The sequence below is a fragment of the Dermochelys coriacea genome, chromosome 4, assembly GCF_009764565.3.
Source record: "Dermochelys coriacea isolate rDerCor1 chromosome 4, rDerCor1.pri.v4, whole genome shotgun sequence".
Taxonomy (NCBI): Eukaryota; Metazoa; Chordata; order Testudines; family Dermochelyidae; genus Dermochelys; species Dermochelys coriacea.
In genome coordinates, this window is record NC_050071.1 from 91765690 (window position 1) to 91909868 (window position 144179).

At 42.1% G+C, this 144179-nt stretch overlaps 1 protein-coding gene across 1 annotated transcript; it reads left to right on the plus strand.

Moving 5' to 3' along the window:
* The first annotated feature begins 36339 nt into the window (after positions 1-36339).
* On the plus strand, positions 36340-82035 carry KDR (kinase insert domain receptor). Its single transcript, XM_038400398.2, has 30 exons — positions 36340-36576; positions 39808-39898; positions 40531-40727; positions 42787-42911; positions 43233-43401; positions 45091-45230; positions 46058-46229; positions 47971-48082; positions 48178-48341; positions 49411-49567; positions 51169-51292; positions 51800-51908; positions 53681-54025; positions 54955-55101; positions 55529-55638; positions 58305-58436; positions 58832-58967; positions 59377-59481; positions 64727-64840; positions 66370-66458; positions 71061-71217; positions 72166-72263; positions 73780-73902; positions 74040-74151; positions 74387-74486; positions 74588-74693; positions 76711-76862; positions 79256-79352; positions 79459-79547; positions 80485-82035. The coding sequence occupies exons 1-30, from the start codon at positions 36519-36521 to the stop codon at positions 80702-80704; spliced, it is 4050 nt and encodes a 1349-aa protein (XP_038256326.1). The 5' UTR covers positions 36340-36518; the 3' UTR covers positions 80705-82035.
* Positions 82036-144179: the final 62144 nt, after the last annotated feature.

The window sequence follows — 144179 nt, forward strand, 5'->3', positions numbered from 1 at the left end:
AGAACTAGACTGTAAGCTTCTTGAATTAGAACAGAACCTTGCCTCCATTTGTCTGCAAAATATGCCTTTCCCCTCCCCTTGGCTTGTAAATAATAGTGCTTCTACTCCTGATCCCAGTGAAATTAGTGGCAAAATTCCAATTATCTTCATTTGGATAAGGATTTGGCTCAATAAGAGCTGATGTGGATCTGAGAGTAAAATTTGCTCCGAGTATGGATCTTCATGTGTTCCAATACAGCTCCTCGTGCTGCAGCCCCATACATGGCCTGGTTGTGACAGTTCAGCATGTATTTAGAATTTAAACCAGTGGGGTGAGGGGAATGAAGCAGAACAATCCTGATGTCTCCAGGATCCTCCCAGCTTGCTCCCTCCCTCTTTCTGCTGTTGCTCCATTGCCTCGCACCCTACCTCAGTTTCATAGCAGATCTAGAGTGACCAGATGTCCCTATTTTATAGGGACAGTCCCAATATTTGGGGCATTTTCTTATATAGACGCCTAAAACCTCTCAACCCCTATCCCGATTTTTCACAGTTGCTGTCTGGTCACCCTAAGCAGATCTCATCCTATCATCCTTCTGCCTTGCTTGCACCATCAGTAGATGTGATATATCTTGATTTTAGTAGGGTTTTTGACACAGTCCCTCATGACATTACCATAATCAAACTAGATGAAATTATGGTAGGTGAGTGAATAACTGCTTGAAAAACCACACTCAAAGAGTAGTTATCAATGGTTCACTGTCAAACTGGGAGGACATATCTAGTGGGGTCCCACAGAGGTCTATCCTGGGTCTAGTAGTATTCAACATTTTCATTAATGACTTGGATAATAGAGTGGAGAGTGTGCTTATAAAATATGCAGATAACACCACACGGGGTGGGGTTGCTATCACTTTGGAGGATAGGATTAGAATTCAAAATGAGCTTGACAAACTAGAGAATTAGTCTGAATTCAACAAGATGAAATTCAGTAAAGACAAGTACAAAGCACTTCACCTGGGACTTAAAAATCAAATGCACAAATTCAAAATGGAGAATAACTAGTTAGGCAGTAGTACTGCTGAAAAGGATCTGTGGGTTATAGAGGATCACAAATTGAACATGAATCAACAATGTGATACAGATGCAAAAAAGGCTAATATAATTCTGTGGTGTTTTTACAGTAGTGTCAGATGTAAGACACAGGAGGTAATTGTTGCACACTACTTATCACTGGTGAGTCCTCAGCTGGAGTACTGTGTCCAGTTTTGGGTATCTTTTAAGAAAGATGTGGACAAACTGAGAGAGTCCAGAGGAGAGCAACAAAAATAATAAAAGCGTGAGAAAACCAGACCTATGAGGAAAGGTTAAAAAAAACTGAGCATGTTGACTTTTGAGAAAAGAAGACTGAGGGGGACCTGATCACAGTCTTCAAATATGTTCTGGGCTATTATAAAGAGGACCGCAAACAGTTGTTCTCCCTGTCCACAGGAGATAGGACAAGAAGTAATGGGCTTAATCTGCAGCAAGGAAGATTTAGGTTAGATATTAGGAAAAACTTTCTAATTATGTAGGTAAAGTTCTGGAACAGGTTACCAAGGGAGGTTGTGGGATCCCCATCATTGGAGATTTTTAAGTACAAAATGGACCAACATCTGTCAAGGATGGTCTAGGTTTACTTGGTCCTTCCTCAGCACATGCGTCTGGACCAGATGATCTCTTGAGGTTCCTTCCAGCCCTACAGTTCCATGACTATCATCTGCTCCAGGGTAGGAGGAGTGGCATTTCAAGGGGCTGTGGTGGACCAGGCTCAGGAGCCTCTTGAAGATGTGCTGTCCATGGAGCCTCTGGCTAAAGAAGATTGAAACAGGAAGTGGAAGAATGGGGGGGCACCATTGCTACCCCAAATGAGGGGGACCTGCAGTCTTCCTCATCTTTTCTTACTTTAATCCTGGCCTGGAGTTGAGTAGGCAATGATAGAAGGGAGAAGAGAAGCTCCTCCATCACCAACACCCCGCACCCCATCAGTCAAGCCCCCGCCACAGTAGAACCATCCCCCTCACTTCATCAGCCAGTGTCTACTCCACCAGCAACATATCTTCCACTGCCAAAGCCACTCCCCCAATTCCAATACCCCCAACCTCCCCACATCCCATGATTTCTTGCCATGTGCAAAACCCATCCTGTGGAACAATTTTGTGGTTGTTATTTTGGGTTGCAGCCAAAAAAGGTTGAGAACTTTGAGAACTTAGATGCAACAAACAAACAACCACAATCCATAAAAATAAATCATGCAAAAGTTTTAAAATATAAGCAGAAAATATTTTAAAATCCTGCAATAACACAGTGGAGACACACAGCCTCTATTTATTATAAACATCTTCAGAGTGCTGCTCCAACAGCATTTTCTTCCCTTAATACAGCATCATACCACACAGGAGCTATTTTTTCACATGAAATCAAATGCAACCTTATTCACCTGCATTTGGAAAAGAAAATGGTGAAAGCATAAAATTGTTCTAAAGGGGGCTGTGGTTTTCTGTTAGGGACCATAATATAATGAATAGAATCTAAATTTCAGGGTGCTTAAAGGTTATCAAAGTTCAAATGCCTAATATTTCTAGAACTCATTTACAGACTTTGCATCTAGTTTTCTGAAATGAACCAACCATACATAGGTTTCAGAAATGCCTCTTGGTTTACAGAACACTTCTCTGAGCTTCCATATACCTATGCCAAAGGAGTGTTGTCTAGTGGTTAAAACAGGGAACAGAGACTAACCCCTGAGTTCTGGTGCCAGCACTTCAAATGACTTGATGTGAGAGTAAATCATATGGTCAACTCCTCTGTGACACATTTTATCCACCTGTACTTTTACTGTTTCTATTATGGTATAATCAGCTATAATAATACATTCCTGCACCACCTCCTGGGGTGTTATGAAGCATTGCTAATTGATGTCTGTGAAGTTCTATGAGATCAATAAAAGGCACTATAACTTAATAATTGCTAAATATTTTATTATAACTCTGCCACCTGATCACTGTGCTATTCCAATTCTGTCTAGAAATCTCTCCCTTCCTCACTGAGGGCCGGATCCTCAGCTGATAGAAATCAGTGTTGCTTCATTGACTTTACAGGAGCTACACCGATTTACACTAGCTCATGACTGCACCACAGTCACTTCTCTTTCAATATCATCTTTAAAGCCTCCTTTTTCTATATGTTATAATTGATTCGCTCTGGAAGGCATTTTATGATGTGTACATAATATGCTGTTAAATAATACATTTTATTACATTGCATCTGCTTCGAGACAGGGATTTTATTTGATTTCTCAGGTATATGCTCAGAAATGTGTGAATCCATCTATTATAGCAAATAAAATTAAATTGGTTGGGATTTTGGAGCTGTCACAATCAACACACGCTTCATATTTGTGATTTGTTTTATCAGACGACCTCTTAATGCATTTATCTTTCCATAATGAGCACGCCTACTGGATCAGGCCTTGCAGGGAAGATAGGGGCTGCTCTGCCTTTCTTCCCCCAGTTGTGGATTGTGCTGGAGCTTAAGCAGGAGAACGGTGTCCTGGAACCTAGAAGGGGACAGCAGGGCCTATGCCCAGAGAATGAAACTTATTTATCTAGGAAACTTTTACTGCAAACATTTAGGCACTGAATGAGTTTAGGTGTCTACAGGGATAGGCAGCAGCCAAGTGGGGGTTTTGCGAATCACAGTGCCACCTGAAACTAGGACTTAGGTGTCTAAGTACCTTTGTGGATCTGAACCTTATTGCCAGCCTAGGTGCTCCTATACCATCTTCCCTCCCTATTGCTGACATAGGGAGCATGCTCAGAGCAAAGGGGTGTGGTCAATGGTTACCTACATCCCACTGATCCCCAGTTGCCATTGGCAACAGGTGTGATTAGAACAGCCTGTTACAATGGGGTATTGAGACACAGCCTTCCCAGGATTGGGGGACTGTATGGAGGAGGTTCACATCACCTTCACAAAGCCCAACCTGATCTAAACTGAGTGCTCTTTAGCTGGAGCAAAGGATCTGGCCCATGGACTTTCATTAGGTATACCTGATCCTGCCTCAGCATGGGGAGATGGACAAGGTGACCTCTCAAGGTTCCTTTCCACCCTACACTTCTATGATTCGATCATCTCTAGATTGCAGGTTTAAATGTAGCCCTTGTTGAGAGTGTCTGAAAATTGTTGCTGTCTGATGGCTGTTTGGTGATCTCATTCCAGTTCTGAGTGGACAGATATCCCCACCACAAAACCCACCATTACCACCACTGGCAGTAACCAATACCTTATTGGCATATTCAGGCTCAGGACTGCGTTGACACTGAAACAAAATTTCTTCTCGTGCCTAAAGGTGGTCCCTCTAAGCCAGAATTGAAGATGCTGGTGGTACAGTATGGGAAAGCCTGCCCTGCTGTTGCCTTTTTACCTTTTCTGTGAATAATCAGAGGGCTTCAGACTTCAAGGCTGTCAGTCATCACCTTCAACAAATGCTAGCTTCACTAATAAATATATACAAGTAATACAGCCCTTGAGCTCCAATCACCCCCGAGCAGCCTGCAACTTGGCTATGCCCATCTGAGTAATAAGTCCTCACAGCTGCTTTTATGTCACCTTCCGGCTGGATAATTTGTCAAAACTTCATTTCCTGGGGAGTAATGAACTGACTGAGCAGAGTCCATCATGCTATGTTCTGCTGTTGCTACTGAAGTGGGTGGGGGGAGAGCTTGAACAGAAGAGTTGGGTCTCAAAGAAGCAGTAATATAAAGACAGGACTGTTCATAGTTTCTCAACAGTAATTTTATCTTATCTGTGCACATTGCTCCTTCCAAATAAAGAGTGGTCTTTCCATTATTATAAGCATCTAGAGATGTGGAAAAGTATTCCCCAAGGTAAGAAGCAATGATAGAACTAATGCAAAGTGCTGGGGAGGGATATGTGAAGGTCAGAGCTACATTAATCACTACTCAATAGATATTCCTGCTTTAAGTGCAGAGCTCAATTCCCCACAAAATGATACCAGGGACTAGTCAAGTCAATTCACTTCAGTTCAAAGAGACTTTATATTGGCATGATAAGTGACAAAAGTGTTGCTAAAGTCACAACTTCTTGGTCACACTAGGCTTGATCCTGCCAAGTGCTAGGTGTTTTGGCCCTGATCCTTCAAAGCAGTTGGGCATATATTCAGCTCTAACCATGTGCACAATACCACCCTGGATGGAAATCAGTGAGGCTCCACACATGCTTGAGTTTAAGCATATGTTTAAGTGCTTTGCAGGATCAAGGCCAGAGTGCTCAGCACCTTGCAAGATAAAGCATAAAGAGGCTATTGGGTCCTGATCCTCAATGGTATTTAGGTTCCTAACTCCCATTGATTTCAAACCAATGGAAGTTTGGCACCTAAATACCTTTGAGGTTTGGGGCCTTGATGATTAGTTCTTCCCTGGAGCACAGCATGGATACAGACCATGCATCATAATAGGGACTACAGTTACTATCAAAACCTTATTCTGTAATTTTGAGGGTAAGCTGGTTATTGGTTACACAAGAAAATCAAAGGTATTTGACAGTGGACACTTCTGGATCTGCTCCGCCCCACATAATTGCACGGAGGTAGCTAATTTTTATTGTGTATATTTAGGGCTCTTGTGTGGTTGAAGTGCTCATATATTGGTATGCCTGCTATTTTCACCAACGTGCCTGTGTAGCTTGTATTTAATCCGAACTCACTGTTCAGATGACTGTGGTCAAAGTGCACCACACAGCACAGGATAACAGCCTTAAAATCAGCCCTGCAGCTGTGGTGTTTCTTTGAAAAAGGTCTCAGTCAGCTCTTATAAAGTTGCTGATGTCACCTCATTTTTCATCTCACAGGACAGGAGACCCATGCAGTTTCTTTCCTATACTGCTCTTGCTTTGCCTGGATAGCTTCCCAATTGTCTATTAAAAATGGTATGGTTTGAATAGGATCTGATATCACCCCTTAAATCCTAAATTTATCAGAATTTCTGATTGGGAGAAAGGACTAGGTGTCACAATTAAATTAAAATCTGACAGATGTTCCTTGAGCTTGATAACAGTGAAGACAAACAATTTTTTAAAAGCCACGTACATTTATTTTGAAATTCAAAAGAAAAAAAATGTCTGAAGTTAATACTGGTGAAAGCTTCTCGCTAGACAGTCCTGGAGACAGACTTTATCCACAAAAATGGTCCACATGGGTAGGAACAATACAACTCAGTCCTTGATAACTGCTAAATCTGATGAAAAAGCTGTTAATTAGTGCCAGTTTTGGTGGTGGTCTTTGCACCGTGGACATTTGTGCACCATGCTTTGAATTGAGATCACCAGACTCATTTCACATAGGCAACAGCCTTAGAGACCAGATGCCTCTGGGCCTGAATCCAAACTCATTACAGTTAATGAAAACACTCCCATTGACTTCAATTGTTTTTCCATCAGGTCCATGATCCTCAGTATAATTAAACATGAAAGCATCCTTCGTAAAAAAATTAAATGTGGTTGTAAACGTATCAGACAAAATTGTCCAAGGGGCACTAACCTGACCTCAGTTTGGTCACAAACAAGTTTCATATGCAATCTTGTGTGCCCAGAATTCATCACTTGTGTGCACAAATCATTTAATCAATACAAGTCAAACTCCAATCTTAAACCACTGTAGCTCCATTAAATTTCCATGGAGTTACACAGGCATAAAACTGGATAAAAAGCAGTAGTGAATCAGGCCTGTGAGTCTGAAAGCCTTGTCCCACAGCAAATAACTGTCACAGTCCACCAGCTACTGTGACAACTAAAGTTTAGTTAGCTATTAAAATACATAACATCTTGGAGGGGTTCTGTTCATTTTTCAGTGCAGAGAGTGTAGTGATCTTTGTTAAATGGTGGGAAGCTAACAGAGTAAGGGTGTGTTTATACAGGAGGGTTAATCAGAAGCTTTATGATGTGCATCAGTAACTTGCAGTACTCAACTCACATCAATAACATGCATGAGGAACACTTGTTTCATTTTCAGTTTGCATTGTATATACAAACATGCAGTGGTTTGCTATGAACTGAAGGCATAGCATTCTCGGGGACATCCCATGCGCCTCTGCTGAGCAGTGTGCATCCTGGCATTGTTTTCGCTGTGAAATGTGAGAAGCCAGAAGGGTTCAATTTTTAAAACAATAATCCCATGTTTTTGCTGTCTCTGCCCCTTACTTCCTTCTGGGTGGGTTCACACCATTTTTGAATTGCTGTCTGCCAGCATGGACCCAACAATGCTCTGCTCCACTATGGTGACAAGCACATACACGCAGCGGCTGCTAATGGCTATCTTACAGCATTCAAAGCTGAATGAATTCAGAATTGGACTTCTCCCATTGTACCACTGAGCAGATGATGTAGGAGAAGGAGAATATTGTGTGTCAGCAGCAGCAACTCCTCCAGCAGCAGGACACTCCCAAGCGGTGGCAGTACGAGGAGGAGGAAGAACGGGACAATGCTGAGCAATTGGAACCAGAGGACCTGTTTCTGAATCAAGACTGGGAAGGGCTACCTTTTCTGAGATCTGTGCAGATGACCCCAGAACCGCAGCGACAGCGTACCAACATGGGGTGCCCCATACCCATGGTAAAGTGGTCATCATTGCCACCTGGAAGCTAGCCACCCCAGAATGTTATCAGTCTGTAGCCAACCAATTTGGTTGGGGAGTTCAACTGTTGGCCATTCTTATGCAGGTCTGTTACTCCATTGATAAGATGCTGTCTAACCTGGTCATAAACCTGGGTAATGCTCAGGAGATTATTGATGGCGTTGCATTCCTGGGGTTCCCAAACTATATGGGAACAATCTATGGAACCCATTTGTCTATCTTTTTTTTTTTTTGCAACAATGCAGAAAAGACCCGAAAGTGCAACAGTAAGAACATTGCAAATAGAACAATGTTTTTTTCAAGGGGAGCCTTAAAGTTACAGGCATGTTTACGATTTCTCTCTGGCTCTTCTTGTCTGCATGGGTTCTGGGGTGGAGTGCCTTGGCTCAAAATTGTCATGGGTGTTGCGGGGCTCAGAAGAGTTGCCCAGAGGTTGGTTCCGAGAGGGGAATGGCTGCAGGAAGCACTACTGCGAGGATACAGCAAGGAGGAATTGCTTCTGGTGCCAGTACCCAGTATTGTTCAGGGGCTGAAGGACTTGGCTGAGTGTCAGATTACAGGACTGCTGGCCAAACAGGAACAAGTTTTGGAGGAGAGCGTTCTGGCTTAGGATAGCATCCATGAGTTGCCTCTGCATCTCCCTGTCTTTTTCCATGCCATCCTTGGCCTGAACCATGCTGTCCCTGGCCACTGTGACACTTTCCTTGGCCATTGCCACAATCCTCTAGGACAACTGAATTTCTTTCTCCCTCTGGGTTCTCATGTGCAGCCTCCACCTCTCAGCTAGTTTGGTTTTCCTCTGGGACTCTGCCCTGAGTTCTACAAAAATCTCATCCTCGGTCTTCCTTTTTTGCCCTCTCAGGGTGGCTAGCCCCTCAGCAGTAGCAGAAGGCCTGTCCTTGATGGTCTGGCTGTGCGGGTGCTCTGGCAGTGGGAATATGGAAAAAAAAAAAGAAAAAACAGTCACTCGTTATTCATATTCCAGACAGGCCACAATAGCATTTTTTTCATATGTCTGTGTGACTTTACCTCCTCGAGACTCATCCCATTTTTTGGGGATTCTCAGAGATGGTAAGTGGCCTATGTGGGAGAAGGGCACTAGGTGCATTTTGGGATCTCTATCTGCAGCATGTGCTGTTTGAGGGAATGGGGGGATTGGAATTATGTTCCTATTTTCTTTTTGCAGTTTTGTTTTTGCACTGGAGGTGCTTGTGCTTCTATGGTGTTGGAAGGGTTAAGGGGAGTTACATAGGGGCATCGGATAGCAATCCCTTCTGCATGTCCTTGCCCCGTCATGACTCTTGATGATGTCACATTGAGACAGGTGACTAGGAGGCGGAGAATGGTCTTATTGAAAAAGGGAAGAGCAGACCAGCGAGATACGCTGTGAAGTTTTTCACAGAAGGGCTGCAGGAGTGGAAGGCGTTTGCAAGCTATACCGGGGGATGGGCATGCAGCCTTTTTTTCATAAAATGTGTGAAACCAAATGAAGCAACTTCTCAGTCTTAAGCTGTGCTGTATCTCCCCTGCAACATGGAGAAAGTGAAGAGAAAAATAGATAGGGTCTTGCAATGATTGTTGAATACAATGCGTGTTGCAAGGCATTTGTACCTCAGCAGAGAACAGTATTGTTTGTGCCTTTTACCAGGCATGCAATGTCAATTAATACCTCATGTAAACTAATGCTAACCAAACTTCTTTTCCTGTAACTGCTGTCTTAATAAACTGCTGAATTTTTCATGAATAAATGCTTTCGTTATTTGAATCTGCTGCAGGAGTGGGAGGGGTAGAGACTGTGTCTGGCATTTTGAGAAGGCAAAAAAGTGGAGTGGGGAAGATTTGCCAGCCAGGAAAGGGAAAAGGAGGGGAAAGGGAAAAGGAAAATAGGCAGATGGGAAAATGCACTCCGTGCCGTAGTCCATTAAATGACCAATAGTCATGCCTTTAGCATGTTGCAGAGTCCAATTGCAGGGCAGAGCAGCCACCATTTTGGAAACATGTACCAGGGGGCCAGACGGGCAGTGTGGGCCGACAGACGGAGGGAGGCAGGGGCTGGATACTTGGAAGGACTCCTGGCTCACATTTACCCACAATGGCTGCGGCCATGGAGCACCCCTGAATCGAAGCCAGAACCACAGTATTAGTACAGTAGTAATAAATCATAAACTATAAGGATAGGTTTACATCCCAAAGTTCCCTCCAGGAAATCTGCCTCTTAGGTCCCAGGCTGGGTTTCTGGCTGAGAATCAGACTTCGCTGATTAAGGACAGGAATTGGGGTTCATTGCAGCTGGGCAGGACTAGGGCTGGCTTTCCAGCTGGCTGTCGTCAGGGTCCCAATTCCCCAAAAGATCCTGGCTGTCAGGGGACAGCTCCTCTCCAGTATCCTCCTGCTTATCCTCCAGTGGGTTTTGCTGTCATTTTTGGTGTGGGGGAGAGTATGGGTAGCAGGCACCATCTGGTGTCTAGGACAGGTTGCACTACAAATGTGTAGAACTGTGTCCAGTTCATCAAAAAATGGACAGATCAGATGTCCCCTGCTGAATTGTCTCTTTTTGTCCCTCATTTCAATGTACTTTCCCCTGAGCTGCTTGCTCTTTATCCACCTCTAGGTCATCGTCCCTTTTGGACATTTGCTTTGCTTTCTGTCCAGAAAGAGTTCTCATTTCAATGGCTGGCCGATGCTTCTCCCAAAATGGCGATGAGACCCAGGGTCTCAGCACAGCTCCAAGAGATGTGCAAGACACGTTATGGGGCTTCTGGAGTGCCACAGGATTGTATTGCAAGAATGCTGATACAGGCCCAAATGGGCAAAATCTGGCTCCACATCAGCTTTTAAAGTGGGGAAGGGTTGTCCTAGGAACGTGACACTGGAGCAGGGAGGGCACAGAAGTGAATGGATAGGTCAGTAACAGTTGATCTGCAAAGCACTGTGGGAGAGCCATTGGAAGCATGCAAAAAGTGGTGCTCAGAAATTGAATCCACATGGACAACAGACCTAACTAATTCAATCTGAAGCCCACCTAGTCCATTTTGCAAGAGGATTCCAGAGTTTGCGATAAACATGGAGGTAGTGCATAGTAATGAACTGTATTGTACGTATGTAAACATTTTCAAACTGGATAAACTCAATTTGATTCAGTTTAAAACCCCTGTGTAGATGAGCTTTAAGTTGCTGGATGGACAGCACAATCCTCTCTATTCAGTTTGTCCTTTCTGACCAATATATAGGGTCTTTTGCCCTTGCTAGGAATGACTGATGTTTTAAGCAATGATTGGATGGATTTGACCTGGTATTAGTACTGTGTAGTGCAGTGGAAGGAGGAGCTTCTTATCCACTCCTATGTGTGGAGATGGTTCTCCCCTATGATCTAGAAAAGAGTTATGAAAATAATTCCATAAGAGGAAGATGTTTATAGCCCAGCATCTAACAAACTAAGTTATTTCCTACCCTTTTGTGTTCTTTATCACAAATCTCCAGTGAAATGATTGTTGATGGAGTTAACATTATAATATAATAAATATATAGAATTATAATTAAATATTAAAGTATAATAGAATTATATAACTAAAATGAAGTCAGAATGATTCACAACAAAGCTACCACATCTCTATTATTTTAACTCTGCACATTACTTTTAAAACCAAGACCCTAGGCCTTTGGAGGGTGGGGTATGGTGGGGAGGAGATTTCCCAGAGGTAAAGGTCTATGAAGCAACTTGTGCTAAGAAAGCAATTATATGTTTATACAGAATTGAAGAATAGATGTATTTTGTTTTACAGCAATTCATCTTCTTTAGAGCCCAATTGATTACTTGTGCCCTATATCAACAAAGAGAGCTTGACGATTGTATTTGCCATAGACTAGGGACCCAATCCTGCAAGGTGCTGAGCACTCTGGTCCCACGTCAGCAAAAGCATTTTATTTCAAGCACATACAAGCTCCCAAAGCACATGCTTCAGGGCTTTGCTAAATTAGAGCTAGAGTGCTCAGCACCTTGCAGAATTGAGTCCTAAGAAAATACCATGGACCTTTGCTAACAGCCATTGAACTCCATGGCAAAATTGCCGTTGGCTTCAACAGTAGCAAGATGAGGCCACAAATATCAGTAGTTGGTAGATGACATTTAACAGATATACTGTGGACATGTACAGCCTGTGAAGAATAGAATAGGTTGCTCGTCTTATATACTTTACCTATCTGGTTCTGCAATAAAGCTGTGACACATTTTCACTTATTTTGTACATTAATAATTAACTGCCAACTGGCCAATGGTGACAGGGAAAAATGGATTGAAAATAAAAAACATAAGAACCTTGCTCCTACAGATGCTTCTTACTTCATGTAGCACTTTGGTGGCTTCAAAAAATTTACCACAGGTTTTTGTTTGTTTTCTATCTGGCTTGTTTAATCTTTAATCTTGGAAGCCAAGTCTGCTCTTGTTGAGCAAAATGTAGGTAGATAATGGGAAATGTTTATAATGCATTTCAATGAGGTTGGGGTGCAAAGCAGAGTCTTAGGAGATATGATAATATGGGTGGTTAAATGGATCTTCTGGCGCAAAGTAATCATTTTGTTTCCTGATATTTTACATCCTCATCATCTTAATCTTTCTTCCTCTCAGCACCTTTGTCAACCTCTGCTGAAATTCACATTCAATCCCGTTGAATTATCTTCTGATTTTTAAGAAGAGTTCAGGAAACAAAGTAAAACAGAAATATCTCCAGATAAGCAGAAGGATGTAAGAACCCTTTGTTATGAGATTCCTCTTATGTGTGAAATATTTATTAGGCCTTGCCTGTTCACTATTTGACGGGATATCTGAACTTGTGGGTCTAAGGAAAAATCAGAAGGGGAGAAAAGAGAATGTTTACAGTTAAAATGGTGCTTAATTTCCAGGAGTGACAGGAAAAGATTAAGAAACTGCAGATAAACCATCTTATCATTAAAACGTATACATGCTGAATGCAATGTAAAATAAATACACAGCTGTCCTTTACGCATCAAAGTCTATTGATATGTTGTCTAGTGACAGCACAGTGTTAAGATGTATGGCTGTGGTGTATCCTACAAGCTCGGGGATAACTTAAACTATGGCTGAATTGCTGAGGTTGGTCTAAGGTTCTTGGCCATTGACTCAGCCATAAATCTTTGGGTTGTTTTGGACTTGAAGCTTTCCTTTGTTAAAAGTTCCATACACCAGAAGTGCAAGATATGAAGTATGTTGTATGACAAGACATCTGAAATATGGAATTGTTGTTTGGAATGTCACCCAGAGACTTATGCGTGAGTTGGTTATTCTGTTGGAAGGCACGTTAGTTGCTTGATAAAGTGTCCTGGTACTATATAAAGAAAAGGAGTACTTGTGGCACCTTAGAGACTAACAAATTTATTTGAGCTTTCGTGAGCTACAGCTCACTTCATCGGATGCATTTGGTGGAAAATACAGTGGAGAGATTTATATACACACACAGAGAACATGAAACAATGGGTTTTATCATACACACTGTAAGGAGAGTGATCACTTAAGATGAGCCATCACCAGCAGCGGGGCGGGGGAAAGGAGGAAAACCTTTCATGATGACAAGCAAGGTAGGCCATTTCCAGCAGTTAACAAGAACATCTGAGGAACAGTGGGGAGTGGGGTGGGGGCAGAAATAACATGGGGAAATAGTTTTACTTTGTATAATGACTCATCCATTCCAGTCTCTGTCCCCTCCACCCCACCCCCCACTGTTCCTCTATAAGCTTTCGTGAGTTACAGCTCACTTCATCGGATGCATAATAATTTCTAACTAAATTATTCAGCAGCTGATTTAACTGCTTAACTAATTGTTTTGTTAAATGCCTACCATATTATGTTCTCCCACATAAAAGAACCTTATTGCATTCCTAAAGAACAGACTGCTAATAAATCTAAACTGACTAGGTATTTCCAAACTTCAGAAAAGTAAAGTTTTTGCAAGGCCATTCCTGCAGGCCTGCCACTGAGATTAAAGCTCTTCCATGATATTCTGTCTTGGACCTAGAGGGTGCATTTTCAAACTACTGTGTGACTGTCATTAAAGTCGAAAGGAGTAAGTTGACTAAACCCCAAGTTAAGACTGTGTCAAAAGATAATCTCCTAAATACCAAATACGATTTTTTTAGTGTCAGAAACTCACTTGACTTTATCAGACAGGGGTTGGTGGAAGGTATTGGCATATGGAGGGAGCATACTTGCATTTTCATTTAGGATGGCAGAAAGTTTTCCCCACTATAAATAGCCATTTCTGCTGCATGAAGGAAAAAACTAGCTTAAAGTGGCGTATTAAAAATACCCTGCTCCATCACAGCTGATAAAAATGACTGCTTCAGATGGATCCTTGATCAAGGCTATCATTACCAACAAAATCTAACCTGTTCAAACTCTGGTTTGAAGATACTGGGGCACTCAATTATAGCATTCAGAGTAGCAGCCGTGTTAGTCTGTATTCGCAAAAAGAAAAGGAGTACTTGTGGCACCTTAGAGACTAACAAATTTATTTGAGCATAAGCTTTCGTGAGCTGCAGCTCACTTCATCAGATGCATTTTAATAGCATTGTAAACTTGGAGTAACTCCACTGCAGAAAATAGAGTTATTATATATTTATGACAGGTTTCAGAGTAGCAGCCGTGTTAGTCTGTATTTGCAAAAAGAAAAGGAGTACTTGTGGCACCTTAGAGACTAACAAATTTATTAGAGCATAAGCTTTCGTGAGCTACAGCTCACTTCATCGGATGCATTTGGTGGAAAAAACAGAGGAGAGATTTATATACACACACAGAGAACATGAAACAATGGGTTTATCATACACACTGTAAGGAGAGTGATCACTTAAGATAAGCCATCACCAGCAGCAGGGGGGGAAAGGAGGAAAACCTTTCATGGTGACAAGCAAGGTAGGCTAATTCCAGCAGTTAACAAGAATATCAGAGGAACAGTGGGGGGTGGGGTGGGGGAGAGAAATACAATGGGGAAATAGTTTTACTTTGTGTAATGACTCATCTGTTCCCAGTCTCTATTCAAGCCTAAGTTAATTGTATCCAGTTTGCAAATTAATTCCAATTCAGCAGTCTCTCATTGGAGTCTGTTTTTGAAGCTTTTTTGTTGAAGGATAGCCACTCTTAGGTCTGTAATCGAGTTACCAGAGAGATTGAAGTGTTCTCCAACTGGTTTTTGAATGTTATAATTCTTGACGTCTGATTTGTGTCCATTCATTCTTTTACGTAGAGACTGTCCAGTTTGGCCAATGTACATAGCAGAGGGGCATTGTTGGCACATGATGGCATATATCACATTGGTAGATGCGCAGGTGAACGAGCCTCTGATAGTGTGGCTGATGCGATTAGGCCCTATGATGGTATCCCCTGAATAGATATGTGGACAGAGTTGGCAACGGGCTTTGTTGCAAGGATAGGTTCCTGGGTTAGTGGTTCTGTTGTGTGGTGTGTGGTTGCTGGTGAGAATTTGCTTCAGATTGGGGGGCTGTCTGTAAGCAAGGACTGGCCTGTCTCCCAAGATCTGTGAGAGTGATGGGTCGTCCTTCAGGATAGGTTGTAGATCCTTGATGATGCGTTGGAGAGGTTTTAGTTGGGGGCTGAAGGTGATGGCTAGTGGCGTTCTGTTCTTTTCTTTGTTGGGCCTGTCCTGTAGTAGGTGACTTCTGGGTACTCTTCTGGCTCTGTCAATCTGTTTCTTCACTTCAGCAGGTGGGTATTGTAGTAGTAGGAATGCATGATAGAGATCTTGTAGGTGTTTGTCTCTGTCTGAGGGGTTGGAGCAAATGCAGTTATATCGTAGAGCTTGGCTGTAGACAATGGATCGAGTGGTATGATCTGGATGAAAGCTAGAGGCATGTAGGTAGGAATAGCGGTCAGTAGGTTTCCGATATAGAGTGGTGTTTATGTGACCATCGCTTATTAGCACCGTAGTGTCCAGGAAGTGGATCTCTTGTGTGGACTGGTCCAGGCTGAGGTTGATGGTGGGATGGAAATTGTTGAAATCATGGTGGAATTCCTCAAGAGCTTCTTTTCCATGGGTCCAGATGATGAAGATGTCATCAATGTAGCGCAAGTAGAGTAGGGGCATGAAACAACTCAGAAACAACTCTGACATCATAATCAAAAAGGCTGACAAAGGAGGTGCTATCGTCATCATGAATAGGTCGGAGTATGAACAAGAGGCTACTAGGCAGCTCTCCAACACCACTTTCTACAAGCCATTACCCTCTGATCCCACTGAGAGTTACCAAAAGAAACTACAGCATTTGCTCAAGAAACTCCCTGAAAAAGCACAAGAACAAATCCGCACAGATACACCCCTAGAACCCCGACCTGGGGTATTCTATCTGCTACCCAAGATCCATAAACCTGGAAATCCTGGACGCCCCATCATCTCAGGCATTGGCACCCTGACAGCAGGATTGTCTGGCTATGTAGACTCCCTCCTCAGGCCCTTCGTTACCAGCACTCCCAGCTATCTTCGAGACACCACTGACTTCCTGAGGAAACTACAGTCCATTGGTGATCTTCCTAAAAACACCATCCTAGTCACTATGGATGTAGAAGCCCTCTACACCAACATTCCACACAAAGATGGACTACAAGCCGTCAGGAACAGTATCCCCGATACTGTCACGGCTAACCTGGTGGCTGAACTTTGTGACTTTGTCCTTACCCATAACTATTTCACATTTGGGGACAATGTATACCTTCAAATCAGCGGCACTGCGATGGGTACCTGCATGGCCCCACAGTATGCCAACATTTTTATGGCTGACTTAGAACAACGCTTCCTCAGCTCTCGTCCCCTAATGCCCCTACTCTACTTGCGCTACATTGATGACATCTTCATCATCTGGACCCATGGAAAAGAAGCTCTTGAGGAATTCCACCATGATTTCAACAATTTCCATCCCACCATCAACCTCAGCCTGGACCAGTCCACACAAGAGATCCACTTCCTGGACACTACGGTGCTAATAAGCGATGGTCACATAAACACCACTCTATATCGGAAACCTACTGACCGCTATTCCTACCTACATGCCTCTAGCTTTCATCCAGATCATACCACTCGATCCATTGTCTACAGCCAAGCTCTACGATATAACCGCATTTGCTCCAACCCCTCAGACAGAGACAAACACCTACAAGATCTCTATCATGCATTCCTATTACTACAATACCCACCTGCTGAAGAGAAGAAACAGATTGACAGAGCCAGAATAGTACCCAGAAGTCACCTACTACAGGACAGGCCTAACAAAGAAAAGAACAGAACGCCACTAGCCATCACCTTCAGCCCCCAACTAAAACCTCTCCAACGCATCATCAAGGATCTACAACCTATCCTGAAGGACGACCCATCACTCTCACAGATCTTGGGAGACAGGCCAGTCCTTGCTTACAGACAGCCCCCCAATCTGAAGCAAATACTCACCAGCAACCACACACCACACAACAGAACCACTAACCCAGGAACCTATCCTTGCAACAAAGCCCGTTGCCAACTCTGTCCACATATCTATTTAGGGGATACCATCATAGTTCCTAATCACATCAGCCACACTATCAGAGGCTCGTTCACCTGCGCATCTACCAATGTGATATATGCCATCATGTGCCAGCAATGCCCCTCTGCCATGTACATTGGCCAAACTAGACAGTCTCTACGTAAAAGAATGAATGGACACAAATCAGACGTCAAGAATTATAACATTCAAAAACCAGTTGGAGAACACTTCAATCTCTCTGGTCACTTGATTACAGACCTAAGAGTGGCTATCCTTCAACAAAAAAGCTTCAAAAACAGACTCCAATGAGAGACTGCTGAATTGGAATTAATTTGCAAACTGGATACAATTAACTTAGGCTTGAATAGAGACTGGGAATGGATGAGTCATTACACAAAGTAAAACTATTTCCCCATGGTTTCAGAGTAGCAGCCGTGTTAGTCTGTATTCGCAAAAAGAAAAGGAGTACTTGTGGCACCTTAGAGACTAACAAATTTATTAGAGCATAAGCTTTCGTGAGCTACAGCTCACTTCACGAAAACTTATGCTCTAATAAATTTGTTAGTCTCTAAGGTGCCACAAGTACTCCTTTTCTATTTCCCCATGGTATTTCTCTCCCCCACCCCACCCCCCACTGTTCCTCTGATATTCTTGTTAACTGCTGGAATTAGCCTACCTTGCTTGTCACCATGAAAGGTTTTCCTCCTCCCCCCCGCCCCCCGCTGCTGGTGATGGCTTATCTTAAGTGATCACTCTCCTTACAGTGTGTATGATAAACCCATTGTTTCATGTTCTCTGTGTATGTATATAAATCTCTCCTCTGTTTTTTCCACCAAATGCATCCGATGAAGTGAGCTGTAGCTCACGAAAGCTTATGCTCTAATAAATTTGTTAGTCTCTAAGGTGCCACAAGTACTCCTTTTCTTTTTATATATTTATGCTGCTGTAACCAAGATCGGAATCTAGCCCATCGACCTTAAAACCTCAGCTGTTTACTCCTGATCCCTCTCTTTATAAACACATTGGACTCATGCCTGCCACACACACACTTTCTGACAGCTATAAGTTAATGCTCCCCTTCACAAAGGCTTTTATTTTAAGATGTATCTGTTGCCAGCTAAAGAGTGAGAGTATTTTTACTAATCCGAGGTTAATGGCAGCCTCAATATGGACTATGGACACAGCAGCCAGTAGTCCATGATGTTGTTGAAGAGATATTTGATATGTCTTTATTAATGTCAGTGATCCAAAGTCATCATTGACATCAATGAAATGACACCAGGGATAAATCTGAATTTAGTCTGCAACTGAAAAAAAAAATCCCACTTTATTGATGGGTCTTTTGGTATTGGCAGGGAGCATGGACAACAAAGATTATAGATAGGGCTTGATTCTTCTCTGAGTTACACCAATGTAAATCAGTCAGGGAAGGCAATGCAGAATCTCCCGATTTACATCAGTGTAATGGAGAGTAGTATCAGGGTCACAGGGTAATTCTTCCAGAAGTGTTGCAATTCTTTACCGGGGTGAACTGGATTTTTAGTAGGTTGTGATTTGTGATGGGTAAATCTCAAAAATCTCAGCGTATCTGAACATATTAAAGACTCCTTAGTCATGGAAACTTCTCCCAGGACTGGACTGGACTCTCTCAAGAGTGTTTCTGCGCTTTCTGGTCTGAACAAGGGTTGAAATAAGGTGTAGAGAGCTTTCATTATGTAGGCCTAACAGTTCTAGTCCTACTTATTTCCTGTGACAACAGAAATCCAATAGGAATCAGTAGGAATAGGGCTTGGGTAAAGATTGCAGTATCAGGTCAGAAATTCCCAGTTCTGGTCTTGCCCAAAAGTAAGAGTCATAGTAAGTACAGAAATATGGAATTATTTTTTAAAATGATCAACTTTTTTGATCTTAACAAACATTTGGATTCATGTTTAGGTTTGATGTTTATTATATACAAATCAGTTTGTCCATAGCTAGTCATAACCATGCAAATCTCTACTCCAATTTGTACTATGCTGAGAAAGAGAGGTTGGGTCTGTTGGTTTGATCACAGGGCTGGGATCCTACAACTCCTAGATTCTAATCCTAGGTTTGACAATGAACCCCTCATTTAAACATTCTGGGGTCAATTGGCCTTGAAGTCAGACCCCATCTTCTGGGGACACTGAGGAAGTGTACCACCGCATTGGGACATCCTGGAAATTATGTGCTTCAGAAAACACAGTGACTCTCAGACTTCTGGGGTGTCTGTGCTGTCATCTGAGCGAATACTCCCTAATTTACACAGCTCCATTATCTATCTGTCAGTGGAGTGGCTTGAATAGGGAATATCCTCTGAAAAGCAGCAGCAGTCCCCATGTAAATTACAAAGGGTCATAATAATTAGCTAACAAACGGTAGTAGGATACAGTACTAAACCAACTCTGGTTTTGGACATAATTTTAGGCCATACAGACAATGCGTACAGGAACCAAGTCCAAGCAGGTGAGAGGTGTGCGTGTGATTGAGTCAGTTCTGCCAAATAGGAAAAGCCCTCAGGTAACAGACATCCATGCACATGAGAGATCAGGAAATTCTGCACTTGTACTTTAGATAACAGAATAGCAGCCACCAACTGTGATTGGGCTGTAGATGAGGGAAAAGGTGATCGTGAGCTCTAAGGAGATTTGAGGGACAGATTTTTCTTTGAAATAGAAATCCACAGTACTTTGGGACAAATGTTTTCTCCTCTTAGCTCTGTGCTTATTTCAGGCTGATTTGTTTCTCCACCTGGTTATAGAAACCAACAGCTTAACAGAAATTCTTGAAAGCTTTGCATGTATGTGATGTTCCCCTGATGTTATTTTGACCAGTGATCTGCTAGATCACTCCAATCCTTTATTCTGGGAGCCAGCCTTACCCTGCTCTGCTGTGAGAACCCTCATACCTGAGCTGTTCACTTACAGCCTCTGGCATGTAAGCAGCTCCCAGCTATGTGAGTGAGCACTTTTGGCCAGCCGCTGCTTGGATTGTGCAACTGAATGACACTAGCTAATATCTCCCGTCCCAGACACAACCCTAGGAATCTCCATTTTGCAGTGCCCACTTATGCCACCTGGATGCTGCAAGCTTATATGAATTCATCAATTTAACAAAGAAATTGGTATGTACCAGGCTTGTTATCCCAAGGGGAGTCTCTGACGTGCTTCAAACCAAACATACTGCTTCAGGTAGAATAAACAAAAATCTATTAACTACAAAAGATAGATTTTAAGAGATTATAAGTCAAAGCACAACAAGTCGGATTTGGTCAAATGAAATGAAAGCAAAACGCATTCTAAACTGATCTTAACACTTTCAGTGCCCTTATAAACTTAGATGCTTCTCACCACAGGCTGACTGATTGCCCTTCAGCCAGGTTCTCCCCTTTGATCAGCACTTCAGTTGCTTGGTGGTGGTGTCTGTAAATGGAGGTGGAAGAGAGAGGAAGAACATGGCAAACATCTCTCCCTTTTATCATGTTCTTTCTTCCCTCTTGGCTTTGCCCTCCCCTTCAGGGTCAAGTGAGCATTACCTTATCATAATCCCAAACTGACCAAGGGAAGGGGAGTGATTCACTCGAGAGTCCAGCAGATCCTTTGTTGCTGCCTAGGCCAGCGTCCTTTGTTCAGGTGAAGCTGGGCTGGGTTTGTCCCATACATGCCCTGATGAGGTATGAACTGCCCCTCTGTCCCTGGAGAGTTTTGTCTGGGCTTGTTTTAAGTCATGAGGGCACATTTTCAGACTCATAACTATATAATGAAATTACAACCTATAACATTACTATAATAACAACACTCAGTGCATCATGAGCCTTCTGAAGACACCCAACGTGACAAACCTTGCATTGAATACCACACAATCATATTATAAGGATGAACATGATAGTGCAGGGTGTTCCCCCCGAGATACAGAGCCTCACAATACAAACACACATTCGTGTTTGAATTGCTAGGCAGTTTCATCAAACCCAGTCCAAGCACAGTGAGAAAGGCAGACAAAGGCTGAGGTCTGCCAGCTGTCAGTCCCTAAAACGGTAAGAGAACCATGGTGGAGCCATCATCTTTGACCACAGTTACCACCATCCTCCTCAGCTGCAGCTGCTCTCTTCTGTTCTACCAGCATAACAAGAGTGTCTTAAAGAAGCAACGCAACTCATCTGCAGTGTTGCCTACTCTCATGATTTTGTCATGAGTCTCATGATAATTATTGTTTTCCTTAAAGCCCAGCTCCTGGAATCAAGTAGATATGAGATGACTGCAGCCTTCATTCTTAAAGAAAAAGTAAGTTTATAGCCCTTGTGGCTGTAGAGAAAGCTTCAAAATGTAATCCCCTGGGTATCCTAAGGCTCAAAGAACAGAAGTTAAATAAAAAGAACACAAAGTCTATTATTTTTAAATAATCACATGATTTTAAGGCCAATCTCATGATTTTTGAACATTTGGGGTTGGTAATACTGCATCTGCCCGAAGCAGGAAATCTGTTTATATCAACAGATCAGGCTGGGAATACAGAGGTAAAGGAAAAACAAAGTTTGCTCTGCTATCTTTTTTCCCCCTCAATGAAAATACACTAAAATGTTAATATTAATACCCCCAAAACTTGTAAATAGCCAGGGAGGAGTTCACAACACCACTAGTGTGTGAGTAGTTCCAGTCGCAATCAGTGGGTCTACATACGTGTAAGGGCCTTAGGGTTGGACACAATATCAATAAACAGCAATGGATGAGCCAGTTAATCCAAAAGCTTCCTTTTTGTGTCTGTAAATGAAAATAAACAGTTGTGCAAAGTAGAGCTGATCTCCTTCCCAGAAGTCTGAAGGCAGGTGTGTTGTCCATTTTTAGGGTAGGTATCTTGCTGCCCACACAGTATACACAGAGGGCACCACCACCGATCCCTGCATCCTACACAGCAATATCTCCCTTAGAAGCACTGCAGCAGGAAATGAAATGAAAAACTGGAAATGCTAGTTGGAGAGCTGTGCTCAGACATTATTCCATAAGTAGTATGATCATTGCATTGTATTTTGCTATGTTGCTGTTTCTAGCCTTCCCACTAGACATTGGTAGGTAAATTTTGCTTTTCAAGTAGCTTATTTCTAGTTATAACTATATTTAAAAAGAACAGTGAGTTGGATAATGTAATGCAAGGTGTTTTAGACATGACAGTTCAGTTACTTCCACTGCTAGAAAAAAGGGGAAAGCACAACAATAATCTGGTTTTGTTCTTACATTACAAAGATGGTACAACATCAAGCATGCCCTTGCCATGTAACTATCATACAGGATAGTTTAATGAAAATAATGAATTCTGGACATATGGAAGGTACAGGATGTCATTGTGTTAACAGATCTGGCATGCAGGTGGCAACCCTCTCAGCAGAAGAGCCAAGGGTCAGGAAACATGTGGAGTTAAAGGGGCGGAAGAGAAAGTAGTGAGACCAGACTCACTTTTCCTGATGACATGCAGAGCCAAGGGGAAGGCTAGAGGCTACAGAAAGTGACTTTCACTGACTGCATCCTCAGAGAGTGGTAAACCTCCCAGACTTATCTATATATTCCAAAGAAAGAATGTGGTGTTCATCTGGCTGTCTGGGACTGGTTCAAGGAATCTGTGTTCAAATAAGTCCAAAATGGATTAAGGAAAGGAAACGGAATGCAAAGCCTTTTCATCAACATACTTGCTTTTAATCAGTAGTTGTCAGCTGCCAGTTAGAAACCCTAGACCTATATTTGCTCACTTGTTTCCTTTTTTAACTGTATGTTATCATTGAATATCAGTAGGCATTTTATCCCCAAACATATTTTGACATCCATGCTTTGAGTTGCTTGAAATATTTTTGCACTGCTTCAGTCAAAATATTTTCACAGATTTTCCTGAAAAAAAAATCTTATTAGCGCTTTAAAGCTACTTTAGAAAAAGATGACTAGCAGGCAACAAAGCTATGTATAAAACAGAGTAGCAATAATACAGAAGTAAGGCAAAAAGACAGAAAGAAAAGACACACAGCATTAACATATATACAGCGGGGACATAACAATAGTTATAGTCACCTTTTGTAAAAGTAAAACAGAGAATGTAGTCCATAGTGATATATGATGGGGGACTCTGTCCTGGGAAGCAGTGACTCTGAAAAAGATCTGGAGATCATGGTGAATAATCAGCTGAACATTAACTCCCATGGCAGTGCTTTGGCCAATAAAGCTAATGCAATCCTTGGAAGGGAAGGGAACCTTGAGTCAGAGTAGAGAGGTTATTTTACCTTTGTTTTCACACTGGTGTGACCACTGCTGGAATACTGTATCCAGTTCTGGTGTCTACAATTATAGAAGGATATTTATAAGTTGGAGAGGGTTCAGAGAAGACCCACAAGAGTGCTTAAAGAATTAGAAAACATGCCTTGTAGTGATAGACTCAAAGATCTCAATCTAGTTAGTTTAACAAAGAGAAGGTTAAGGGGTGACTTGATTACAGTCTATAAGTACCAATATTTAATAACAGGCTCTTCAATCTGGCAGGGAAAGGAATAACATGATCCAATGTCTGGAAGTTGAAGCTAGACAAATTCAGACTGAAAATAAGGCATTTTTAACAGTAAGAGTAATTAACCATTGAAATTTACCAAGGATCATAGTGAATTTTCCATCACTGACAATTTTTAAATCAAGATCAGATGTTTTTCTAAAATATATTCTCTAGGAATTATTTTGGGGGAGTTCTATGGCCTGTTTTATAAAGGAGGTCAGACTAGATGATCGCAATGGTCCTTGCTGGCCTTGGAATCTATGAATCTATGAAGAGAGCAATTCTTACTTCCTAAGTGAAGTCCATCCACCCATCCGTCCATTTGTCTGTCCTTCTATTCACTGTTTGTAGAATGCCAGTCACCATAGTATCTAGGCTCTGAATGAGCAGATATTATAAATCCTAGAACTGGAGCACAGAATATTACTTTTTTAAACCATACTTTTTGCAGTTATATTTTCTGGATAAAAAATATGTTGTGGTCATCAACAGACTTAATACTTAGTAAGTGCAGTGTCTTGTTACTATGCTTTGACTCCTCTCCCCTCAAAATCAGTCTTCCTGCAATACAGTATGGCTTGCTGGCAGGTACTATGACCATGAACTCAGTGTCTTCTTTCCTTGAATGGTTCACATGTCTTTTTGGCACGTAAGAGTCAACAGATTTCAAAGTGTAAGGAGGCCTGTGATGCCAGTGCCTCAGTGTTGGCATAATACTTTCTGCAATAAAGATGCAAACTTTTGGTTTATGCGGAATATCCAGTGAAAGCTTTTTGTCTATTATTCTGGGAACAAATGGAGGAAATCAGAAAGGATGGCAAACCTGGAAGGTGTACAGCACACATTCCATTTACTCTGTTTGGTGAGCAGAGAGAGTATTGAAGTGTATAAGAATCCTACAATTTGAAAGCAAGATGCTTCTTCACACATCTTGGCTTCCATTGTTTACTTTTATGTGGCTATGGCTTTGGGAAGGTTTCTTTCCTACCCATTTACGCCCACTTGTTTGGTGTTCCCATCCACTTTTGTACCTATGTAGTTTACACACTACATGTTTCCATATTCAGTATTGGTCTTCCCTTCAGATATGGATATGAAATCATTATTTCACCTGTTTCCCGCCCCGCCCCCAAGCTACTTTGCAAATGTGAACTGAAAATAGCATTACTGAAGCACAATTATTGCAGAAAAACAGCACCCCAGTGGTTAATCTGGCAATACTCGATCAGGTAGCCTTCTGGATATCAGTTTTCCCAGTCTGTTGGATTTTACTCCCAGAATGCCATGGGGACTTCAGAGTCTGGAAAATTTGAGATACATGATAGAATTGAAAGGTGGCAGCAGGTGCATTCCTAGGCTGCTCCCTAAGATATACAGTAGATTTCCAGGAAACCCTTTGGCCCTCTCTCCTGTGACTGGGGAGTTGCTTCCTTGCCTTGCTGGGTTCCTAGTCGGTCTCTGCTGACTCTGGGTAGGAAGGAGTGTCCATTCTTCTGACGGGCCCCTCCCAGCCCAACAGGGAGGGGTCATCTTGTCTAGTCTCCCACTGAGATCATGGGGAGGCTGGTGCATTTCTTGCAAACACTACACCAGGCTACTGTGAAGTGGAACTTTTTGACATGTGTATCTGTAATATCAATAGCATAGTTAATAGTGGGCATGTTTTTCAGGAGTTTTGATGTGGTACAAGAAATATTCCTGTGCCTCCAAAAAGTATGCATTTGTGTGTGTGTGTGTGTGTGTGTGTGTGTGTGTGTGTGTGTGTGTGTGTGAGTGTGTGTGTGTGTGTAGGGGTGGGGAGAGAAGAGGGAATGGTATTTTAAAAAACTATTTTAACACAATGTTAAGATTGCATAGTCATCATTTTGGAGACCCCTAGGATTCCAGTGAAGACTGTTAGCTCTTCAAATATACAGATTATCCAATTTCTCGGTGATCTGCATGTGTATCCTGAAAGCAGGATCAAGCCACTAGTAAATATACCATCCCCTCCAATCTTACCTCCCCCCCCCCTTTTTTTTTTACAGAGTTTCTAGTCAAAAGATTATCACTGGTGTTCCAAATGGAATTCCCCAGATGGATTCCCATGCTGTCTATGGCTTATGTTATACAGGAGATCAGACTGATCTAATGGGCCCTTCTGGTTTTAAAAATCTACAAATCTATGACTCTCATGTACTGCTTGCTCTTAGACCTTCGTCCATCTCCAATAAACAAAGTGGAACATATTTTTAACCTTTGAATGGCCTCACAAGCTACACAAACCCAGTGGGGAATTCAGTAACTGTACTGTCACTTCCTTTCCTGCTGAATCTGCAACCCTGGCAGCATCACTATCTTGTGTCAGTTACTGAGTGTCCAGAGGAGATAATTCAACTCTGGCAATAGCAGGAAGCAGTGAAGGGGTAATATGTTATTAGCAATAATGTTCCTGCTTGGCTAGGGGATGGAGAATGGTCACATGTGAAAAAAGGTGGTCATAAACTGATTGACTAATTGATTTACAAAAGAAAAAATGTGTAGAAAACTCAGTATTTCTTTCTAGTTAGGCTTCTGATTGCAAGAGCTCAGTGAGTCCACTTTAATGGACTGAAAAATGACTCCACACACCACAGTAAATCAAGGATTGTCTCTTCAATCTGATAAACTAATTAGATAATCCATCCTTCCTGAAATCCAGCTCTGTTCTTTTCCAAACCTCATCCATTTACCATCCCGAATGGGATTTGAACAGAAGCAGAACCTGTCTCTAGTGGAACAGTTCTTTCTTTAGGAAGAAAAAGTGGTCACCACCTAGTTAAGTGAGGGGTGAAGGAAGAGGAAAGAATTAACAGGCAAATAAGCCATTATTTAAGATAAACTTGTACATTTATAAAGAAAAAGGCTTCTTGTTTTTCAATAAAGGATTTCATTAGCCAGCAGCAGTTGACTTCTTGCTCGGCAGATCAATAGCTATAAATCATGCATTTAGAGAATTTTTAACTCCTTGAAATGTATTGCTTCTCAGTGGATTTGAGGTTTGTAAGTTAAAAGAGGTCCATCATACTTACAGTGTTCGCAGTGTAAATGGATTTTGAGTACACTACACTTGTAGCAAGCCTTCAGCTCCCAGCCAAGATACATACATTTGCAATAACTGCCAAAGATCATGCAAATCTCAGATTGGACTATTCAGTCACATGAGACATTGCAAACCATCTACATCATAGGCTGCAATTCCCACCGTCTCTCGCAGATGAAAGGATGCCAACAATATTCACCATTGGGATGACCTGTGCCAGGGTTCCCTCCTCACTCTGAACAATAGGGTACAGATGTGGGGACTCACATGAAAGACCCCCTAAGCTTATTTCTACCAGCTTAGGTTAAAAACTTCCCCAAGGCACAAATTCTTTCTTGTCCTTGGAATGGTATCACTGCCACCACCAAGTGAGTTAGAAAAAGATTTAGGAAAAGCACCACTTGGAGTTCCTGTTTCCCCAAAATATCCCCCAAGTCCTTCTACCCCCTTTCCTGGGGAGGCTTGAGAGTAAACAAGGTGAGCACAGACCAGATCCTTGGATTTTTAGGACACTAAAATCAGATTCTTAAAAACAGAACTTTTATTATAAAGAAAAAAAGTAAAAGAAACACCTGTATAAAATCAGGATGGGAGATAATTTTACAGGGTAATAAGATTTAAAACACAGAGGATTCCCCTCTAGGCAAAACTTTAAAGTTACAAAAAAACAAAACAAAACCAGGAATGAACCTTCCTTTTAGCATAGGGAAAATTCACAAGCTAAAACAAAAGATACTCATTTCCTTGGTATTACTTACTATTTCTGTAATTTTAGATGTATCATTCAGTAGGAGCTGGATTACTTGCTTGGTCTCTCTCTTTGTCTCTGGAAAGAACAACAAAAGCACAAACAAAAACCTCCCCCTCTCCCCTTCCCCCGAGATTTGAAAGTATCTTCTTTTCCCATTGGTCCTTCTGGTCAGGTGCCAACTATGGAACTGATTAACCCTTTACAGGTAAAGGGGGGATTTTATGCTACCCTTAGCTGTATGTTTATGACAACCTGTGACATTCAGTTAGATCTAGTCTAGTATCCAAGAAAATTCAAGAGGTTTCAGTCTTTAAAAGAATGATTGGTATTTCTGGACCTTAAAGTTCCCCAACTTCTTCTTGCTCTACACATTTTAGGGTCATGTCATATAAGCCTGGTGGTTCAGAAAGACTGGACAGGAGTTCTGTCAAGATCTCCTAGCATCACTGATTACTTGGCTGTAGAAATCATTGCAAAGGAAATTGTTTGAACATTTCCCAAAGAGTTATGTAAATAGAATATTTTCCTCTACTGGCAAAGGTTGACTGAAAAGAATACAAGTGCTACTCACAGCCAATCATCAGGCTGAGATACTTGCTGACAGAATAGAGTTGTGTTGTTTGCAAATGACATTTTATATCATTTTGAAGTGTAGTACTAACAGGGCGCTTAACACATTTCAAGTCTCTGGAAGCCATAGGCCTATGGGATGTAGGCAGTCACATGGCACCCTACTATGCTAGGGGCACCATACATATGTACAGGACTCAGCAGCCACAGTGCTATCCCAGATTCCTCATCCACCTTGCTGTCTGACTCCAGTTCCAGTGAGCCACAACAGAGACAGCTGCATCCGATGAAGTGAGCTGTAGCTCACAAAAGCTTATGCTCAGATAAATTTGTTAGTCTCTAAGGTGCCACAAGTCCTCCTTTTCTTTTTGCGGATACAGACTAACACAGCTGCTACTCTGAAACAGAGACTGAATTACCTAATTGCCTTCCCTGTGCTTACTGCCCTGAAAGTTGTGCTTCAGTTCCACCTCTGACTTCCTGTTCCAAACAGGAAGGAGATGACCGGAGGTCACAGCCTCATCAAGTAGTACTAGATAAACAAGTGAGGGCTTTTTGTTGTTGTTGTTTTTTTTGCCATAGCCTGAAAGGATTGCAGACACATACTGCAGGATCTGGCTGAGCGAAGGGCGTATTGCTGTTAAAACTGCAGTGGTGGAGGGGGAAAGAATGGGACAGGAGCAACTGTCCCAGGAGGGAAGGACACTGGATGGAGCCCTGCATACGTTGCTTGGCATAGGGCTTTGAAAAACCGAAGGCTAAATGTACTGCCAAGACTCACAGCCTCTAGGCAAGTGTTTAGGACATGAAGAGAATGGGCTTAACAGCTCAAGACCAAAAGCCAAACTTTTCAAATTTGGGTGCCTAAAGTTAGAAGTGCCTAAATCCATACTAGGCAACTAAATGAAAGTGACCTGATTGGCCGAGGCATTGAGCATTCACACATGCCAGTCAAGTCAATGGGAAGTTTTGATGCTCAGCACCTCTGAAAATCAGACCAGTTTTAATTAGGTAAAATGTGCGTGCCTAACTTTTGGCACCCCAATTTGAAAAGGGGTGGTCTAAGCCCAGATCCTCAAAATCTGGGCATTAGGTGTCTAAATACCACTTAGGATCTGGGCCCTAGTGCTTAGCCATACTTGTGTTCATGCACAGTCTGTGTTTGTGCTACAGTGCTTTAGCCTTACATTCCCTGGTGAGCAAGGTGCTGAGCAAGGTGCTGCTGGATTGAAGTGGCCCATTGGGAAGACATACACAGAGGCCATTTATAAAGCTCCTGGGCTAAAGCAGCAAAGGCTACGAACCTCAGCGCCAGCCCATATCTCCCCCAGGATGTTGTTTGGAATAATTAAGGAAACAAAAGGCTGCCTGTCTGCCCTGCTGCTGCTGGTTGTCCTGGCCAGGCTCCTAAAGCCAGGGTCCTGGCTGCCTGGGAGGTGCTGATGGCAGCTCTGGGGAGAGAAGTCGTGACTGAGTTAGAGGGGAGAGGGAAGGGGGAGAGACTGGGAGCTGACAGCCTCTTGCCCGATCCCTTTCCAAGAGGCTTTGCTGTTTCTTTGTGTCTTGTATTTAATGAGCTTTTGGCCACCAAAGTAGCAGATGTATAAACAAAAGCGTGTTGGCCCCCTGTTTAGCTAAGGGGAGACGTTCACCCCCCCTTTATGAAGATCTTGCCCACTGATTAATTTCAGAAAACAGGATTTTCCTAGTTCAGAGGCTGAGGGAGCGAGAAGTAGTTTTATTAGATAAACTACTGCAGGGAAACAGGATGATTCTCCCGGGAATAAAAACAAAACAGAGGTGATTTGTTGGGAGTCTCAATGGTTCCCATCAAGGTGTGGACAATGAGTTTAAAGCTCAGATCTCATCTGTGCCACCCTCTAAAGGGATTTCTAACTCCTCTGCTCAGGGGAAAGCGAATCAGAAATCAGGCAATCTGCGTCTATAGAATCCCTCAGTTATGAGCTCTCACATGAAGGGCCAGATCCTCTGCTGTGGCCAAGATCCATTCACTATAGCAGTGGGGAGGTCACTCAGGGAGCTAGTTATAGCCCCGGATTCTCTGGCAGTTTTGCCTGAGACAAAGCCATGGCAGGCTGCTCTGGTCCATGCTAAGAATTGAGTCCCCAAGGGACTGTCCACCAGTTGAGCACAGTTGGGGATGAAGGGAGAGGGCTTTAGGAGTTGTCTATGCCGGCTCTATGATTTCTAGGACTCTTCTCATGTTGAAATAATATTCCCCAACTGGGGGAAATCCCACTCCCTTTGCATCACTTGAGTGGCTTCATTAGGGGTTAGAGCAATATGGACAGTATAATTTTATGCAAGTGAATCCAAAATGTGTCCTGGCCATATAAACCAAACCTATGCAAATTTAGATTTGGGATTTTATTCTGCATGTTGTTTTAATTTCATTTTAACTCCCCTCTCTTCCCCATATGTCAGGCTGCTGTCAAATCTCAGTTCTTCCTTTACAACATCTCTAAAATTATTCTTTTCCTCTCCATTCTTCCTGCTAAGACCATATCCAGGACTTCGTCATCCTTGGCCATGACTACTGCAACTTCCTCCTCACTTCTCATAAGAACATAAGAATGGCCATACTAGGTCAGACCAAAGGCCATCTAGTCTAGTGTCCTGTCTTCTGACAGTGGCCGGTGCCAGATGCTTCAGAGGGAATGAACAGGGCAATTTATTGAATGATCCATCCCCTGTGATCCAGTCCCAGCTTCTGTCAGTCAGAGGTTTAGGGACACCCAGAGCATGGGGTTGTGTCCCTGACCATACTGGGTAATAGCCATTGAGGGATCTGTCCTCCATGAATGTATCTAATTCTTTTTTGAACCCCATTATACTTTTGGCATTCAAAATATCCCCTGGCAACAAGTTCCACAGATTGACTGTGCACTGTGTGAAGAAGTATTTCCTTATGTTTGTTTTAAACTTACTGCCTATTAATTTCATTAAGTAACCCCCTGGTTCTTGTGTTATATGAAGGGGTAGATAATACCTCCTTAATTTGTTCCCTTCCAGGACATCTGAAAAGCTGTGGCAAAAGTCACCTTCCTTTCCTGCTATTCAGCCCACATCACTACCCTGCTTGGATCCCTTCACTTCTACATTCTTATCATTGGCTTATTGTTATTATTTGCTTCTGGTGATGGCCACCGTGTGCTAGACACTGTAAAAAACATAAAGGAAGGCACAGTTGCTGCCCTCACTACAAAGATTTTACAATCTAAAAAGAGAGCCAGACAGACAAAGGCTAAGAAAGAGTGGCACGACACACAAGCAAAGTGCCCAAGGTGATGATTGGCCTTGTCTTGAGTTGCTTGGCTTTTTTTGTTTCACAGACATGTACTCTGTCTCCAATTGCCTCTCAACCTTGTCCGGCAAGAAGGAGCCGGTGAGAAGGTGAGAAGGAACCATATGCAGAACCATGTGTGGAACAGTCTGTGACTTCCAGACATTACAGGTCTATGTGGGACTTGTGGGGGAGCAACAGTGGCTGGGCAGGGAGTCAGTGCAGAGGGGCCCAATGAGAGACACTAACTGAATCTGGCCTGGAAACCCACAAAATCCTATTTGCTTTGAATAGAAACTGGACTGGAGAGAGCACCCCCGGGGATAGGTCTGAAGAGCCCTGACTCTTGACTGCCTCCAGGGTCCAAACACTTAACATTATTTGCTCACTTAGAATTGTAACTTTTTAAGCCTAGGCTCTGTACCTAGGATATTTGCAAGCTTTCCGTTTCCTTCCAGCCCAAGTAAAATACCCTTTCCATTAACTGTGTGTCTGAGTGGTTTTTGGGACTCATGAGGGCTAGTGCATACAAAGCCTTGCTGCTGAAACCCCTACAATGCTTGCCTCCGAGTCCTGGTACATCTGGCATGTTACTGGCACTCTAGAGATTTGGTGTATTCAGGCAAAAGCAGCAGCAATAATTTAACAGTGATAGCCCACCAAGTAAAGACATGTTAAACTAAAGAAAAGTGTAAAATAAGAAAAGCTAGCTAAAAGGAAATATTTGAAACAGCAAAATTGATACAATCTGCTCTGTGTGAAAAAATTACATGTCTCACATTATTTTGAGTTGTCACCACACATACACTCATAGGAACATAAGAACGGCCATATTGGGTCAGATCAAAGGTCCACCTAGTCCAGTATCCTGTCTTCCAATAGTGATCAATGCCAGGTGCTTCAGAAGGAATGAACAGAACAGGTAATCATCAAGTGATCCATCCCCTGTTGTCCACTCCCAGCTCCTGGCAAACAGAAGCTAGGGCCACTTCAGAGCATGAATTTACATCCCTGCTCATCCTGGCTAATAGCCATTGAGGGACCTATTTTCTATGAACTTATCTAGTTCTTTTTTGAACCCTGTTATAGTCTTGACCTTCATAACATCCTCTGGCAAAGAGTTCCACAGGTTGACTGTGCATTGTGTGAAGAAATACTTCCTTTTGTTTGTTTTAAACCTTCTGCCTATTAATTTCATTTCATGACCCCTAGTTCTTGTGTTATGAGGAGTAAAAAACACTTACTTACTTTCTCTACACCCATCATGATTTTATAGACCTCGATCATATCCCCCCTTAGTCGTCTCTTTTCCAAACTGAAAAGTCTCAGTCTTATTAATCTCTCCTCATATGGAAGCTGTTCCATACCCCTAATAATTTTTGTTGCCCTTTTCTGTACCTTTTCACCAAACCAATGACTGTGGTCCATTGAGTAAAAAACAATACAAGAAAAATGACTGTCTTACTAAGGGCTCAATCCTGCAAACCTTTGTGCACATAAATAGCCCTATCGAATGAAACTACCCACATGAGTAAAGTTACTCATGTACATAAGTATTTGCACAATTGGGGCCTTGTATTCTAAACTCCATAGTAGGGAGTTTTTCTTATTTACCTTTTAGTGCTATGAACATCACTGGAGCACTGGAGCAATAATAATAAACAATATGATGATTTGTCAGTTCCTATTGAATAATTCTGTTTAACAAGGTTATATCAACATCATTGATTGTTGCTCAATTGCCTGAGTAAGGACTGCAGGATTGGGCCTCTGGTAAATACATTTGTGGTAGACTCGAGGCTAGATTCCTCTAGCCTTTTACCTTGAGAAACCAAAAGCCAAACCATTACTTACACTGAGATGTCAATGGGACTATTTAAGGAGTAAGATACTACTCCATGCAAGGATGGCAGGAACTGGCCCATGGTCTAGAGCAACTTTTTGAATCTTCTCCTGGTCCCCATTTGTGCACTTTACAAAAGCAACACACAATCTGCGGTCTTTGCTTAAGAGATGCCAGTACTGAAATAATACATGTATTGTAGGGCAGAGTTGAGATGCTTGGGCATGGCAGTGTAGGGCAGCTTACAAGAATGTGTTCTCAGACACTCTTAGGCCGAAACAGTGGTTTTTGGTCCCCACCATTCTCAGGCACCAAAATCCCTCAAAAACCAACCAACCAACCAACCAACCAACCAACCAACCAACCCTAAACCCACCTTGACATAATACCAATATTATGGTTCAAAAGTCATATTCTGCACAGGCTGACAGCCACAAACAATTATAACTGCACATCATCTCATTAAATTAAATAATTGAGTGTAGTGGTATATTTTGTACAAACAATATTTTAGGAAGCTTCTTCTAATGTATTTGCATGCATATAGGAGCAGTAAAGTTAGTTACAAGTGATTACAATAAAATACAACTATTGGACCTTGTAATATTTTCATGTTAGTGATTCTCATTTTCTCCCTTTATTTTGATTTTCTTTGTTAACTGGCTAAGCTGTTTTTAGGACAAACACTTTTTATAGGTTATCATCTCCAATCAGAATCTAAGCCAATCTTATTTTAGGTGTCACTTCAGTAATAGAAACAAGAAAGAAAATGCAATGCTTACTTACAGCATTGGTTAGTTCTAATTAAAATTAATGTTCACTTTCAGAATTGTCATTTGGATGAAGCTCAATTAGCAATATGCCATGGCTGATCTATTTACAGTTTCCTTGAGAATTTAAATGGAATTGAAAGCTAATGAGACATGTGCACCTAAGTCACTTAAGCATTTAAGCATCACTACTGTATCATTGGTCTATTATTTATGCAGAAAATATTATTTCGGATAAATATGAACTTCTGCATGTGACTTGTGTCAGAATTCAAATCTTTAAAGGCTAGATTGCACCTGAAGGGGCAGCCCTGAGCAAGGGGTGGTATGTGAGTTGCAACATCCCAGGTGTAGACGTGGGAATCATTGTGCTTTTAGAGACAACTCTCAGGCACAGTTTTTTGCTTCCCTTTGCTCCAGAGGGAGATTTGTAGGAATTGTCACTGGTCTGTAGCAAATTATGTCCCCCCCCCCTCCTTATGTGGGTTCAGCTGTGCAGCTCAGAAGAAGTCATGGCTGTTCTCTTCCCCATCCGTCTTCTTTGACTAAGGATGTGCCTTTTTACTCGTTTATGCCTGGCCTCAATGTCCATGTCTTAGCCCAGGTAGGAGTTAAGGGTTGGGTGGTTTTTTTACTCCTCCTTTGTCTTCTGTGTAGGTGTGTACTACAAGTCACAATCTAGCCCAAAGTCACCACAGCTGAATCTTCATTTGACAGATATCTGTGGTTCTCTTGAGGTATTTATTCATCACTAATATATAAATATACATCTCATTTGACAACCAACCACAGCAGTGGCCCGATATTTAGCAGTCACACCCAGAGCTCTCACAGTCACTTTTGGAAGTGCCTCTAACTCCACCTATGGGATAATGAAGATGTCTTTAAAAAGGCTGCAGATTTCCTAGCCTAACATAATAAAGTGCTGTCAGGAGAATAACAACAGTACATTTTGTTCGAGTGTTGCTCACTTCACTCTTTTTGATTGATATGTTTCTTCTTTTACTTGTAATGTGTTTCATTGGACCTGTGTGCAGAAATCAATATAGAAATTTAGCTGCTCTCACTCTGTCTTTCAGTGAGCTGCAGGGGAGCAATCTCAATGGAAATTGTATTGCTCTCCAAATACAATAAAACAGCTAGAATTGCACGGTGCTCAAAGTAAAATTACTGGCTCATTCACTAATTCATTTGCTCTGAGTATCACATGCAGATTTGTTGGTAAATAGACTAATGCAAAAGGCATATGGCTAAAAATTTTCATGATCATGCATTTTTTCCCCCAAAAGAGGACCTTTCATATAAGAATTGCCAACACTTACTTTAATGCAAGTGTATCAATAATCTCTAAAAAATGCTTTTGCTATCACTCCCATTTTATATTTTATATGTGCAAAAAAACATATTTTAACAGCTTGGAGATGCTTTTCATCACCTGAATATCACTATATCCATAGTCAGGAGTGGACCAAAACCTTCAAGGCTTCTTAAAGACAACCATCCCATTCGTGTCAATGGTATGGCGGTCTGAGTAAAAAGAACTTGATCTGGTCAATAGTGAGAATGGGGAATAGTTTAGTCTGGCTGGAAATATCACAGTCCTGGTACAAAGAAAAGGAGTACTTGTGGCACCTTAGAGACTAACAAATTTATTAGAGCATAAGCTTTCGTGAGCTACAGCTCACTTCATCGGATGCATCACGAAAGCTTATGCTCTAATAAATTTGTTAGTCTCTAAGGTGCCACAAGTCCTCCTTTTCTTTTTGCGAATACAGACTAACACGGCTGCTACTCTGAGTCCTGGTACAGTTAATTAACTCATCAGGGATGTAGTAGACACACCAAGGAAATACTGAAATTATACCAGATCCAAGAACATATACACTGCCATATACAGTCGGTAGTGAACTAGCGGGACACCTGAAGCATAAGAATACACATACATCTAACTATACATAGATTGGGGCCACCAGCTAAATGTGCTGGATCTCCCTTGTGAAGTTTTTGTTTTAAAGAATCTGCAGGGTCAGCCGAGTGCTCTAAGAGGCCAGTGCACCACTCCCAGTTTGAAGGCGGAGGAGGTGAGAGTCGGAGGTGAAAGAGCACCTGAGCGTTACAAGCGGGGAGCGAAGGGCAGGGCTGGGGGTGCTGCCTGGGGCGCGTCACAAGGGGAAAGGGCTGCCCGGGGACTGAGCGGACACGTGGGACCCCTGCGGAGGCGGAGCCAGGGAACTGGAGGGGTGGCCCCGCAGGAGTGGGACTCCTCCCCCGGCACAAAGTAGAGGCGCGGCGGGCGGGCGGCGATGCTCGGCAAAGCCCCCGGCTCGCACGGAGCGCTCGATCCCGCACCCAGGGCGCCGCGGAGGCTCGTCCCGGCGGCAGCCCCGCCGGCGGGGCCAGGATTACCGCGGAGAAGGCAGCAGCCGGAGCCCGTGTGCGGGCGCGGGGACCCCCCCCCCCCGGTGCTGCGATGGAGCGCAGGGTGGTGCTGGCGCTGCTGCTGTGGCTGGGGAGCGGGCCGGCTCCAGGTAAGGGGCGCTGGGCGGGAGCCGCCGGTGCGCACGGGGAGCTCCCGGGGCCCCTCCCGCTGGGGCCCGTGGAGCGCGGACGCCGGGACACGAGGCTGAGCAGCCGCGCCTGGGAATACCTGAGCCCCGGGGCGGCTGCTGTGATGGGGGCAGGGCGCGGGCCAGCCCCGGAGCCCCCCGGCATGCGATGGGAGGTTTGTCCCTGCCCCCAAGGCGAGCAGGCTTGGGCGAGCCATCCTCCTGACTGTCCGGCCGTAGGGGCGGGGGCGGGGGAGAATAAACCCACGGCGAAATCCTGCCCTTGTTGAAGTCAGGGGGAGGTTTGCCCCTGACTTCAGCAAGGCAAAGATTTCACCGTGTGTCCATGGACTGTGTTTGCCCGTGACCTGGGGACGATCCTCAGCTGGGGTGAACTGTGACAGGGAAGTCGAGGAAGCTGTCACCATTTCCAGCTCCAGGGGAGGATCTGCCCCAGAGCTATTTTTGTTGTTAAAGGTGTAAGCCTCGGCCATGCCCTCCGCCTTCCCCCGAGGTCTCCAGAGGAAGGCTGTTCCTTATCACAGCTCAGGTGCTGCAAAGACCAGTCGGGTCCCTCCTCGCACGAGAGAGTAGCAGGTGCACAGGCTGTGGCTTTACAAGGAGAATTTGGAGAGACCACGGAGTCTGATTAGCATGTCCGGCGTGGGAGCCATAATATGACCCCGGAATCTTTTCTAGAAGATACACGAAGGGAGGGACAGTTCTGCCAAACTTTCCCGAGCCCAAAGCAAAGCTTAATGAAAGGAAAGAAACAAGAGAGGGGGGGAAAAAAAGGAGTTTCCTTCGGTCTGCAGAGAGTTAACGATAATCTGTGCAAGACACAATGCAACCTACCCCTGCCTCTACAGCCTCAACAAGACTAACTCCAGTGGCTGGAAACATCACCTGTTCACTGTACCACTGGATGGGGAATAAGTGGTACTAAATCCTTTAAATTCAGCCTGATACCTTTGTGCTATTCTCTGTCCTGTTAGTGGAGGTTACAGAAACTGAGAATTAGCCAAGTAAAAACAATCATACTGAGGTTAATACATTAGCAGAAATTGCATCGTAAATATGTAGGGATGACTTTAACAGTTATTATAATAATGCCTATGTTTGGAGCAAAAATACATACTTTGACTATTATTGTATGGATATGGATTTCATATCAGACACTTGGATGTTTAGACAATAAACAATGCTATTTTATTGATCCTAGTGTTTGTACATCATGGGCTTTTAAAATGCATTCATAAGTTATCAATGCATTTTCTTTTGGAATAGTCTCCTTAGAGATATGCATAAGAGCAATTGTATTCAATAGCATAATGTTACACACTGAAGAAAATAATCTAGCCAGAGGTTGGTCACAGTTTGATTGAGGCTGAACATCCTTGACTAAATGGAACTTATCTTTAGCTTAGTTTTTAGGTCTAACTAAGAAACACTTACTGAGGAAAAAAAATCTCAATTGTAGTGCAGACCATATTCTGCTCTTATTTATCTGTACACTAGTCTCGTTGAAGGCACTGGGAGCTATAGGCATGCAGATGGGAGCAGAATTTGGTCCAGGGATAATTTAATTCTGTTTACTTGATAGTTAGATTAGATAAATCATGATTTGCAATGCCTGTGATAGAGAGTAAGCTGCATAGTAGACGTTGATTTGATTTTCCGTCCTAATTCAAGTTTTTACATTAGTGATGGCTTTCTAGAATAAAGTGCAACAGAAATCAATTATCGGAAACCTTCTGTCAATAAAGAATCTCCCTAGGAAGGGTTTGATAAAAATATAATGAAATTCTGACAAAATATTGAAGCCCCTAGCTCTAGGGTTATTGATAACAGCTCTATTACCATTCATCTGAGCTGTCTCTCAATATAATTCAGTTGGGTCCTTCCCATACCTGGCGTCATGCTGCTTTATAATCATGGACTCGAATGGTATCAGAAGCATTGAAATCAGGAAAGAAGGGTGTAGAAGAAATTCCTGTTTGTAATGAAGAAATAATTCTTGCATTTTAAAACATGTTCCTCTTGTTAGATGGGCCTGTCTGCTAGGTATAGAAACATTTGTTTAATTTTAGCACTGAGAGATTGCACTATTCATAGCTGTTGTGATGGCTGGCAAACGTAAAGGGGCCTAATTCTTTACTGCATTACACCTATGTAACTTCACTAAAGATATTGCACTTACACTGGCATAAAACTGGTGTAAAACAATGGAGAATCAGACTCAGCATCACATCCTCAGACTTTACAATTACTGTATTAGCTACATTTAGTTATGAAGACTAGTCTGTTTCTTCCAGGCAGTTAAAAGATTAATGAGATGTGTACCGGTATGCTCGTACCATCGCTGTTCATTTTCTTATGTAAGTTCACTCACTGACTCCTTGTACATCCGTATTTGCATCAATTCTTCTGTTGTACAAGTGCTCCGTGTTGTCTGGCCAAGGTAATGTTTCAGAACTTACTCAGATCTCTGTACTCATCCTTTACTGACGCAGAACTCCCAAAGGGAGTGAGTATAGTAATAAAAGCCGAAAACACCTCTATGTTCTTTGAAAGATTGCGCAGACTGCCTTACTGGACAGTTACGTCAGAACAAATATTGGAAATGATCTTGCAAGCTTTAACTGACATGAGTATTCTCACTGAATGCAATGGAACCAATCACACAAATAAGGTTTGATAGGAACAGGTTTTCTTAGGGTTTCAGGCAACAAAGGAACCACATTAGAAAATATGATAAAGGAAAATAAGATTGGGTCAGATGACCTTGAATTTATGATGCACTATGCAAAATAACTCTTAGCAGAATTCGTTAATCAGCAGCCTTGGCAAATTTATTATTCAATTTATTATAAGACCTTTCCCAAGGGAGTGAGATCATCAGATGAAGGTTCACTTTATTTCAATGTCCCATATCCTCTTGTTAGACCTTGAAGTTGGTAATGCAAAACAACAGGAACTCCACCCGAGCTTTATGAATTGCAGAGCTATTCTGCTAGCTCATGACCATCTGCCCATTCTTCCTGTTATGACAGAGCTCTTGAACTTCTGGGATGTGTGGAAAGCAGTAGAACAGTTTAACACATGAAGCAAATAGGTCAACTTAAAAGATGCTATATATACATTTAAACAGTGCTTTTCTGATTGAATCTGATATGTTTTTGGCACATTAATTTATTAATTTTATTTTTGCAGGCTTGTTTATTTCTCTGGATCAACCAAGTCTTAGCATCCAAAAAGATATCCTAACAATAACTGCAAATGATACTCTAAATATTACTTGCAGGTAAGGGCAACTTTGGTCTGCGTTATGATGATGACAATGATTTATTAGTTTAATTTTGATAGAGAGGTGAACCCTTCCTTCTACTTCCTCTTTTCTTGTCCCCCTATCCCCTTCTCCATTGCAGGCCTTGGGCTGAGTATTAGAGGGTTACATTGTGAGGAGATTAAAGAACAAAACAAAAGCTATTGGCTAATCAGGGGATGTTCTCAAGAGTCTAGTGTGTCAAGTGTGTTAAGTTAGCCCCTGGGTAGCCCTAGCCACTCTCCTCTGTGGGAAAGATGGGATGCAAGCAGCCGGGATTGGGGAGAGTACTCTGGAACACAGTGGAGTTTGCTGGGGGCAAAGCAGAGCCCTTGTCACCTCGATTGCCCCCTTTTTGGAGTCTTTGTGTGGCTTAGATTCATCACCTCTTAATACTCAAATGAAGAAACGTTCTCGTAGCCATGCGGAATTGAGCATCTCACACTCATGTATCGGATTTCGCATGTTTCTTAATGTTAAATAATTTGTCTAATAGCTATTTGTCCTGAAGTTAAAATGGACCATTCGAGAACGAGTAGGACTGAGTTTTCCTGACATGGCAATAGCAAGCCCCATTTGCTCTAATATCTCTCCCTCCTTTGTTTTGCCAGTGGTCAAAGAGCTTTGGAGTGGCTCTTGCCTAACAATCAGAGCAGTTCTGAGAAACATGTTGCAGTGACGGACTGCAGGGACGGCCCCTATTGTAAGATGCTCACTCTTACAAAAGTAATAGGGAATGACACTGGGGACTACAAGTGCTTTTACAGAGACACCCAGGCAACTACAAGCATTTATGTCTATGTTCAAGGTAGGTGGTTACAAGATTCATATGCGATTCCTACCTATCAATAAGATTAAAAAGAAACAATGGTGTAACAGGCATTTCAAAAAGCTTTGTTCTGAAGTAATGTTCATTGGATTGCTCACAGAAAAACCTATTTGACAAAGCATATGCCTCAAGATCAACAGTTGTAAGCTGGAGACTGTCAGCTTAAGAAGAAAGCAGTTACCAGTCCACTTTTCCCCAAGGTTTTAAGGAAAACAAGAATATAAATATACATCCATTCTATAGGTGCCAGATCCTGCAGTCTCGCCTTTCATTGAACTCCAACTGAAGTTTATGGCCATTCTATATTAGTAAATAACTGCGGAAATTGTCCCTTAAAGTACTGATAAGTGGTTAAAGTAGATTGAAATGAGAGGGAACTTTCCTCTCATCATAACAGTCAAGGAAGTGGGGGAGATCAGACTTCTTTCATGAGACTTCTAGTATTTCCCATTTGATCAAGCTACAAATTTTACATAGCACAATGGCATCTCATGGTTTTTCAATACTTCCATTTCCAGCCAAAATGTGGAAACACAATATGTGCACAAAAATATATACAAAAAGCCAGCCAAACGTATTTGACTCTCAAAAAACGTATTTGACTCTTTTGGTTTTGAGTGAAGGTGCAGCTCAGTTTGTACTTTACATTATCCTTATTAGTTCTATGCAGATCATATCACACAGATACATTTGCCTACACCATATACATTTGTGTGGGTGGAACAGTAAACAGAACAATGCAGCAGCAGAAACTTAGCATATATTTTAGCTGTGATGATAGGAACATTTTTCGATAGTAAACTATGAGATCTTTGATCACAGCTTTTCTTCTCAGTGACAGCTTTTGGAGATATTTTTCAGGTACAGTACAAATGATCACCTTAAGTTGTAAGTGAGGCATTTGCACCACATAAAAGATTACTTCATGCTGAGCTTGGCCTCCTGTCTTTCAGCTTCCAAAGATTTACATGCCTGCAGCACTTCCTCCTGTCCTGCTGAACAGGTTGGCTTTACAATTAAAATTGGGACCAATTTCCTGATATTGGAATTCTTGGCCTTGTGAAATTGACATTCTGTATGCAAATTTTTGTGTGGAATTACTACATGTCAATATGCTAGTTACCATAAATAGAAAAGTCCCTGTTCCCATAATTAATAAAATCTATATGTGCAGCAATTAGCCTAATTTACTTCCCCAGATCCTAGCCCTCATATCAGTACTGGGGTCTGATATGTTTTTCATGGAGAACTACTGTAGACTTCAGTAGCAGTTTCACACATGGGAGGACTACAGGGTATTTTTAAATAGCACTCACATTTGTATTATCTAACAGGACAATGTTCAGATCAAGTCTGAAATTTGGTCTACCTTACAGCTGTTGAACTCTGATGGGGAAATCCAGATAGACTTCAAGAACTAAGTTTTCAAAACTCATGCTTTGAGTTGCACCCATTTAGATAGCTGCACACACAGAACGGCATTAGACTAACCCCTGACTATTTTCACTGTTGATTATCTGGCATCAATTATCTGTGCACGCTTGCATGCACAGGTTTGTTACTACAATTTATGGTCAGATTTTTGAAAAGTTGGTTGTTAATATATAGGTTTGTTTATAAAGCCACTTATTTATTGTTGAGAATTTTTAAAAGAATAGCCATTATTTTAGGGGTTGTGAAGCACTTAGCTGCTTATAACTAATATTGGGATCCATTCCTATATCCTTACGCAGGCATAAGTCACCTTGACTTAAATTGGAGTTTTGACTGAGTAAAGATGTCAGGGTCAGGCTCCCAGAATGATGTGGACACAATTAATGTGTATTTGGGCATGATGGTACTGTAAAAAGAGGAGGAGTTAAACTTAATAGTTATGTCAATTTCATCTCCATTCACAAACAAGAAAAGTACAAATGTTTGCCAACTAGAAAAGGACAACATAGATAGGAAAGGAAAGAAAAACAAGAGGGGGAAAATAGCATGTTGTGTCCTTTCAAACAAAGAGATTATAACAAATGCAAATCGAATATTCTTTTAGATTACAGATCTCCATTTGTGACTTCAGTTAGTGACCAACTTGATGTTATATACATTACTGGGAACAAAACAGTGGTGATTCCATGTCTTGGATCCATATCAAATCTCAATGTATCACTTTATGCGGTAAGAAAAAAGCCAAATATTTCATTTCTTATCTCTAGAATTAGCTAAATGTCAATTTACATAAATACAGTGGATTAAAATAGATATCTTAAAAAGAGTTTCTCATCTTTGGAAATTACGAAATTTATAAACAGAATGGGAATGCTGCAACTATACTAACAAATTATACTTCTTGTGTAAAGATCTGTTGACTTCAGTGAGAATGTGGCCTGAGACAGGATGCCAAGTCTGGACCCATAATGTTGTAGTAAATATTAGATTTACAATATGAATTTGTTTAGTTTTGGAATTTTACTGAATGTTTTATTGCTCTTTTAACAGAGGTATCCAGAAAAGTTATTTGTTCCTGATGGTAAATCAATCTCATGGGATAATAAAAAAGGCTTCACTATTCCCAGTAACCTGATCAGCTATGCAGGCATGGTCTTCTGCGAAGCTAAAATAGATGATGAAAGTTACCAGTCTGTGATGTACATAGTTGTGGTTGTAGGTAAGCCAAAGATTACTCTCCATGGTCATTGTTTTAGGCAGTGCTATTTTGCTTAGTGCAACATATTGAGCAATTACATTTGATTGGACTGTAGATAAGGAATACTGAAAATGCAATTAACACAAAATGCGTGTTTTAATATGTATTGCTTTGGGAAAAAAAAAAACACCACCTGGATTTAAAGGGAAAATGTTATTGTGTTCTGTTTTGGGTAGATCACCAGCATCTGCGGGGAAGGAGGGATGGTCCAGTGGTTTGAGCATTGGCCTTCTAAACCCAGAGTTGTGTGTTCACTCCTTGAGGGGGCCATTTAGGGATCTGGGGCAAAAATTGGGGATTGGTCCTGCTTTAAGCAGGGAGTTGGACTAGGTGACCTCCTGAGGTCCCTTCCAACCCTGATATTCTATGTGCTTGGGATTTTATCTGCTCTGCCTTGATGCTACTTTTTTCAGCCATGCAGGGTTTTATTTTTCCTAAATTCCCTCTTTTGTAATGAATGTCAGCATAGAGTGAAGGATCTTGAGAACAGGCACCCCAAAGTATCACTAGCAGCTCAGGGAAGAAGAGAGGGTTCCAGCTTGCTGTGAGGAGAAACAGGGGTCCACATCACACTAGAAATGCAAAACCTGGCCTGCCCCCAAGAAATTCTTGTTTCCCTGCACGCTAATGCCCTGGGCCTAACTGGGATGAATACAGCTCTGACACATTGAAGTTACTGCTCCTCCAAAGGCAACATGAGGACTCCTCGTAGGCCCCCACCCATGCTGAGACTGCAATGACCTCCTCTTGGACTGTTGAGCACACTCCTACCTCCAGGGTTGAAAGAGGCCAATCCCACACCTCCTGAGCCTCATTGTGACACTGTGGCCTTGGTGAGGTAGGATCAGCACATTCTCATCTAGACTCAGAGATTCCCAAAGAGAGGAAGAGCAAAAATAGGGATAACTCACCATCCCATCTCCCTTTAGGTGCAGCAGTTTCCCCACAATTCATCATCCTCTGCTGGTTTTGAGTCATTTGGGATTTTTGGATATGTTTTTCCATATTTTACATTTTTTATTACAGGCTTTATGCCTTGGACAGTTTTGCTAATGTCAAATTGTTGGTGGTAAAGTTCCAAGCACATCACCAGATGCCCACTTTTGGTCTATCATAATATTTGCAGAGTGGGGTTTGTTTCCATGCTGTTGTTAATTTTGTGGTTCACCATTGAGGTTCTCCTCTGTGTGCTCTCTAACATTGTAAGGGACCAAGAAACCCTTTCATAAGAGTTGAGGATGCTTAGCAGGTCCCAGGACCTGATCCAACATCTCTCTCTGACTCCATCTTAGAAATATTGATGTCTCACCCTGTCAGCTTCTTTTATCTTACTGTGTCTGACCATAAGGAAGCTTCTGGCAAATGGCCTCACAGTAGCCCGCTCACTCTGAATGTGCTAAAATCTGAAAGTAGACTGTACGTGCCCTAGACCCATTGTGTGTCAGTACAACTTTTGGACATCCTCATCCTTTTCATCTCCACTTTTTGAATTTGGGTGTATACCCATCTTCTCAGTGCACTTAAGCTTCTGGGATTTCTGCTGTGTGGGTGTAACTCCTAAGGGAGAGAGTAAATGCCATTGGGAAAGCGGCATCCTTACGTCACTCCACAGAATGTTTTTTCAAACTCTGTTCCTTTTGTTTCTTCCAGGATACAGAATTTATGACTTAACTATGAATCCTCATCACCAAATAGAGCTGGCAGCAGGGGAGAAACTAGTTCTAAATTGTACTGTGAGGACGGAGCCGAATGTTGGAATTGATTTCAAATGGGACTACCCTTCTGTTAAGGTAAAACAATCATTTCCTAATACCGTGCCCTAGAGCCCTGAAAGAAGCAATCTCTTGCTAGAAACACAAAAGGATGCGCCTGTGTTTTAGCTTCCATGGTTATTTTAGCTTCCAGAGATACAATAAAAGCTTGGGTTAACCACTTACCCGTTCCTCTGTAAATATTAACAAACCAGCTGATGATATATGCTCTGGTGGGTGGTGCCAAGTGGCACAGCTGCAGCCTGCCAGCCCCGGAGCTGCAGCTGCTTCAGAGGCTGGAGGGGAAAGCAGCGTGACCAGAAGCGGAGAGACTCTGGTCCCGCCTCTTCCCTTCTGGCTCTGCTGCCTCTCCTTGCCCTCTCTGGTGAGGGGAGAGGCTGTGTCCCACCTCTCCCCCTCTTTATACCCGTTCATAAGCTGACCCCCTTCTCTGGTGCTTCCCTTTTTTACTAAAAAAATTCAGCTTATGAACGAGTATATACGGTATATAGCATGGATTACAGTTTTGTGGGGCCCTGGGCCAGAGCAAGTAGGGGACCCTCCACACCCCTTCCACCTGCACCCCAACCCTCACTGCTCCTGCCAGGGAGCAGGGTTGGGGTGCAGGGGCTTGCCCGCTCTGCCTGGGGAGTAGGATTGAGCTGTGGGAGCTTCTCCCACTCCCCAGAAGAAGTGCCAGGCAGAACGGGTTGGGGTGTAGGGGTGTCCATTTTTCCGGGGCCCCCCAATTGGCCAGAGCCCTTGGGCATGGACCCCATTGGCCCAGTGACTAATCCGCCACTGGTGTGGAGGGTCGGGGGAAGAGTTGGAATGAACTGCTTCTTAGAGCTTTTATTCTGTTACAGGGAAAACGTGCTACAGTCAGAGATTTAAAAACATCATCAGGGAATGAGCCGAAGAAGTTCGTAAGCACTCTTACCATAGACCATGTGTCCTTAAATGATAGAGGCCGATACAACTGCACAGCATTCAGTGGCCTTATGACTAAGAAAAACAGCACGTATGTCATTGTCCACGGTATGGAATTCTCTGATTTAATTCTGGATATTTGTAGGCAGGGATTGTTGGGATGGAAAATGCATAAGTTGAAAGCAATTACCTGCACAGTATGTCAATCAAAACGTTTGCCATATAAACATTCTGCTCTGAACTGTCAGCCCCAGTGTTTCCATTGCTTCTAGTTGTTTTCAGTAGCATTGTTATAGCTCAAGGTTTTTCTATCTTAATGTTAAAGGATTTTCTCTTAGTACCTGATATGTGAGTATCACTGAAAGCTGTTATGTAGTCTAGAAAAAATTCAGAAATGGCTGGCGGTCCCTCTATTTAGTCTCTCCCTATGTGGTACTGTAACGTTGAAACTGTATATTTCAGGTCAGATTCTGCCAGTCTTCCTCATACTGAAAGTACCTGACGCCACAGGTAGTTCCACTGAGTCCATTGTGGCTACCTGCAGAGAAAGGTGTTACTTGCATGAGTAAGGGTGACAGAATCCAGCCCTGGACTTTTTGCATTCCGAAAACTGGATTCAGCTTTACTTTTGGTCGTAAGGAAATGACTCAGAGGAAATGACTCTGGCCAAATCCTATCCTTCCTCAGTCCTCAATCAGGCAAAACTCCATTGGCTGAAAAAAGCTGAGTTTGTGGAATGAGTGAGAAAGAACTGCAGGATTTGGTTCAATATTAACTCGTGCAGCAGCACTGCTAGTTATGGATGTACTGTATGTCTTACACTGGACCAGTAAGGCTGACTTGAAGTTGTGATTAAGTCTGATTCGCACCTTCAGCATTTTGATTTTTTCAATTCAAACTGACCATAGGCCATTCTTCCGCCAGGACAAGAAACAGTCCCCCCCTTCTCTATCATAGCTGCATCAGATATTAAACAGATTCTCTCTTTGATCTTAGCCAAAAGGCCAATCATGCTGTTGGGCTGATTACAATTTTGCTTTCTGTGGTTGCAGAAAAGTAGTATAAATCCTTTCAGAGTTGTGGGATTTTTTGGGTTGCAGATAGATAGCTTCAATCTCTGCCCAATTATGTAACTGTATCATGTGCAGTTTTGAATACTGTTGTGTGCTGAAATGGAAAAATTGAGCCCTTTTTGTCTGATTGTGTAAGTGAAAACTTTGGAGAGGTTTAAATGTGATATTGTGTTACCCAACACATACATTACAGGGCTTGGTTTGCATTGCTTGTTTTGTTCCACGGCAACAGCGGCTAGGGAGGGCAGAGCATTTGGACTGAGAGTTGCTGTGTGAGTCTGAGAGCAGACTTTTCCCTCTGTTGCTCGACAGTCCCCTGGTAGCTGAATTAGTCCACTTTTCTGTGCAAAGGGTGAAGGAGAAGGCATGGCCTAGGGAGAGGGGCTGCATACCCCTGTGTGGCTCACAGGCAGGTTGGGGCTGGAGGATCCACTGCTGTGTACGTTGTCCTGTCCTGCTCTTCCCACAAAGGAGTGCTCCATTGCTTCACTGCCTCAGAACCCCTCTGAAACCTTGGGAGGACTCCCTTCTCCCCTTTGCCCGGAAGGATCTCCCTAGTGCTCAACCCCAGTAGTTATGCTGGGCCCTGGGCGGAGGATTTATCTCATGGATTGTAATACTGCAAGTGCCTGTGCTGTTACATGGACCACTTTGTCATTTACATCTGCTGTCTTTCATCTCCAATTAAACACTAAACCAAATGGGAGACAGTTTACATTTCTGGCAATATGGAAAGGAAATGTTTTGTTTCAAGCCCATCAATTAATTTCTTGCAGAAAAACCTTTTATCCTTTTGGACAGAATGGGGTCTGTGGTGGAGACAAGGGTAGGAGACCAAGTCAAAATCCCTGTGAGATTTACAGGCTATCCTCCACCAGAAGCAAAATGGTAAGAGTCAGAATATGATGCCTTTAAAACAGATTGTGGCATTATATGTCAAGCTGACTCTCTAAAGTATTCAAGTTACCATGTATTTTCTTTAGGTATAAAAATGGAAAAGCCATCAGCACAAATCATACCATTAAACTTGGTTACACATTAACAATTACTGAGGCAAGTGAAAAGGATGCTGGGAATTATACCATTGTACTTACAAACCCCATTAACAAGGAGCAACAGAGACACACATTTAACCTGGTTGTGAATGGTAAGTGAGATATAAACAGTGCCTTTTCCTTTTTTGGTGTATATGTGTGTGAATAGAGTACTAACCCTTCCTGAATTAAAATTCCCTGACAGAAAGAGCTGGTAGGCATCCTGTCTTTTAGAGCCCTATGCTTCCCTTGATCTGTGTACTATCCAGATTTAAATTGGCAAAAAAATACTAAGGAGGTGATTCAAAACCACCAAGTCAGGGGCATGCAGAAAAGAAGTTCCATCTCAAACCTTGCCTGGACTTTGCTTCAACCATTCACTGAATCTGTCTCCAGCTGGCTCCTCGTGCTGTATTTTACAATTCAGGAGGTTTCAGGTTTTCCTTGTTGTTGCATAAAAGGATTTTTGTTTTTTATTTTCTGTGTATTATTTCTTTGCCTCTGTGTCTTGCTCTTTTCCTGTCCTGTGTGCTCTCTCCTGCTGCTTTTGTATCATGAGTCTTCCTTGCCATTCTCATCTGCCTCACCCATCCTTCCTGCTACTGTCAGCTCTGTTCTGGCCTCCCCTTCCTCCTCACTGCCACCATTCCCCTCTCCCCGGCACCCCTCCTCCACACTGCTCCGCAGGAAACATACTTGTCTAGATGCTTCCAAAATAGTAGGTCTTCAAAAGAGCAACTCTGCTAAGTACAGTGGGGTTGAGATGGGAGCACAGTGGGAAATGGAGGCCAGTCACCTAATGCTGGAAGTAATATAAATTTCTTGGCTGGGGTGGTGATGGAAGGGAAGGGCTGTCTGAAGGATAATTTGTAAGGGGTAGCTGTAAGTAAGCGACGGAAGGATTGCTTAATATTCGGCTTGTATTGAAGCTACTCTGGTGCACTTCTTCCTTGAGTCTTTTTCTCCCTGCTGAGGTCAGTGGGAGTTGTGAGCCCTCAGCACCGTGCAGGAGGCTCTCAGAATCACACAGGCTCAGACCCTGGAAGGCATATGGGAATCATGGTGAGAGAAGCCCCTGTGAAAGAGACTTTGTACATTTCAGAACAAATTGTGTTCTTGTTAACAAGAGACAATGGCCGAAGGCAAAGAATGTTGCACGTAACATGCAGGTTTTTCCTACAGTTCCACCTCAGATTGGGGAGAATGCTTTGTTGGCTCCTGTTGATTCCTACAAGTATGCGACTACTCAAGTCCTAACCTGCACAGTCTACGCCATTCCGGCCCCAGTCAATATCCAGTGGTACTGGCAGTTAGAGGAACAGTGTACTTTCCGCCCTAAGTAAGTAAAACATGATTTGCCAGTTAATCTGCACCACTTCATTTCTGTAACTATTCACAGATTTTTTTAAAGTGGTGTAGGCTCTTTCCAAAAAATAAAAATGCACAAATCAAACACTAAGCTGCCAACCCGTTGGGTAGCACTTTGATAGTGCAAAAGGGTTATAAATCCAATTTAACTTGGAGATTCCTCAATGTAAGGGGACTCCCTGGGTGGTGTCAGGTCAGATTAGTGGCTTTATACCACCCCTCTTTCAGCCCTGCATAGATGGTGTGATCAAGGGAAAGGAAGAATGGCTGAAGCCATTTCAGTGCTTTGATTATCTCTGCCGCTCCTGCTGCACTGAAACAGCCCCTTTGGGCCATTGGCAGCTGGGCATGGGTTAGAGCAGCTCTAAGGCTGCTCTAACTTCTGCTAGGGTCATCTCTGGGATTGGCGAGCCACAGATGTGGTGTAAAGCCACCTTTCCTTGCACTGGCGAATGAGGGGCATTTTTTACCCTGATTTTTGTCAGGTGTAAATGACTAATTGAGGTGTCAGGCACTTGAGAACCACGCTCGGTAACTGTTGTTGCTGGACAGTGTTTGCAGACAAAATTCCCATTTTGCTTCCATTTAAGTCAAGCTTCTACTGATTACAGCAAATAGGCCCAAACTGCCCTTAGGTTGTCAAAAATAGTCAAAATGAGCTAGATGTAGAGACTGCCAGACTTGGGGTCTGGTGGGCTGTTGCACGGAGTGAATTCTACAGGCCAGGGCTACTCACTGGTGAAACTCTACCACTGTTGTTTCTTGTGTTTGATGCTTTTTTGGCTGGCATCTTGCCTCCTTGCTGGATTCCAAACACGTCTGTGGGCCCCATCAGTCAAACCTTGTTGGGCAGCAGCAAGTACAAAAACACAATACAACACACAGGAAATTTGTTGCTTATGCGACTTGCAGTTCTTTGTGTTTTTTCTTACACCAATCAGCTGCTGAATACGATGCTGCTTGTTATCTATGTAAAAGCGTATCTCAAAGGAACTATACTGATTGATGGTAGCCAATGATAGAGAGAGCTCCTGACCAAGATACGTGCAGCTTCCCTTATCTGGGCTGAGCACAAGGCCAGACTTCCTTTAAAAAAAAAAAAAAAAAAAAAAGCATTCTGCTTTCCTGTTTATAAAATGACTTCCACTAACTTCTTTTGGTGCCTGGTCACTTCCTACACAAGGGCCACTGTCCTAAAGAAATTCTTTTAAGGAGTCCAGTGATTTCTATGTCTCTCTGTCTTCTTTTGAATGAAATTAACTTGAATTGTCAATTTATGACTGGAGGTTTGTTCCCAAAATAGCTGCTTCCCTCCACGTATCCTGATTGGGCTGACCTAGGCAGATTAATTAGGCTATTTACCTCTAGGCCTGGGAATTCCTATTTTTATAAAGGACAAAGGTCTTGGAAGGCTGCAGAGTACAATTACATAGAAAAGTTTCAGGAACATTCCCAAGTTTTATAATATGGCCATTGTTCAATCTCTGATATTTTTTCTAAACTTAACAAAAATGGTCTCTTGAAGGTCGAGATTTTCCTTACCTAAAATGTATCTCTCTGTCTATCTCTCAGTCAAGTTGGTTTGGGAATCAATCCTTATGCATGTAAGAAATGGAAAGACGTCACGGACAGAAAGGGCGGAAATCGGATTGAAAGAATTAAAAATCAGTTTGTTGCTATTGCTGGGAAAATGAAGGTGAGCTAATGTTCATTTGTCTTAGTTAGGAATGGCCAGCTTTTGAGAGTTCAGTTCAGCATTTCATGTATTTGTGAACTTTATATCAACTGTGTTTAACTGTAACAGAGAAAGGCCTGGAGATTAAGCAGCAGAAGAAATCCAGGAACATATTGCTAATTTTAGTATAACACAGTTTAAAAATACATATATAGAAATTTACATATAGATGGTTGTTAAAAGGAGGGAGGGGAAAAATTGTTCTCCTTAACCTCTGAGGATAGGACAAAAAGCAATGAGCTTAAATTGCAGCAAGGGAGGTTTAGGTTGGACATTAGGAAAAACTTTAATATCACATAAACCTCCAGTATGACCTGGGTACCAGAAACACCATTGATTTGTATTGTGAAGGAATGTACAGTTGTGTGGATAGCTGCATGGCAATGCACCCAGCTCTTTTATGGTTTGACTCATTTAAGCCCTTTAGCACTAATGTGGTATGAAATTGCTTGGTTTGTTCTCTTGTAGACCGTAAGCACCCTTGTGATTCAAGCAGCAAATGTGTCAGCTTTGTACAGATGCGTGGCTACTAACAAAGCTGGAGTGGGTGAGAGGGTTATCTCCTTTCATGTTACCAGTAAGTATAGCTTGTTGATTGCATAGCTGCGTTAAATTAGTCTCATTCCCTCTGCTTCACTGGTGATACCATTTGTCTGATTCAGACCCCTCATGATGACCCATCTCTGTTGTGATGCCTTCTAAATATGGTCCTTACTCAGCATTGAAACAAATATCTAACTTTAAGTATGACAAGGTGTGTGAGGTAATATATTTTGTTGGCTCAACTTCTGTTGGTAAGAGAGATAAGCTTTCAAGTTTACACAGAGCTCGAAAGCATGTCTCTTTCACCAACAGAAGTTGATCCAATAAAATATATTACCTCACCCAACTCATCTCTCTAATATCCTGGGACCAACACGGCTACAACAATACTGCAAATAACTGTAAGTATGTGAGCAGTTCCATTTAAAGTCAATGGAGTTACAATAGGATGACTCTGGTATAAAGTGAGATCCAAATCAGGAACTTTGGTTGCAATGTTGGTTAGGCATTTACAGCTATAAAGACCTATAAACAAGAGAAAAATTAAATGAACAGAATCCATACAGTCAGTTGCACACATACAAAATGGGAAATGACAGCCTAGGAAGGAGTGCTGCGGAAAGGGATCTGGGGGTCATAGTGGATCACAAGCTAAATATGAGTCAACAGTGTAACACTGTTGCAAAAAAAGCGAATATCATTCTGGAATGTATTAGCAGGAGTATTGTAGCAAGACACGAGAAGTAATTCTTCCGCTCTACTCCACGCTGATTAGGCCTCAACTGGAGTATTGTGTCCAATTCTAGGTGTCACATTTCAGGAAAGATGTGGACAAATTGGAGAAAGTCCAGAAAAGAGAAACAAAAATAATTAAAGGTCTAGAAAACATGACCTATGAGGGAAGACTGAAAAAATTGGATTTGTTTAGTCTGGAAAAGAGACAACTGAGAGGGGACATGATAACAGTTTTCAAGTACATAAAAGGTTGTTACAAGGAGGAGGGAGAAAAATTGTTCTTCTTAACGTCTGAGGATAGGACAAGAAGCAACGGGCTTAAATTGCAGCAAGGGAGGTTTAGGTTTAGGTTGGACATTAGGAAAAACTTCCTAACTGTCAGAGTGGTTAAGCACTGGAATAAATTGCCTAGGGAGGTTGTGGAATCTCCATCATTGGGGATTTTTAAGAGCAGATTGGACAAACACCTGTCAGGGATGGTCTAGATAATACTTAGTTCTGCCTTGAGTGCAGGGGACTGGACTAGATGACCTCTCAAGGTCCCTTCCAGTTCTATGATTCTATAAAAACTAAGATCAAAATTTTCAAAATTGGGTGACTTCCATGAGAGCATCTAGCTTCTCGGGACCTTGGAAAATCAGACGACATATTTATGTGCCTAAATATGGATTTAGGAACCTAGCTTTAGGCATTCATTTTTGAAAATCTTGGTCTAAATGATATTTTTAATCCAGTCACAAAAATTAACAGTTAAAGCTGAGGATAGTGTAAGGTTGCGTAGGATAATTCTATTAATTACATAGACCTTCCTTGGACTTTGCTTGTGTGTGATGTTTGTTTGTTTGTTTGTTTGTTTGTTAACGTGAATGATGGGCCTGATTCTCTAGTGCCTTGTGAAGTCATTTATGCCTGGGCAAAGTGAGTGTAAAACAAGGTGCAAAGAACTGGAGAGTCAAGCCCAATAAGTCTGTGAATGCAGATTTTCAAAATGGCTTTTTCTAATCAATATAAAGGGAAAGAACTTTATTATATAACAAATTCATTATTTAATAAGCTGTTTTTAATTTGCAGGGGGTCTTGAAATTAATCTTCAACCTAGAAACCAACCCACAGAAAAGGATAACATGTCCTTGCAGTGCACTGCGGACAAATTCACCTTTGAAAACCTGACCTGGTATAAACTGAGTCCTCGCACCTCGCAGAGGCCACTTGGGGGGTTGCCAATGCCTGTGTGCAAGAACCCAGATGACCTTTTGAAGCTGAATGCCACAGTTTCTAATAGCAATGGTGAAAATGTTACCTTAGAGCTCATCCTCCGTAACATTTCTCTTCGAGATCGAGGGGATTACGTTTGCATAGCCCAGGACAAAAAGACTAAAATGCAACATTGTCTTGTCAAGCACCTCACTGTTCAAGGTATGAACCCACTTACGTATACCAAAGTAGATGGTTATATGCACAGGCTGTGTATAGCTGGAAACAAAGATACTGCAGTTGCAGAAATCCTCAAGTGCTGTAGGACCTAGCATGTTACCAATTTAAAGGTGTGCTCACTTGTAGAAGGGATTTAAGCAGTTGCTAATAATGAGACTGCCTTTAATGTGTCAAGTGCATGAAGTCAAGTCCAGGCAGAATGTATCTGCTGTGCTGATGAACTCGCCAGGCACACTTAGTATTCCATTATTATGGAACAGCAATGGAAGGGTGAAAAAGCAGGGAATTGTGCTGTGCAAGCAAATGAAGTCTCTTTATTGATGCACACAAACAGTGGCACAAATTGATAGCTGTGTGGTTTTGCCTTGCAAAACACCCACATCTATGATCTATTTATACTTGTGACTTAAGGTGTGACTGAACCTTTGGGTTTGCAACTGTGGTCATGCTTTAAAATTGTTATAAAAGCAGGGCAGCATTTCAGCACAAACAATGCCGATGACTGGCTTTGGATGCATAGAGGTCTTGCAGTCCTGGCTTGGCAACTTAGGCCCTGATTCAGGAAAGTACTTAAACACATGCTTATGGGCAGTCCTGAATACAGATGCGTTCCTGAATCTGAACTGCAAGCACCATCGATATCACCCTTCTTGTAGTGGGGTTGGAGATGGAGACCGGACTCATGTAAAAGACAAAGGACTTCTCTTTATGTTTTCTTAGTTATTGTCCCTGTCTCGTGTATCAGGGAAGATTAAATACCATCTCTCCATGAACACCATGATTGGTGCTATTGCAGTAAGGCCATGGGACTACATTAGTGACTCAAACTTGTAAAGTAGCAGCGAGTGCTAACGCATCACAAAAATGATTGTACTTGGAAACTCTCAATAACTTTATTTTCATGCAAACAGAGCCTGTGGCCCCCACATTGGTAGAGAGCCTGGAGAATCAAACAGCAAACCTTGGTGAAACCATAGAAGTATCATGCCCAGCAAATGGAATTCCTCCTCCACACATCACATGGTTTAAAAGCAATGAAACCCTTGTTGAAGACTCAGGTGAGGAACTGCTCCTTCAGTATGACTTATTTCACCTGTCGTGTGTTTTACGCAGGACTCCCCATTGACTTTAGTGCAGAGTTCAAATGTGGAGTGGGGGCAGAATGTGGCCCTGGTTATTTTATACACTGTGTGAGGGTTTCAGAGTAGCAGCCGTGTTAGTCTGTATTTGCAAAAAGAAAAGGAGTACTTTAGAGACTAAAAAATTTATTTGAGCATAAGCTTTCGTGAGCTACAGCATCCAATGAAGTGAGCTGTAGCTCACGAAAGCTTATGCTCAAATAAATTTGCTAGTCTCTAAGGTGCCACAAGTCCTCCTTTTCTTTGTGTGAGGGTTGTGTATACCAAAAAAAAAATTGCAACTATTGAATTCTTAACAGCCAAAGCCAACGCAAATAGCAGTATTAAGAAAAAATCCTTTTTTCAGGTATTGTTTTGAAAGATGGGAACAAAACTCTAACCATACGCAGGGTAAGGAAAGAAGATGGAGGTCTCTACACCTGCCTTGCCTGCAATGTCCTCGGATGCAAAAAAGCAGTAACTTTTTTGCAGTAGAAGGTCAGTACAGATCTGCTTCTCTTATTTATTTGTGCTTGAAATGATAACTGACAAGAAGAAAGCCTAAGCATCATGTCTTGGTCACAGTTTTGAAAATGTACTAGCAGTGCCTTTGCTGAAAGTTTATGCCAAAGTGGATCAGATTTATTTATTAAGGCTCCTAATCAAGCTCGAGATGGGTGAAGTCACACCACGCTGGCAACCCAGTGATTTTGGTTTTTGTGGCTGATATTTTGGTCTCCAGAATCACAGCTTTCATTATGAAATCATAGCTGGCCATTATGGTGGCAGAAAAAAACCTGAAAACATAGAGAGAGTGCAAATCAATACAATAATACCTGCATCTGAGTCTGCAGAGAGCCTGGCACACCTCAGTGAGTATTGATGAGGATACTTAACAATGCTCAACAATCACTGCTGTCAAGGTATCTAAGAAAGGGGAGGAAAGGAAGAAGGATCACGCACAATCTCCAATGGATGGTGTCCCATTTTGGTGGCATGAGTGGATGGCACTTGCTGGTACCCTCCCACATCCCCTCCCCCATGGGTGATCAGATGTCCCAATTTTATAGGGACAGTCCTGATATTTGGGGCTTTTTCTTATATAGGTGCCATATATTACCCCCAACCCCCATCCTGATTTTTGACACTTACTATCTGGTCACCCTACCTCCCCCTACCTGTCCTGTGGAGATAAAAGGCCAGAAGGAAAGAGAATAGCCTTGAGGGCCTCCAAGCCTCACCAATGGGGTTTCAATGTCTAGAGTTCAGAGGGCATTCAAGTTTCACATCCATCCAGCATTCACCACTCTGATGGTGGGTATGTGGCCAGGCAGCTTCCTCCCTGACTCTAGTGGCTGCTGCTCCTCTCTCTACCAGAGGTTGTCTGCAGACTCATTGTAGTGGTTATACTTGGGTCATGTTTTCCAACTCATCTATGCAACCATTAGGGCTGAAATCACCCATGAGTCAAGCATGTGGAGGGAGCTTGGGAGAGGACCACTGTTTCTCTCCTCCCCAGTCTAGAACCCTGGTTCATAATCTTTGACTCAGCAAAGCCCTTAAGCATGTGCTTACCTTTAGGCATTTATGTAAGTTGCAATGAAGTCAATGGGACTTAACCATATGCTTAAAGTTACGTACATGTTTACATGTTTTGCCAAATAGGTATGGACTAAAATGTGCTTAAAACATAAGCATGCATGTGAGTTCTTTGCTGAATCAGGGCCTAACTGTTGGGCTTAGTGCCTAGATTGAAGCTACTCCTCGTGGTAAACACTACATCCTGGCAGTTAGTGTTTGTTCCATTACCATCAGGCCAAATCTGACTACATGGTGTGAAAATTAAACCCTAACAAGTGGTCAAACTGTTTTGTGACAAAACCAAACTGCTCTTCGCCTTCCACCAACGGTAAGGACACTGCCAATTAAAAGCATTGATCAGGAGCTCCTTGCTTTCATTATTAGTATGTTACCTTTATATGTTTATGAAAATAGTCACTAAATACTTCAGGAATCTCTGTCTCATAAATCAGGGCGATCAGCCACTCTGTTATCCTGAGCTTATGAAAGCTATCGCCTGTTGTTTTCGAGTTCTCATTAGGTTATGGAGTTGATCTGTTGGGCAACATATTTTTGTTGGGTGCAAAACTTGCTCTCAGCTGGTCTAATAAATGTGATTGTTCAGGGTATGATCAGGCAAGTTTTGTGAAAACTGGAAACATATTTATGACATTGTCTTATGTTAAGGAAGTTATGATGCAGCTCATCATGGTCCATATAATGGAAAAACCCCAGTGTGCTATTGTGTGGGAGAACCTATATGATGCCAGGGCTGAAATTTACAGGAACACACTTTGAGAAATGGGGGTGGGACAGAAAGTAATTCCTCTGATGCTTGTTATCAAATGTTCAAGTGGTACCATGCTTAAACCTGGAATAAGGATTCTGATTCATGGATATACTGTCTCAGGACCACAAGAATTGCAAACAGTCCATATTTTCATATCCCAGTTTAGGAGGTTAAAGAAATGATAGAGATGTTGTTTCATAATACAGGGGATCATTCTTGCAACATCTTATTTCCTACATAGCGTAATCACTTTTTTCTGTGCATGAGAAAAAGTTATTCATTTTTGGGTGCTCAACATTCATCTAGATTTTGTGTTTTCAAAAATAGCAATTTCCTTTAAAATATAAGATTTCACCTTTTATTTCTTAATTGCTAAGGGCCAAATACTTCCCTCAATTATGCACATTCAGCCTCACCAAAACAAGATTGTCTTCAACCTTGCAAGTGTGTAACTAAGGGCAAAATTTGGCCATAAGAGTCTGACTAATCCTTGCTTCCATTTCATTGTGCACTAATTTGTAGGAATCAGAAAGCTTACGAGAAAACAATGGATCAATTCCTGTGCTGACCTATCTCATGCAAAACGCCATTCCTCATTGTCCTGAGTGGGGTTTCACAATGTGTAATTCGGTATGGAACATGGCCCAATATTCCAACCTATAAGAAACAAGCATTGCCTTAGTTGGCTTGCAACATGTGGCACTTTTAAAATGAACCTTTGGAACAAGGAACTCTATGCGGTCCTTTAACTGATAACCTAAACTAATAAGCTTTCATCTATCAGTGCTTTCAGCTATCGTTCATTTGTTTCTCCCCAGGCGCCGAAGAGAAAATGAACCTGGAGCTCATTATCCTGGTTGGGACTGCAGTGATTGCCATGTTCTTCTGGTTGCTTCTTGTAATCATTCTCCGGACCGTTAAACGGGTAATGAAACTATTCTTTTACTGTCCCACCAGCATTGGTCTTGCATGACAAATGAAAACTGACTATGGCTCTTTTGTGTTGTTCCTTTCCATTGTTCTTAAACCAACAGGCGCATTATTTCTCTCAGTACCATAACATTCCTGCTTGGAATTGAGGGCGCAGAAATTTGGTTTTAATTGACCAGGCATTCGGAGGAAAAAATGCTTGAACTGCTTTTGATTATTAAAAGTGCAAGGATCTGTGTTCATATTCATAATGATGTAGTTGGAGGAAACTGTGGACTTGCATTTCTGTGAAATTTTCAAACCCAGAGGAGGGAGAAGTTAGTACATGTGACTGCCTCATTCCAGCCAGCACGTACCATTTTTGTGACTAGAACTGATATTGTTTTCCAGGCCAGTGGAGGGGAACTAAAGACTGGCTACTTGTCAATCATCATGGATCCTGATGAAGTCCCTATGGATGAGCAGTGTGAACGTCTCCCCTATGATGCTAGCAAGTGGGAGTTTCCCAGAGACAGGCTAAAGCTAGGTGTGCTTTCACTATTTTGAATGGGGACTGAGGAAAGAATACACTGCACAGAGAGCCTATGGAGGAATTCTGGCTGGCACACACAGAATTGCCCCTGGAACTACATCACACTCTGATAGGATGCAGTGGGTGTTCCCTTTGTGATGGCTCAGTCCTTTGGGCCAGTGCAGGAGATGGCTGGACCATGGCTTCTCCTAACCCCACTCTGAAGGAAAAGCTAGTCTAGTTATTGTGGTCTAGTTGGTCCAGTTATTGTGTTTCCTGACCCCACTTTCACACCTACATAGGCGCAGCCCACCGTGTGCCAAACCATCATTCCCAACATGGGGGTTGATTTGGTTAATGATTGGCCTAGCTTTTGTCCACTGCTTTGACAATAAGTCTAAATCTGTTCATCTTCTCATACCAGGTAAACCCCTGGGGCGTGGAGCATTTGGCCAAGTCATAGAAGCAGATGCATTTGGAATTGACAAAACTGCTACCTGCAAAACTGTTGCAGTAAAAATGCTGAAAGGTAAAAATGAAGACTAAAAGCCTCCTAAAAAGACATAATGTATTTGTATTGCCAGTCTTGTATTCAGAAGCCAACAAAGCATGTTGAACTATCAAAATTTCTGTACCGATGTCCTAGAATGGTTTAGTTAACAATTACTGTGAGAATAATGTAATTTATGTCTAACTGTAAAGACGGTGCTCATTAGAGCTTCTTTACTATCACTTTATAGATGTACCCAGGTGCAGAAGTTAAATTTGCTCCTACAAGTAATCCTACACAAGTGTGATTTCTGCAGTGTTTACCTCCATACTGTACCTACAGTATGAGCTTTCTGTCAAACCCTAAACGATGACTTAGCTGTTATCTGGGGCGGAGAAACTATTCAGCTAGCTTACTCCTTGGCTGATTTTAAAGAGCTCTTCAATATTATTGTCAGTGATGTGGATGTTTTGACATTAAATACAAAGCTGAGCTCCCAGAATCATTCCTCCTTCCCAGGACTCTGGAACCCGGAGAAGCCATTCCAGGTTTCACACTGAGACCAATGAATAATGGGAAAGGACTTTGGGAGTTTTGTCAGTGCTGCATGAGTAGTCATACAATACAGACACTGCGAATAAAGCTAATTGTTTATGTGCCATGCTGTCAAGTCTCCTGGTATAAGGACATAACTTATAATTTGCTTGGAGACCCATCTCATTAAGAGAAGACCCCAACCCCCTACATAAGTTCCTGGCGTTCACCAAATCTGCCGAATGCTGCTCAGTGCCCCTCCCACTAATATATTGGCTGCTGCTGCTTCCTCTGTATGTTCAAAATGCTGGCAAATCATCCAGTGGCTGTTCTCATTGATTGGGTGCAGCCCCCTACCCTGCCTCGCATCCTCCCTTTCACGGGCCAACCTAGTGCCACAGGACAAGTGGTAGTCCCTGGCACTCAGACACCAATGGGGTAATGGTTATACCTCTGGTAACTGAAAACTGAACAGTCTCTGCTTAAAATGTTGCATAGAGCAAAGAAGATTCCATGCAGTAATACACTGATTGTCTCTCCAGTCTGACATTTTACCTTTTAGGATGATCAGATGTCCAGATTTTATAGGGACAGTCCCGATTTTTGGGTCTTTTTCTTATATAGGCTCCTATTACCCTCCACCCCCATTCCGATTTTTCACACTTGTTGTCTGGTCACCCTATTACCTTTTGGCAGCATTCAGGAACTGTTCAAAAATAAAGCAAAACCAACCTAGATTCATAGATACTAAGGTCAGAAGGGACCATTCTGATCATCTAGTCCGACCTCCTGCACAGCGCAGGCCACAGAATCTCACCCACCCACTCCTATGAAAAACCTCACCCATGTCTGAGCTATTGAAGTCCTTAAATCATGGTTCAAAGACTTCAAGGAGCAGAGAAGCCTCCCTCAAGTCAACCATGCCCCATGCTACAGAGGAAGGCGAAAAACCTCCAGGGCCTCTCCAATCTGCCCTGGAGGAAAATTCCTTCCCGACCCCAAATATGGCAATCAGCTAACCCATAGCATATGAGCAAAATTCACCAGCCAGATACCCAGGAAAGAATTTTCTATAGTAACTCAGATCCCATCCATCTAATATCCCATCTCAGGGGATTTGGCCTATTTACCTTGAATATTTAAAGATCAATTACTTACCAAAATCCCATTATCCCATCATACCATCTCCTCCATAAACTTATTGAGTAGAATCTTAAAGCCAGATAGATCTTTTGCCCCCACTGCTTCCCTTGGAAGGCTATTCCAAAACTTCACTCCTCTGATGGTTAAAAACCTTCGTCTGATTTCAAGTCTAAACTTCCTGGTGGCCAGTTTATACCCATTTGTTCTTGTGTCCACATTGGTGCTGAGGTTAAATAATTCCTCTCCCTCTCCTGTATTTATCCCTCTGATATATATATAGAGAGCAATCATATCTCCCCTCAACCTTCTTTTAGTTAGGCTAAACAAGCCAAGCTCCTTAAGTCTCCTTTCATAAGACAAGTTTTCCATTCCTCGGATCATCCTAGTAGCCCTTCTCTGTACCTGCTCCAGTTTGAATTCATCCTTTTTAAACATGGGAGACCAGAACTGCACACAGTATTCTAGGTGAGGTCTCACCAGTGCCTTGTATAACGGTACTAAAACCTCCTTATCCCTACTGGAAATGCCTCTCCTGATGCATCCCAAAACCGCATTAGCTTTTTTCACAGCCATATCACATTGGCAGCTCATAGTCATCCTATGATCAACCAATACTCCAAGGTCCTTCTCCTCTTCCGTTACTTCTAATTGATGCGTCCCCAACTTATAGCTAAAATTCTTGTTATTAATCCCTAAATGCATAACCTTACACTTCTCACTATTAAATTTCATCCTATTACTATTACTCCAGTTTACAAGGTCATCCAGATCCTCCTGTATAATATCCCGATCCTTCTCCGAATTGGCAATACCTCCCAGCTTTGTATCATCTGCAAACTTTATTAGCACACTCCCACTTTTTGTGCCAAGGTCAGTAATAAAAAGATTAAATAAGATTGGTCCCAAAACCGATCCCTGAGGAACTCCACTGGTAACCTCCCTCCAACCTGACAGTTCGCCTTTCAGTAGGACCCGTTGCAATCTCCCCTTTAACCAATTCCTTATCCACCTTTTGATGTTCATATTGATCCCCATCTTCTCCAATTTAACTAATAATTCCCCATGTGGCACGGTATCAAATGCCTTACTGAAATCTAGGTAAATTAGATCCACTGCATTTCCTTTATCTAAAAAATCTGTTACTTTTTCAAAAAAGGAGATTAGGTTGGTTTGGCACGATCTACCTTTTGTAAAACCATGTTGTATTTTGTCCCATTTACCATTGACTTCAATGTCCTTAACTAATTTCTCCTTCAAAATTTTTTCCAGGACCTTGCATACTACAGATGTCAAACTAACTGGCCTGTAGTTACCCGGATCACTTTTTTTTCTTTTCTTAAAAATAGGAACTATATTAGCAATTCTCCAATCATTCGGTACTATTCCTGAGTTTACAGATACATTAAAAATTCTTGCTAATGGGCTTGCAATTTCAGGTGCCAATTCCTTTAATATTCTCGGATGAAGATTATCTGGGCCCCCTGATTTAGTCCCATTAAGCTGTTTCAGTTTCGCTTCTACCTCTGATATGGTAATATCTACCTCTATATCCTCCTTCCCATTTGTCATGCTACCATTATCCCCAAGATCCTCTTTAGCCTTATTAAAGACTGAGGCAAAGTATTTGTTTAGATATTGGGCCATGCCTAGATTATCTTTAACCTCCACTCCATCCTCAGTGTTAAGCGGCCCCACTTCTTCCTTTTTAGTTTTCTTCTTATTTATATGGCTATAGAACCTTTTACTATTGATTTTAATTCCCTTTGCAAGGTCCAACTCTACTCGACTTTTAGCCTGTCTCACTTGATCCCTACATGTTTTGATCTCAATTAGGTAGCTTTCCTTGCTGATCCCTCCCATCTTCCACTCCCTGTATGCTTTCTGCTTCTTCTTAATCACCTCTCTAAGATGCTTGCTCATCCAGCTTGGTCTACAACTCCTTCCTATGAATTTTTTCCCCTTTCTTGGGATACAGGCTTCCGATAGCTTCTGCAGTTTTGATTTAAAGTAATCCCAGGCCTCCTCTACCTTTAGATCCATAAGTTCTTCAGTCCAATCCACTTCCCTAACTAATTTCCTTGATTTTTGAAAGTCAGCCCTTTTGAAATCAAAAACCCTAGTTGCAGATTTATTTTTGTTAATCCTTCCATTTAGTTTGAACTGAATTAGCTCATGATCACTTGAGCCAAGATTGTCCCCTACAACCATTTCTTCTATGAGGTCCTCGCTACTCACCAAAATTAAATCTAAAATGGCATCCCCTCTAGTCGGTTCAGCAACTACTTGATGAAGGAATCCATCAGCTATCGCATCTAGGAAAATCTGAGCCCTATTATTATTACTAGCACTGGTCCTCCAGTCTATATCTGGGAAGTTAAAGTCTCCCATGATCACGCAGTTTCCATTAGTATTTACTTTATTAAAGACATTAAAAAGGGCTGTATCCATATCCAAATTAGATCCCGGAGGTCTATAGCACACCCCAAGCACTATCGTAGGAGAGGCTTTACTAGTTTTCTTCCCCAATGTAATTTTTGCCCAGACAGACTCTGTCTTATCCATTGCATCGCTTCTTATTTCTTTACATTCTACCTCATCATTGATATACAATGCTACTCCACCCCCTTTACCTTTGTTTCTGTCTTTCCTAAAGAGCACATACCCTTCAATACCTGTAGTCCAGTCATGACTACTATTCCACCATGTTTCTGTTATCCCTATAATATCTGGTTTCACTTCCTGCACCAGTAGCTCTAGTTCCTCCATTTTGTTACCTAGACTCCTCGCATTGATGTACAAACATCTTAATTTTTGCTGTTTGGCCTCGCTCACATTTTGTACCCTGTTAGGCACAGTCATTCTACATCCAGTATAACCTATTAGACTAGTATCCACACCGCCCTCACTCCTTATATACATTCTCCTACCCACTGCTGTATCCATTCTTACTTCATCTTCTTCCCTCTCAATGCTAAAATCTGGCGTGGAGATTTTCTGGACATCTCCCATCCATCTCCCCCCAATTCCTAGTTTAAAGCTCTCTTAATCAGTTGTGCCAGCCTCCATCCTAGAAGTCTATTTCCTTCCCTACTCAGATGAAGTCCATCCCGAGAGAACTGACCTCTGTCCGTGAATGCCTCCCAGTGGCCATACATCCCAAAGCCCTCCTTACAGCACCACTGCCTAAGCTATCTGTTGACAGTCATCATCTTGTCAGACCTTTGTTGCCCTTCTCTAGGAACAGGAAGGATCCCGCTAAAGATCACCTGAGCCTCAATTTCCTTAAGCGTCTTCCCCAGCCTAGCATAGTCTCCCTTAATACTTTCCAGCGAGAATCTAGCCGTATCATTTGTTCCCACATGAAGGATAATTAGGGGATTCTTTCCCGCTCCCTGTAACTGTAACTGTAACCTGTAACTCTACAGCTCACCAGTGCCAGAGCATAGTTAGGAGGAATGTATGTTTTGACCCTCATGTAAGAACCATAGCTTAGGTTAACCTACAAGAATATTTACTCATATGCCAAAATACTAATGGATGTGGCTAGCAAAGGGAAAACCCTTTATTTCTGTTATGCTGATCAGTTATGTAATTTTTATCTTTACAGAGGGTGCTACACACAGTGAACACCGCGCACTTATGTCAGAGCTCAAAATCCTCATTCATATTGGTCATCATCTAAATGTTGTCAATTTACTTGGTGCCTGCACAAAACCAGGAGGTGAGTGACCGATTGAGACTCCTTATTGCTCTCTGGGTATAGGATGTCTTTTCAGTGATTGGAGGCACTACCACAAATTCAGTAAGACCATTTCTGATTAGTGGAGAATTGAGTTTCATCATTAGCAAGACCCTGATTTTCCATTATAGTTATTCCAGGGCTGTTCTTTATAGGAGTCAGCATGATCCAGTGGTTAGATTAGGGGATGGAAAGACTGGAGTTCAATCTGTCAGCTTTCACTGTTGTGCTGTGTCACCTTGGGGAAGTCACTTTACCTTTTGTACCTCAGTTCAGCTCCCCCATCTGTAAAATGGGGTAATAATGCTTGCATACCATTAGCAAAGTCTTTTCAATCCTTGGATAAAAGGCATACTAAGTGCAGATACAATATTATTTTTCTTTATGGTGTGCACCATTCATACGCCTCACACAAAAAACTCAAATGCTATGTAGTTGTCCAAAGGAGGAGTAAACATAGTTTATAATTAGAGATAGGCCTGAAACAGAATTCTGAAAGCAAACACATTTGTGGGTTTGGAATCAGAATCTAGATCCAAAAATGCCACAGGTAGCCCCTATGTCTCTAATGGACTAAAGCAAAACCACAAATTGTACCACTCTTCTCAGCTCTGGGATAAAAGGTGATTATGAGTCTGGATCCAAATTTGGATGATTAAATCTATTTTACTTACAGTTGCAACAGTTTTGGTGTAACAAGCCCAGCATCGTTCACTAGTTTGGAAGATATTTAGAACAAGTAACTTTGTAATAACATGCCAAAGAAGCTGACTCAGTCGTAATTTTAATATTAATACAGTTAGACTAAGAATTTCCTTCACGCAGTTCCATAACTATAGTACATTACTGGGAAGAAGAAGAAGAATCCCATAAATCTTTCTAAAGATAGACATAGGGCCAATTATTACTTGTAGATGCCAAAATAAGAAGCCTATATTCAATACTTGGATTTTAGATCAGCATTTCCAAATGTCCAAGTAACCCAATTTGAGCATCGGCATACAACATCTGGGCAGCTCATTAGGGTACCTGTGTTTGCAGATTGGGCTTTAAGAACCAAATATTTTAAAACATGGAGACTCAGCTCCATGCACAAAGATGCATGAACAGTTATGTGTACATGAAAGTAGTTTACTGCAATTGGGTGGTTAATTGCATGACTGTGCATGCAAATATCAGTGTATATGGATATTTGCATGCACAGTGAGCTAATTTGCATTTGTTGTCATAGCTGTTTGCACATGTAAATATAAGCACACAATTCATACACATTTTCACATGCAAAATGAGGCCTCTGCTTTTTGAAAAATTTGGCATGAAATGCTATTTCCCCCATCTCCCAGTGTCACTTTCCTTCTTTGAACAGAGTTTTGCTGTCTATATTGTGGATATTCTCTTTAAAATTATTTGGAAAGGTGGTGGAATGATTTTTAGAAGAATACATATTTTTAGCTGGGCTGAACTGGAAAATTAAATAGCCTTTCTAATTAATTGGTTCATGTTTCATGCAGGCCCACTTATGGTGATTGTGGAATACTGCAAATTTGGAAATTTGTCAACTTACTTAAGGAGCAAGAGAAGTGAATTTGTGCCGTACAAGGTACAGTCTGCTGTCATTGTCAAAATTAAAAACAGAGGCTAAGGAATGATGTACCTTTATTTTTAAAACTCTTTTTATATTCTAAGTGGAAAGCTTGAGGATTATTGGGGATGTGTCTTTGTATTAATATTAATTATGATAATCTTTAGCATTTACCACAGAAATTCAATATAGAAAAGGCATTACAGGTCGTCTAGTCAAACCCCATGCCCATACAATATAGTTAGTTTCTTATTCTAAGCTTTAAATGTACAAAGAGGAGACATCTACCATTTTTCTTGGCAAACTATTCTACAGTCTGCTGTATCTGCCAGGGAATTTTTCCTGATAATCAGCCCAATTTTTTCCCTTAATTTCAGCTCATTACTGTTAGTCAAACTAGCTTGTACCACTTTAAATCACTTCACTCCCTGCTTGTGTTTATACCCTTCTGTAAACTGCTATCACGTCCCCCTTGTTCATTGTTTAGCCAGGCTATCCATATAGAGCACTTTTAATCTTTCCTCGTAAATCAATTTCTCCAGCCAATTTATCGTTTCATCTTCAAAGCTTTCTCCAAAGATCTAACTAATCCTCCCTGCGCCTTTTTGAGATCCTTGCTTTAAGGATGGGAAAATGGAGCAGAGAAATGAAGGCCAGTGTCTAAATCTGGGCCCCTATGTCAGTGGCCTGATTTTTCAGAAGGAGTTGGTGCTGTTCATCACCTTTGAGAATCAGGCCACTTCTGGGGGACATGAATATATATGGCTTTAGATTTTCTACATAGAACATTTTGGCCTAGGAGACTTATCCAGAGCCGCAGGGGGAGCCAGTTTTAAGGGGATTAGGAACTCTGGAGAGGTGCCCTGCAGTCTGCAGGTCATATGTCTTTATTCCTACATGAGAGCCTCCTTTAACTGTATCACTTTCCTGAGGGTTTTTTTCCTGTATCCTTGGGGGCAGGGAAAGGAGAGTTTTACTGTTTTATATTGGTGAGTACAATCTACTGCTTCCTCTCTTGGGAGTTAGCAGAGTAAAGAGGATCAACAGGAATCTGTTGTGTCTGGTTACAGAGCAGGGAGAGAGGAGGATGAAGAAAGGGGATGGGTTTTAAGAGGGTGTTGAATGTCATAGATTCATAGATATTAAGGTCAGAAGGGACCATTATGATCATCTAGTCTGACCTGCACAACACAGGCCACAGAATCTCACCCACCCACTCCTGCGAAAAACTTCTCACCTATGTCTGAGCTATTGAAGTCCTTATATCATGTTTTAAAGACTTCAAGGAGCACAGAATCCTCCAGCAAGTGACCCATGCACCATGCTACAGAGGAAGGCGAAAAACCTCCAGGGCCTCTTCCAATCTGCCCTGGAGGAAAATTCCTTCCTGACCCCAAATATGGCGATCAGCTAAGCCCTGAGCATATGGGCAAGAGTCACCAGCCAGATACCCAGGAAAGAATTCTCTTAGTAACTCAGATCCCAGCCCATCTAACATCCCATCACAAGCCATTGGGCCTATTTTACCATGAATAGTTAAAGATCAATTAATTGCCAAAATCATGTTATCCCATCATACCATCTCCTCCATAAACTTATCGAGTTTAATCTTAAAGCCAGATAGGTCTTTTGCCCCCACTGCTTCCCTTGGAAGGCTATTCCAAAACTTCACTCCTCTGATGGTTAGAAACCTTCGTCTAATTTCAAGTCTAAACTTCCCAATGACCAGTTTATATCCATTTGTTCTTGTGTCCACACTGGTACTGAGCTTAAATAATTCCTCTCCCTCTCCGGTATTTATCCCTCAGATATATTTATAGAGAGCAAGCATATCTCCCCTCAAACGTCTTTTGGTTAGGCTAAGCAAGCCAAGCTCCTTGAGTCTCCTTTCATAAGACAGGTTTTCCATTCCTCGGATCATCCTAGCAGCCCTTCTCCAGTTTGAATTCATCCTTCTTAAACATGGGAGACCAGAACTGCACACAGTATTCCAGGTGAGGTCTCACCAGTGCCTTGTATAACGGTACTAACACCACCGTATCTCTACTGGAAATACCTCGCCTGATGCATCCCAAGACCGCATTAGCTTTTTTCACGGCCATATCACATTGGCGGCTCATAGTCATCCAATGATCAACCAATACTCTAAGGTCCTTCTCCTCCTCCGTTACTTCTAATTGATGCGTCCCCAGCTTATAACTAAAATTCTTACACTTCTCACTATTAAATTTCATCCTATTACAATTACTTCAGTTTACAAGGTCATCCAAATCTTCCTGTATGTTATCCCGGTCTCTCTCTAAATTGGCAATACCTCCCAGCTTTATATCATCTGCAAACTTTATTAGCACACTCCCACTTTTTGTGCCGAAGTCAGTAATAAAAAGATTAAATAAGATGGGTCCCAAAACTGATCCCTGAGGAACTCCACTGGTAACCTCCCTCCAGCCTGACAGTTCACGTTTCAGTAGGACCCTCTGTAGTCTCCCTGTTAACCAATTCCTTATCCACCTTTCAATTTTCATATTGATCCCCATCTTTTCCAATTTAACTAATAATTCCCCATGTGGCACGGTATCAAACGCCTTACTGAAATCTAGGTAAATTAGATCCACTGCATTTCCTTTGTCTAAAAAATCTGTTACTTTCTCAAAGAAGGAGATCAGGTTGGTTTGGCACAATTTACCTTTTGTAAAACCATGTTGTATTTTATCCCATTTACCATTAACCTCAATTTTCTTAACTACTTTCTCCTTCAAAATTTTTTCCAAGACCTTGCATACTACAGATGTCAAAGTAACAGGCCTGTAGTTACCCGGATCACTTTTTTTCCCTTTCTTAAAAATAGGAACTATGTTAGCAATTCTCCAATCATACGGTACAACCCCTGATTTTACAGATTAATTAAAAATTCTTGCTAATGGGCTTGCAATTTCACATGCCAATTCCTTTATGTTCTTGGATGAAGATTATCTGGGCCCCCCAATTTAGTCCCATTAAGCTGTTCGAGTTTTGCTTCTACCTCAGATATGGTAATATCTACCTCCATATCCTCATTCCCATTTGTCATGCTACCATTATCCCTAAGATCCTCTTTAGCCTTATTAAAGATTGAGGCAAAGTATTTGTTTAGATTTTGGGCCATGCCTAGATTATCCTTAACCTCCACTCCATCCTCATTGTTTAGCGGTCCCACTTCTTCTTTCTTTGTTTTCTTCTTATTTATATGGCTATAGAACCTTTTACTATTTGTTTTAATTCCCTTTGCAAGGTCCAACTATACTTGACTTTTAGCCTGTCTCACTTTAGCCCTACATGTTCTGACCTCAATAAGGTAGCTTTCCTTGCTGATCCATCCCATCTTCCACTTCCTGTATGCTTTCTGCTTTTTCTTAATCACCTCTCTGATATGCTTGCTCATCCAGCTTGGTCTACAACTCCTGCCTATGAATTTTTTCCCCTTTCTTGGAATACAGGCTTCCGATAGCTTCTGCAGTTTTGATTTAAAGTAATCCCAGGCCTCCTCTACCTTTAGATCCATAAGTTCTTCAGTCCAATCCACTTCCCTAACTAATTTCCTTAATTTTTGAAAGTCAGCCCTTTTGAAATCAAAAACCCTAGTTGCAGATTTATTTTTGTTAATCCTTCCATTCAGTTTGAACTGAATTAGCTCATGATCACTTGAACCAAGATTGTCCCCTACAACCATTTTTTCTATGAGGTCCTCACCACTCACCAAAACCAAATCTAAAATGGCATCCCCTCTAGTCGGTTCAGCAACTATTTGATGAAGGAATCCATCAGCTATTGCATCTAGGAAAATCTGAGCCCTATTATTATTACTAGCACTGGTCCTCCAGTCTATATCTGGGAAGTTAAAGTCTCCCATGATAATGCAGTTTCCATTAGTATTTACTTAATTAAAAACATTAACGAGGGCTCTATCCATATCCAAATTAGATCCTGGCGATCTATAGCACACCCCAAGCACTATCCCAGGAGAGGTTCTAATAGTTTTCTTCCCCAATGTAATTTTTGCCCAGACTCTGTCTTATCTGTTCCATCACTTCTTATTTCTTTACATTCTACCTCATCATTGATATACAATGCTACTCCAGATAAGCAATGGGGATTATGGGGATGGGAATCTGTGAGGATGGAAAGCAGTTTTGTTTGGCAAGAATATAGCAAAAGTGAAGCAGGAGAGGTGGGAGTCTGCGTGGGGTTAGGCCTATCCCCAGAGGCATTTGGTGGCATAAGAGCAGAAGCAGGTAAATGAGATGGGTGTGTTTGTGGGGGTGGGATGGACTTTGCAGTGGGAGAAGAAGCAAAGGAATGAATAGTGGCATGAGTGGAAGAGTGGAGGGATCCAGTAACAGAGTGAGGGGGAAGTGACCTGACAACATGCTAGTTCAGCAAGCTACAGAATGTAGTAGCACCTGCTTATAAGTGCTGCTGACTGACATATGAAGGTGGTGGGCTGCTGCACCCCCATGGAGGGGGTCACTAGCAGGTTAAGTGCCTCCTCCATGCCTTCTCTCCGCCTCTGATGCTCAGTGACTTCCCTGATTTATACACTGTGCAATATCACTTCTGCCTTGGATTATTTTTCCTTTCTAGACTAAAAATACCAGATTTAGGCAGGGGAAAGAAAACTATGTTGGTGAAATCTCAGCGGACTTGAAGCGACGCTTAGACAGCATCACAAGCAGCCAGAGCTCGACGAGCTCGGGATTTGTGGAGGAGAGATCCCTCAGTGATGTAGAGGAAGAAGAAGGTAGGATTTGTGCTCCCTTAGTTTTGGGCCATTTGTCATTGGTAGGGCTGCCTTAGGGCTCAGCACTTTGATCAGGCTCATCTGGAGGGAGGCCACAGTTCAACTAAATGTAGACTTGGCAGAATTCAACTTTATTTGATGTATAATTTCAAGGGAATTAGGGTTTATTTTAAAAGTTTTTAAAAGTTTTGCACAGACATGGGACATGACATTGCACAGACATTGAGATTCAAAAAGTTAAGCTGCATAACCCTTAAAACACGAGTTGTCAAAACATACAAAGTAAATATCTTTAAATCAAATCCTAATAAATTCTCAAGTAGCATTTGCTTACTTTGCCTAGCTGTACATTTCTATTATCATTGATACAAATATGGTTTTGTGTGTATGGTAAAATCAGTGTTTACTGATCCTTCCAAGCCTAACTATACAGTAGCGGGATTGGAGTTATAATCAGATCATTCTACCCAGTATAGCAGTTCTTACTCAGCAAATATCCTAATGATGTTATGACTGAGCAAGGACTGGGCCATTAGCAGGTGTGGTTATGGACCTTACCCCTCCAGTTTGCTAGAGTGTGAGATTAAATGTCTTCCTCCTTCAAGTAACAATTTTTCTATGATTCACAAACTTTTGCACTTTCTTCCCTAATGGGGGCGGAATGAGAACTCCCTTCAGTTCCACTCTTAGCTCATCCACTGGGATTGCTGCAAGACTTTCCTTTTACTAGGGACTACATGAGCTGATTTTTGCAGCTCTCCCAAGTCTTGTAAACTCTGGAAACAAATAATCAAGCCTTAGATTTGAACCTGGGTCTCTCGTACAGTAATGTAAAGTGCTGACTACTGGTCACGGGATTTGACAATGTATTTTAAATAAGAAACATCCGTAGGTGAAATCTGAAATAGAGAGCATGTTTGATTGTTGTCATCTTGCTCCTTACAGCAGCTTCTGAAGACCTTTGCAAGAATCCTCTGAGCATGGAGGACCTTATCTGTTATAGCTTCCAGGTGGCCAGGGGGATGGAGTTCTTGGCTTCACGCAAAGTAAGAATTTTTTCAGGGAAATGGCATTTTTCATATGGTTAACCATTGTAGAAAATGATGCTACAGGTTCATAGAAGGAAGCAATAGGTTAGTCATTGGACTGGCAACCACTCACAACATTTTCTGATTGCTCCAAAAAATGTCGGCGCCATTAATATTACAAAGTGAAACAGCCCATATGAGGTGCTTTGATTGACATGAAGGTTAGCAATTTGTATAAGGTTCATTGTTCTCTGATTCATAAAAGAATAATAAAGTAACTCGAGGGAATGACATCTGAGGAAAGATTAAAAGGAATGAGGGACCAATTCCTGATAAGAAGAGCCATGTTAGAATAAAAAGGCTTTGCTCTGAAGAAATTGCTCTGTAGGGCAGTGGGAAGGATGGAAGCGTCTGTTCATGACACTGCACAGAGACATTGTAGACTAAGAGATGCATGTTTGTGGGCACTGTGAATCTCCCCTTGATGGATTTCCGCCTGACCTGCTAACACAAAAGAAACACCACATTTCCCCTGCATTTCAGCCCTGAGCAGATTCCCCATCAGGATTTGATCCTAACTTTGTATAACTGGGCCAAACAATAGCTAATCATTCGCAAATATTCTGAAGGCTGTAAACACCAAAAAGAGGAATTCTTAATGGTGGCACAGGGCATAAAAACAAGGAATATTAGGTAATATGCAAAGGCAAAATTAGGCTGGATATCTGGATATATGACCAATGGTGGTATCTGTTAGAATGTAGAATAGTCTCCCATGGAAAGATTGGAGAGTTCCTTTGTTTTAGTCATTTAAAAGGGCATTTGTCAAGGCATGAAAAATATATAAGAACAATCCTGCATGTGTAACCTACCGGTCAGGTAGGGTGTGTGTTATGTCCCCCTCTGTGCCTGATCTACAGAGCATGAGAGTTGGTTACAGACCCCAGCTCCAGAGCCTGTAGGTCAAGCTGTAGAGAGTCCTGTGAGTTTAGCTATGGAAGTCCCTGGTGCATTGGCCATGATGGTAGCTGTCATACCGGCAGAGATAGAGAGATGTACTTTCCCATCTTTAATTATTTCCAGCAGAGAATAATCTCAACATTGGGCCTGTCATATGACATTTTTCACCATTTCAAGTATATTAAAAAGGGTGAAGTGTCATAGATGCGATGGGGAATGTGGATTTGTATACACACCACAGTAAATCTGTGGTAATCCGATCCTAACCTGTTTTGCATCAGCTTCCTGGGATAATTAATTGGCTAACCTCAAGGGCCATGGCTGCTTATTGGTTAAACAGATGTGTGTTTGGACTTGGCTCAGAAAGACTTTTGTTTTCAGGTCAGTTACAATCATCAAAAAAGCCACTTAAAAATCAGTAACTCTGTTGACGTTGGGATTTATTTTACTTAATAGGATTTAAGAAATATCTGGCCTCTGAGAGTGAGGTCAGAACAGATGTGAAATAGATCAATTCTTTGAGCAGAGAGTTCAACAACAGCCAACCTATAAACTTGTTTTGTTCCCTTTGCAGTGCATTCATAGGGACTTGGCTGCTCGTAATATCCTCTTATCACAGAATAACGTGGTCAAAATCTGTGATTTTGGCTTGGCACGAGACATCTACAAAGACCCAGATTATGTCAGGAAAGGAGATGTAAGTTTTGGAGAATAAATGTTGGAGACCTTTAATTCGAATTAACTATTCTATTTTTAACAGATTGTTTTTGGAAACAGTGTTCTCTTTTTCCTGTCTCTTACTAAAATTTAATTATTTTTTTAAAATGCATTCAGGCCAGATTACCCCTAAAATGGATGGCACCAGAAACCATTTTTGACAGAGTATATACCATTCAGAGTGACGTATGGTCCTTCGGCATTCTGCTATGGGAGATATTTTCATTAGGTAAGTCACTTTTATTTGCTACTGAACCTCTAATTTTAACAATAGAGCTGGTTGAAAAAAGTGACATTTTTTTTGAAAGTTTTGACTTTGCATGCAAATTGGGTAATTGCACATGCAAACATCTCTAATTGCCTGACTTGTTCATATAATAGCAGTTATTTCATGTACAAATCATTTGGTTGAAAATCAGGCTCAGAATTTTAAATGTCTTCTTAAAAAAAGGTTATCATTTTAGGAGCTTCGCCATATCCTGGTGTAAAAATTGATGAGGAGTTTTGTAGAAGACTGAAAGAAGGAACAAGGATGAGAGCACCAGACTATACAACACCAGAAATGTAGGAACTTACAAATATGCTTTATGGTAATAGCAATCATCTGTGTAGGTAGAATATGCTCTCCTCATTGCCCTGATATTGTCGTGGTTTTATCCCACTAGATATCAGACGATGCTGGACTGCTGGCATGGAGAACCTAAGCAAAGACCTACTTTTTCTGAATTAGTGGAGCACCTGGGAAACTTACTGCAAGCCAATGTTCGTCAGGTATGTGAAATATAGATATTGTACCAATACTACAATATTCTGCAGTGGTGCCTTGTTGGGTCATTGTTATACCACATCACCTGAGGCAGATGGCTGAATAGGATGGCCCAGGTCACAGAGATTTGTGATAACAAAACCTGGCCCATGTCTAACCCTCCCTCCCAGCAAGGCTTCCCACTATCCCCTCAGATTGACCATATGGATAGCTTTGGGATTAGTCTAGGGAGCCAGCTGTATCCTGTACACCACTTCATTTGTTCAGGTTCCACTTCCCACTGACTGTTTGGTAACTACACAAATGCCAGTGGTAAGGGCATTAGCCCAGAATTCAGGGCACCTGGGTTCAGTGTCCTCCTCTGCTACAGACTTCCTGTGGGACCCCAAGCAAGACAGTTAGTTTTTCTGTGACTCAGTTCCCCATTTGTAAAATGGGGGTAGTAGCACTTCCTTACCTCTCAGAGGTGTTGGGAGGAGAAATATATTAAAGACCATGAGGTGTTCAGATACTGTGATAATGGGACCATATAAGTAACTAATTGATCTTTAAATATTCATGGTAAATAGGCCCAATGGTCTGTGATGGGATGTTAGATGGGGTGGGATCTGAGTTACTACAGAAAATTCTTTCCTGGGTATCTGGCTGGTGAATCTTGCCCATATGCTCAGGGTTCAGCTGATCGCCATATTTGGGGTTGGGAAGGAATTTTCCTCCAGGGCAGATTGGAAGAGGCCCTGGGGGTTTTTCGCCTTCCTCTGTAGCACGGGGCACGGGTCACTTGCTGGAGGATTCTCTGCACCTTGAAGTCTTTAAACCATGATTTGAGGACTTCAATAGCTCAGACATAGGTGAGAGGTTTTTCGCAGGAATGGGTGGTGAGATTCTGTGGCCTGCATTGTGCAGGAGGTCAGACTAGATGATCATAATGGTCCCTTCTGACCTTAATATTTATGAGTCTATGAGGTCCAGGATGGAATTTCTGGTCAAAATCAGAGAGAAAGAGGAACCACCACCACCCTTTCTCAATAACCAATGGCTCAGTGGTTAGGGCATGCACCTGGAAACCTAAGAGTTTTATTGGCTATTCTGGGCAGGTGCTATGAATCTATGAAACTATAATAGATAGACAGACACTCATTTCTGTGGATTTCCTGCCACTTGCCGTGTGTGTGTGTGTGTGTGTGTGTGTATTTATTTATATATTCATAAATTCAACTGAGAAATCATGAAAGAAAAGATCATTATAATCATCTAGGCCAATTTACTTTAAAGAATATAATCATTTGTAACACACTACATATAATTGGTTTATCTTCTCTACTTTAATGAATTATACATTCCTTGTCAAAATAATTTGTCACCATACATCAGTGAGGAGACTTCAGCAACTAGAAATTCAGCAACTAGAAATTATCTGTGACTATATTATTATCTGACGGGTACACTGTCTATAAAATTCATTTTAAAAAATCCTTATTGTTACTTATATCATTTTAGACTATTTAACACTGAAATATTTTTATCTTTTTGTTATCTCTGCTTATTGTTCACCTTTTGCATTTCACTCAGATTGGATAATTCTTATAGATTGGTCAGTTTCACTTTCCAGTACTGCTCTAGAACAGTATTTCTCAACCAGGGGTCCAAGGCCCCTGGGGGGCTGCGGGCAGGTTTCAGGGGATCCGCCAAGCATGGCCAGCGTTAGACTCGCTAGGGCCCTGGGCAGAAAGCCAGATCACGATAGGAAGCTTACAGTTGTAACTGATATAAAAAATTAAAAAGTAATCATTTGATTGCTTACTCAGATATGTAAAACCATTAGAAAGTCTACATTTTGTTCTAAAACTCTTTGACAATATCCCTGTAAGTTCAGACCTTTTGATGTATGCTCCAGCAAATATAATATACTGTTTATAGTCAAATAAAGTAGCCCACCATAGCTTTAACTTTTATTGTAAGAATTGTTATTTACAATGCTTATATATATTTTACTCTGACTTTTTTCACTGTATTCTACAGGATGGTAAAGATTACATTGTCCTTCCTCTAATGGTATCACTGAACATGGATGAGGATTCTGGACTCTCTTTGCCAACCTCACCTGTTTCCTGTATGGCGGAAGAGGAAGCCTGCGATCCTAAATTCCATTATGACAACACAGCAGGAATTAGGTATTTTATATGGTGAACATCCCATTGTGGCCTCTAGGCAGTTGTGTTCAGGTTGGGGGAGGAAAAATGAAAGGAAGAGATTTCAGCTGCTGTGGGCCATATTTAACTTTTGTTCATAGGGATAAGAATAAAGCCATAGAGTCTCTATAGGAGGATCTGCAAAACACTAGTTTCTTAAAAAGAAAAGGAGGACTTGTGGCACCTTAGAGACTAACAAATTTATTTGAGCATAAGCTTTCGTGAGCTACCGCTCCATCAGATGCATTCATGTAGCTCATGAAAGCTTATGCTCAAATAAATTTGTTAATCTCTAAGGTGCCACAAGTCTTCCTTTCTCTTTGCAAATACTGACTAACATGGCTGCTACTCTGAAACTAGTTTCTTAGCTTCTGAAACACCTGTGTAACCTCCATTTTCCCCTGCCACCCTTTAAAGAGTTCAATCTCTCGTCCAAAAGTGCTGTGATAGTATTGTTAGCTAGCCCTTAGAAAACGTCTAGTCATTCTTTTCTGGTCTGTTCATATTCTTGTAACACACTCTGGTGTGGTAAGGATGATAGACCTAGTGATGGGTTCATTAATAAAAGCTTATCTTTACACAAGTCCCCTGATATTTCTACCCAGAAAATGAGCACATTGTTAGGTGGGTCATGAACTGATGGCTAATGGAAGTTTAGTTAAATGGCACTGTTACTGATTATACTTATTTATTCTGTATTACTTGTGTTCTGGCATCACCTAGGGGCCCGAGTCATGGATCAGGGTTCTGTTGTGGTAGGCACTGTAAAAACATGTACCAAAGAGATGATCCCTGTTGCAGAGAGCCTGCAATCTTATCCAACAGTGTACAGTGAAGGCTTACTTAAGACCAAACTCCAGAATCCGCACCTAGCTTGTGCATATGGACTTAAGAAAGGGCTTATCTGCATAAGTTGTGGAGGAGGAAGGAATTTTCTCACCTAGGCGTATCTGTTGTTCCTACTGTAGCCTCAAGAGGTCAGGATGCCAGGGATGGTTGCCAGTGTCTTTCTGCTGCCTCAGAAGAAGCAGGGGTGACTTGGAGGGGTTTGTTGCAAGAGACAAGAACAGAGATAGAATCCACTGAAGAATTTCATATAAGAACCAGAAAGTCTCTTCAGACCACTCTGCCCCAGTTTAATTATTGCAGGGGTACTGATTCTGCATCCATGAAAGTCAATGACAAAGCTCCCATTGACTTTGTTGGTGCAGGATCAAGCCCTATCCTCCTTTAGTATAGGGTTAGGGAAAATAATAGATAGGAACAGTGCACTTAGGACTTCCGTTGAAATCAAGGTACTATAACTAAACACCTAAATACCATGTTTTAATAGAGTAATGGTCGATAATATTTACATTTAAAAGATGAAAACATTTGATATAATTGAAAGCATTGCTCTCATTTTCCATTTGTAACACTTCCTATATGGCTTTCCCAACCCACTCTTCCTGTTATTCTGTAATGATTAAAAGGAAAAAACCAACATTGGTAATATATGTTTTAAAGGGGCCTTCCACATTTTTTTTAATCTGTTCTGATGAAACAGCAGTGGGAGTGTTGCCCTAAGAGGCGGAGAGCAGGGAATATGAAATGTGACTTTGGATAGATTTATTTTTATGTTCCTGGAGCTGGAAGCATTTTGCAACCAACAAAGCAGACTAGAATCTCACTGTAGCATACCGAGATGCCTTTTGTCCCATTGACTCCCCCTCTTCCAGAAGTAAAGTTGGTGTGGTCCCTTCTTAGGTCACAGCCAGTATTGCTGCAGCTCTTGAATTAGTTTTAGGTAGGCTAGCTTGGAAACAAGGTACATTTCATTACACTTCGATAGAGAGGGAACTCTGAGGTTGCTGCTGATTTGGGCATCTGTGTCCTCCGTGGTAGGCCACTGCTGTTTTTTTTTGTCACTGGGTTACTGAACTCCCTCCTGCTTGGAGGGCTTCTTTTGGAGAAGAGCCTTCAAGAAAGGGGAAATGTTGAACATGTAGACAGCTCTGTTTGCTGTAGATGACTGAGGTCCAGCTAGGAGTCTCAGAAGTACAGCCCAAAAAAAGAGACATACAATTGTGGTCCAAGGTTCTTTGTTTGATAGACTTTTATGTGGAGTTTGCAGGAAACGAAACTTGCAGCATCACTCAGAAAAGGAGTTGGTTGTTTTTTAAAAGGTGTTTCTTAGGATTTGCTTGGAGTTTTAGCAGCCACAGGTCAGAAACATGCCACTTTCTAGCCAGTTTCCCCTTTTCAGTTAAGGTTTGCATAATATGTTTTGACAAATGATTAACTTTGTTGTTGAAAGATAAAGGAGTCTGATATCATCTGTGTCATTTTCACCCAAACAACGGCTCATGAAAACAAACCCATTCTTCTCTTTACAGTCCGTACCGACAAGATAGTAAAAGAAAAAGCCGACCTGTGAGTGTGAAAACATTTGAAGATGTGCCCTTAGTACCTGCTGTAAAAGTTGTTCAAGATGTAAGTCTGTCTTTTGTTCAATCCCTTCATATTCCTTGTGCTGCTTTTCCATTTTTGTGTGTGTTTCCATCTGATCAATTTCCGGCCTCTCTTTGGCTCTTTAAAGGACAATCAGACAGACAGTGGGATGGTTCTTGCATCTGAAGAGCTGAAGACACTGGAAGACAGAGCACAGCAAGTGACAGTTCCCTTTAGGTAAGGGTCAGCCAGCAAATATGATGGAATAAGACTATCCAGTTTACAGAAGATGCTTAGGCTATGAGTTGTTGTAAAAGACAGACTCTTCTCTGGATGGCCTTCGTGTGTCATATAAAACATAGAAAATAACCCACTGCCCGCCTGGTTGTCTGTGTCTTGTAACAAGTCCCAGGTCTCCTAGGACGTTGTAGCTGTCACTGTGCTGTACACCACGGCTATTCAGAACTTTAAGCAGCAGCAGCACAGAGAGAACTTGTGCTATTTTCTCCACCTTTACCCTACCAACTAGAGAATACTGGGCCAATGGCATACATTTGAGTGGTTCTGATTATAGCCTGTTCATAACAGTACTGAGGGTTTCTCTATTAAAATCTATTTAAAAGCAGACCCATGATTTTCAAAGAGCTGGAAGGACGTAAGGGGTAAATTTCAGGCATTGTACGGGATTTTAGTTCTGAGACTCAGCTAAAAGTCAGTGGGATTCACACAGCTAAAGCCTCACCTACTCCTGTGAAAACCCCTCTGAAGGTCTTATTTTTCTAGGACAACTTCATTCCAAGCAAAGGTTCACTGTAATTACAATTGCAACCTCACACTGCAATGCATGGATACATTTCCAAGCTTTCATTCCACTTCACTCTGAGGCCCAGTTTATATCCCACAGTCAGCCTGTACTGCCATAAGAATGCTCCCTGTACAGGATGCATATTACATGTCATAGGGGAGTGAAGGGAAAAACCATCTCTCTTATAATCCGGTGCATGTTTAAAAAAGCTTTTATATCAGCGTACAAGCCACCCTTGCTAACGACAACTTTGCTTTGCTTCATGCTGGTTTTGGAGAAGAGAGGTTTGTACAAGTTGATATGCCTAATGATGGCCTCCAAAGGAAACTCTCAGAAGTTATTTCAATGTTGTTTCTATTTCTCTTGCAGTGTGCTGGTGCCCAGTAAAAGTAATGAATCTGTGATGTCTGAAGCATCAAACCAGACGAGTGGCTACCAGTCAGGATATCATTCTGATGACATGGACACCACAGTTTACTCTAGTGAAGAGACAGAACTATTGAGCACCAGAGAGGACACACCTCAAAGGTGCTGCACACAGACACTTACCTACGACACTGGTGTTCCACTCAGCTCACCTACGGTTTAGAACAAAACAAACAACAGGAAATCATATGGAATGTTCCTGTATTTCTTAGGCTGTTTGTATTCAGGGCTTATACACAGGACACCCGCCTTCACAAGAAGGACATGAGTATCACGTAGCAAATTGCGCAGTGATGAGCCACAAGATGCTTGTTCAAGAGACATCGGTTGCTCATGATAAGTTGCAGAGTGCTGTCACTGCCGTGAACATATGTATTTTGTTTCTCTGATTACAAAGTCGGGTTGTGGATTTTGAGACCCAAATGAAACACATGTTGACACTAAGTGTCTGTCCAATGGTGTAAAGACTACAGGCAATGGTATAGCATTCAGCAGGGCGCTTTGTGCTTCCAGTTGTACAAAATAAAGCTCCAGCCATGCATGCCTTTTGTTTCTCCTTGCGGCTGGGCTCCAGGAAGGAAATATCACTGTGTTGGTTTCTTGTTTCAGAATTATTTTTTACTGAGACCCCTACAAAAAAAAAAACAAAAACAAAAAAAATTCCGATTTAAGCTCTGTGTCTAATTGAAGGTTTCTGACTAAATGTAGACTGAATTAAACAAAGACAAGGTTGATGGTTGCTCTCCTTGACAGAAAACACATTTGCCTTGGTAAGACCTGATGAGCTGTATTTCTTTGGGTAAGAGTTTCCCAGTGAAGTCAGTGAATTTGGGCCTGATCCAACAACCGCCTAAAGTATATGCAAATAATTCTCATGGACTTTAATAGACAATGGATCAGGCCCTGGAACAAGTAGAAATGAAAGTAGAAGTTACCTAAGGCGATCTATAACTTATTTTTAAACTCTTTTTCCTCCCATAGAAGGCCAAATTCTGTGCTGGTATAAAGTGACACAGCTCCAATGTACAGCAGTAGAGAATTTGCCCCATAAACTCTTGAGTATCAATGACTTATTACATGGCAGCTCAAACTTCTAGGAGTGGTGATTTTTCAACTTAATTAATTATTGTACTGGCTTTTAACTGTGTTCTTGTAGCCCAGAACTGTAACGATAACACTGTATATGTACAAGATTTTTAAAATGTACAGCTATTTCTACTGAGTTTCTTTATCTATTTTATTTTTTTTAAGGGTTTTTGTACTATAATGTCAAATGCTGGGAACCACGAGTATAAGGCAAATATGGCACATATAATATTTATAGCCTGTTTATGTAGAAATAAATATAATATATTAAAATATAAATATGTTTTATATATATACTGAACATTGTACTATTCACATTTTGTATCAGTGTTTTGTAGCGTTACAAGGGTCACAATGTTTTTTATAATACCGGAAGTATCTCACTTTATTAAAAGGGATTGGAAAATATAAAAGACAAGGGGACTTTGATTAGATCTCTTTTCTCCTCATGTTCTTATACTCTTCCCATCACCACACTCGCTGAATGCTGTTAGTTAGTTCTACTACTGAAGAGCAAATCATGGGGAAACAAAAACAGTAAGCTTACTTGTGTTTTACTACAAGTAAACATAAAATATACCTTTATCTTTGTGTCTAACCATTTATACTGTGCACCACTATTGTGTATTAATGTTTGAGTGCATACTGCTGCTAGTAAAACATTGGCTATGCTAATAACTAGAAAAACAATAGCGTTCAATGGAATTGTCAGTGGAACAGAATATTAGCGTCTTCTGAGAAAGTGTTTTCTTGCATTTGGGAGGGGAAATAGAAGTTTAAGCAGACAAATGAATGTCCCATATAAATGCTGTTTGTAATAAACTGCATTTTCAGGCAAAGCATTTTGCAGCTTGCCACATATTTCTCCCACAAATGGAGTACAGTAGCGTTCTCATATTTTCTTTTACCTGTGTGCTCACAAATCGGAAGAAGCATGCACAGAGGAAGGACTGGGTGTGGAGGGGGCTGTACCCACTCAAACCAAAACAGAACTTGTATGGTTGGTATAATTTTACTCTAGCTTTATGCTGGGGAGAGGATATGTTCTTTAATGTAGTCCATCTTCTCCTATGGTGTCATATTCCTGTTTTTTCCGTGTTGCTTTCTACATCTAGAATGTTGTCCCCATTCTTGTGCACCAAGCATCTCCATGCTCTTCCTTCAAGTCCAGCCTCAGAATCTCTTCTTTTTAACCTTCCTTTCCACTGCTGACCACCTCTTCTGTTCCATCTGCTGCTCCTCTCTTGCTCATTAGCAAAATTCAAAGAAGGATTGGACATTTATAGGGGTATCAGGAATATCCAGAGTTTTAGTGGTTAATGCTGAAAAAAGTGTAGGGGATAGAAAGCTTCATGCTTCAGGTCTTAAGACAATCACTAATTAGTATAGTTTAGGAGCAAATTATCCCACTTCTACCTACAATGGGTTCTTATGCCTTCCTCCAAAGCATTTGGGGCTGGCCACTACCGGATCCTGGAATTGATGGACCATAGGTCTGACCCAGAATGGCAATTCCTATGTTCCATTTTAAATCTGTTTAAAAATATCAAACCATAGGAGTCCTTAACATAAAAGACTCATTATTTGCTTTAAGACTAGTCTTTAAGATCCATGCTCTTTCATCTGTTCTCTTCATGTTCTATCACTGCTTAATTTAAGACCAGATCCTGATACCTTTATGCACGCAGAGTAGAACCTTACACCACAAGAAGTCTTATTAAATTCAGTGGGACTGCTTGTGGTTTAAGGTATTATTCAGTCTGACTTAAGGCTATTGCAATCTGGACCTTAGATTGCAAACTAAGGGTTTGTTTGGGTTTGCTTTTGCTGGGGGGTTGTGGTCTTTTTGGTGTGGCTTGTGTTTCCCAGATTAACAGGATTTAGGTGGGAAGGAGATGACAGATACAGAGGCAGCTGTGGGAGTGACTCCTGTAGTGAAAGACACATTGAGGATGACTGGATGTGGAAGCTGTGGTAAGTACATGATCCTGGAAGGGGGAACCGGAAAGAGTTTTTTCTGCATGAAATGCCGTCTGATAGAGCTGATGGAGGAAAAGATCCGAGGTTTGGAGATGCAGGTGGAAAGTCTGGTTGAGTTTAGGAAGGGGTTTGAGCAGATGATGGAGCAAAGATATGAGGTATCTGAAGGGAAAAGCTCAGACTAACAGATGGAACCAGGGCTGGGGAATTTTGAGGAGAGACTGGATGAGGAAAGTGGTCAGTGGAAACATGTGACTCAAAGAACCAGGCAGAGAAAAAGACGGGCTAGTGAAGGAGAAATAGAGCTTAGGAACAGGTTTGCAGAGTTGGAAAATGAAGAAGGGGCTCAGCAGGTACTTGTTGAAGGTGGAAGGTTAAGGAAGAAGAGAAGAGAGGCTAGTCCTATAGAAAAAGGGGAAGAGTCAAGGGAGACTACACTTAATATGAGCCCCAGGAGGATACAGGACGGGTTGAAGAAGATTGTAAGGGAAAATAGGAATGGAAAGAACTTGCAGCCAGAGGGAACAGGGGAGAGACTGGAGAATAGCACTGTCACCAGGAAAAGGCAGGTCTATGTGATCGGGGACTCTTTATTGAGAAGAATAGACAGGCCTGTAACGAGAGCTGATCCTGAGAATAGAAGGGTGTGCTGTCTTCCGGGTGCTAAGATACGGGATGTAGACCTGAGGTTGAAAAGGATCCTAAAGGGAGTGGGAAAGAATCCCCTAATTATCCTTCATGTGGGAACAAATGATACGGCTAGATTCTCGCTGGAAAGTATTAAGGGAGACTATGCTAGGCTGGGGAAGATGCTTAAGGAAATTGAGGCTCAGGTGATCTTTAGCGGGATCCTTCCTGTTCCTAGAGAAGGGCAACAAAGGTCAGACAAGATTATGACTGTCAACAGATGGCTTAGGCAGTGGTGCTATAAGGAGGGCTTTGGGATGTATGGCCACTGGGAGGCATTCACGGACAGAGGTCAGTTCTCTCGGGATGGACTTCATCTGAGTAGGGAAGGAAATAGACTTCTAGGATGGAGGCTGGCACAACTGATTAAGAGAGCTTTAAACTAGGAATTGAGGGGAGATGGATGGGAGATGTCCAGAAAATCTCCACGCCAGATTTTAGCATTGAGAGGGAAGAAGATGAAGTAAGAATGGATACAGCCGTGGGTAGGAGAATGTATATAAGGAGTGAGGGCGGTGTGGATACTAGTCTAATAGGTTATACTGGATGTAGAATGACTGTGCCTAATAGGGTACAAAATGTGAGCGAGGCCAAACAGCAAAAATTAAGATGTTTGTACACCAATGCGAGGAGTCTAGGTAACAAAATGGAGGAACTAGAGCTACTGGTGCAGGAAGTGAAACCAGATATTATAGGGATAACAGAAACATGGTGGAATAGTAGTCATGACTGGACTACAGGTATTGAAGGGTATGTGCTCTTTAGGAAAGACAGAAACAAAGGTAAAGGGGGTGGAGTAGCATTGTATATCAATGATGAGGTAGAATGTAAAGAAATAAGCGATGCAATGGATAAGAGAGTCTGTCTGGGCAAAAATTACATTGGGGAAGAAAACTAGTAAAGCCTCTCCTACAATAGTGCTTGGGGTGTGCTATAGACCTCCAGGATCTAATTTGGATATGGATACAGCCCTTTTTAATGTCTTTATTAAAGTAAATACTAATGGAAACTGCATGATCATGAGAGACTTTAACTTTCCAGATATAGACTGGAGGACCAGTGCTAGTAATAATAATAGGGCTCAGATTTTCCTAGATGCGATAGCTGATGGATTCCTTCATCAAGTAGTTGCTGAACCGACTAGAGGGGATGCCATTTTAGATTTAATTTTGGTGAGTAGCGAGGACCTCATAGAAGAAATGGTTGTAGGGGACAATCTTGGCTCAAGTGATCATGAGCTAATTCAGTTCAAACCAAATGGAAGGATTAACAAAAATAAATCTGCAACTAGGGTTTTTGATTTCAAAAGGGCTGACTTTCAAAAATCAAGGAAATTAGTTAGGGAAGTGGAAGGGACTGAAGAATTTATGGATCTAAAGGTAGAGGAGGCCTGGGATTACTTTAAATCAAAACTGCAGAAGCTATCGGAAGCCTGTATCCGAAGAAAGGGGAAAAATTCATAGGAAGGAGTTGTAGACCAAGCTGGATGAGCAAGCATCTTAGAGAGGTGATTAAGAAGAAGCAGAAAGCATACAGGGAGTGGAAGATGGGAGGGATCAGCAAGGAAAGCTACCTAATTGAGGTCAGAACAGGTAGGGATCAAGTGAGACAGGCTAAAAGTCGAGTAGAGTTGGACCTTGCAAAGGGAATTAAAACCAATAGTAAAAGGTTCTATAGCCATATAAATAAGAAGAAAACTAAAAAGGAAGAAGTGGGGCCGCTTAACACTGAGGATGGAGTGGAGGTTAAAGATAATCTAGGCATGGCCCAATATCTAAACAAATACTTTGCCTCAGTCTTTAATAAGGCTAAAGAGGATCTTAGGGATAATGGTAGCATGACAAATGGGAAGGAGGATATAGAGGTAGATATTACCATATCAGAGGTAGAAGCGAAACTGAAACAGCTTAATGGGACTAAATCGGGGGGCCCAGATAATCTTCATCCAAGAATATTAAAGGAATTGGCACCTGAAATTGCAAGCCCATTAGCAAGAATTTTTAATGAATCTCAGGAATAGTACCGAATGATTGGAGAATTGCTAATATAGTTCCTATTTTTAAGAAAGGAAAAAAAAGTGATCCGGGTAACTACAGGCCAGTTAGTTTGACATCTGTAGTATGCAAGGTCCTGGAAAAAATTTTGAAGGAGAAATTAGTTAAGGACATTGAAGTCAATTGTAAATGGGACAAAATACAACATGGTTTTACAAAAGGTAGATCGTGCCAAACCAACCTAATCTCCTTTTTTGAAAAAGTAACAGATTTTTTAGATAAAGGAAATGCAGTGGATCTAATTTACCTAGATTTCAGTAAGGCATTTGATACTGTGCCACATGGGGAATTATTAGTTAAATTGGAGAAGATGGGGATCAATATGAACATCAAAAGGTGGATAAGGAATTGGTTAAAGAGGAGACTGCAACGGGTCCTACTGAAAGGCAAACTGTCAGGTTGGAGGGAGGTTACCAGTGGAGTTCCTCAGGGATCGGTTTTGGGACCAATCTTATTTAATCTTTTTATTACTGACCTTGGCACAAAAAGTGGGAGTGTGCTAATAAAGTTTGCAGATGATACAAAGCTGGGAGGTATTGCCAATTCGGAGAAGGATCGGGATATTATACAGGAGGATCTGGATGACCTTGTAAACTGGAGTAATAGTAATAGGATGAAATTTAATAGTGAGAAGTGTAAGGTTATGCATTTAGGGATTAATAACAAGAATTTTAGCTATAAGTTGGGGACGCATCAATTAGAAGTAACGGAAGAGGAGAAGGACCTTGGAGTATTGGTTGATCATAGGATGACTATGAGCTGCCAATGTGATATGGCTGTGAAAAAAGCTAATGCGGTTTTGGGATGCATCAGGAGAGGCATTTCCAGTAGGGATAAGGAGGTTTTAGTACCGTTATACAAGGCACTGGTGAGACCTCACCTAGAATACTGTGTGCAGTTCTGGTCTCCCATGTTTAAAAAGGATGAATTCAAACTGGAGCAGGTACAGAGAAGGGCTACTAGGATGATCCGAGGAATGGAAAACTTGTCTTATGAAAGGAGACTTAAGGAGCTTGGCTTGTTTAGCCTAACTAAAAGAAGGTTGAGGGGAGATATGATTGCTCTCTATAAATATATCAGAGGGATAAATACAGGAGAGGGAGAGGAATTATTTAACCTCAGCACCAATGTGGACACAAGAACAAATGGGTATAAACTGGCCACCAGGAAGTTTAGACTTGAAATCAGACGAAGGTTTTTAACCATCAGAGGAGTGAAGTTTTGGAATAGCCTTCCAAGGGAAGCAGTGGGGGCAAAAGATCTATCTGGCTTTAAGATTCTACTCGATAAGTTTATGGAGGAGATGGTATGATGGGATAATGGGATTTTGGTAAGTAATTGATCTTTAAATATTCAGGGTAAATAGGCCAAATCCCCTGAGATGGGATATTAGATGGATGGGATCTGAGTTACTATAGAAAATTCTTTCCTGAGTATCTGGCTGGTGAATCTTGCTCATATGCTCAGGGTTTAGCTGATTGCCATATTTGGGGTCGGGAAGGAATTTTCCTCCAGGGCAGATTGGAGAGGCCCTGGAGGTTTTTTGCCTTCCTCTGTAGCATGGGGCATGGTTGACTTGAGGGAGGCTTCTCTGCTCCTTGAAGTCTTTGAACCATGATTTAAGGACTTCAATAGCTCAGACATGGGTGAGGTTTTTCATAGGAGTGGGTGGGTGCGATTCTGTGGCCTGCGCTGTGCAGGAGGTCGGACTAGATGATCAGAATGGTCCCTTCTGACCTTAGTATCTATGAATCTAGTATCTATGAAACTCTTTGGGGCAGGGATCATCGTCCTTTTAATCTCAGGAAAGCACCATACATATTTCTCGTGTTCTCTACATGTTTGTTAATAGTAACAACACTAGAGAGAATAATAGATAAATACAGTTGAAAATAAGCCCCCCTGAGAGCATGCCAATAGAGCCAAAGTGGTTTGTCACTTAAATCCTATGATGGCTTTCCTTTGAATTATATTGTTGTACTGTATATTTGTTATTTTTTATATAATGGAGGATTTCATTTTTATATAATGTAGGATTTATATAATGTAGCATTTCATTTGGACTATGTTCCATGCCATATTCTGACATAAATGTTCATCTATCAACACACAGAACATCACATTCCTGAATGACAATTTTTACACAGTCAAGTGAAGACAGCAAGTGTTGTGTTATATACCCAGTTGTATAATATTGTATCTGACAGGTGCCTGGAATGTACATTGCTGATCTGTGTATGGAGGAGTCCCTGCCGAAACAAGCCTCTTAATGCTCATGGGGAAATGAAGGTGTACCATCACTGCAGCACAATCTCCTCCAGATTTAAAATGCTCTAGGTAGTGAGAGTTTTGAGATCTGGATCTAAATGTTGCAACCTGGGTCCATCCCCCGTTCTGGTCTAATATATGTGAACCATAGTGGCGTGTCAGTGGTACTCTTCCAGCATCTGAGGTGCGCATATAACAAATAAAGCATTAAATGTATCAGTACCCTTTAAAAATGGCAGCTTAAATATTTTGGCTAATGACTTTTGACAGGTAATAACATAGCTCCTTGCCAGCCAATCAGATTGTTCCATGGGTCCAAGCTTTTTTATGAATGACTAAGAAATGCAGGAATGAGCCCCCACCTGCTTTAGGACAGGAAATCAGCCTCTTTATTTATTTTTACATATATTCAGTTTCAGGAACAAGAAAAGCTGCTATAAATGTATTCACATATTTGGCACTTAGTTCCATAATTCTTTTCTGCGGCCATAGCAATTACATCCTTAAAGACACCTGGGCTTTTTATTATATTCTGAATGCAGCATACTTGGCTAGACACAGTGAGGTCACATCTGCCTTGGCAGATGTTTTACATTCTAAAATGCAAATTTTTAAGAGACTCACATCTCAAACAGCCCTGGAAAAGCTAAGATACCTCAGAGACACAACCCCTCCCTATGCCCATCTGCCCCCAAAGGAGACATGGGATGGAGCCTCAAAATTGGATCTGCATCCTGATCCGTGAAGTTCAGGAGTGTTTCCATTATGGAGTTTTGGTTCAGCCCCATTGTAAATACAGGGCAGGTTGCAAGGTTTAGGCTTTGAATGCTCCCAGAAGTCAGGAATGTTCAAACACAGGGTCTGGGTCCAGCTCTAGTCAAAAGACTTCTAATTTTTGGGGACATCTCTATAAAACACAGTCCATGCATAAGTTTTGCCTATGAACTTTCCCTCCCTCAAAAGCAACTGCACTTCATGCAGTGATGGGCAGCTCAGTTGGACAATTAAGGCTGACACCTGTATCATGCGCTCCGCTCCATTCTTCTCAAGTGTACAGCAGCATGTTGAGGCCTACAGGGCTTGGATACTGGAAATAGCAGGACACTGATTTAGCTAATACCATATAGTCATTTATTCCTTTGTCCACCCCTCTCCCCGGCCAAAAAAGGCAAGAAGCTGTACTTACAAGTGATAGTTTTTGCATGGATGCCGCTGCTCCAGTGGGAGGCTATCGTCAGGGGCTTAAATCCATCTCCATCCTGCTGTAAGACCAGTCTAACAATGGGAAAAACTTTGCTGCTTCATTTCTCAGAATTAATTAATGAATTTGTCAGAATGCTTTATAACGGCTAAACCAGTAATAAAGCAGGATAAGCACATTCTCAGTTTTCTTTCTAGGCTCCCAAACAGCCACACTCACATGTGATCTGTCACACTTCAGTGACCTAGCTGTCACCTAAGCAGAGGCACAAAGAAAAGCCTGTGCAAAAAGGCTCTGTTCCTGGAGAAAAACCCAGGTAGCTGAGAAATGGCCATGCTGCCTGAAAGCAAGGGCCACGCCCACCACCACAGGGCTGGAGGTGGAAAGGGTAGGCATGGCCTGTTGTCTCCTTAGTTTGGGCTTACATCCCAATGGCTTTGTGCAGTACACGTCCATGCTGTCAGACTTCCCACAATTCCTCCTATCTGAGTGCAACTGTGCGCTACCACATGCAAGTCTCTCAACTGGTCTGCCTCCCATACTTCAAAAACACAACATTTCCATGGCATTTGGGTCCTTCTTTAGGTGCATGGTGTTGAGTTTTGTCACTGGAGGTATCATCCTACAGTACTTACTCAGACAAAGCTCCCAGTGGTGTAAAAGCTCCAACGGGGGCTTTGAGTGAGCAAAACCAGCAAACGTAGACCCAAAAGCTTTGGCATTCAGAGGGCTTAAGCTGTGGAAGTCTCCCTATGGAGGTGGCAGAACTCCATCACTTGGGTCATTTAAAACGAGTATGGAGAAAGCATTAGAAATGTACTCTTGGGACAATCCTGCAATGGCAGGGGGATGGATTGGCAAACCTAACAGGTCATTTCCAGGTCTTAGTTAAGTGGTTCTATGTATAGTGTGTTCAGAAAGTGTGGATAACCTGAAAAGAAGATGGACTTTGGCATTTTCCTATGACTGAAACCCAAATCATGATTCATTTGAGGTTCACCCATCATTAATATAAAGGATGACTACATGCACTGTATTACATCACAGCATTGTGTATAGCAATAACAGAGAAAAAAAAAGTTAACAATTGTGAAACTATTTAACAAATTTATTAGATATAAAAGATAGATTATGAAGACCTTTTCTCTGGATTTCAGACCTGGGTTTAAATTCTGCTTGGCTGAATGATGTGTGGTAAGTCACGAACTATGTTCTCAACTCCTGCCCTCCTGACATTTCAACCTAATTAAATCCTAGAAGGCTTCCCTGGGGTCATCTGGAAACATAGCAGGAGTTCTTAACATATGGTGCTGATAAGCATCACAACATCTGAGAAAAGGAGCTGTTTAATGGAATCTTAGGAAGCTTGGGTTTTGTTACTATAAAACTACAATGTAAACCATAATCCCTACATAGATGTAATTAGCTGTTAAGCATATCAGATTCATGACGAGAGGTGTTCTGGTAGCCCATAAATTATTTACTGACTGCCTCTGGTGTGTTAAAATGTGAAGTATCTCAGACTTGCATCTTGTTAGGATGACATATTATGATGAATGATGAGGTTTGCTTTGGTAGCAGTTTTACTAAGCTTGAAAAATCAAACATATGTACCTTTCACTGTCTAAAATGAACAGAAGCTCTGGTGTCATAACAGTGATCACAGAAAAGTGCTAGGCAATAGTGTCCTGCTCTCAGGATCGCCAATGAACCACTGATGATTTCTTTTGATGATATAGTGCTTCTGAATTGTGTTTCATTGGCTGAATATATGCCACTACATCCTGCTGAGGAATGACGTTGGGATGGAATGGAATTAATGCTTTCCAGCTTCCTTGTGTAATTTTCAATTAAGAGCTGGTGAATTAAGCTACCTAATAAACTCAGTGAGTAAAATCCTGGTTTTATTGAAGTCCATGACAAAACTCTCATAGATTTCACTGGGGCCAGGAAGCCACCCAAAGCTTCCAATTTACATCTAGGTTTTCAAATACATTATCACAATCTTCACAAGCCAAATTCACCCTGGGTGAAACGACTCAAAATCTGAGTTTTGAACAATTTGATATGAACTTCAAAAGTCAATCACTTGCACCAGAAAATTTACCACATTTCAAGAATGAAAAATGTTTTCAAAATTGAAACTCAAATTTTCACATTTTTGATGCAAAAATAACCGTATTGTCAATTTTCTTTTTAAAATGAAACATAAGCAGCAGGGACACACCCAAAGCAAAATGATGAAAGTTTTCTTGAGACATTTCATGGGCAAGTTTTCAACAATTTTACTTAGCTCCACCCATCTTAAATGCACTAATTTCTATATTAAGTCATGCCTCTTGACATACCTCTGAGAAATAATCTTGTCTATGAAGATAGTTGACAGACTGTTAAACCATAGTGAAATGCATTGTTTTATTCTTGCTTCACTGCCCTTGGTAATAGTTTGGTATACATTTCATTTCTTTGTTAGATACAACCTAGAATTTTTTGGGAGTTTTGGGAAGAACAGGTCTTCAGTTCTTAGTCATGCGAAATTTGTACTGAAGTCAATGGGAATTTTGCATATGGTGGATAGCAGGATAAAGTCCTTGTTGAATTTTGTTATTGCCAGAACAGTTGTTTTACAGAGTGTATTCCTGTTATGCCTTTGAATAGGTTTGATATGACAGAAGCCAGAAAACAAAAGAATATGAGAGCGTTAAACAAAGGTTATACGGCTGTTACCGTTCTGCACCAGGAGATTGTCTGAAGCCACCATTCCCCAGTCGCTATCCAGCACTGCCCTCTGTGATGCAGTTTTTTGGCATTACCAAAGGCTGAAGCATCTGGGGTCTGAATGGGCCACAAGGAGTCCAGGTCAAATCTGTGCCTGCCTGAAGATGTTCTTTTTTTGTCTTCCGGTCTAATCAGGTGTCTATTACAAATATGACTAATTAAAAAAAATACCTAAGGTTGCTGGAACCATGTGCACTTGGCAATAGTATATGCTTCAGGCTGGCACTAATGTTTCTGACTGGCCGGCAGATTTTGCTGTTGCTTGACACAAGGCTTACCTTACTCCTCCCCTTAGCGTTAAGAGCCTACTCCAAAGTCCACTGAAGTTGATGGAAAGGTACCCACTTCCGGGTGACTTCAATGGGGGTTGAAGCTCAGTCAGCACTTCTATTTGGCCACCATGCCAGGATGTATTTGAGCCCTCAGGGCTTGATTCTGTTTCCATTCATGTCAGTGCCAAAACTCCCATTGACTTTGTGGGAGCAGGACTGTGCCATTGGTTGAGTAGGTAAAATAACCCACTAGCCAGATATACCCACAAAGTTTTCAAAGACTAGTCAGTGTTAGTGTGGCCTTTTTACTGACTCGCTGGTTTCACCTCAGCACTGATGCTTCTGGTTGAGGAAATGTTTCCAGGCTTGAGCTGAGGTTGCCCCCTATGTGTTCATAAAAGCCCTGTTTCCTGACAGTTTGAGGTGGCTCCTGCATGGCTGCTGGGATAAGATGCGAAACTACATTGCTGGAATACAGCACAAACAGCAGCACCATTTACTAGGGCAGACCAGCAGAACTGAGTGAAAACATAGCCTATCTTATCAGTTACTTAGTGAGCTAAGACTCAGGGGTATAACAAAATCTATTTAAACTCTGTGTATTACTTATGAACACAGCCCTCAGGAGATAACTTCACAATAGGAACTTTCTGGGTGCACTTATGTGTCGTTTTCAATCACAAAGACATCTTTATATTTTCTGATAAAAGTCTTAAACTGGCAACAACTATTTAGCATTACAGTTTAGCTAAGTACTTAAGCAGCAGGGAGTGTGTAGATAAAGCAGTACAATTATAAACATACAGATTGGTAATGTTATAAAAACAATTGGTCTAGACATTTCAAAACATGTTATCATACTAATACTGCTATTTGTTTATGAGGCTAATTCAGTTTTATTATCAATTTGCACCTCAGTATAATTATATTAGAGAAATTTTCGTGATGACTATACATTTTGCTGGGTCTGTTTTATGAGGCCAGTTTAAAAGTCAATTTATCCAGAACTGTTCATCATGAAATGGCGACATCATTCAAACCCCTCAGATTTTGAGAGGGATTGTAAAATCTGGCCCTAACATTGCATCCCAATTTCACTGTAATAATTTGATGTATATGACATGATAGGCTGCAGAATGATGTGATGAATTGCATTCATTTTGCACATTTACCCATATCTGTTGTGCTAGGCATTGTACAGACATAGGCTAAAATAGTCTGTCTTGTCTATTATATGGCAGGCTCTTCAGGACTAAGGATAGGGGATGGAGGTAGAGAAGGACTAGAACATACAAGGAGAGTGAACAATGAGATGCTCTGCAAATGTTATCTCAGTTCCACCATTTTTTGTTGTTTCCGGTTTCTGCATTAAACTTTTTGTTTCGAGGGAATGGGATTGTTCTGGGAGAGGATTAGCTAAACATACAGACAAAAGGAGGGAGTGGGGACACTGAAGGGAGGGAGAATAAGAGGAGCAAGTAGGACACATAGAAAGATTGAAGAGACTGGGAGGTCCGTGGGAGGAAGAGGGAATTGAAGCAAACAGCCTATCGGTATAAGGTAAAGAAAATACAGAGGGACCATAGTAAAGTATCATTGGGCAATAATGGTATTAGTTATTGTAGGATATTATAGCACTTCTATGTATACAGTATCTCTCTTCAAAGCCAGTATAGTTGGACTCATGCAGCTAATGCAGCCTGGCTTTACAGACAGAGGTACATAAGAAATAGTATCAATACAAATATTTGAAACCCTCTCTTAAAACATTTCTGAGGACTGGTCTACCCTGCAGAGTTAGGTCCACATAAGGCAGTTTACACTGACCTAATAAGGTCAGCATCTACACTACAAGGCCCCTCCCATTGATGTAACTTACCTGCTACATCAACTTTATAACTCCACCTCAGCGAGAGGCGTAGCGCTTAGGTTGATGTAATTAGGTTGACAGAGTGGCAGTGTAAACACTGTGTTGCTTATTTTGCCTCATGGGCGGCAGGTATAATAAGCCAGGGGAAGCTCTGCCTCCCCTGGTGCTTGTCGCTGCCTCTGGACACCTGGTTGCAGGTTTCGGGGGAAGTTTTTCCTTTATTATATCACATGCAGGTTCCGGGGCCTCTGAGGAGCTGGTATGTGCAATTCAGCTTCCTGAGCTCATCAGTAATCTCCCTGGACTCCAGCAAGATTACTGATGAACCCAGGAAGCTGAGTAATACATACTGCCTTCTCAGCCACCCCGGAACCAGCATGGGGCATAGCAAAAGCTCAGGTTCTTCTTCTGAAAGAAATGTTGTCATGCTGCGGCTTTTCCCAGGTGGCTTGGGGGCTGGGAAGGGGAGGCATGGCTGTGGCTGGCTTGGGGATCCTCTGGACAGGTGGGGGGGCCTCAGGGCTTTCTCTAGCCTGGGGCTCCTCCGGCTGAGGTGGGGGGCACTTGTTGCTCTGGCTGGGGAGGGACAGGGGGGGTCGGGGCTCTGGCCTAGGTGGAAGGGATGGAGCTGGGGGCTAGTCTTCCTGAAGTCACCTGCCGCCCATGTGTTGATCTACGTGCCCTCCAAGAGGTCTCCCACAATGCCCACCATTACCGCTCTGGTCACCATTTTGAACTCCACTGCCCTGTAGACAGGTACACAGGTATGCGCCCCTTCCCTCATAAAGCCCTGGGAAGTTTTGAAAGTGCTCTTCTTGCTTGCTGCCCAGCTGACCATGTCCGCTCCACGCAGCAACCACACTCCTGCCTGGAGTACATGGAAGGTGGTGGATCTCCTGGGTCTGTGGGGAGAGGAGGCTGTGCTTTCACAGCTCTGCTCCAGCTGCAGGAACTTTGGTATCTTCGGCCAGATTGCTCGGGGTATGGACAGAAGGGCTACAGTAGGGACATGCAGCAGTGTTGTGTAAAAATCAAAGAGCTGCAGCAGGCATACCAGAAGGCAAGAGAGGCAAATAGTCACTCTGGTGCAGAGCTGTAGACATGCCACTTCTACAAGGAGAGGGCTGGGGTCAGGGTGGTGGTGTATGGGTGAGGGGCTGGCGGAGGGAACACTAAGGGTTGGGGTCACGGTGTTTGCGCTGTAGGAAAAAGAGGGCATGGTTTTAGAATGATAGAATATTAGGGCTGGAAGAGACCTCAGGAGGTCATCTAGTCCAACCCCCTGCTCAAAGCAGGATGAAGACCAACTAAATCTTCCCAGCCAGGGCTTTGTCAAGCCGGGCCTTAAAAACCTCTAAGGATGGAGATTCCACCACCTCCCTAGGTAACCCATTCCAGTGCTTCACCATCCTCCTAGTGAAATAGTTTTTCCTAATATCCAACCTAGATCTCCCCCACTGCGATTTGAGACCATTGCTTCTTGTTCTGTCATTTATCACCACTGAGAATAGCCGAGCTCCATCCTCTTTGGAATCCCCCTTTAGGTAATTGAAGGTTGCTATCAAATCCCGCTCACTCTTCTCTTCTGCAGACTAAATAACCCCAGTTCCCTCCGCCTCTCCTCGTAAGTCACGTGCCCCAGCCCCCTAATCATTTTTGTTGCCCTCCACTGGATTCTCTCCAATTTGTCCACATCCGTTCTGTAGTGGGGGGCCCAAAACTGGATGCAATACTCCAGGTGTGGCCTCCCCAGTTCCAGATAGAGGGAAATAATCACTTCCCTCGATCTTCTGGCAATTCTCCTACCAATACAGCCCAATATGCGATTGGCCTTCTTGGCAACAAGAGCACACTGCTGACTCAGATTCAGCTTCTCATCCACTGTAACCCCTAGGTTCTTTTCTGCAGTACTGCACTTAGCCAGTTGGTCCCCAGCCTGTAGCAGTGCATGGGATTCTTCTTTCCTAAATGCAGAACTCTGCACTTGTCCTTGTTGAACCTCATCAGATTTCTTTTGGCCCAATCCTCCAATTTGTCTAGATCACTCGGGCCCTAACACCCTCCAGCGTGTCTACCTCTCCCCCGAGCTTAGTGTCATCTGCGAACTTGCTGAGGGTGAAATCTTTCCCATCATCCAGATCATTAATAAAGATGTTGAACAAAACTGGCCCCAGGATGGTTTTAAGGAAGAATGAACAGAAAGATAATTAAAACTTTCTCTGAACCAGTAACCAATAAAAACCAGTGGTGCAAATAGGGCGGTACAGTTTGGTACGCCATACCAGTAAGTTATTTATAGCTGTACTGCCCCCAACCCTTCCATGCAACTACTTGCCTGCGTCTCCTATCTGGGGTCCGTACAGCAGCCCCATTGGAGGACAGGGCTGGGGGCAGGGCTGCCGCACCAGAGGAGCTGCTGGAGTGGGGTTGCCAGGTGGTCCCATGTTCTGCTCCTTTTGCCACTGTGGTTCCCAGGAGAGCCCTGTGGTTCAGTGATCTCCCAGGAACTGCAGCGGCGAAAGGAGCAGAACCCCACGCTGGCTGCTTCTTCAGTGCAGCTATACCGCCCCCAGCCTGTCTTCTGGCGGGGCTGCTGTATAGACCCTGGACATGAGATGCAGGCACACAGCTGCGTGGAAGGGCTGGGGGCGGGGCTGCGGGTGGTACAGCCGCACCAGAGGAGGTGCCGGATGGGGCTTGGTTGCCTGCGTGTCTGAAAAAAGTATTCTCTGCTGTCAGAGGGAGCTGGTTTGAAGCTCTTCTGCTGGCAATTTCCAAAGCAGGTGTGACTGTGAACTGGCTATTGTTCCGGAGAGCAAGCCCTCCTCTTCTCTTGGCAGTCCACACTGCAGCTGTGCTGTGTCCACCCATTGGGAGCACCCCACCCCCACCCCCGTCAGGTAAAGTGAGATGGATCATAGGGAGGGAGGGGGAGAGCACACGGCCCCAGGTGAGGGGCAGGGTGGGGTTACATGAGGGATCAAGTGAAGAGTCACATGGGGAGGTCATGTGTCCCCCCCACACCCTTTAGCTGGTGCAGCGTACTGGGAAGAAATGAATTCTACTTGCACCACTGGTAAAAACAGGTACAACTGGCAGTCACTTTTTCATATTGAAGTAAAATGCATATACGTAGGTAAACATAGGTGTAGAATAAAAATCTACTGAATGGGTGTAGAATAAAAATCTACTGAATTTTTAGATAAACTGAAAAGAAAAGATAAACTAAAAGAAAGATAAACTGAAATTATCTGTATTATTTGCCATCACATGGTGGCTGTTGCTAACATTCACAGACAATAGTAATAGGTGCATGTGCATTGTTAGAGTTGGGCACACACAGCAGTCATTACAAGGTTCATAGCATCTGCCAATAAACAATGCCAGGCTCAGCACACTAGAGCAAAACAAATTCCTGTGGCTCATTGTTAAAATGCTCCTTCCAGGCCTCCCTCAGCTGAACATCTCCTGAAATACTGCAGGTTCTGGAGCACTGAGTTTATAACAGCACAATACTGAAGACCAGTGCAGGATCCATGCTTTCTAGCAGAGATGGCTGACATGCAGGTTTACCAGGGCAGTTGAAAAGCTGCACAAAACATAATAGATACCCATGGAATGATGGGATTGAGAAAACTGCGTCATGCGATAGTGAACTTGACCACATGAGCCATTGCAAACCCTTCCCAAAACACCCAGCTGCCAGTGGGATGGTGGGATAGCTACCCACAGTGCACTGCTCTCTGTGTCGACTCAAGAGCTGCTATTGTGGATGTGCTCTGCTGACACAAGGAGGATAGTGTGGACATGCAGCAGTGGTTTAATTATAGTAGTGGCTGTACGTTGACATAACTTAAGTCGACTTAACGTTTTAGTGTAGACAAGTCCTAACCGTGTTGCTTTAACATATATGGACCACAAGGTATACATGGAATAAAGACTGGCATGTGTTTGGGATGACCTGAATAACTCACTCATGACTTTGCCACTGTACATGGCTTCTACTCCTCTCCCGCTGACTCCCTGTTAGAGTCTTTCCTCTATAGTGTTTTAGGGATAGGGCTAAAGAGTGAATCCAGATGGATAATAACGTTGCTTGAACCAGCATTAACTCTGTGACTACTACTGGCAGGGCAACTCAGCTGCAAGAGGACTCAAGCTATGTACAAGCACAGTACATCTGTGCAGATAGATGTTGTGGACAGTACAGTTGCACAGAAGGAAGGCTGTCCATTGCCTTTTCCTGCATAAGCTTGGAAGCTGATTCTAGAAAGGCATTCCCCCCTTTCCACTCTGCAACCCAGGGAAGGATTTTTTGTAAACTCCAAGCTATACCTTGCAGATACTGAAAACCTCAAGAGTGGGGGGTTCTCTGCAGGAAGGGATATCAGGCTTGATTTATTCATTATACTGCATAGTGTTAAGGAAGAAAAATGGTGGGAGAAGTTGGCTAATTCTTCACACAAGCAAAACACTAAGTTAATTTTAACATTATTGTCTAAGCAAAGTAGTTATTTACTAGCTGAGTCTCAGAGTGAAGAATGATAAAAGCCTAGGGGACAGCATTTTAAAACATGCGCTAAAAGTGGAAATAACTTTCACCTGAACTGCATCATGAAACTTAATAGTGAGATCTACTAAAATTGCTCCATTTTGGCAAAAGCTTTTTAGAGATCACTGTGCCCCGCTGTGGAGAAGGTGCAGATACTGCATAAAACACTATTATGCACTGATGTGAATAGCTCTTCAGCACCATAAATATATTGCATACAAGACAGTATTTGGACTGCTTGTACAGTATTTCAGGTGCTTATTTGAGAGCCACCCAAGAGACCTGATAGGAGAATATAGGCCTCGATTTTCAGTCTTTTGACTGCAAGTGAACAGCATTCCTAACATTTCAAGCGTACAGTAAGAACATCGCCAGTTATATCATGCCTACGACAAGTGATACACAGGAAATCTTCTACAGTATCAGGAACTGAGGTATTTCCTACACATTCTGAATAGACTGGAGAGTGTTATATATAGATATCCTGCAAATTTCTACTGTCTTGCCAAACAAGACAAGGAAACCTGTTTACTCTTTTTTTTTTTACTGAGAGAAAAATAAGAAAATTCCTTTCATACAAAAAGCGAAAAAATAAACATGCATTTTTCCATTTTCCATTCTGCACTTGTATTTCCAAACTGTTGACTTTAGTAAATACTAAATCAGGGAAAACCAGGCAGTGCCTCCTCTGGGAAAACTTACTGATGCCACTAAGAATTTTACACTGGCATGGGCTTTATAAGGGACATTTTCCGAAGGCACAAAAGGGCTGGTCAGTGCCTAACACTCATTGAAAGGCAATGGGAGTTGAGTACCTAATTCACTTTTGTGCCTGTAACAATCTCCCGACCATATTGATATTTGAGAAATGCTCAGATATGATGGTCCTCGAAAAGCCCATATATAAATAAACAAGCAAGGCTAAAGGCTCAATCCTGTGAGTTGCAGAAAGTCTTCTCTGCAAAATCTGTGCACCCTCAACTTCCATGAAAATCAACCAGTCACTGAATCTGATCTCAAAGGAGGACTTGTTGATTTGACACTCGTAGATAAAAACAGAATGTGGCTCAGTGACCTTAAGTGACATCTATGCAAAATATGTTAACTTTAGTGAAGCTGCAAGAGTGTAACTGGACAGAATTTGACTCTATGATTTTATAATCCATGTGCTGTGCACATTTGTGGTAGATTTCCACAGTGTTATATGGCAGCAGGTAGCCATTGTCTGATCTCTTGCATATTTTTTTAATAATGTTGAAGAAGCTGACCAGATCTCCTTATTAAATTTTACTCAATGGAGGACAGTTCTTTGCTTTGATTTAGAGCACTATTTCTGCTTGTTGCCTTCCTTGTATTTATCATGGTCATTCTGCCTGACGGTACCATACTGGACCCGATTCAGGAAGCTATCCACAAATATCAGTTCAGTAATAGCGGATATAGACCCTTGTCAGGAATGACATCCAATCGATTTAAAAACTGTTTTACCTGGGTGATGGGCAAATATCAAGTGGTTTGCAAGTTTTCCCAGGAAGCACACAAAACCTTGGATGCATACCGGAACTAACTGATCCTATTGACTGCACAAATCTCGGCTAGAAATGAGGCAAAAACAATATTTCTTGAGGTGTCTGGAACTTTCTGCTTCTGACCCTGGGCACAGCTTAAAGAGTGTAGGCAATCAAAATGGAAAAATGATAGGAAGTGGGTTGTCTGAACAGTTTAAAACTTGTCGATAGTCAAGTCCTCCACTTCCCTCCCTCTCCACCTTCAGTCTGTTTTGTCTACAGATTGTAGCCTAGACTGTAAGCTCATTAGGGCAGAGACTGTCTTTTAAATAAATGTTTTTACTATATGGTGCTTGGAACAATGGGGTCCCAATCCTGATGGCGCCCTTAGGTGTTGTTGCAATACAAATAAATTGTTAATTATTATTGTTAGTGTTATTAAAACCATTTATAAAGTATATTTTCAATGCACTATACAAAGGCTCCCAGGTAGCTCATTCATTTCAAATATGTCTCAAAACCTGCGAGCTCATGTGATGAATTTGGGAATTTTTTGTAATCTTTCTATGAATGGTCTATGTGACTTTGTACTTATCACCTTGACATCGCTACCTCATGGGGGGAAAGAATTTATTTTCTCCATGGGATCTGGGTGAGTAGGCTAGTTATTTGAGACATATAGCTACCAGGATTGTCTGGTCTGGAAACAACACATTTGACTGGAAGACCCTACAGAAACAATGGGAACCCCAGTGACCGAAAATTAGCACCCAGCTGAAGAGGCAGCTGAGCATGAGACCACAACATGGCTGTGTCTGGACAACAAGAGTCAGCGTTAAGAAAAGCAGGTTATAAAGATATGAGGGTGAGGGGAGCTCTCTGGGGATTGAGAGATAAAGAGGATAGAGAGAACAGAGATGGGGCTCAGAGAAGCAGGCCAAGGCAAACTCCTGGCTTCCATCTAGCTTCTGCCTCTCTCATGCTAACCCAAGGACTTTCAGATTCTGTAGTCCAGGGGACTAATAAATTGTTACTTTGTTTTGGAAAAGGCTGTCTGGTGTCACTGAAGCTACTTATTGGAAGCACTGCAGCCTGAAAGGGTGAAAAAAATCTCCTGCGGGAGTCTGGCATGGCTGGACTCACTACAAGGAGTGATAGAGCAAGAAGGGGATTGTTGGTGCCCGAAGGCCCAGTTTTGGAGTCGTGGAGGCCATGGGTGTGCCCCTGCAGAACCATTGGGATCCTTGAAGACCAGCACACTAATGGGGTGCTCCCAAGAGTCGAGTTAAAGGCCAGAGCATAGACTAGACCCCATGAATACATGACTGTTCCTAAATGGTTTCCCATTAAAAATGGCATGCCCTGCTGGCTGGAAAATTGTAAAATATTCAGTGAAGAATAGCAACATTTTCAAATTATATTTTCCCCATTTTTCAGTCAGCTCTAAGACAACTGGGCAACAATCCTCTATTGCCACCTGCAACCCAGAGCCTGAGGATAGTTCCTGCCTGCCTCCTGCTGATACTCAGCCACTCTCTATGTGGCAATGGGCCATAGAAGCCACCTGTTCTGCATTCTGCAGCTCTGATCAGTGCTCACTGCTGCCGCAAGTATTATGTTTTGCATACATTTTAATTTTAGATGAAAGAAAATAGTAAGAAAAAGAACATATATAAAAATCTCCAGGGGAGAGAGACTGAGAGAAAGCGAAGTCCCTGTCCAAAGGAGATTGCAAATTTTCAGTGGAAGCAGGATCATTCTCTAGGGCAGTTGTCCCAAAACTGGGGCGTGCCCCGCTATGAGAGCACAGTGGACCATTCAGGGAGGAATGGTGGGGCCTTGGCCAGCCCCCACAAGAGGTGGGGTCGGAGTGTCACCCAGTACTGTTCCGCCCCCAACTGTGCTCTGGCCCTGTCCCCGGACGGGGCCTCGACTCCTGGCTGAGCGCTCGGCCTCGCCCCCCATATCAGCCACAGCTCTATCCTGGCCCCAGCCTCAGCCCCCGGCCGCAGCCCCACTCCTGTCCCCAGACCTGTCCCCAGTTGCAGCACTGGCCTCAGTCCCCTTACCACTCTCTGCAGTGCCCCCAGGAGCCATGGCTACTTATCCTTACTGTGCATCATCGTCATTAGCTTCATTAATAAAGATGGGTCGGTGGCCATATCTGCTTATTGAATTGCAAGCTCATTGTGCTGTCTTCAGACACAGACCTGTCCCCAGTTGCAGCACTGGCCTCAGCCCCCTTACCACTCTCTGCACTGCCCCCAGGAGCCGTGGCTACTTATCCTTACTGTGCATCATCGTCATTAGCTTCATTAATAAAGATGGGTCGGTGGCCATATCTGCTTATTGAATTGCAAGCTCATTGTGCTGTCTTCACACAAACGTCAGGCATACTTCTGAAAATGTAATGCCAGGCAACAAGGTGAAATAAGCTCAGACAAATGGAAAGCAGTCATGGGGATGCATGGGGCAGTAAAATAGTATTGTGCATAAAGCAAACAGTATTTCAATATATAACTTGACAATTTCATACTTCTATATTTTATTATTTTCACTGTTGAGTCTTATAACCAATGAAAAGTTTTGTGTTTTCTGTTCAGCACATCAGATTTTCGCAACATCTACAAATGTTATCTCTGCAGAGAAAAATGTCTTGTATTAGATGAAATTCTGGCCCTATTTAAGTCAATGGGAGATTTCCTGTTTGCTTAAATGGAGCCAGGATTTCAATCGTTGCTTTGATTTCTCTGCAGGATCTCACAAACTCCACAGAGAAAAATCACCTTTCACTGGTCTCACAGTATTTGAAACCCATGGGACATTCTCTGTGGAAAAAACAACAATGCAAATTAGACAATTACCCAGGCTTCTCTCTACACTCCTTATCCAACTAAAGGAAGCAACAAGCCATATGAGGAAGGTAAACTTGGAATCCAAAAGGAAAGGATTTCTGGTATTTATAAAAATAAGAGGTTCACACGGAAATTTAATTACAACACTGCTCCTCCCAAGTCTATTTCAGGATGCACAGCATCTTGTTGCCTTGCACATACAGGTTTGTTCCTGTTTAATTTTGGAATGTCTCTTGGTTTCATCACTCTTAATGTTGAAATCCTCAAATTGTCATTTAGTAGTACTCAATATTTATAGATAATAAACTTACAGAATCAAAGGGCCAAATCCTGAAAGTCCACTGAATTGAATGGTCATTTTGCCTGGGCTTCATTTAGTCACCTTCCCTGTGGTATTAGCATATTTTATCAAGCAGATATTTGAGTAGTTTTGTTTGCTGTTGTTTTTGTTGATTGTTAGTACTAGAAACCTGGAGTTTCTTGGCCATAACAGTGCTAAAAGATTGGCAGAAAGGATGCTAGAATTAAAATGAGACTTAGATGGGTCGCCCCTGCCCCCGGAGTGCCACCTGGAACTGGGGTATCACTGAGCCCGCCTGACCCACAAGCCTGGGTTCCCTTTACACCCTATACTACTGTGCCGCCTGCCAAGCCCTCTCCCAGGCTTCAGACTGCACTTTACCAGCACACATATAGTAGGGGGACACCCCAACTGCAGAAACACACAGATGCTGAAATCAGCTCTTCCTGGGAAGGCTTGGCTAAGGAACTGCTCAGTACTCAAGTGCACACCCCCGTGTAGAGAGTAAATCCAAAATTATACTGTCTTGTGCTGCACATAGATCTGTATAGCAGAAGCTCATGAAATTCACCCCCTCCCTCAATGTGGAAAGGAATATACACAGCTTTCTGCCCCAAGTTATGATTTGCACACACACACACTGGTCTTAGATAAAATACAACAAGTTTATTAACAACAAAGGATAGATTTTAAGTGATTATAAGGGAAAGAACATAACATAAGAACATAAGAATGGCCATACTGGGTCAGACTAAAGGTCCATCCAGCCCAGTATCCTGTCTACTGACAATGGCCAATGTCAGGTGCCCCAGAGAGAGTGAACCTAACAGGTAATGATCTAGTGATCTCTCTCCTGCCATCCATCTCCACTCTCTGACAAACAGAGGCTAGGGACACCATTCCTTACCCATCCTGGCTAATAGCCATTAATGGACTTAACCTCCATGAATTTATCCAGTTCTCTTTTAAACCCTGTTATAGTCCTAGCCTTCACAACCTCCTCAGGCAAGGAGTTCCACAGGTTGACTGTGCGCTGATTGAAGAAGAACTTCCTTTTATTTGTTTTAAATCTGCTACCCATTAATTTCATTTGGTGGCCCCTAGTTCTTATATTATGGGAACAAGTAAATAACTTTTCCTTATTCACTTTCTCCACACTACTCATGATTTTATATACTTCTATCATATCCCCCCCTTAGTGTCCTCTTTTCCAAGCTGAAAAGTCCTAGTTTAATCTCTCCTCACATGGGACCCATTCCAAACCTCTAATCATTTTAGTTGCACTTCTCTGAACCTTTTCTAATGCCAGATACCAAAATGATACCTGCATACAAGTAGGATAATCATATTGAGTAAATCATAACTGTTCCAATATCTTATATGCCTTATCTTACACAAAATACATCTTAATTATGCCATACTCTGTCATAATTATTACTATAAAGAATATGGGGCATAATGCCAAAAGACATATAAACAGACTTTCTGTGGCAACAAATGATTACATCCTTGATTCTAACAGCCACAAAAACATAACTAAAGCAAAGAGCATCATCCTGTAATTTTAATTTCTGAATGTTTTGAATATTGGCCCCTAATATTGGCTCCCTAGCTGATGCCTAATAATCAAAATTGTTCTCATGATTTTGCCCATTTGATCCTGAACAAGGTGGGAAGTAATATCACTTATACAACCTAGGCTGTTAGTAGTAGCATTGTTTTTTAGCTACTTCCTTGCACTAGCTACCACCTAAAGCTCTGAATGTCCTTGGACCTATTTATGTGAAACTCCATGTAGCATCCCAAACCCGATCATTAGAGCCAAGACCAACTAGCAAGTGATTACTGTCAGAATCTAAATTTGGTCACTCCATTGATCTCACACCGGTTTAAATAAACAGTAACTCCATCAGCGAGTTTGCAAGTTAGAGCTCCTGTTAGACTGGATGGCTCAGGTGACAGCAATGGACAAAAGTGCTTTTTTCCCCCTATCTGCCTAGTGAAATGATTACCATCGTTTCTTTTGGATGCAACCTTGCTGCCATTTTTAAAGACAAAACCTTGCTACCATTATATTAAAGGCACAATGGCAAACCATCCTGATGCAAAGGAAAGATAGGAAGAATAGTAAAAGGCTAATATGGTTCCAACAGCCGCTCTTTAAGGACCTGAAAATCCAAAAGGAACCCTACAAAAGTGGAAGAATAGAACAAGCATGCAGAGAAAAAAATCAAGAAAACTGAGGCACAAAATGAGTTACACTTAGCAAGTGACATAAAAGGCAATAAGAAGAGATTCTTTAAATACTTTAGGAGCAAGAGAAAGATGAAGCAAAGTGTAGGTCCTCTACTTAGTGGGGAAGGAGAGCTAAAGACTGATGACTTCAAGAAGGCTGAAGTGTTTAATGCCTGTTTTGCTTCTATCTTCACCAAAAAGCTTAATGGTGACCAGATACTCAATATAATTAATATTAACAACAAGGGGGAAGGACTATAAGCCAAAATAGGGAAACAACAGGTTAAAATATTTAAATAAGTTAGATATATTAAGTTGGCAGGCCCTGATGAAATTCAGCCTAGTGTATTTAGGGAACTAGCTGAAGCAAACTCAGAACTGTTAGAATAATCTTTGAGAATTCCTGGAGGACAGCAGGTGAGGTCCCAAAGGATGGGAGAAGGGCAAACATAGTACCTATCTTTAAGAAGAGGAACAAAGAGGACTCAAGGAATTTAAGACCAGTCATCCTAACTTAGATACCTGGGAAGACAATGGAACAAATTATTAAACAGTCTGTAAGCACCTGGAGGATACAGGGTTACAAGGAAAAGCAAGCATGGATTTGTCAGGAACAAATCATGTCAGACCAACCTAATGCCTTCTTTGATAGGGTTACTTGGCTAGTGGGTAGGGGGAAGAAGTAGATGTGCTAGATCTTGATTTTAATAAGGGTGTTGACACATGATATTCTCATAAGCAAACTAGGGAAATATGATGTAGATGAAATTATTATAAGGTGGATCTACAACTGGTTGAAAGACCTTCCTCAAACAGTAGTTCTTAGGGGTTTGCTGAGAGGGCATATCTAGTGGGGTCTCTGAGGGGTCAGTCCTGGACCTGGTACTATTCAATATTTTCATTCACTTGGACAACATGTGGAGAGTAAATTTATAAAATCTGTGGATGACACCAATCTGAGAGGGGTTGCAAGCACTTTGGAGGACAGGATTAGAATTCAAAATAACCTTGACAAGCTGGTGAATTGGTCTCAATTCAACAAGATGAAATTCAATAAAGATAAGTGCAAAGAAGGAAAAATCAAATACACAACTACAAAATGGGGAATAATTGTCTAGGTGTAGTACTGCTGAAAAGGATCTGGGGATTATAGTGGATCACATATTGAATACTAGTCAACAATTTGATGCAGTTGGAAAAAAAGGCTAATATTATTCTGGGGTGTATTAACAGGAATATTGTGTGTAAGACATGGGAGGTAACTGTCCCATTCTACTTGGCACTGGTACTCAGCTGGAGTACTGTGTCTAATTCTGGGCACCACGCTTTAGGAAAGATGTAGACAAATTGGGGCTAGTCCAGAGGAGAGCAACAAGAATGATAAAAGGTTTAGCAAATCAGATCTATGAAGAAAGGTTAAAAACACTAGGCTTTTATAGTTTTGATAAAAGAAGACTAAGGGGAGACCTGATAACAGTCTTCAAATATGTTAAGGGCTGTTATAAAGAGGACAGTCATCAATTGTCCTCCATGTCCACTGCACACAGGACAAGTGGTAATGGTCCTAATCTGTAGCAAGGGAGATTTACGTTAGATATCAGGAAACCTTTCTAACTATACAGGTAGTTAATTTCCGGCACAGGCTTCCAAGGGAACTGTGGAATCCCCATCACTGGAGGTTTTTGAGAACAGGCTGGACAAACACCTGTCAGGGATGGTTTAGGTTTACTTGGTCCTATATCAGTACAGAGGGCTGGACTTGAAGGTCCTTTCTAGCCCTACATTTCTATGATTTTCCATGTCTTTGTGACCTCGAGGTTAGACTGTAATGTGCTCTACATGGTTCTGCATCTTTAGACCTCTCAGAAACTGAAGCTAGTGCAGAATGCAGTAACCTGCCTACCGAACAGACGATCACACCAGTGCTAAATGAACTGTAATGGCTGTCTTTCAGATTCTGGGTAGAGTTCAAGGCCCATGTTTTGACATTTAGGCCTGGTCTACACTTAAAACTTTGAGCGACCAAGCTACTTACCCCAGGGCTATGAAAAAATTAATGCGCTGGGCACCACAGTTAGGTCAACTCAACTCCCAGGGTAGCTGCAGCTAGGTTGGTGGAAGAATTGTTCTGTCACCCTAGCTACTATCTCTCAGAGAGGTGGATTAATTACATCAATGTAAAAAAACCTTTCCTTTGATGAAGGAAGCATCTACTCTACAATTCCACAGTGACACAAATGCAGCACTGTAGCTGTGCTGCTGTAGTGGCTGTAGTGTAGACATGGCCTTAAATTCCTAAACAGTTTGGGTCTAGGTTACCAGATAGCTCACCTCTTTTCCTGTGCAATGCTCCCATAGTTACAATTAGAGTAGGCATTCAAGCTGTTTTGATTTAAATGTGTGGTAGATCATGTAAATAAATTTAGGGTGGTCATGCATGCATGCAGGAGAGCAAATGAAAGTTTGGTGAGTCAAAGGGCGGGTAAGTGTTTGGCCATTATGTACAGAATTTCCTAACTTTTTTATACTTCAATTCTAATCCATAGATTTTGTTAAAGTATTTTTTATTGTTATTATATTTTTGGGGGCTTGTGGATTGATACAAATTGTTTATTAATTACCCCCAGCACATAGGTTATTCTTGATTGCACAAGTACCTATAACACAGTTGCTAAACCAGGTCTCAAGAAACTAGCCAACCACTTTCCATTTCAGAATCCTTCTTAAACCTGGTTAATATAAGCCCTTAGTTTTCCCCCACAAATTACTTTGAACTTTCTAAGCAGAGGTTAAACCTGCTTTTCAGTAACTATCTACATTATCTTACTGGTGTCATTCCAGCTCTAAGGACAAACTCCATTCTAAGCAGGATTTTTCAGATTGCTAGTTACACCTGTTTATTATCTGAAATAAGAAAAGATGTATGAACCTCTTTGCAACAGCAGTATGTTTATTTGCAAGGCTCAAGCTCTAGATTGTGAGATTCTCAAGAGACTAAATTTCAACTTGCTATCCTGATTCGTGGCCTCTGAGTGTTTGCTTTAAAAACAAAACTGTCACTGATGTCCCTAGAAAACAGAGCTCTGGGCTTTAATTATGTTGTAGCAGTTACCTGATATGAGTGTGCATGTCAGTGTTAATTGAGGTCAGCTTCAGACGTGTTTTATTGGTTTCTGATTGCTACTATTACACCCATTATTACTACTGGTTACCTTTCTATAACCTCCTTCGGTCTAAGTCCATTAAGTGGCTTCCTTACCATCATGGTAAACAGGGAGTGAGAGAGAGAAAAGAGAGGGCCTGCTCTTGCTCTCTCAACGGATGAATATAAACAAATGACAAGTATGTAGGGACAAAATTAGAAAGGCCAAGGCACAAAACGAGATCAAACTAGCTAGGGACATAAAGGGTAACAAGAAAACATGCTACAAATACATTAGAAGCAAGAGGAAGACCCAGGACAGCATAGGGCCCTTAGTCAATGTGGGGGGGAAAACAATAACTGAAAATGTGGAAATGGCAGAGGTGCTTAATGACTCCTTTGTTTCGATTTTCACCAAGAAGGTTGGTGGTGACTGGACGTCTAACATAGTGAAAGCCAGTGAAAATGAGGTAGAATCAGAGGCTAAACTAGGGAAAGAACAAGTTAGATATCTTCAAGTCACCAGGGCCTGATGAAATGCATCCTAGAATATTCAAGGAGATGACTGAGGAGATATCTGAGCCATTAGCGATTATCTTTGAAAAGTCATGAAAGACTAGAGAGATTCCAGAGGACTAGAAAAGGGAAAATATAGTGTCAATCTATCAAAAAGGGAAATAAGGACAATCTGGGGAATTAAAGACCAGTCAGCTTAACTTCTGTACCCAGAAAGATAATGGAGCAAATAATTAAGAAATCAATTTGCAAACATCTAGAAGAAAATAAAGTGAAAGGTAAGAGTCAGCAGGGATTTATCAAGAACAAATTATGTCAAACCAACCTGATAGCTTCCTTTGCCAGGATAACAAGCCTTGTGGATTGGGGGAAGCGGTAAATGAGGTATATCTTGACTTTAGTAAAGCTTTTGATACTGTCTTGCATGCTTCTCATAAACAAACTAGGGAAATGCAACCTAGATGGAGCTACTATAAGGTGGGTGCAAAACTGGTTGGAAAACCATTCCAGGACAATAGTTATCAGTGGTTCACAATCATGCTGGAAGGGCATAATGAATGAGGTCCCATAGGGATCAGTTCTGGGTCTGGTTCTGTTTAATATCTTCATCAATGATTTAGATAATGACATAGAGAGTATACTTATAAAGTTTGCAGATGATACCAAACTGGGAGGGATTGCAAGTGCTTTGGAGGATAGGATTATCATTCAAAATGATCTGGACAAACTGGAGAAATGATCTGAAGTAAATAGGATGAAATTCAATAAGGACAAATGCAAAGTACTTTACTTAGAAAGGAACAATCTGTTGCACACATACAAAATGGGAAATAACTGCCTAGAAAGGAGTACTGCGGAAAGGGATCTGGGAGTCATAGTGGACCACAAACTAAACAGTGTAACACTGTTGCAAAAAAAGCAAACATGCTTCTGGGATGTATTAGCAGGTGTGTTGTAAGCAAGACATGAGAAGTAATTCTTCCGCTCTATTCCACGCTGATTAGGCCTCAGCTGGAGTATTGTGTCCAGTTCTGGGCACCACATTTCAGGAAAGATGTGGACAAATTGGAGAAAGTCCAGAGAAGAGCAACAAAAATAATTAAAGGTCTAGAAAACATGACCTATGAGGGAAGATTGAAAAAAATTGGGTTTGTTTAGTCTGAAAAAGAGACAACTGAGAGGGGACATGATAACAGTTTTAAAGTACATAAAAGGTTGTTACAAGGAGGAGGGAGAAAAATTGTTCTTCTCAACCTCTGAGGAAAGGACAAGAAGCAATAGGCTTAAATTGCAGCAAGGGAAGTTTATGTTGGACATTAGGAAAAACTTCCCAACTGACAGGTGGTTAAGCACTGAAATAAGTTGCCTAGGGAGGTTGTGGAATCTCCATCATTGGAGATTTTTAAGAGCAGGTTAGACAAACACCTGTCAGGGATGGTCTAGATAATACTTAGCCCTGCCATGAGTGCAGGGGACTGGACTAGATGACCTCTCCAGGTCCCTTCCGGTCCTATTATTCTATGATGCTAAGTCAATGGGAGTTTTTCCATTTAATCAGAGTAGGACCAGGTGGATAGTGCTCTAAAGAGGTATCATAGTGCTCATCTGGTAAAAATGTCACAGCAGAACCAGTCTACGTTCATGAGATGCATCTGAGTAATTGCTGAAGCTTAAGTTCCTTAGGGCTTTGATGGAGACACATCACATAGAATCAAAGAATTTTACAGAGAAAATATCTAATAGGTCATCTAGTCCATCTCAGTGTCAATGCATGATTGTTCCCTGTTGTATGTTAGCTAGTTTTTTGTCCTGGCTCATTTTAAATTATATATTGCCAACTCATTTGTTATGGGTGAGAGCTCCCTAATATACAGACAAAAATAATACATTAGCAAGAGGGAGGGAGAGACTGTGAAAAAAAAGAGAGGGAGGAAAAATAAGATGAAGACAGGTAGAATCTGAAAAGTGCCTGGAAGAAAAAGGAGACATAAAACGAGAATGTTTTTTTGGGAAAAATAAAGTATATATTTTTAAATCAGTAGCCATTGCACCACAAACAGGATTTAGTCTGCCCCACTGGAGGATAAAAGGGACAGAGCAGGGCCATCCTTAGGTATACACAACATACTAGAAAATTTGGGGCACCACCGTCGGGATAGCAAGCAGATAAGAGCATGGTGTGGTGTCTCCTTACCTTAGGGGTCGTAGAGCCAAATGTGCCAGTGCCGCACATTCTGAGGGAGGGTACTGCTGGGGTCTCTGGGAAGGAGCAGGGGAACTCACCTGTGTGACTCTCTCCCTGCTGCCATGAGGTGAGGCGGGCTGGGCTTCGCCAGTTCCTCAGGGATAAAGTATCCTTTCTTTGCATTCTTCTCCCCGTGCCCGTAAAGTGGAGCCCAGCCGCCACTGAACAATGCCTGGAGTTCCCCCGCCCAGCGCTGAGCTCAGCCCCCCAGCGGAGTGGCCGGCCCCCTGGCAGGGCTGGGTGGGGTGCAGGTACTCGGACTGGCTGGCTACTGATAAAGGCAGTGACTCACTTCCTCTCAGCAGCCAACCTGAGCACCTCCACCCAATTGACCACCTGGGACTGGACTGTGCAGCTGGCTGGGGAGCGCATCTTGCCCAGTGGCTGGTAGCAATCTGATCCGGGGGAGCCAGGAGGGGCAGGAGCTACCACGTATCCCCAAGATACCGCACTTGGCACTTCACCAGCAGCAGTGGTGTGACTTGAGGGTTTCAGTGCTGCTGTTGCCACTCTGCACCCCAAGAGGTGGATTTGGGAGACCCGTGGCTTTCCTACCTATCTACCTACTGCAGCTGTTGGATCAGCAGGCCGGAGATGAGCCAAGCATGAAAGCAGTAAGTGTTACTATTGATGAAGCTTTGAGCATGATGTTGTTAGCAATAGAGCATTAAATTATTATCAGATCAGAGCTATTCTTTTATTACAGATTATTTTCTCTTTACATTTTTTTTTCAACCTTATGTTTTGCAAAGGGTTCAAAATGGACTGGTTTTTCCTTTTTTGCCAGACTTTTTAAATACCTTTATCAAAATCATGTTAGATTGTCATTTAACAGCTTTGTTTTCCAAAAATGTTTGCTAACAATCCCAATCCAATTTCAATATTTTTTTTAAATAAAAATCTTAGCCAAAAATAGAAAATTAAGTTGTTGACAATTATTTGTGACAAGTTTGGTTTGGGGGAGGGAATGGGACACAGAGACACCAAAAATGTTAGGTTTCAGAGTAGCAGCCGTGTTAGTCTGTATTAGCAAAAAGAAAAGGAGTACTTGTGGCACCTTAGAGACTAACAAATTTATTAGAGCATAAGCTTTTGTGAGCTACAGCTCACAGGCTTTCCTATAGCCCTGTTACTGCTAAATAGAGCCTCCAACAACTCTTATGCTTATCTCCTTATTAGTGTATAGAATGATCATATGTTGTACTAAGATTCTCTTGCTTTTCAGTGAGTCAGTATAGTTTTTGCCAGCCCAGAGGTTGAGCAGTCAATGTCTTAAGTTTTCACAATGTTTTGTCCAACCTTCATAAAGTAAATACATGGGTAACATGAGTTAAAAAGGCCAGGGACACTGTCTTGTGAAGAATCTGTGCAGCAAATCATGCTAGAGCTGTGAAAATGTCAGTTTTTGATGGAGCTTTAGAGGCAGTGATTTATCGTGTATTTCTGGCAGTGCCCAAAATGTGCTGCTAATATCTTTCCAAACAAAGAGAAGGCACAGTTTAAGGACTGGACAATTTTAAGTTCAGACGTATGAACAGGCAGAGCTTAGAGGTGTGGGTGCAACACAGAAATATCTCAAAGAATATTTTTTTCGGAATAAACCCTCGTGATGGAAAAGAGTGGCTCTTCAAGCAGTCGTGCTGCTAGCACAGTTCTCTGATATCTTAAAAGCTGTCTATTGAGAAGGAGTTTGGTCTGACTCTCCACCACCACACGTGGCAAGGTTTGTTTGCACCTGTCCAACCTGGATAGAAAATGCTACCAAATCAAAATATTATTTCACATCCACTTTGCACTTGTGTAACTGACTAGACAAAGTTCAAGCCAGTGAGGAATCAGGATCCTAAGTCTGAGGCAGTGCAAAGCAGCTGGAAGTCTGCCCTAATGGGGATTCTTTTGACTTATTATTTATTCCTTTTATTATTAATTATTCTCTGTATTATAGTAATTGCCAAGGATTCTTTTGACTTATTATTTATTCCTTTTATTATTAATTATTCTCTGTCTTATGTAATACTTAATTTGTGCTTAATTTGTTTAAACTGGTTATAATAAAGTGCATATGGCAAGTTTTCCCATACTGTAAACTTATGTTTGTGTTGCTAAGAGCAAGTTGGGCATAGGGGAACCAGTTTAATAGTACTGCACAGGGCCCCATAAATCCTAAGGACGGCCCTGGGAGAGAGACACTGGTCTCACTGCATAGGTATCTGTTACTATATCCACATAAAGAAAAGGAGTACTTGTGGCACCTTAGAGATTAACCTTAGAGCTACAGCTCACTTCATCGGATGCTTAGGCTCAAATAAATGTGTTAGTCTCTAAGGTGCCACAAGTACTCCTTTTCTTTTTGCGAATACAGACTAACACGGTTGCTACTCTGAAACCTATATTCACATAGGAAGATCAACTTGGCAGGCAGAAATCTAGAAAAGGGGACTACTTTTCAAAAGTGTGAAGTTTCACTATTCCTTCAAAGAGGCTTCTCTGGCAAACTCAATGGAGTCACAATCATGCTTCCTATCTTCTAACCACAATAATTTAACTCGCACTTAGTGTAAAATGTAGCATACTCTACTTACCCACTGATTTAGGCCTGGTCTACACTACAGAGTTAGGTCAAAGGAAGCTGCCTTAAGTCGACCTGTTAATGTATGTGTCTACACTACTGGGTCCTTTACGCCGACCTAAGTGGCCTCTAATGTCAACTTCTGTAATCCACCTCTGCGAGAGGTGTGGCACTTAATTTGATTTTCATTGGTCAACTGCGATGTAATGCAGACACAGCATTGTGTAATTTGACTTTATTGGCCTCCAGGTGGTGTCCCATAGTGCTCATCTATTACCACTCTGGAGATCATTCTCAACTCTGCTGCACTGCCGCCAGATACACAGGAAACAGTCCCTCCCCTGCTAAAGCCCTGGAAATTTTTGATTTCCCATTTCCTGTTTGATCAGCATTGGCAGCATGCCAGCTTGAGCACAGCTGATCATGGAGGCTACACGCCCCAAATGCAGTCCAGCCTGGTCTGCGCAGGAGGTGGTGGATCTCATTGCTGTTTGGGGAGAAGAGTCTGTGCAGGCAGAGCTCCAATCCAGCAGAAGAAATGCTGACATCTATGCAAAGATCTCTCGTGGAATGGGGGAGAAGGGCTACACGAGGGGGGCACAGCAGTGTTCTGTGAAAATAAAAGAACTTCGCCAAGCATACCAGAAGGCAAGGGGGGTGAACAGTCATTCTGGTGCTGAATCCCACACATGCTGGTTCTACAATGAGCTGCATGCGATTCTTGGGAGTGACCCTACCAGCACCCCCACAAGCAACGTGGACAACTCACAGGTGTGTGAGTCTAGGGACAACAGGGAGGACAATATGGTCAATGAGGAAGAGGAGAAGAATGGGAGACAGGCGAGTGGTGGATCCATTTTTGCCGAGAGCCAGGAAATATTTTTAACCTTGGAGGCCTGTGGGTTGCAGGACATCATGGTGAGCGACCGTGATGCCAGGGAAGGCACCTCTGGTGAGTATACAATTACAATGAAAGTCCAGTTAAACTTCAGTGGGCACACACATTCGATGGTATTGCATGTTTACTGACAAGAAAAAGAGAGGTGCTGTGGTTCTCTGCTTACAACAGGCCACTCCAGCTGCGCAGACGGTGGCCTCTGGAAACGACTGTTTATGTGGACTGGGATAGCTCGGGAATCCTCCATGGATATCTCCAGGAAACTTTCATGGAGGTTTTTGCAATCCTTTGCAAAATGTTTCTGGGCAGGGCAGTCTTATTTCTTCCACCATGGTAGAACACTTTCCCATGCAACTCCTGAATTAATTCTGCTGGCATCATTGCAGGACAGAGCATAGCAGCATAAGGACCATGTGTGATGTTCTGTACCTTGAGGAAACACCCTGCATCCCCATGTTCATCCTTATAATATGATTGTGTGGTATCCAATGCAAAGTTTGTCATGCTGGGTGTCTTTGGAAGGCTCATAATGCACTGAGCATTGTTATTATAGTAATGTTATATGTTGTAATTTCATGTATATAGTTATGAGGCTGAAAATGTGTCCTCATGGCTTAAAACAAGCCCAGGCAAAACTCTCCAACTGTGAGGGGCAGTTCACACCTCATCAGGGCATGTATGGGTCAAACCCAGCCCAGCCTCACAGGAACAAAGGACACTGGCCTAGACAGCAACAAAGAATCTGTTAGACTCTAGAGTGAGTCACCCCTCTTCCTTTGGTCAGTTTGGGAATATGATGAGGTAATGCTCACCTGACTCTGAAGGGGGGGGTAAAGCCAAGAGGGAAGAAAGAACATGATAAAAGGGAGAGACGTTTGCCATGCTCTTTCTCTCTCTCTCTCTCTCTCTCCCACCTCCATCTACAGACATCACCACCAAGCGACTGAAGCACTGATCAAAGGGGAGAGCCTGGCTGAAGGGCAACCAGCCAGCTTGTGGCGAGAAGCATCTAAGTTTGTAAGGGCACTTAAAGTGTTAAGATCAGCTTAGAATGCGTTTTGCTTTTATTTCATTTGACCAAATCTGACTTCTTGTGCTTCAATTTATAATCACTTAAAATCTGTATTTTGTAGTTAATAAATTTATTTGTTTATTCTACCTGAAGCAGTGTGTTTGGTTTGAAGCATGTCAGAGACTCCCCTTGGGATAACAAACCTGGTACATATCAATTTCTTTGTTAAATTGATGAACTCATATAAGCTTGCAGCATCCAGTCCATAACAGGACACTGCAAGATGGTGGTTCCTAGGATTGTGTCTAGGACCAGAGGTATTGGCTAGTGTCATTCTGTTGCACAATCCAAGGAGCAGCTTACATTCCAGAGGCTATGCATGAACAACCTAGGAGTGGGGGTTCTCACAGCAGAGCAAGGTAAGGCTGGCTCCCAGAGTCAAGGATTGGAGTGACCTAGCAGATCACCGGTCCAGATAACACCTGGGGAATGTCATCCCAGGTCTATACCCAGACATTTGCAGCATCTCCTTCTTTTCTGCCTCTGTTACCCTCAGGAGACTGATATCAAATAGGGTTGCCTAGGGGAAACGGGGGAAGTTCTCATTAAAAGTGCTCTTACAAGAAAAAAAAAGGGCATGTAGACCAACCTCACCTCCCTACATTCCGAATTGCCAAACCACATGGCCGCTAATGTGCCTTAACTGTGCTCGACCTGGGTCGGCAAGTAGTTTAAAGTGGCTGATAAGGGACTGGGGCCCCACATGAGAGATTCTGCAATTTGGGAGTGAAAACATTCCCCTCCCCACCACATTTGTAAACAACTTCCTGTGGTGCTATGGGAAAGGGCCATTGTTCGACTAGCTACCTCTGCTCCCGACATGAGCCTGCCATAAACTTCATTAAAAAAGCAGTCACCCATGACCCAGGGGGCCTATTCACCATGGCTGGAGCAGCAAAAAAGCACAGTGAATGGTTACAGATTCTGATTATGTTATGGCTTGCACCTAGTGTAATAAAATTGTGGGTTTTTTTATGAAAATGGCCTTGCTATGGAAACATTTTATTCATGTACAATGGCTCCTTTATTTTTTCCCATGACTGACAGCTGGAAATGTGTCCTTCAGTGTGTCATCAACACCTGAAAGCAGACTTTCACTGATTAGAAGGAGGAGAAAGAGAACGCGGGAGGACATGTACGCAGAGATAATAAACACCTCCGGGACAGCTGATACGGAGCTGAAAGCATGGAGAATTTCACTGTTGGAGAAGTTAGACATGGACATGGAGAGCAGGAAAGCTTCCAATGAGCACGAGTGTGTGGTGCACGATGAGATGCTTTGGATTATAAAGGACCAAGCAGACATATTGAGACATCTGGTTGAACAGGAGGAAGAAGCAGGAGGGTAGAGTCCCTCTGCAGACCCTGGTGGACAGACAGCCAGCATCTCCTGGTGCATAATCACCCTCCCCCAAGTGTTCCATGAGGCATAGATGAAAAGTCCATTATCCCTTTCACTTAATTCAGGGGGATGGTACAAGGAACAGAAGGCACCTATTCACAGACCTTTGATGGTCTGGAAGCGGTGTTATGTTACACAGCTGAAAATATTTCTCCCGTTCCAACTTTACAACCCCTTATCCCAAAGGTTACCTTTTTTTCTGTTCTCCCTCTTTACTTATGCTTGTTAACTTAACTTATGCTTGTTAAATAAAGTAAATGGATTTGAGAAATAAATGTTCTTTATTGAGTAGAAGCAGTGGGCTTGGGCACGGGCTTGGCTTTACAGGGACAGTGATACAAGCCAGGTGAAGCTTTGGGAAAGCACAATGCAGACAAGCAGCTCACATTACTATGACTCATTATTGAACTGGCTTTTCAAACCTCGCGGATACACAGCATCCTTTGCTGTGCTCTTCTTATTGCCCTGGTGTCTGGCTGCTCAAAAATGGCTGCCATGCAATCTGTCTCAACTGCCCACCTCTGTGGAAAATTTCCCCCCTTTTTTTCCACAGATATTATGGAACAGACAGAAGGCAGCTGTAACCATGGAGATGTTCTCCTCACTAAGGTCAAACCTTGTTAGTAGACTTCTCCAGTGCCCTTTCAAATGACCAAAGGCACATTCAACCACCATTCTGGACTTGCTGAGCCTATAGTTGAACAGTTCCTTACTGCTGTCCAGATGGCCGGTGTATGGCTTCATGAGCCATGGGAGCAAGGGGTAGGCTGGATCCCCCAGGATAACTATAGGCATCTCAGCATTGTCAATGTTCATTTTGTGGTATGGAAAGAAAGTCCTGGATTGCAACTTTTTGAACAGACCCAAGTTCCTAAAGATGCGCATATCAAGAACCTTTCCCAACTATCTTACGTTGATGTTGGTGAAATGCCCCCTGTGATCCACCATCACTTGCAACACCATGAAAAGTATTCCTTTCGATTTATGTACTCTTTGGCAACATGGTCTGGTGTCAAGATGGGGAAATACATGCCATCTATCGCTCCACCACAATTAGGGAACCCCATTGTGGCAAAACCATCCACTATGTCCTGCACATTTCCCAGACTCTCTATCCTTCATAGCAGAAGTCGATTAATGGCCCTGCAAACTTGGAGCACAGCAGCTCCCACGGTTGATTTACCTACTCCAAATTGATTCCCCACTGACTGGTAACTGTCTGGTGTTGCAAGCTTCCAAATAGCACTTGCCACTCACTTCTCCACTGTCAGAGTAGCTCTCATTTTTGTGTTGCTGAACTGCAGGGCAGGGGAAAGCTCTGCACAAAGTTCCTGGAAGGTGGCCTTCTGCATTCGAAAGTTCTGCAGCCACTGCTCATCATCCCATACCTGCAAAACAATGCAGTCCCACCACTCAGTGCTTGTTTCACAGGATCAGAAACAGCACTTTAACAGAGTGCAGCTGCTCTGTGACTGCCAGCAGGAACTGTGAATTATTTTTTTTCAATGGCTTGCAACAGGGTTGCTTGCAGGACATCGCTATGTTCCACATTGCAGACCCTACTTCGGCTCTGGAAATACTGCAGAAAAAAGTGCGAGGTGTTTGAGATGCTCACAGCAAGAGTGCACAACTGAGCAGGCTCCATGCTTCTGGGATTATGGCGTACATGTGGTGGTTTTAAGGTGCGAAAACCATTAGGTTGTTTGCTGTTGATATGAAGGAAGGAGCACAGTGCATCATGGGATGCCGACGCAATGTTCCCATTCTCCCCTGCAACAATGCTTTAGTCCCATGAGGCATTGCACAAACTTCCCAAAACACACTGCGGCAAGTTGCACTTTGAAATAGTTACCCATGATGCACTGCTTTATGCATTGATACAGGCACTGCTAGTGAAGATGCACTCCACTGAGATAATGAGCATGGTGTGGCCACTCACTATCGACTTAATTAATTTGGAGGCTCGAGGTTGAATTAGATAAAGTGGACTTAATTTGTAGTGTAGACAAGCCCTTAGAATACTTATAGAAAATCTGTGTGGAAAGGACTATGTGTTTCATAATCAGAAAGCGTATGATATATACACAATGTAACATGTGTGAACTGTAATTTATGCAATGGGAATCTTCCATATTTATTCATGTATGAGAGAAATCATACTGATTGACAAAAATGCCATATGTAAAATATATCCTACTTATATAACCCATGTATACATTACCTGTATTTTTGCTCTACATGGGACAATTGGTTACATTGTCCTCATACGCAGTCTGTTTCAATTTCAAATTTCAATTTCACTTTTGCCTGGTCAGTGATCCATAAAAACTACCATTTTCTCTGCTGTCAGCTTCTCAGTTTTGATAAAGAAAGCTGTGCCACTTCCATTTTCTTTTGGAGAAGTGCTTATTATTTGTACTGCTATTTAATGGACCGCTAGATCTGCTTTTGGTCTGTTTCAAGGGCCTGGCATTCAGGTAAAGCAATTTCCTTTATACAAAATGCCTTTCTCCTCCAATAAAGTTACTATTCCTAACATAGAGGATGAAGGTTAGGTATATGATAGGGCTGGCTGGAATTGGTATTTTCTTTTGGCTTCTCTTAGGCATTTGGTTAAGTTTCTCCAGGGAAATATGAGCCGCATTCCCATCCAGTATCAAAGCCCCAGGAAGCCATCCTTCAAGAAAAGCTATGAACTCTCTTTCTTCCTATGCACGATTGGTAGTCCCACCAATCTCGGCTTTTGTGCATGCTCTGAGGATGCCCCACAGTTCAATCTTAGCAGACAACACCTGGCTTTCCTTGACAATACTGCTGGATAAAGCCAACTGCTGCTTCTGTTTCTCTTACAACTCCTGTTAAGTTGCTCCCATCAGATCATCTGTTTTTATTTTTCTTTTTTCCAATTCAGGTCTCCATTGTGCTTTTATTCCTAAGGCTCATGAGTAAAACTTAGTGTCCAGGTGCTGTTGCCTGTGGGGTATCACTTAGCTTCTTAATAATTTCTTCTAGACTATTGTACGGACTTCCTCTGGGCGATGGAGAGCTGCCAGAGGAATTGCCTTTAGCTACCTGCTGTTGTGGTGGGTGTGGACTCCATGTATGAAAGAAATCCTGTTGCTGTGTCTTTGATTTACTTCTCAGGGGTTGAAATGGGAGCATGGACAAGGAACAGTTTTGGCAACCAAAGTTTTATTTTTCCAGGCACCGAAGAGGCTTTAAGATGTGCATTTAGTACATTACATTTGCTCTTTTCTTTCCAGGAGTTGTGGGCCTGCTAAGTTGCCCCCATCTCTCATGATTGATCATCCCAACACTTTCATTCATAAGGCAGGAGATAACTGCTGTAATCTCAAGAGGCACTGGAGTACTCATCAGTATTATTGGCATTGATAGGATCAGGGTCAGTGCCTCTGTGCCTAGGGGAGAAGCCAGGCATCAGGTGTCTAGGAGAACAGTGTCCATCGCCCCTTGATAAAGTGAGGAATACTCATGCTTATGTGTGTGTTTGGCAGGCTTGGTGTTAGGAGTAGACTACATAGGCAGCTGACAAGAGCACTGCATTTTCTAGGGGAAGCTCCACTAGCTGTGCCCGCCCACCCACCAACTAGGCTGGTACCCACTGTACCAATGCAGCTTCTAATTGACCATCCTTTCCATCAGCATGAACAGATTTCAGGGAGGGGGATGGGGGAGAGAGAGGATGCAGATCAAATGGCACTTCCTCATGCCAACAGTAGCAGCTGGGCTAGTAGCTGCCACATTGACATGGCTCGGGCCCCCAGCTGCTACAGCCCTTTTAAGGGGATTCCTCTCAATTCAATGCAATGCAGCTTTGTTGGCATCATAAACTATACAAGTGTGCCAACGTGTGAAAAGAGAAAGATCACTTTTGTATCCATCAGAGGAGGGTATGATCCACCGAGTATGGGGCCAGACACAGGGGTTTGATCACCAGTGTTCTTTAGTTATTACTGTCCTTCCCTGGTCAGACAGTAGTTGCTAGACAGCTCTTGCTGTGGATTGATTGGGAAATGTCACAGCTATGTGGGTCTGGCCTCATTGCCCTCTGCTTCCTTCCTGCCTGGCTAGTTTTCAGGAGGCAAAGGGATGGAGATTGGAATCTGCCTAGGGTGACAAAAAAGTCTCTAATTGCCATGATGTCTACAGGATACTACTAGAGATTATCACTACCCACTTTTAGTTCTTTGTCAGTTGTAAAGTTCCCACAAAGACAAGTTGATTTCGCCACCAACATTTGAACTTTATTACCAGTAAGCCACTCTGTCCTGGAGTTAAGCCCCATGTTGTAAAATAATGAATTACTACATTTATCTGGGTAAGAAAAATAACTGATTTGGGCCTGATCTCAGGATCTGAATGCCTTTACTGAAGAAATATCCTTGACCCACAAATAGCAATAGGCTGATGATTCTTTTATAACATTTCAGCTTGACTTTCAAAAGTGGCTTCTTAACTTGATTTGTTGACAGACCCCTTCAAAAAAAGAATATCACCATTGGTCTTTAAAGTTGCACTTCTGTTGATTGAAGTTACTTTAAGGATCATCTTTCAGTAGGAAAACAAGCTTAGCATATAAACCACTTTGCCAGTGTTTATCCAAAGCAAATTGTGAGGACAGAATTTAGGTGCATAAACACTTAATTTCATGGGGTATTAGTCTGTAGTTCCAGGAATCAACAGGGCAGTAAGTACCATGTATTTCAAGCTGCCATTGAAACATGAAGATGTATGTGACAAATGATACTGGGGAATCTGAAATGTTGAGTGGTATATTGTAATTATTTTCTATATAAATATTTCTACTATAATGCAGCTCCTAGCTTTTAATCTTTTTGTCTAAACAGACATTTGGCAATGGTTTAAGGTAATGATAAAAAAAATAATTACAAATACTATGTAGAACTTTTCATCTGAAGATATTAGGATGCTGTACAAAGTGAGACCGGAAAGTGAGGCACAGAGAATGTGGCAAGATCACAGAGTGAGCCAATGACTGAGCTGAGAATAGAAACCAAATATTGTGTGTCACAGACCTGTGTTTGGTTCACTAGACCACATTTGCCACCCTGCTCATTGAAGTCAATAGGAATGTTTCCATGGGGTTCAATGAGCAGGTTTAAGCTCTAAATGAATACTGGATTCATGACTATTTCCTGGGATGAATAAATGCATCGAGTTAGAGAATGAATAAACCTGGAAAAGGATACAGCCCTCATTTGACTTCCCCAATCTGGGGTCAAAAATGTAAAAAGTCTGGGTTTGGAGAACCAGGATTTTGGGGAAAGGAGAACCAGGATTTTGAAAGCAGAGTGGCAAACTGAAGAGTGGAAGCACAAAATGAAAGTCCAGGAGACAGTCACTTTTGCTTGGACTATGTGTTTTTAGAAATACAAAACTTTTTTCTGGGTTTTCAGTATTTTTATTTAATGTAGCTTCAAAGCCAACGAAGTTAGATACTGGGCTCAGGGAGGGCGCTTAGGATAAGGTATGTTGAGCTGGAGCAGATGTTGTCCAAATGATAAGAGAGAGCCTTTCATTGGCACTGGACTATTGTTTAATTTTTCTAAATTGTTTGCTTTCATTCTGTAAGTTTGCTTGGAGCTTTTGTTATGGGCTCATTTTAGAATAAATAAGTGCATATTTTTATATATATTAAATATCCCTGGTGTATAATTTTACTGTTTAACCCTAAAAATCTGATAGTACAGATAATCTACCTCAGAGTACTCTCTAGTTCTTTGATGAGGTGATAGGAAGCTAAAGGGCTAAAATACAGGGGCAAATTTAGGGGTCAGAGAGGGGCACTTCTAGAACTTCTAAGCGAACGTTCTAAATGTATCAGCCACTGACTGGCAAACCGATTTATTGGCAAGGCAATGTTTGTTTGTGATGCAGGCAATACAATCTGAGGAAAAGCCTAGAGCTCTCAGTAAAGCTGGAGTGAGACAGACTGCTGGATGTGGGGAGGTGGGGTGGCAGCAACTACTGTTGATCAGTTCAAAGAGCTGCCATGGAGATGCTTCAGAAGGGAATTCTATAATTATGGTCTTCAGAAAATGAGGAAATAAGACGTTGGGTGAAGATACTCAGGATGGCACCAGGGTAGGCCTCAGACAGGCTGGATACCAGAGCTGAGAGAACTGATGCTTTAATCACTGAAGCAGAATACACCCACCACCAAACAACCCTACCCAAATTTAAATGGGGTTCCTATGCCATCGAACCCCTCAGGCCCTTGCCTTGGCTCCAGCACTCACCCAGGCCTCTGCCCCACAGTGTCTGGGTGTTTCAGCACACCCATTCAGTCTCAAGAAGCTCAGCCATCTGGCCAAGTCCCAGATAGTCCATCCCTTCCAGCGTGTCAATAAACAGATACAAATGAATCATCCCACAGCTGCATTAAGGTGCTGTTTCTTCACAGGGCACTTGTTGGGCTATGCCCTAAACTGAGCGCACAAGTTGATAAAAAGGCACAGTCCCTTCTCCATGTGAGTCAGCATTGGATCTTCCCTTCCGTCAGGGAGGAGCTGTCAAGCAGCAGTCGTCCCCCTTCCCCTCCATAGTTGAAGACTGAAGGTCTGTTCTCCTCCCTGGTCTGCCATCAACTGAGCTGGGTTTCTCCCTTTTAAACTCCTCCCTCTAATTCTGACATCTCTCACAGATGTGGTGGGACAGAGCCACATAAGCCCATATTAGCTCGTTAACCCTGTGTTGCCTAGGGTGGAGTTTGTATACTCCATCCCAGGGTGTTAGCCCTGGTGCTCTAGCTGCTTTCCAAATGAGTAATCATCCAATTACATTCTGTCTACCTAAAATTACCTCTGAAATTTCAATTGGATTCTTCTTTACTTCCTGTTCTAAACTTTAGGCAAGCGTTATTGTGCATGTTCACTCCAGAGGAGGCCACATTTCATTGACTGGATGAAATAATTCCTGCACACACAGTATATAGGCTGTTTGGTGATCCTTGTAGAACGTTTGATGTCTTTGGCTGGAAAGCACTACAGTATCATTATCTTCAAAACTGGACAGAAGAATCTGTATTGCAACAAAGCAACATGAAAAATTACTTCCAGTTTCCTTTCTTATATCCACACAGTCTCCACACAGGCATTTAACACTCAGAATCTGAACCTGGAGCAAGACTATCCAAATGTGTCATGATCACAGGAATATCCTACTCCCGCAATGCAAGAAAACCCAATTAAAAATTTCAGCAGAGGGTGAAAGAGGAAGAATGACATGTAGCAAGATTAAAATGAACAAAAAATTAAAAGACTAAAAAAAACCCTGATGCAGTGGTGCCCTTTTCAAATTATTATTTCAAAACTTCCTAAATGCAAACAAATAGAAGAGCCAATAACATTTACACATCTGTATAATGGTAGGTAGCACATGCATTTAATGTATAATGAATAGGACTAAATTATATGTGAAAGGGACACCATCAATTTGAAAAACACATTTCCGTCTATACATTTAGAAGGTAACAAAAGATATTAGTGAAAATCAAAACTTCCTCTAATTTTCCCATCTCTAGTTTTTTCTCTTTGTGTTGTAAGTTTTGGAACTGAGAAAGATGGAAGAAAGGAACTTTTACTTTTCATTTTATTGCTTGCACAGATTTTTATTTGTTGTATATCAGGGTATCTGAATACCTTACAAATTCATTCCAGTGAACACAAAAAGATGTCTGTGTCTGTCTTTCTTCTTCCTCCATTTTGCGGCAAGTTTTCATTTATATTTGTTTGTTTTTACATGTGTGATCCTACTGCATTACTGAGATTATGACAAAGAAATGGTATGTTCACTTTGTTCAGAAGATGTTGAGGTTCAAGGTCAATCCTGCTGTGTTCTGGAAGTGAGTTCCATAGTTATGGGCAAGCCAAAAAAGATGTCTCCCCCACACACCACTTGAGATTGACATTTCCATCGTTTCAATGCAACATAACTGTCCTGGGAAGTCATGATCACTCAAAATAAGGAGGCTGGTTCTTGAAAAACTTGGAGGGCTCTGAAAATGATGACTGAAAACTTGAATGTGACCCTTTATTGAATGGGAAGTCAATGAAGATAGAGGAGCACTAGGTTGGGGTGCTCCTGAGAGCCCCTATTGCTGAGTAAGTGGGATCTAGTGTTATAAACCAGCTATATCTTGCCGGCTTCTCTGAGTAGTTACTACAACTCCTGAGGAAGCTCATAGAAGGCAGGTAATATGGATGGGGAGTGCTCATCTGTTGTGACCTGCACTGGATGTGCCATGTTTGTCTTTCTTCCACAGGACAGAAGCAACTTTGTCTGTACAAAGTGCAAGCTGGTCTCCATATTGGAAGAGAAGGTTCAAGATCTGGAGCAACAGGTATCGACCCTGTGTTGCATAAGAGAAACTGAAGATTTCCTGGACAGATGTCAGGATATGCTTCTACAGACAAACCATTCTGAAGATTCAAAGCAGGCTGCACTGCGGGGACAGGAGAACGGTGAAGAAATTTGGCAGCATGTGACCTCCAGAAGAAGAAAGGGGAGCGTCCATGTACCAGCAACGCAGATACAGGTAAGTAACTGTTTTCATGTTCTTTCCACAGGTACTAATGCGGAGAGTGGACTAGATGACACATCTGAGGGAAGGGAACAGAAGGAGACTCCGCCGATTGGAAGGCATGAGATGCACTGTCCTAGGGTTGGGGGTTCCACGACCACCGCTCCCAAGAGAAGCAGGCGGGTGGTGGTGGCCGGGGACTCTCTCCTCAGGGGGACTAAGTCATCTATCTGCCGCACTGACAGGGAAAACCGATAAATCTGCTGCTTGCCAGGAACTAGGATTCACGATGTGAAGGAGAGACTGCCGAGACTCATCAAGCCCTCAGATCGCTACCCCTTCCTGCTTCTCCACATGGGCACCAATGATACTGCCAAGAATGACCTTGAGCGGATCACTGCAGATTACATGGCTCTGGGAAGAAGGATAAAGGAGGTGCAAGTGGTGTTCTCGTCCATCCTCCCCGTGGAAGGAAAAGGCCAGGGTAGAGACTGTTAATTGTGGAAATCAACGAATGGCTATGCAGGTGATGTTGAAGAGAAGGCTTTGAATTCTTTGACCATGGGATGGTGTTCCAAGAAGGAGGAGTGCTAGGCAGAGACGGGCTCCACCTAACGAAGAGAGGGAAGAGCATCTTAGCAAGCAGGCTGGCTAACTTAGTGAGGAGGGCTTTAAACTAGGTTCACGGGGGAAGGAGACCAAAGCCCTGAGGTAAGTGGGGAAGTGGGATACCAGGAGGAAGCAAGAGCAGGAGCGCGCAAGAGGGAAGGGTTCCTGCCTCATGATGAGAAAGAGGTACGATCAGCGAGTTATCTCAAGTGCCTATACACAAATGCAAGGAGCCTGGGAAACAAGCAGGGAGAACTGGAAGTCCTGGAAGTCAAGGAATTATGATGTGATTGGAATAACAGAGACTTGGTGGGATAACTCACATGACTGGAGTACTGTCATGGATGGATATAAACTGTTCAGGAAGGACAGGCAGGACAGAAAAGTTGGGGGAGTTGCATTATATGTAAGGGAGCAGTTTGACTGCTCAGAGCTCAAGTATGAAACTGCAGAAAATCCTGAGAGTCTCTGGATTAAGTTTAGAAGTGTGAGCAACAAGGGTGATGTCGTGGTGGGAGTCTGCTATAGATCACCGGACCAGGGGATGAGGTGGACAAGGCTTTCTTCCAGCAACTCATGGAAATTACTAGATCGCAGGCCCTGGTTCTCATGGGAGACTTCAATCACCCTGATATGAGCTGGGAGAGCAATACAGCGGTGCACAGACAATCCAGGAAGTTTTTGGAAAGTGTAGGGGACAATTTCCTGTTGCAAGTGCTGGAGGAACCAACTAGGGGCAGAGCTCTTCTTGACCTGCTGCTCACAAACCGGGAAGAATTAGTAAGGGAAGCAAAAGTGGATGGGAACCTGGGAGTCAGTGACCATGAGATGGTCAAATTCAGGATCCTGACACAGGGAAGAAAGGAGAGCAGCAGAATATGGAACCTGGACTTCAGAAAAGCAGATTTTGACTCCCTCAGGGAACTGATGGGCAGGATCCCCTGGGAGAATAACATGAGGGGGAAAGAAGTCCAGGAGAGTTGGCTGTATTTAAAGAATCCTTATTGAGGTTACAGGGACAAACCATCCTGATATGTAGAAAGAATAGTAAATATGGCAGGCGACCAGCTTGGCTTAACAGTGAAATCCTTGCTGATCTTAAACACAAAAAAGAAGCTTACAAGAAGTGGAAAATTGGATTAATGACCAGGGAAGAGTATAAAAATATTGCTCGGGCATGCAGGAGTGAAATCAGGAAGGCCAAATCGCACCTGGAGTTGCAGCTAGCAAGAGATGTTAAGAGTAACAAGAAGGGTTTCTTCAGGTATGTTAGCAACAAGAAGAAAGTCAAGGCAAGTGTGGGCCCCTTACTGAATGAGGGAGGCAACCTAGTGACTGAGGATGTGGAAAAAGCTAATGTACTCAATGCTTTTTTTACCTCTGTCTTCACGAACAAGGTCAGCTCCCAGACTGCTGCACTGGGCAGCACAGCATGGGGAGGAGGTGACCAGCCCTCTTTGGAGAAAGAAGTGGTTCGGGACTATTTAGAAAAGCTGAACGGGCACAAGTCCATGGGTCCGGATGCGCTGCATCCGAGAGGCTAAAGGATTTGGCGGATGTGATTGCAGAGCCATTGGCCATTATCTTTGAAAACTCATGGCGATCGGGAGAAGTCCTGGACGACTGGAAAAAGGCTAATGTAGTGCCCATCTTTAAAAAAGGGAAGAAGGAGGATCCAGGAAACTACAGGCCAGTCAGCCTCACCTCAGTCTCTGGAAAAAATCATGGAGCAGGTCCTCAAGGAATCAATTCTGAAGCACTTAGAGGAGAGGAAAGTGATCAGGAACAGTCAGCATGGATTCACCAAGGGCAAGTCATGCCTGATTAATCTAATTGTCTTCTATGATGAGATAACTGGCTCTGTGGATGAGGGGAAAGCAGTGGACGTGTTGTTCCTTGACTTTAGCAAAGCTTTTGACACGATCTCCCACAGTATTCTTGCCAGCAAGTTAAAGAAGTATGGGCTGGATGAATGGACTATAAGGTGGATAGAAAGTTGGCTAGATTGTCAGGCTCAATGGGTAGTGATGAATGGCTTCATGTCTAGTTGGCAGCCCGTATCAAGTGGAGTGCCCCAAGGGTCAGTCCTGGAGCCGGTTTTGTTCAATATCTTCATAAATGATCTGGAGGATGGTGTGGATTGCACCCTCAGCAAGTTTGCAGATGACACTAAACTGGGAGGAGAGGTAGATACGCTGGACGGTAGGGATAGGATACAGAGGGACCTAGACAAATTGGAGGATTGAGGCAAAATAAATCTGATGAGGTTCAACAAGGACAAGTGTAGAGTCCTGCACTTAAGATGGAAGAATCCCATGCACTGCTACAGACTAGGGACCGAATGGCTTGGCAGCAGTTCTGCAGAAAAGGATCTAAGAGTTACAATGGACAAGAAGCTGGATATGAGTCAACAGTGTGCCATTGTTCCCAAGAAAGCCAATGGCATTTTGGGATGTATAAGTAGGGGCATTGCCAGCAGATCGAGGGACGTGATCGTTCCCTCTGTTCGATATTGGTGAGGCCTCATCTGGAGTACTGTGTCCAGTTTTGGGCCCCACACTACAAGAAGGATGTGGAAAAATTAGAAAATGTCCAGCGGAGGGCAACAAAAATGATTAGGGGATTGGAACACATGACTTATGAGGAGAGGTTGAGGGAATTGGGATTGTTTAGTCTGAAGAAGAGAAGAATGAGGGAGGATTTGATAGCTGCTTTAAGCTACCTGAAAGAGGGTTGCAAAGAGGATGGATCTAGACTGTTCTCTGTGGTAGCAGATGACAGAACAAGGAGTAATGGTCTCAAGTTGCAGTGGGGAAGGTTTAGGTTGGATATTAGGAAAAACTTTTTCACTAGGAGGGTGGTGAAACACTGGAATGCGTTATCTAGGGAGGTGGTGGAATCTCCTTCCTTAGAAGTTTTTAAGGTCAGTCTTGACAAAGCCCTGGCTGGGATGATTTAGTTGGGGATTGGTGCTGCTTTGAGCAGGGGGTTAGACTAGATGGCCTCCTGAGGTTCTTTCCAACCCTGATATTCTATAATTCTAGAAGAACTCTTCAGGTCAGTGGTATCTGTTCGATTGCATCCCTTGAATATATTTGCTATATTTGTAAATATCCAATGGGCACACTTAAAAACTGCTCCTCTTTTAAAAGTTCTACTGTTCCAGCAATATTTCTTGTCTACATAATTGGGATTTCCACTGGAAATAATAGAATCTTTCAAAATGATATGCATTTTGAAGGGTATTCATATGGGAGATCCTATGTTGCACTCAGTTACAATACGTATTAGTTTTATGCCCTGGATTGTTCTTCAGGGTCCAGTGAAGTCATTGGGAGTCCATCTTTGGATCAGACTCTATAGGAGATTATTTTTTGAATCCATGACATACAATTTATAAACAAACTGTTTAAAAATAAAAACTCGTTACAAAACATATCACAACCAACTTGTTTTCCAGTGGGAATTCAACATGAGATCAGGAGCTGCCTGACAGTGACTCTTGTAAGATATGCCATTTTAATGTGAAAAAAACAAGGTCAGCGGGGTTGTTACTTCCAGGAAGCAATCTATTTTTAATATTGCAAATGCTTTCCTGTTTTCTTTTCTTCAAGATTTCACAGTGTACATGAGATTCAAGGGTTTAAATCAATATTTTTCCCCTTTGGACACAGTAGACAATTAGAGAGATCAACATTTGTAATTTATTTAAAAGAAAGTTTCTATGTTGCGTCAATTGCATTGGATAACACTGATATTCTGTAAAGCTCACAAATGTCATCTTTGTTATGTGATTTCCAGCTGCTATTAGAAAGCTTGGGATTGTGTGCATAGAGTATGCAGAATATATCTGTTCAGAGTGGGAGGTTGGTCAGGCCATCTTTAGATTAACAGCTAGATTATCCATTTGACCATTTTTAGTTCTTATTGAATTGGAAATGAAAGAAACCTGCAACCAGCTCTCACTAAAATCAATGACAAACAAGTCTTTTACACAGAAAGCAGCAAAAACACATCCTGGATTTGCCTTGTTGAATGTGTATTTATAATGTATTGGGGACATCCTTTCCAGATTCTTGGCCAGCACATTGGAATAACTAAAGAAAAGATGCATCCAGAGATTCTTTCCCAGGAATTAGGCAGATCTCAGTGCATGCTGGAATAGGATTTGGGGAGTTTAGGGACTATTGGGTGTATATTCATGGAGTACAGATACGAGCAGTAAAACATGCAGCTCCTGTACTTTTATGACTCAAAACCTAGATTTAAGAAATTTTCCAGTAGAGTGATTATTTTAGGTATAAGTTGGGGACGCATCAATTAGAAGTAACGGAAGAGGAGAAGGACCTTGGAGTATTGGTTGATCATAGGATGACTATGAGCTGCCAATGTGATATGGCTGTGAAAAAAGCTAATGCAGTTTTGGGATGCATCAGGAGAGGCATTTCCAGTAGGGATAAGGAGGTTTTAGTACCGTAATACAAGGCACTGGTGAGACCTCACCTAGAATACTGTGTGCAGTTCTGGTCTCCCATGTTTAAAAAGGATGAATTCAAACTGGAGCAGTACAGAGAAGGGCTACTAGGATGATCCGAGGAATGGAAAACTTGTCTTATGAAAGGAGACTTAAAGAGCTTGGCTTGTTTAGCCTAACTAAAAGAAGGTTGAGGGGAGATATGATTGCTCTCTATAAATATATCAGAGGGATAAATACAGGAGAGGGAGAGGAATTATTTAACCTTAGCACCAATGTGGACACAAGAACAAATGGGTATAAACTGGCCACCAGGAAGTTTAGACTTGAAATCAGACGAAGGTTTTTAACCATCAGAGGAGTGAAGTTTTGGAATAGCCTTCCAAGGGAAGCAGTGGGGGCAAAAGATCTATCTGGCTTTAAGATTCTACTCGATAAGTTTATGGAGGAGATGGTATGATGGGATAATGGGATTTTGGTAAGTAATTGATCTTTAAATATTCAGGGTAAATAGGCCAAATCCCCTGAGATGGGATATTAGATGGATGGGATCTGAGTTACTATAGAAAATTCTTTCCTGGGTATCTGGCTGGTGAATCTTGCCCATATGCTCAGGGTTTAGCTGATTGCCATATTTGGGGTCGGGAAGGAATTTTCCTCCAGGGCAGATTGGAGAGGCCCTGGAGGTTTTTCGCCTTCCTCTGTAGCATGGGGCATAGTTGACTTGAGGGAGGCTTCTCTGCTCCTTGAAGTCTTTGAACCATGATTTAAGGACTTCAATAGCTCAGACATGGGTGAGGTTTTTCATAGGAGTGGGTGGGTAAGATTCTGTGGCCTGCGCTGTGCAGGAGGTCGGACTAGATGATCAGAATGGTCCCTTCTGACCTTAGTATCTATGAATCTATTTTATTTCAGTTCCTATCTCTCTCCCATAAATCTGGAACCTGAACATCTCCATAGATCTTGAATTTCCAACAACTTTCCCACCCCAGAAAATACCAAATACAAATGTCTAGCAACTGCTTACCCTAAACTGAAGTGACTATTATTAAAATAGTCCAGGCTTCCCTCTTTAGTTATGCATGAACTTTTATTTGATACTAATAACTGAAGCCACTGGCTGACACACTTACCTAAAAATTATAGTGATGTATGCACTCATCAGAGGATTCTGCATCCATTTTTGATCATGCTCAATGACTGCCAACAGAATCCTTAATATAAAGTGCTACAGGATAGAAATTTCCTGGAATATGTGTTAATCCTTAATCCCTTCACACTTTCGTTAGCCTCTAACAGTGATTTTTCCACTACATACCCAGCAGGGTGCAGAAAAAAAAGGAAAAAAGCCAAAACAATAAACAACCTCAGGGCAGGAAATGAATCACTCTTGCTTTGAGAGTGTGCTAACTACAGATACTGCAAATATACAGAATCACTTTGAAAACTTTCCAAAGACAATGCACTGTTAAAACTATACGTGCAGCAATCTAATGTGCATTCCGGGGATTTGGACGTGTTTATTATATGACTCTTTGAAAAATAAACACACAGAGCATGCAGCAAAAACTTCTGGATGTGTTTGGAAGGGAACATTTTTTCCAGTATCTTGACAACATCCTAACCCCACTTTCTTCTCTTACCCTCTCCCCACCTTCCACCCCACCACCAGTCCAACCCAGACTGCAATGACCAGGGTTTCTCTTCCCCTTCCCTCCGCCCCAAAAAAGGAATTTGCAGACTACTGACTGAGAACAAGTTTAATTCTTATTAGAGTATTGCCATATTGCTAAAGGAGACTGCTGCTGCATTAGTAGTTTATTGTTACATGAAGAACTGGATAAATTCCATCTGCGAACATGTGGCTAGTTTTTCCAAAATGAAAAATAAGATGTTTTCCCACAACCTAATCTGACGTTTGGACTTTTTAAGTTTCACACAAATTTCTGCTCATTTGCTGTCATACATTCAAGTCCTGTAATGAGCCAAATTCTGAGTGGAATTACGTGTATGAAATCCAGGTTGCATAGATGTAACTAAGCCCAGAATCTGGCTCACTAACTTTTCAGTCTTCATCTATTTCTACATTATATCCAACTAAGTAACCCTGGTGCATAATATTTGCAGACAAATTGCGAGCCATGATGTTAAATTCTGTACTGACTCACACTCCTTTAAGCCCACTGGATTGATTGGGGTGTCATGGGATGCAGTTAGTGTGAACTAGGGCAAAATTTGCCCCTTTAGTTGCAAATATTTGGCACATTGACATTAATGGATATAAAGTTGATCCATTATATCTTTAAGGATATGCAAGAAGTAATCTAAAATAAGAATAGACTGACTTTCTTTTGTAGAATACTTCAGTGTGACTCCTGTTATATCTGCCCAAATCTGGCTGGGATACTAGGTGACTCAGCCAGAGAAAAAAACAAAGCAAAGCATGTGTGATTCACTTTGAAAACATCATATAAAACACTATAAAGTGTGAAAGTTCACCCAGCTTCTTGGAATAGGATAAATCTGACATAACTTGTTGAGTTTGCTGACATTCCTTTTCTGACAGTTGCATGGAAGTTAGTTATTTAAAAGAAAATCTTAAAATGTTGTCACATTTTAGACGTGATGCAGAAGAACAAGAGGAAGGATGGGCCAGTGCTTAGGGCACTAGACTGAGACTTGGAAGAGATTCAATTCCCTGCTCTATAACAGACTCCCCGTGGTCAAGACACTTAGGCCTGTCTATATTAGATAAGGTTTGTGTAGCTATATAGGTGTAGCCATACTGGCAAACCCTCCTTGTATAGACACAGCTTATTCTCTGAATAAAATAAACTATGATGGCAAACGTTTTGCTTTTCTAGTATAACTGCATGCACAGTGAGGCTCCATATAAAAAGTAATTAAAAAAAGAAAAATTCACACTCCAGCAGAGGATCAGCCAGGAAGCGGTGATATTGTCACTCCTAACCAGGGCTGCTGGAACATTATAGTGGGTGGTGCTGAGAGCCAAATGAACCAAACTGTAAACCCTGAATATGATGGAAACCACTTCAAGACAGGGGGTGCGGTAGCACCTCTAGTTCTAGCACCTATTCTCCTAACCCCTTTTCTGAAAGGAGAAAAGAGGATCTTCTCGCCTCCAGGCTTTAGCACTTGTGCTGGTGGTTGGTAGACACAGCATAAGTCACCACTGCATGGACCTGTCTTGGAGATTCCTATTGTCTTTTGTGCCTTGAGCCTTTTGCCTTTCCTGTTTGATGCTGTCTTACCTGTAGTGCTGTATTGCTTCCCTCTACTGTTCTTGTGTCTGATCCTGCTTTTATTATGACATTACATTATTACATCAATACTCAGATTTTTGTCTGTGGATCTCTGGTGGTCAGTGAAGCACTTCCAGATGGTCTACATGGTTGCTTCTATCACAGCATTGAAATATCCATTAGTGTTCAGGCAGTGATGCTTCTGCTAGCTGTTGCCTACTTTATGGCCACTTTTGTGAAACGTTTTGCTTGTGCAAACAAAGGAACACACCCCATTATAAATGCACTGAAAATGTAATGAGGGGGAAGATGTTGCCTGTTTATAAATTTGCTCCCTTAATTGTGAATACAGATTACTACTTTTGTTGTGCAAACTAGGTGCATTCAGTAAAAAAAATTAGCCCATCTTATCTAGACAGAGGCTAAAGAGTGTTTGGAATCGTTATTTTTCCTTATGGCACTTGCTGGTCTGATGGGCTGGAGGTCATTTCCCATTCTACTATCAGCAACAAGACACTTGCTAGGTTCACCTGGGTATATCTTAAAAATCAGTTCCCAGCCTTTCCAAGGGCCCCAGGCATTGGTGTGTCTCAGTTCCTCCTATTCTCTGCCTGTGGCACACAATAGGTTAATCTTTGAAGACCTGTAATCCTTGAGTCTAATCCAGGTTATAATATATATATATATATACATATAATATATGGGCTCAATGCATAGTGATGATAAGATCCTGTTTTAACTGCATTTTTCTCCTTCATTTTATATTAGGAGTTTGTTTCACTCTGATATACAACATCAAAGTTATTTTTAATTAAACTTCTGCTACCTGGTTAGAACAGGCTACAACAGGCACCTGAGCTGTAACACTACCTGGGTACAATTTTTTTAACACCAATCACCCAGATTTTAACTGAAATATTTCTTCAGTCAGTAATCTCCCAGTTGAATGACCTGAGTTCTGATGACTGATGATGAAAAATAAATTTATAAATCAGTAAATAAAAATGTATAAAAGCCAAAAATATTATTCTTGCTACTGGCAAATATTTGCATCAGGCACTTTCTGAGCAGTGAGCTTTTTTACAAAACAAATATCTCCATCCATCTAGCTAACTAGGTTTTCACTATCCTCATCATCGTAAAATCTAAGATCACAAACACAACACAGAGATACACTATTAGGAAAGACCTTGCAGGTGAGTACAAAGGGTTTTAATTTGTTGCAGTAAGAGACAGGAAACCAAAGAAGTCTGAAGGAGCGAGTCTTGCAGGACAGCAGATGACTTTAGCCAGAGTGTTTTGGATAGACTGGCAGACAGGAGGCTTGAGGGGGCTAGAGAGGGTTTCAGTGATCATAGAAATGTAGGGCTGGAAGGCACCTCAATAGGTCATTTTGTCTATTGCCCCATGCTGTGGCAGGATTAAGTATCGCTGATAGGTGTTTGTCTAATCTGTTCTTTAAAATCTCCAAGGACTTGGATTCCACAATACCCCTAGGTAACAGACCTAGTGCTTCACTATGCTGCTGGTTAGAAAGTTTTTTCTAATATCCAACCTAAATCTCCCTTGCTGCAAATTGAGTTAATTACTTTTTGTCCTGTCCTTGGTGGAGATGAAGAACAGTTAATCACTATCCTCTTTGTAACAACCTTTCACATATTTGAAGACTGTTATCATGTTGCCCTGCAGCCATCTCTTCTCTAGACTAAACATTCCCAATTCTTTCAACCTTTCTTCATAGGTCATGTTTTCTAAACCGTTTCTCATTTTGTAATAAGTGAGAGAGATTACTATAATGTCCTGTGCTCTAAATGATTACAGTCAGACATAATCGCTTTCTCTCTGTGTTCTCAGCTAAAATCACAGGTGCAGGCTTCTAATTTTCCCCATGGGTGCTCAAGCCCTGCTAAGTCCCAGATCCCAACCCCACTACACCCCTTCCCCTAAGTTCCCTGCCTCTTCCTACCCCCGCTCTACCCCCTCCCCCCTCTTTCCGCCTCCTCCTAGTGTGCCCTGTCCTTGCTCCTCCTCTTCCCTCCCAGCCCTTCCACACTGCGGAACAGCTGAGAGAGAAGGGAAGGAGTTGATTGGCAGGGGCTGCTGGCAGGCGGGAAGGAGGGGGAGCTTATCTGCCAGTGAGTGATAAGCACCCACTAATTTTTATCTGTGGGTACCCACAGAGTCAGCGCCTATGACTAAAACCAAATCATAATAGAAACTGACCTCATTTTTATTAGCAAAGACCAAACAATATGTTGCCTCTGACAAATGTTTTTCTGCACAAGAAAGTTACTTTGAAACACAAACTAAAGAACTGTACACTTTACTGGCTGTCCCTTTTACGGTGTTCACGTCCAGAGTTACTTGTAAATACAATTGGTTGGATAATACAAAAAGTGATGTGAATATATATTTTTGAGATAAAGGCAGTAAGTTGGGATGACTGGGGTCATATTATTTATACAGATTTGGACAGTTGAATATTCTTGAATATATTCACAAAACCTGAATTCTATTCTAGTCATCTTATATTCTTTCCTTTCGTGGGAAACTGCATCTTGATGCAGTGGAATGGCTTGTGTGTTCCAAAGACCCTGAGAGCTAACTGGCAAGTGTTTTAACTCTTGGTAGGGCTAACCAAGCCAGACAAGGTCAAGAGGTAGGGACCAGATGAAAAGCAGTGCTCTGGTAGTCCAGGCTGGGGGCTGAGCAATAGGCCAATAACCTATCTTTGTAAAAAAAATTAAGTTACAGAAACACAAGATTGGCATGCTGTTTGCTGGAATGGCTAAGACATGGACTCTGTCTCGGCAGAAATGATGAGTCTTTGTGAAAGCCATCAGGAAGCTAACACTCTGAGAAGTTCTTTATTGAAGGAACAACTAACCAGGAAAGTAGGTTTCTTGAACATTAGAACAATTACAACAACAAAAGTCATATACATGATGAAATAATCTCAAAATCCTTGGAGTCAGTGAATGTTGACGGCCAGGAGCTGACAAAAAGTGATTAAAAAATGAAAACAAAGCCATAATATATTTGGGGGTACAAGATGGTTGCCAATCAGAAGGAGAAGTACTAATTAATACTTGTAAAGTGGAAAAATTGCTCATGGACTTGGAACCAATTAACAGCCAATTGCTCTGAGCTAGGTTTCAAACACAATACTTTAAAATGACCGTTATACACTGTTACACACCAAATGACAGCTACATGAGATCAAATATCAATTCTATCATTGCCTACAAACTCTGATAGACAGTATTTCCAAGCATGAAATTTGCTTAGTAATTGGGGAATTCAATGCCAAGGTTGGAGATGACAACAAAGAAGTGGTGAAAACAATGAGCATGCATGACCTTGGTTCCCAAAATCAGAATGGTGAAAGAATGGTAGAACAGTGCCTAATGTAAGGGATCATAACTGGTGGGACACTATTACCATACTAAGACTCAATAAAGTATGAGAATTTTCCAGATGGAGTCAGCAGAAACCAGAACGAACATCTATGTATTGAAAGGAAACTTAGATTAACTGTCCAGATGTCACAGCATACAGAGAAATTGACACTGGGAGACCATAATTTATGTGTGGCAAGACCGAAGATCAAACTCAAGAAAAACAATCCCCCCCAAAAAAGCATTAAGAAAATTGACAATAAAAGGCTAATAGACAAAACATAACAGCAGATTGAACTGGAAAATGTATTTTAGGCGCAACAAGACTTAGGTCCACCACAAGAGGTCAACAGTGTTATTTCTTTTCTGTGTGACAATATCATAGACACTGCAACAACAGTAGCTGGTTTCCACACAAGCAACTTAGGATACATGGAACTGTGTGAAAGAAAGGAAACAAGTCAAAGCAAACATCAAGGCCTCAAAAATACATTTAGAAAAAGCAGCAGCAAAAACTCTGTATAAAATAAAGGACAAAGCAGTAAAAAGCAGTGTGAGAAGAGACAAGAGGAAGTATATGGATAACATCACCAAAGAAGCTGAAGCAGCTGCTGAAAAAGGTGACAGTAAAACACTATCAGCTCAACAAGGTTCTAAATGGTGAGTTTGCATCAGCCAAAGGGCCTGTTAAGGATAAACAAGGAAAGGCCTTAACAATGGTGGACAAAGAACAAAGAGCAGAGCACTGTCAACAGGTGCTAAGCCGATGAACACTACAAGAAACTATTGTCTTTGATAAAGAAATTAAACACTCAGAACTAGAAATTGTAACAACTCACATCACACACACACAAAAAGTTAAAGATGTAATACAAAAGTTCAACCTGGGAAAGCTGCAGATAAAGATCAAATCTCCAGGGAAATCTTGCATTGAGACCATTAATAAAATTACCAAACTCTTTCACACAGTATAGCACTAAGAGAAACCTCCAGAACAATGGAAAAATGGCATGATAGACAAAATACCCAAGAAAAGTGGACCTAAGTGACTCCAATAGCTGCTAAGATGTTACACTCCTTTCAGTGAGAGGCAAAGTCTTCTGCAGTATCATTGTAAGCAGAATAAAGGAAGTGGTCGAGATGAAGCTAAGGGAATAACAAGCTGGATTTTGGCCTAGAAGATCATGTGTCAACCACATCTCCACTCTAAGAATAATCATCAAAAAGAGCATAGAATGGCAAAAAACATTCATCATAAACTTCATAGATTTTAAGAGTGCATTGACAGCCTTCATGGCAATTCACCCTGGAACATCTTGAAATATTATGGTAGCCAGTAAAAATAATTAACATCATCAAGGCTTTATTCTAAGGTGCAGCTTTCCCAGTTAAAGTAAACACAGGTTTGAGTGAATGACTTAACATAGACACTGTCTCAAACAAAAATGGATTCTCTCACCGCTTCTGTATGGCATTGCCATTGACTTCATTATGAGGGGGAAAAAAAGTTTAGAGGCATACATCACAGGCCACACATGGCTTAACAGTATACTAGAAATCTAGATTTTACTGACAATATAGCTCTTCTAAGTGATTGCTCAATCAACATGCAAGCAACGACCAAAAGACTGTCTAGCATTGCAAAAAATACAGGGCTAATAATCAGTAATGAAAAACACATCTAATGAGAACCCCAGCAACTCCCAACTCGAGCATTCCTTTATAAGGCAAAAAATACAAGAGGTGAGTCAATTCACACATGTTGGACATAAGGTGCAAGCCAATGGGGATATCCAGAAGGAAATAATGTCATCAGTTGGCAAGGTGGCAGCTGCATTCACTAGCTTAAACAAGTTTTGGTCATCAAAATCTACAACTTAAAGACCAAACTATGAATCTTTAATTCAAATGTTATTTCCATCTTAACATATGGATGTGAATGCTGGAAACCACCAATGGTATAGATAAACATCTAAATGCCTTTGAAAGCAAATGTATCAGAAAAATAATAGGTATTAAATGGAGTGATTTTATAACAAATGCCACGATATGCCAGATCTAGTCAGGTGCCTTACCTACCTCTTGGCCACTAACTAAATTGCAAAGAGGGATCTAACCACTGTATCCCATGTGTTTTAAGTCTCCAGAGTCTGAACTGAGTCCAGACACTGCCCTAGTCTTGGGGCCTCTAGGTACACTATCAAAGTGCAGATCCTATATCTAATATCCCCTCCTGAAAGCTGAAACCTTATGATCTAACTATCTACCTACTGGGGCCATTATTAAATCCCCAGACCTCAGATAGCTTAAACACACCCTCTCCCAGAATTCCAGCCAGCTGGGTGTTCTGGGTCCACAGGTTAACTCTTCAAGGGTATGTGTAGGGCCCTACCAAATTCACAGCCATGAAAAACACATTACAGACTGTGAAATCTGGTCTCCCCCATGAAAAGTGGTCTTTTGTGTGCTTTTACCCTATACTATACAGATTTCATGGGGGAAATCAGTGTTTCTCAAACTGGGGGTCGTGACACAAAAGGAAGTTGCAGGGGGGTCACAAGGTTATTTTATGGGGTTTGTGGTATTGCCACCCTTACTTCTGCGCTGCTGCCTTCAGTGCTGGGCAGCTGGAGAGTGGGAGCTGTTGACTAAGGGCCCAGCTCTGCAGGAGCTGCACATAAGCAAGGGTGGCAATACCATACCATGCCATCCTTACGTCTGCTCTGCTGTTGGCGGTGGTTCTGCCTTCAGAACTGGGCTCCCGGCCGGCACTGCTGCTCTCCAGCTGCCCAGTTCTGAAGACAGTGCCACCGCCTGCATTAGCACAGACGTAAGGGTAGCAATACTGCAACCGCCCTACAATAACCTTGTGACATGTCCACTACTCCTTTTTTGGGTCAGGACCCCTACAATTACAACACTGTGAAATTTCAGATTTAACTAGCTGGAATCATGAAATTTATGATTTTTAAAATCATATGGCCATGAACTTGACCAAAATGGGCTGTGAATTTGGTAGGGCCCTAGATATGTGTTAGGTATAACACATAGCACACAGACAGACTTTGCACAGGATTGCAACACATATTGCTCTTTACATCAGAAAAGCACAAATGTATAAAAAATAATAAACTCTACAAATATTTCCATTTTCTCACCACACCACAGCATTCTTTTGGATGGGGTCAGATTTCTCCAGGACCATCCAGGGTCCTTCTGCTGCGATGCACAACTAGTCTTCTCAATCGTGGAGCCTCCTTTTCGCAGTTTGCCTTCTCTGACCTTGGCTGGTCCATGTCCTTCATCTCTCCTGCCCTAAGATTTCTGTACCTATCCCAGTGATTCTCCTGAGTTTATATATCCCACCACCATGTAGCTCCTTTGTTTTCCTTCTGATGATTTTCCACTATTTCCACTTTCCAAGCCCTGTGCAGGAAAATGGGAGAAACTAGCTTCAGCCAACCTCCTTAGCATACTCATTGTTTGGTTAAAGTACAGTTGTTAAGGGTAAAGTCTCTCTGTTGTCCCTGGTCAGGCAGTGATGCCACACAGCTCTTGTCAGTACAGGTGGAATCCACATACACATAGATGCATTCAATGATTCAGCAATTTTCATAGTAATAACTTCATAATATCAGCCAGAATTCCTATGTTGTACAGACAGATTCCCCAAACTGGCACACTCTGAAATTCATTTTAGCATTTTAGCATTCACTTTAGCATTAATGTGAATTATGGGCCAGAGCCTCTCCTGCACCCAGCTTCACAGCAGAGTGGGGAGATGTCCAGAAGGCAGTTACTGCTCCCCAATTCTCTGCTCCAGTTCTAGGATAAATTAGAACATCTTGGGGCTATTCTAACTTACATCAGCTGCCTCTGGTCTCCAAGTTATTATACCCTTGTTGAGGGTTGACAGAGCACAATATGCTCCAGCCACACCCCTATCCCCATGCTAATATGCCTCTGCCCTGGCTGGTTGCCGATGGGAAAGGCACAGAAGCCAGTTCTGGTGTCAATACACCTGTTGAGGACTCATTCATTCCCAGGGAATCCCCAACAGGAGACTTTCAGGTGATTTATATTCCCTTTGAACAGCCTCAGTGGTGCAAAGAGGGCAGATTGGGGCAGAAAATCTGCTCCTATAATCTGCATGAATTCTAAAGGAGAACATATCTAAATTCAGATCAAAACTTTCTTTGAGAATTTGTTTTAAAAAGTTGTGCAATCTCAGACATCTGCCTTGAGCAAAGAATCTCCTACTTGAAGAATTAAGCTGTGAAAATAACCTCCAGTAAATATACAAAAATACAATGCAACAAATAAAGTCTAAGGTCCGCCACTCTTTAAGTTAGGGTTTAGAAGTGGCATGCTAATAATTAAAAGTATATTCATGGTTAAAACAAATTGTCTTTTATATAGATATGTAAGATTATATATATATGCACAATAACCTGTTATAAAGTATTATATAAGGCTGTTACAAATCATATCCTACCCAGAAATACTGTTCAAATCATTATCTATCTTTATTTAGAAGAGTTGGGCTGTTGTTAGTATGTTGATCTTCCCTTTTTATTAAAATTGACTGAAAGTATATCATAAAGCTTTGTATAAAATTGTTAAAAGAAAAGGAGTACTTGTGGCACCTTAGAGACTAACAAATTTATTAGAGCATAAGCTTTCGTGAGCTACAGCTCACTTCATCGGATGCATTTGGTGGAAAAAACAGAGGAGAGATTTATATACACACACACAGAGTTCTCTGTGTGTGTGTATATAAATCTCTCCTCTGTTTTTTCCACCAAATGCATCCGATGAAGTGAGCTGTAGCTCACGAAAGCTTATGCTCTAATAAATTTGTCAGTCTCTAAGGTGCCACAAGTACTCCTTTTCTTTTTGCGAATACAGACTAACACGGCTACTACTCTGAAACCTATAAAATTGTTAGCACACTTAACTTCAAACCATACATAATGTTGGGGTTATAGCAACATCTAGTGCCTGAAAGTAAAATCACCTCTAATTCCAGATTGATGTGTGCATATCCTTTATTTCAGTGCTCTCCTAATTTCTTAAATATAGTGTCAATCTTGTAAATCAATAAAAGAATGGGGAGGACCTTGCCTTTTTGTTATTTCTCCCAAAGTGGTGAACTAATATTTTTCTTGGGTGAATTGTTTATTCTTCCGATGTTTAACCCTTATTGTTCAGAACTTTTAACATTTCAAGACACAGTCTATTTTAAAAATGTAACTGTTTAGAAGGATTGTCCAATTTCATGTTTGTTCTCCAGTTATCTTCTATTCCGGGGTGGCCAACCTGAGGTTCCGGAGCCATATGCGGCTCTTCAGAAGTTAATATGTGGCTCCTTGTATAGGCACCGACTCTGGGGCTGGAGCTACAGGTGCCAACTTTCCAATGTGCTGGGGGGTGCTCACTGCTCAACACCCGGCTCTACCACAGGTCCTGCCCCCACTCTACCCCTTCCCGCCCCCTCCCCTGAGCCTGCAGTGCCCTCGCTCCTCTCCCCTTCTCCCCAGAGCCTCCTGCACACCACGAAACAGCTGATCAGGAGTTGCGGGGAGGAAGGGGGAGGTGCTGAGTGGCAGGGCTGCTGGTGGGTGGGAGGTGCTGGGAGCTGGGGTGGGGAGCTGATGTGGAGCTGCTGACATATTACTGTGGCTCTTTGGCAATGTACATTGGTAAATTCTGGCTCCTTCTCAGGCTCAGGTTGGCCACCCCATTCTATTCTCTTCAGTTTCTTTTTCTGCCCTTAGACATCTTGTAGCAGCACCACCTACTGACTGACCTCCCATACAGACATGGATTATTCCAGCTGT

Coding starts and splice junctions, on each gene's coding strand:
- KDR (XM_038400398.2), top strand. CDS start 36,519: ATGGAGCGCAGGGTGGTGCTGGCGCTGCTGCTGTGGCTGGGGAGCGGG. Junction 66,459..71,060: donor GTGAATTTGTGCCGTACAAG/GTACAGTCTGCT, acceptor TTTCCTTTCTAG/ACTAAAAATACCAGATTTAG. Junction 74,694..76,710: donor TGCAAGCCAATGTTCGTCAG/GTATGTGAAATA, acceptor TGTATTCTACAG/GATGGTAAAGATTACATTGT.